Source organism: Meriones unguiculatus, chromosome 7 (genome assembly GCF_030254825.1).
Source record: "Meriones unguiculatus strain TT.TT164.6M chromosome 7, Bangor_MerUng_6.1, whole genome shotgun sequence".
NCBI lineage: Eukaryota > Metazoa > Chordata > Mammalia > Rodentia > Muridae > Meriones > Meriones unguiculatus.
The window spans coordinates 43,150,190-43,292,808 of NC_083355.1; the positions used below are offsets into that span (position 1 = coordinate 43,150,190).

A 142,619-nucleotide genomic window follows, 5' to 3' on the forward strand; every position below is an offset into this window, starting at 1 on the left:
TTTTTTTGTAACCATACACGAGACAGTGTAGATATTCTGCCAACACTGGATTTTAATTCTTCCGTCCGAAGGGTAATTTTTTTCTTGCATACTGGCTAGACTTTAGTTATGGTATCCAAATCCATCTCTACCAGGAAGAGAGCCAGCTCTCTCCAGAGCAAGGTTTGGTCTGTCCACTGTGCAGCAGTGAGAAGCATTTTGGAAGACTAAGTAGCAGACAGAAGGAGTGAGTATTCCGGGATGAGGGGGGCTGAGCGCAGGTAACCGGCAACACTTAGGAAAGAGGACACAGAGCTAGTGTTCTTGTATTTATCATTCTGTTGTGGGGTTTTCAGCTTGTGGGGTGGACAACTGCAAAGAGGCATCCTCCCTGATTGCTGAACACGGTGCCACACGCCTGTGATCCCAGCATCGGGAGGCGGAGGCAGAGGGTCTCTGAGAACAAGGCCAACCTGGTCTACAGAGTGTTCCAGGACAGCCAGAGAGAGGCCCTGGCTGTCAGAGTTACACACTGTCCAAAAACCAAAACAAACAAACAAACAGAAAACCAAAACCTTTTGATGGTTAAAGCATAAAATCCCATGTGACGCGCCACAGCTTCAGAACGGCTGTGCTTGCTGTTCATTGTTCTAACTGTATAAAAGTTCACTGAGATGGGTAGACTTTGGGTCTGGCTAATTTTGGAGTCTAAAGTTTAATTGCAAGGGTTTTTTCCACAATAAAATTTATAAAACTGAAAATTAAAAATAAGTAAATTAGGAGGAAAATCTATAGCATATTGATAAATAGGAATCAAACATAAATGCAAACAATGAAGAATCAACAGGATTTTCTTAGTTACATGAAATTTGAAGCTTTCAAAACTGTGTGATTCCTTGAATGTCTGGCTTGGCAAAGCTCTTAATTGGAACAAGTGCTTATTGTAAAACTGAAATATTGTGCTGGGCGCGGGCCAGGCTGTAATCCCAGCATGGAGGAGGATTGTGAGTTCAAGGCCACTCTCAGCTACAGAGAAACAGAAGGGAAAAGTAGAATTTTGAGAGAATTGTGTGCCTATGAGATAATCTGTCTTAGACTGAGAATGTAGTAACATGCACTCCTGGGTTTGATCCCTATCACCACATAAACCTGTCATCTTGGCACATGCCTACAAACCCCAGCACTCAGGGTCATCTGTGACTACATAAGTTTGATGCTAGCCTGGGCTACTTGGGACTCTGTCTAGAAAAAAAAACAAGGTTCTTTAATTTTTTCAGAACTATTTACCACTGACTGCACTGCCACTTGTATACACTTAAATAAAGAGAAGGGGCTAGAGAGATGGCTCAGAGGTTAGGAGCACTGGCTGGCTGCTCTTCCAGAGGTCCTGAGTTCAATTCCCAGCAACCACATGGTGGCTCACAACCATCTATAATGTTATCTGGTGCCCTCTTCTGGCGTGCAGGTGTACATGCAGGCAGAACATTGTATACATAATAAAGAAATCTTTAAAAAAAGAAAAGAGAATGAGAAGAAGGCAGCAGGACAGGCTGAGAGATGAAGATGATGAAGGTAGGTCAGTAATGAGTTTCAACCCCCTCTTTTTTTCCCTATCATTTTGGGAAGCTTCTCAGAAGCTAATATATTTTGGAAAAAAAAACAACAAAAGAACAAATCAAAGAAATTATGAAGAGTAAGAGGTACAGAGAACGGCAGAGGATGTTCAAGGAATAGACTATTGAGAAAATGAAGCTAAGGGAGAAATAGCTCTAATAGGATAAATGTAAGCCTTTTATGGATGGACCTCTCCCTTCCCCTCCCCCCTCTCTTTCAGACAGTGTCTCCCTTTGTAGCCTGAGCTGCCATCAGAGTCATGACCCTCTTGCTTCTACCACACCAAGCTTAGACCTACTTTTCATGAAATTTGTTTAAGTGGAGGACTCAAAATTATATAGTGTCAGGTAATTTCATCACTTGGTTCCGTCAGGATGTTAATAAGGAAATCTCACACTGAAAGGTAAAATTTATTTCTTTTCCTTTTCATCCAAATCATAAGTCACCGAAGTCCAAATTTACTTAATCAGTCCTAAGCTTCATTCACCTGACAATCAGCCTTAGACTCAGACTTAAATTACCCAGGAGGTCATAATCGTGACCACAAGGAAGAGTCGGGTGGGGCAGGGTGAAGGTTGGGGTCACTTGAAGCTGCCTAGGACTGGCCAACTGCTCCTGGGTGGGGAAGTCGCCATTAGCTCATAGATTACACCTGTGCACACCCCAGCGTGCAGTGGGTTACTGTGGCCTGTTTTTCCTTCACACTCAGTGGAGACTGTTCTGGATTAGCATCGTTCCTCATGGTAGATGCTTGTGTTTGCCCCGTCTCCACAGGACAGATAACATGACCAGTCAAACCCCTCCGTCGTTTGGAGGAGCGCTTACACCAGCTATCCGGCTGAACTCGGAAGCTGCACCTGGCCACAGCCACCCGGAGCACCTACCACAGCGACTAACAGGACAGGCCAGGTTTGCCCACGGAATGTTATCCTGGGGGTGGGGGCGGAGGAGACAGAACGGGTGGCCAGACACTGGATTGTCACTGGAAAAGGACAAGGCAGCAAAACATGCTTGTAAGAACACATACTCGATGAAATAGGTGGAATTTGTTTAATGTAAGAAAAATTAGAGGCCGTTTATATAGTGTGTAATGGACCCGGAGTACTGGGAGTCAGAGCACAGAGACACAAACGTACAGACACCAAGCGCACACATACACGTCAATTTTCGGTTTAGCGTCTTTACAGCTTCCTTTCTTAACCTCACAGCAGCACGCAGGTTAGAAGGGTCTAGCAGATTCCGGCTATAGGATCCTACGCTACTGAGGAAACAGATGGCTGGCGAGACATCCTTGTCTTCTCTCGGGCGGCGTGTGCATTCAAGAACAGTGGAGGCTTTAGAAGCGGATGTGAGCTAATACGGTCACACCAGAAGAAAACGGTACAGGCTTTCACAGACTTAATTCTAGACCTAAGGCTGATGACTGCGCGGTTTTCACCCCCTCCTTACACTCCCTCCCGTGTCCAAAAGAGGCCAGCTGAGCTGGGTCGCCATCGCCTGGGGCAGCGTGTTCCAGGGTCGTCACGGACAGAGGCGGCTGACCCGGCAGAGTCTGGGCCGAAGCCTCGAGGGCTGCGTCTCCGTGAAGAAAGACCTCGCCTCATCAGGCCCGGCTTGGAGGGGAGAGGTCGGGCTGGGCTTTTCGGAGGGAGAGAGCCGGCTGGGCAGCCCAGTCCTCCTGGCGGGCTACACGGCCTTCAGGCGGATGTCCCCACAGGGAATCTCTGTGGGTGTTTCAGGCGTGATACTTTTGAGAATGCGCTGTTGGGAAGGACACACAGTGTTATGGAGCCCCGTTGAAGAGATATTTCAGCGTTAATATTGAAGCGTTGGACAGTGTTTTAATGGCATTTCATAATAACTCGGAATAGCCTCACTGCCCTTTAAAAGAGCAATTCCCAACTTATCTGCTAATACGGATAAAATCGGCAGAGTGGAGAACGACGGGAGGAACACCATTCTAACCCTAACGGAAGCGAAGACTCCTTCGAAGGAGCCTTGCTGGCCTCAGCGTGACTGACTTGAGCCAGGCAAGGCTCCTCAGAGCCCCTGGGAGAGCGGGGAGCAGAGGGACTGGGGCTCAGTCCTTCCCCCTTTGGACCGTGGTCCCACTGAGAGCCATCCCTCACCACGCCGTGAACTATCATTAGATAAAAATATGTCTTGCAATTAGTCTTAAGTGGAGTTTGATGAGCTCTTTTCTGGGCGTCATAAGTGTGCGGAAAAGGCAAGCTCTGTAAATAACATTATGGAGAAAAGTGGCTGGTTTTCGCCCCACCCCCTCCCTATATGAACTGCTGCCCGTTCGGCTGCCGACTCCCCCAAGCTGCCAGCTTAGGTCTTATTTAATTTTGTGCGTGTGTGTGTGTAGGTGCAGGTGTGCCAGTGCCCATGTGGCGGTCGGAAGAGGACTTTCAGGAGTCGGTTTTCTACTGGGTAGATTCCAACAGTCTAACTCAACTCATGTAGCGGGGTGGTCAGAGCCTTGGCCTGCCAAGCCCACGAGACTGCTACTGCTCTCGCACCTCGCCAGGCCATGGCCTCCTGCAAGAGGGCGATCAGCTCGTCTATGAGCATTGCTGACATCTTCACGCTCGTGTGCTCATTAGGAACCATCTGCCGTCATCTTTGTGTGGGTCATTACGGCTGTCTGCAATGGTGACTTCAGCCAGCAAGTGACCCCGACCCTGAGACTTCTAGGCTGCTAGTGCTTACCTCCCCAAATTAACCCAGTAAATAGCTTATTCTACACACCGCAGATTCATACAAGTAGACCCCAGCGTGCAGTGGGTTACTGTGGCCTGTTTTTCCTTCACACTCAGTGGAGACTGTTCTGGATTAGCATCGTTCCTCATATTAGTGCTAGTGCCTTCTCCTGAGAGGTGGTGGCAGCAAAAGCAACAGCTCCCTGCCAGCCGAGCAGTTGTGAGAATAACAGCCCTAATGCCAGGCTATGCTGTTCAGGAGGTCAGGTATATTTGTTGTATTTTTTTACTTACTGATATTTTCAACTCTCGATGAGTTTATCAGGATCTAATCTCGTTATAAATCAAGGGGCATCTACACGTGGAGTAGAGGCGTTCAGGCGTTTACTCTTCTCTTAGATTTACATTTCCTTTACTTTTTTTTTTTTTCCTTAACCAAACCAAAATTTTGTATAGAACCTCCCTTCCTCTTAGAACACGTTTGAGTGTCAAATCTGGTAATTAACAAGTAATTATTGTAAAACTCCTAGTGAGGCAGGCGTGGTGGCACACACCTTATCCCGCCAGCAGAGGGGAGGCGGGAGGAGCGCTGCGAGTTTAAGTCTAGTCTGGGCTACACGGGGAGAGTTTGTTTTAGAATAAAAATCTGACCTCCTCCTAAGAGACCCAAATTTCCAGTCTCCCAGGGGTTCTTGGAAAACAAAACAAAAAAACAAAACCTGCATGCTTTACCGCTTGCATGCCGAGTAAAGGCCTGTCTCAGAAGGCTTCCATGAAGAAGGGTGCCAGATTTTCCTTAATCCAGCATTCCCTAGGCTTTCTACCCAGAAGGGCCCCTGCTGCTGTTCCATGGAAAAGCGGCTCCTTGAGCGTGCTGTATCCAATGAGCACATTCCACCGGGGAAACCAGCGCAGAGGTGAGTGCTTTCCTCAGCTGACCAGGGCCTTTCCTTACATTCCTTGGGCTTTACTGCTGCTTCCTGGAAACCTACTGGCTCCCATCGGGTGGTCTATGGTGAAGACAGCTGTTGTCTCTCCTCTACCACCAACGGGGCTGTGCTCGGTTACTTACATTCTTCTGGGTGTCATTTCCCTGTAACTGAGGTGTGCAAAAAAGACAGCTGGGACTTGAGGTGCAGCCTGAGAGGTAAGACTGACATCTGTCAATCTGGAGTCCTCCCCTCTGGCCCTGGCCTCTGGGTCGGAAGCAACAGAGGTCATGAATCTTCTCAACCATTCTTCAGCCCGGAGGAAGGAACTTAGTGACTCTGGGTCTGAGAAGGTATTACAATAAAGCGATGCCTGGTCCTCTTTGGGAGGGAAGGTTGGGAAAGGGGTGGCTTGGTTATAGAAATCTACAAGAGTTGAGCTTTCTTCACCTTGAGCTTAGTTTTCTCACTCAGAAAAAGAAATGAATCCAGCAGCTGTTCTCAGAAAAAGATGTTTGTCTCGTGTTCTCTTAGGAAATGTCTGCGTGTGCTGGTGTAATGGTCTAGTCAATATATACATTGTACTTATTAGGCCCACAGCCTGGTCGCCTGCATTCTCAAGAGCCTCCTGGCTTTCCCCTGATGCTACCCTTCACCTCTGAGCTCTTTCCCTGCCTGCAGACAGACTCTCCTGGTGGCAGAAACACAACTGAACAAATAACATTTAAAACATTTTGATTCAGCGGGTGTGGTGGCACACCCCTTTAACCCCAGCACTCAGGGAGGCAGGGGCAGGCAGATTTCTGTGAGTTCAAGGCCAGCCTCATCTACAGAGGGAGTCCAGAACAGCCAAGGCTACACAGAAAAACCATGTTTCAAAAAACCAAAAATTAACCAACCAACCAACCAACCAACCAAACAAACAAAACCTTATTTCCATTCTGTGACACTGTCATGAATCCTAATAGTGAAACCACTAACCAACCAACCACTAACTCTAGCTGTCCTGCTAGCTCACTATTGTCACTGTGTTTGCGAGTTGCTGCACGATGATAAAGGTGGCCATTAACTATCCCCACCTTCAGTGAGGTAGGTCAAACCCTGTTAGGAATATATAAAACAAAGAGCCTTCTGGTGGGCTTTGTGAATGCGTATATCTTCTGAATAAAACATAAGAGAATTATTTTCTTTCCAATTATCCTACTAAACACACCCCCGGCTGGCACATACCTCCTTAAGTGTCCCCGGAGTGCTGATCAGCCGGTAAACGATATAGGCGGGGATGCAGATGACAGACGACGTTCCTATGCAGTAGCCCAAGACGATGCTCCAGCGGGGATAGTTGTATTGGAAGAGCCGCAGTTGGGGCGGGCTCATCAAAAAACTGCAAATGATGAACTGAGACAAACGCCAAGAAACATTGAAAATCTTCAGCACACCTATGCAGACTGAGACCACAGAGATCAAATCTAAGAAGCTACCGGGCTGTCTCCTAGATTGAACTCTTGAGTCACACTATTACCGGCTTCGGTACCAACTAAAAACTAAACAAAACAAAAGCTACACACACACACACACACACACACACACACACACGAAAGAAAAACTCTCCTAGGGGTTTCTTCACCATCCCAGACCTTGGAGCCTACTGTGGGAATTACAGCATCTCTACAAAAACCCCAAAAGTCAGGAAGACACAGTGTCTCCCTCTGTGGGAAAGAGACTGGTACCCACAGGGACTGACAGCAGAGAGATGACTTGGGTGGCCTTTCTGTTTCCCTCTGCTGACTGACTGAGGTGAGATGGTCCTCTCTGAAAGGAATACTGGAAGGGAGAAAAGCAGCTTGACACATTTTCCACTTGAAAATTCAAGTCTCTTAACGCCCAACGTACCATTTTCTTATTTTCAGTTTGGTTTCCAGAGTTAAGCATCGATGTTTTCAGCCTAGGATCTACTGTGCTGAAATCATTATTGTTCTTAGTGTAATTTTATTTGAGTGCTTCATGGTCATAAAGGAAGACACTAATGTAAATTACTTGTGTGATTAAACATCTATTTATATCTGTTTTTCCTTTGTCTTCAGGTAATAGAACATGACATTGTTAAGCAAGCAAACACCCTTCCTCTGAGCAGTGCTAGCCAGGAGTCCTGTCAAATGCAAACCTTTCTCCTGTCACAGGCTCCTCAGTCGCAGACTTGGCTACTGAGGAAGGGAACTGGGAATAGAGGCGGAGATCTGATCAGGAGCTGTCCATGTGAGCGCTGGGCTGTCTTACGGTGAGTGAGTGAAATCCAGCTCCTTCCGGATTCAAGCTTGTTTATTTGTTTTTCAAGACAGGGTTTCTCTGTGTAGCCCTGACTGTCCTGGAACTCACTCTGTAGACCAGGCTGGCATCGAACTCAGAGAGATTCACCTGCCTCTGCCTCCCGAGTGCTAGGCCTGAAGGTGGTCAACATCACCGTCCACCTGGCTGGCCCAAGTTCTTTTCTTCAGTGGCTTCCTAACTGAACCCTGCCTCTCTCTCTCCTCATACACACTATTTCTTGATTAATTATTTATTTTATGTGCATTGGTGTTTTGCCTGCATGTATGTCTGTAGAAGGGTGTCAGATCCCCTGGCACTGGAGTTACAGGCAGTTGTGAGCTGCCATGTGGGTGCTGGGATTAAACCACAGTCTTCTAGAAGAACAGCCAGTGCTTTTAACCTTTAAGTCATTCTTATTTGTTTGTGCTTTTTTTTTTTTTTTGGTAACTTATCTTCATTGAAAAAGAATGTTTTTAGTGAGTTGCCTGTTTACCTAAAGCATTCCTATGAAGCTGAGAGCAGGGGCCTGCTGATTTAGCATAGACATGGAAGGCAGATTTGCCTTCTCTCAATCCAGCATGAAAGCGCTTGCCTTTGAGCCAGGGGTGGTGGTACACGCCTGTAATCCCAGCACTCAGGGAGGCAGAGGCAGGAGGTTTGCTGTGAGTTTGAGGCCTACAAAGTGAGACCAGGACAGCCAAGGCTACACAGAGAAACCCTGTCTTGAAAAACAAACAAAAAAAACCCAACAACAACAAAAAAAGCTCTTTCCTTTCCTTTGGAGGACTGAAGTAAAGTGACCATTGTGTAAAGTGACCAATGTTTGGGGTCATGAGGAATGCAGCTGAGTGGGTGTTGCTAGGTAAGAAAAGACACTCAGTGACCATGAACCTCCAGAAATTTAAAAAAAAAAAAAAAAAAAAGCCCCAGGCCTCAAGGCCCAGACAAGAATGAAGCATGTAGGCACGGTGTGTAAGGGGAAGCCAAAATATTTTAGTATGATCATCAGAGGTAGGACCTGATGAGGCCAGATTAGGGTGAGGCAGATTAAGCAAGGTAAGGAAGTCCCACGGATTCAGGGATCAGTTCCAGTGTTTGGTAATACAGAAAAGCCATACAAATGACATTTTAAAATATTGCATTAGAATCGTTTCTGTCTTGAGGACCAGTGTGCTTGGCTCCCTTAGGTTTTGTGTGTCCCAGGGAGGGCCTCCCTTGCCTCTCCCCTGAATGGGCCCGGACACTGCTTTCTTGCTGGGTGGGGAATGTGAGAGCACACAAACAAAGCTGCCTCTGCCTTTAAGACATTAATCTAACGTGACTTCTTCCTCTGAGAAACAAAGGAAAGGGTTTAAGTGGATTATCAAGAGGCATAGGTATTAATAGAGTTAATGACCTATTTGTGACATGGTGGACAGAGAGCCTCAGTCCAACCCTCAATGTAAAAGCCACTGAAATTGCCAGCTGCGGGAGCACTTTGCCTTCAATCCCAGCACTCCAGCTCCAAGGGGCTCAATGTGAGAGGGAGGCTAACCTGGGTCTATGTAGCGAGTTCTAGGCTAGCCAGGACTACAGAGCGAGACCCTATATAGACAACAAGAAAAAAACCTTTTGGATTTAAAACACTGGACAGCATGGTAGTGCATTCCTGTAGTCCCCACTAGAGAGCTGAGGTGAGAGGATCTCTTGCACTAGGTTCAAGACCAGCAAACCTTGTTTAAAAAAGTAGTTTTGATTTGGGCTAAAAGCATCAGGCGAGCAATGAGCTGGCAAAGCAACATGGAGCTACTGGCCTGAAACCTGAGAAAGTTTACAAGCCAGGGTTTGCACGGGAGCCTCTGGGCTGAGAAGTTTACAAGCCAGGGTCTGCACGGGAGCCTCTGGGCTGAGAAGTTTACAAGCCAGGGTCTGCACGGGAGCCTCTGGGCTGAGAAGTTTGCTGCTCAGGGCAAATGTTTGCAAAAACTTGTGGAATGTAGGACAGTAAAGGCTTCTGGGGACAGATGCATGGGGTGTCACAGAGGCAAAGATAAGCAGCTGGGCCATCATACATACATAAAACTTAATCCTGAGATGCGTTGGTTGCTTGGAGTGGGGAGCAAAGGTGCCTCAAGGAAAAGCACATGGAGGGGATGAAGAGGTGTTTGAGGAGAGAAGGGACAGGCTGTGCTAAGGCCTGAGACACCTGGGCTGGCCCAGATGTTCTCAACAAGCTGAGAAAGATTCATGGAATGATCTAACCCATTTTTTGGCCTTAAAGGGTCAAAAAATGTCCCCTCTCAATAAAGTTATATATAAATAATAAGAAACTGAGAAACAGTCCCTGTGAATGCACACAGCTTGGGTCTATCCCAGGCTGCCTCTATGCACTTGAGAGGTTATTAGGGCATTGTCCATCTCTGGGCCTTAGGAAGACACTTGGAGAGAAGATGGTAGGAAACATAAATTACATCAGAGGATACTAAACCTGTCTTGAGGAACCCTTGACACTCAAGTTTCTTTTCTTTTGTTTTTTTTCAAGACAGGGTTTCTCTGTGTAACCCTGCTTTCCTAGAACTTGATCTGTAGACCAGGCTGGTCCCTAACTCAGAGATCCACCTGCCGCTGCCTCCCAAGTGCTGGGATTACAGGCGTGGCCACAGCTGCCCTGTTAGCCCTCAGCTCTCTTATCCAGGCCCTTTGACAGTAGCTGAATTCTACTTTGACCCTGACCCAAACGAGGAGACCGTGTGTGCCTCTTCAAGGTGCACGTCAAATTGTTAAGTATGAGCCTGCCGGGACCCCTCTCAGGGCTTCTCTGAGCAATACAGTGTGTCCTTCCTTGGTCTTCAGTAGTTTTTGTCACATGATTTTAGTGACACTAAGCCTCAGTTTCCTTAAAAGTTCATCAGACGCACCAAGCCAGGTACAGTGGCTCCTGCCTGTGATGCCAGCATGTGAGAGGCAGGAAGGTCTCAAATATGAGGCCAGCCTGGGCTACATATAGCATTCCAGGCCAGCTCAATCTACATACAAAGGCTATCTTAAAGCAAAACAAAACCCAGACCCCACCCCCTTGCAGAACTATAAAGATTAAAAGGTCCACGGTTGTGAGTCTGGAACAAAGCCGGCTGCAGCACTTCCTGCTCTGTAAATGTTCATGATCGTCATTGTTTGTAGGGATGCTACGCTAGCAACCCGAGCATTCACAGTCAGAAACAGGTGAGCAGTGGTGGGCACAGCCGCCGGGAGGCCCCAACACAGGGGCCTCTTGGAGCATTAGTTTATATTTGCCTCCTGATGTGGCTTTTGTCCACACAGTGGTGCTGGATTTGTAACTCTGAGGTGCATACCCTCAGCCAGCATGCTCTGATGTCTGTGCTACCCTTCACTGGTGCCTGGACCAACAAGGCAGAAGTGACAACTCACCAGGAGAAACAGGGGGCTGATGGCCACCCAGCAGATCTTCCAGAACCATCCCGGGCTGAAGCCAAGCATCTCCTTCACGTCACTGCAGAACTGACTGATCCCTGGAATCACCCAAAGGAGAATTTGAGAGAACATGGAGTTCCGTCCCAAGGCGGGGTCGACGGGGTCAGAGGGTGAGGACGGGAGTGGGGGCTCCTCCCTGAGCCTGAGGACTCGCTCGGGCACTCCACACAAGGGGCTCAAGGGACGACCAGGAAAGCTGATAACCAACTAGGAACACAAGCCCTCCATTGGTGCCCACGCTGCAATTCTCAGCCTGGATTAATTGTGGTGTTATTGATGGAAGAAAGTGACTTTATTTAGTAATGGTGAGCCTGCTTGGCAGAAACCAATAGGACTGTCCACTGGCAATTTTTAAAAAGACTTATGTGTTTTACCTACAGTTCCTCTGGGACTGGAATTACAGCCATTTGTTACATGCTGTGTGGGTGCTGGGAATCAAACCCAGGTCCTCAGGGAGAACAGCCGGGGCTCTTAACCTCTGAGCCATCTCTCCCAGCCCTTCAAGGGAACTATTTAACCACAGTATAGCTCATCTCTACGCCAGGTCAAGATCCGGGCTCTTCTGTAAAGGATTACTGGCACTAACGTGAGAATGCCCACTGGCAGGTGAGAAATGAGTGTTCCCAGCTGCTTCCTCCAGAGCCCTGAGCTTCCTCCGCAGGTCTGCCGTGAACTCTGGCCTCTGAACTGCTGGGGAAGTAAAGGTAATGTCTTTTCTCTTAAAAAAATTGGGTCCTAGCCGGGCACGATGCTGCACGCCTATGATCCCAGCACTCAAGGCAGAGGCAGGCAGGTCACTGTGAGTTCAAGGCCAGCCTGGTCTACAAAGTGAGTCCAGGACAGCCAAGGCTACACAGAGAAAGCCTGTTTCGAAAAAACCAAAAGTAAACAAATAAAAAGAAAAAAGAGAAAATTGGGTTCTGAATTCAGTTTGCAGAACCCATGACTGGAACAGCCTCCTTCACGTCCAGCCTCAGGGAACCCATACTCTCCTCTGGCCTCTGCAGGCGTCTACACGCACACGCCACACAACTAAATCCTGTACTTCCTGTGTGCATCATGACTGCCGTGGTGAAGCGACTGAGCGCAGAGGTTGGAAAGCAAATGTGTTTCCGGGACGAGACCTCTGCTTCCTCATCACACAGCCTCGTCTCTGAACCTAAGTTCACGTCCATGCCCTCGGCTAACGCCTCTTGGGGCCGGAGGAACCTCTGCCCATTAATCTCAGCTCACTTCCTGTACCTCCTCTCGCCCTTGTCAGAGTCCATCCGGGGACGGGAGGGAGGGACCTGGGGTTCTCCAGTGCAGAGACAGCAAGCATTCTCGCCTTGTGGTGGAGAGGGCCCAAGCTCTGAGAAGGGGCCACCCTGGAGAAACACGGCCCTGGGTGCTCTAACAGTAATGCGGTGCACGCCGGCTCTCAAACCACCACCGCAAATATTAAAAAATAAAAATAAAAATAAACAAAAACCGGGGTGTGGACAAGGCTCTCCCTCGCGGGCGTGGCACCTGTGTGGGACAGCGCAGACAGCGCAGACAGCGCAGACAGCGCAGACAGCGCAGACAGCGCAGACAGCGCAGACAGCGCAGACAGCGCAGACAGCGGTGTGCGGCCACAGAAGGCCCTCCGCGGAGATCATCGCATCCGCTGCCCCTTCCCGTCCTCCCCGATGAAGCTAGCGCCTGTCCACGTGCAGGCGGGGGAAGGCAGAAAGAAGGGGCTTCTTACCATAGAACCATGACACGGCCACGGCTTCAATGAGGGCCACGGTGAGCACCGCAGGCCCCGTGGCATACTCCTCCAGCAGCGCCACCACATATGCCCCTCCCTGGGGACAAGGTCACAGACATGGTTAACGGTCTCCTGAGGTGCAGCTACACCTCTTCACAAAGGCTGGCGGGAGCTTCTGAATACAGGGCGGCACTGGGTAATTCTCACTCGGGACTCGGAAGCTTCCTTGTGGAGTGGCCTTTGAATGTGTGCCCATCTGACACCATTTTTTTAAAAAATGGTGCTGAGAACTGAACCCACAGCCTTGGGGCATGCTCTCCTCCGTCATCCTTGTTTTATCCGCTACACTGTAAGAGACAAACTCTAAAGACCCTATATAGCCACCCTGAGCCTACTGAATACTTCCTGTCTGCTCAACCTTGGAGAACACACAACTTTAAAAACTGAAATCTGGAAGCCAGGCATGGTGGCGCACACCTTGAATCCCGGCACTCAGGAGGCAGAGCAGGCTGGTCTCTGTGAGTTCTAGCTAGCCTGTGTGGCACCAGACACCCAAGCACTTTGGTCACAGCTCCATGCCTTTACTTCTCACTTCTGACTCCTCTGAGACCTATGCAGCCCCCTCACCCCCAGCAAAGCGAGCTTGAAGAGGCCTATCAGTGACATCTGGCTTGAGCCAGCAGCACGCAAGCCCACGACGTCACTCTATCTGATGGATGCTTTCCTGTATCTGCCTTGGCTACTGAATGAAGGGAGGGGGAGGGGAGAAGACAGCGTGCCCCCTGGAGAGCCTCTGGCTTCTTTATTGCAAGCTCTAAAGTTGTTGAAGTGGTGTTATATATGTAAGACACCAGCCTTACATCACGACACGAGGGCAAAGTAGCCCTAACAGTGCCTCTAAAAGGCGGAAATGGCTGGGAATGCAAATCCTAACTTCCTTCCAGGTATTTTTGCCAAGCCTGAAATATAACTGGATCTATTGCAAAATGCTAGGCCTCCTGACGCCATGCACAGATCTACCAGCAGAGACTGCCGGAAGTAACTTTTCTCCTTGGTGACAAACTTTTCAGTGCTGAAAACTGAACCCGGGACCTCACACGTGCTAGGCAGGCAACTAACCCTAAGCCGAGGCTTCACGCCGTGATGAGCTTTTCAATAGTGCTAGCGACACCCTTTGAGGTGCCCAAGTGAGGATACTGTGGAAGTGGACAGGAAGGGTCCACTCTGCCGGTGGAGTTCTAGTGACCCGGCAGAGGCCACTTGGGGCCAAAGGCCTTGCTACTCACAGAGGTCAGTGTGAGCAGGGATCCCAAGACGCAAATAATGACCAGGATGAGCACAAACCACTCCCGGCGCTTGGCCCAGATGTGTGGGGACTCATCCAGCACAGCGGTGATCACACCTTCCAGGCCTGCAAACTAAGGGATACGTGCGGACAGTGAGGAGGAGGAGAGATAAGACAGCTGAATGAGCCGTCAAGCCGATCCAGACTAGTTCACCCATTCACTGGCCCATGAACACAGCTAGGAGCATATTTCCATCCGATAGCACTATCAGAACCCATCACTTAGGATATGCAGACAAGAAAAGGCAGCATGCAGAAGCATTGGTGTCTTGGGGAGGCTGGTTGCCCCAGGGCCAGCTCAATGCCTGTACCTTCTCTGAGCTGAGCCTTCAGGTGCCAGCAGGCTTAACTAGGAATTCATACATGCTAAGCTTTCCCTAATTATGCCACTAATAACTCCCAGTGCAGAAGGTACTATTGCTGAGGGGTGAACAGGGGGATGGAATGGGCATGAAGAAGGGAAGAGGAGGGGGAGGAGGAGGATGAAGAAGGGAAGACCAGTGGGAGGAGGGGGGGAGAGGGAAAATTACCCAGAGGGAGCAACCAGTACCACCTGAGATCTGGGTGTGGGAAGAAGTGAGCCTAGCACTTCCTGTTCCCTTTTCCTCTTGTCCTACCAGACCCTTTTCTGTCTCCACTCACCGTGCTATCCAAGCCCAGCGTGATTAACATGAGGAAGAAGATGATGGCAAAGAATGTGGATGCTGGCATGTTGGCGATGGCCTCTGCATACGTGATGAAAAGGAGGCTGGGGCCTGGAACAGAGGGAGAGGGGAGGAGCGCTGACATCTCTACCAAGCTATTGCAAACTAGGTCTGGGCTAGTTTACAATCAGCGCAAATGTTTCTTCACACCAGACATTTTGCAAAGCCAGAGGGAAGATCGTCCACCTTGAAAACCATGCATCTACAATTGGGGGGAGAGAAGAGACTTGATACTGCAACTACACAAGCCCAACCATGTAACACCTTTGTCTCTAAGGAGCCTTGTGATGTCAGCTCAGAATAGCAGGAAGTGTGATAAGGACCTCCCGCTACTTTTAAAGTCACCCCCTCTTTTTATATTTGGGGTGCTATGGACAGAGCTCCGGCATCTGAGCACCAAGTGCTCCACTACGCCCCCAGCCCTTAAAGACCTTTTGTCAGTGTGCTAGGACTCACCCCCTCATGGGTTAACTAGGGATGCTATCATTTGGTCAAAGCGCTGAATCAGGCCAAAGTGCAAACCTTTCTTCCGGCCCGGGGACTCCATCTCCTTGGTCTCATTGTTTAATACCTTTGCATTATTTCCCATGAAAACATTGAGCAGCACAGTCACATTAGTGAGATCTCTGCTCTCAGCAAGGGGACTTCCAAGGACTAGTAGTCATTTGCCTGCTAGACCGGACCCCAGCACGAGTGCCCAAACCCACTGGTTCTAAACCTACCATCCAAGCCATGTTTTAAGCCCATCATGCACTGAAGGCCCCATCACCGGGCACCAAGGAAACTAAATGCATGGGTGAGACCACTAAGAAAATTAAGTTTCTTCCAAATCTTTGAAAACTTAAAAGAACAGTTGAGAAGTTTAGATATTTGTGAAGATTCAAAGGAGATCAATCCTGTAAGTAGAGCCCCGGGTCCTACCCGCGTCTCTGGCCACCTCAGACACGTCTTCGTTCCTCATCTCAGCCATGTAGCCAAGGACCGTGAAGATGACAAAGCCGGACATGAAGCTCGTCAGGCAGTTCACCACGCTGGTCACCAGGGCGTCTCTGGAGTGGAGAGCCCAGGCTGTCTGAGACACTTCCAGGGTAGGGAGCCTAAGACAGGCCTCAGCCCAGCCTACCCCCCATCTCCCAGTGCCCTCTCCCCGAACACTGCCTACACACACAGAGTGGGGACGGGCAGGCCAGGGATGTTCTGAGACATGGACAGAAGCCAGTTACAGTGGCACATACATATAATCCCATCCCTTTGCAGGCTGAGTGAGTTGTGGGGGGGGGGGGTGGGGGGGATTGTGAGTTCAAGGCCAGTATGAGCTACAGAGCAAGATTCGAGACTGGGTAGCCTGACTCTGCTGTGAAGCAGCACAGCACTGACCTCTTCGCTTCCGCCAGGAGAGGCACTGCCCTGGAGCAGAGCCTTAACTAGGGGCTCCAGTAAGGACCCCACATTTGTAAAATCAAAAATTTAATACTATCTTTAAATAAAGCCAAAAGACTGCCAAGGGGAAAGCTTGACAGTTTTAAAACTTCATATCATAGCTTTAGCTGGGATCCCAACACAAGGCCACATTCTAATGAGTGTGTGTGTGTGTGTGTGCGTGTGTGAACTGGTTTCCCATCTTTAGAAACAATGAATCTCACAGGTATTTTTCTAACAGTACAAGTGGACTGCGGGACATGGCCTCCTGTGCAGGAAGATTTACTGCCTGAAGACGAGTGACGCTCAGGCCGTCACTGGTGCAATGCTGCTGCTCCGTTAAAACATCGAAGCATGCCTCTCCACAGTCACGGCAGTTTCTGTAAACTGAGCTAGTTCAGTCATTACGCTTTCTGCGTCTAAACAGTTAACTGGTTCACGATTTTCATCGAGAAGTCTATTCACTGGTGCATGCTGCAATTTTTTGGTAACCAACCGTGCTGCAACACATCCTTGTTCTGTTTGTTTGCTTGATTTGTTACCTGTCTGGTTTTAGGCAGGATCTCGTGGAGCCCAAGCCAACACTGAACTCGGTATGTAGCTGAGGCTGGCCTCAAACCAGCCTTCTGTCTCTACCTTCCAAGTGCTGGGACTATGGGAATGTACCCTGCCAATTCAGAGTTTCATATGTATATATATGACTCTCACAGACAGAAGCATCTTGGAGACTTTCTCAGCCTCTAAATAGTCCGGGTAAAGTTAGTTCCTGAACGGACACTATGAAAAGGATGAATGGCCAAGGGCCCCTGACGACCCTGAGGGGCAGCGCCCTCATGGCGCTCCATTCCCAAGCTTTGCTGGGTGTCCCCACATACTCACTGGTAGCAGTTGTTGTTGAACTTGTTGTAGCTAGCAAAAGCCAGGAGGACCCCAAAGCCGGGCCCCAGAGAGAAGAAGATCTGAGCGGCAGCGTCTACCCACACCTGGAACACAGCAGGAGAGGGCGTGAGGTGAGGGGTGAGGACAACGAGGGGGTGATGGCCCGGGGTGAGGGGAAAGGAGCCTGAGTGAGGGGAGGCACAGGGGAGGAAGGGGATTGAGGGGAGGGCAGGGGGAGCGTGGAGGGCATGAGGTGAGGGTGTGCAGATAAGGAGGGGGTGAGGGCCTGGGATGAGGGGGGGGAAGAAAGAAGGGGTGAGGTTGTGGGGTGAGGGGGGAGGTGCCTGAGTGAGGGGGAGGCGTGAGGGGGAAGGGGAGTGAAGGGAGGGCAGGAGGAGGGCAGGAAAGGAGGGCAGAGGGCATGAGGTGAGGGTGTGAGGAAAAGGAGGGGGTGTGGGCCTGGGATGAGGGAGAGGGTAGAGAGAAGGGGGTAAGGATGTGGGGTGAAGGGGAAGGGCACTGGGGGAGAGAGAGGGTGTAGGGGATAGGGAGCAAGGGGAAGGTGGGGTGAGGGCAGGGATGAGAAGGGAGGGTAGAGGGGGTGAGAAGGGAAGGCAGGAGGCAGGATGGGGAGGGAGGAGAGGAAGGAGGGTGGGCTACCGCTGAGCAAAGCAGCAGCTCCCTGCTAAGTGACCTCAAGATGCTGTGGTCTTGGCCCTTGTATTTCTGATTGAAAGGATCATCACAGGCGTGAACATTAGATGTGAGTTGTCCCTACTGTCCTATTTGAAAGCCAATGGCTTTCTCTGGTAAAAGCCAGACAAGCACGTGCTATTTCCCTCAGGCTCACCCCTGTCTCCAGGAGTTTCTGCCAGTTGGGTTTCAAGTAGAAGATGACCCCTCTCCAGGCTCCAGGAAGGGTGGCCCCCCTCACCAGCAGGACAGACAGGACAATGTAAGGGAAGGTGGCTGTCACCCACACCACCTGGAATGAAGGAGACAGAAACACGGATTACTGCCATGCCTTCCCAGGCAGCAAAGCAGGAAGGTGGAAGGTCAAGGCAGGCAGGCAGGCTGTCCTTGACTGCTGAAGACCACTAGGCTAAAGAATCTTGAAAAAAGTATATAATTTGTATATGTGCTTGCACAGATGTGTGGAGACCAGAGGTTGACATTGGATATCTTTGTTGGTCTCTCACTGAGCCTGGCGCTCACCCATTCAGACAGATGGACGGCCCAGCAAGCCCAGGGGTGCCCCATCTCTGCCTCCTGCCCCCAGTGCTGGACAACTGCACCCTCATGCATTTCTGCACTCGGCTTTTACATGAGTGCTGGAGAGTGCTGGAGACCCATACTCCATCTTCACTCTTCTGTGAAAAGTGCCTCAGCCGCTGAGGTGTCTCCTGCCCCTACGCATTTTAAATCCAGTTATGAAGGGGACGCATTGTGCCTTCATTTGCTTAGATGTGCTTACATATAAGTGACATTGGTTAAGTTCTAGAACCTCCTAACAGATGTGATGAAGGAAGTATCACAGAAGGAATGTGCTTGGTGTTGAGGCAAACTGATTTTCTCCTGCTCACTAGCTGTCCAGGATAACGGTCTTGAACTTTGTGGGGCCTTAGGGAGTCCAGGACAAAAACAGCAGAGTGCTCCTCACCTTGCCAGATGTTTTGATGCCTTTCCAGATGCTGAAGTAGATAATGGTGAAGATGAGCATGATACAGAGAGCAAGTTGCCAGCTGATGGCCCCCAGGTCCTGGAGTCCCTTAGATTGGTGAATCTGCAGAACATGGCGCCTGGAGTGACAGGAAGAAGAGCCTGTGAGAGAGCCACCTGAGCACAGGATTGTGCGACCTCTAGAGAATGGTGACCAGCAGGAGCTTCAGGAGGGGCTGGAATGGGCCTCACTCATCCTGAAACGGCAAGCGGCGCATTCGCTGGATGGCTCCGGGAGGCACACTCAGCTAGACCTGCCCTCCTCTTCCACTGTCTGTAACCAGAACCTTTCCACCAACACAACCAGCTCCCCAGTACACGGGAATGTTTGTGTAGGCAATGAGCCCTTCTTCGCTCTAAATTAGTACTGTATCCAGGCCACTATTGCCTACAGTTCCAATATCAAAAGTACCAGTGGGCCGAGGGATAGCATACCAGAAGAACAAATTGCAAAGCATGTGTAAGACCCCATGTTGAATCCTTAACCCGAGGGGAAAAAATCCTACATTCTCCAAGCATCTTCTGAAAGGTAGGTCCCACTTACAAGTCAGCACCACCAGCTAGGGGGTGGTGGCCCACACGTTTACACCCAGCACTCAGGGGGCAGAGGCAAGAGGATCTCCAAGGCCAGGACTATACAGAGAAATCCTGTCTCAAACACACACACACACACACACACACACACACCACATACATACATGCGTACATACATACATCACACCAAATCAGAAATAAGTTCTGAACAACTGAAACGATGGGGTAGTTGACGTCCCTGGCAAACTGGCTGGAGAAGGAAAAGGCAGCAGTAGGATAGCTTTGGTGCGGGGGTGAAGGGAGCAGTCAGTGTGAACACGGTGGAGCAGTTTGGCCCATCATATTGGGGTACAGAGACAAAGGAAGGTCAGATCATGGAGCACTCGGGATAGAGCCCAAACTCCGAATCCTGCAGGGAACTGATGCTGCCATCCCCACACTCACATTTGTTCCCTAATCCTGACTGCTTCACGTCTCAGAAACACACCAGGAGACAGGGACGGGCTCACGAGGGCCCACCCACCCCTGAAGATTCATGGACGTCAGTGTTTGCTGGGATAGGACGCTTCCTTCAGTGGTGTAGCACTGGGAAGCTGTCCGTGCTCCTGAGAGCAACCCTCATGTCACCAAAAAGAACAAAGGAAGATGTGACCACAGAAGGGGAGCTTAGGAAGAGTTGGGGATGAGTTAGGGATGAATGTAAGCAAAGTACATTATATCCACGAATGAAAATCTCATAGTGGAACCTGTGATGTATAATTAATATATGCTAATGAAACATTTTAAAAGAAGTCTGCCAAGAAAGGGCTGAAGAGTTGGCTCCTAAGACGCCAAGCCCCAGGGATGTGTGGCCTATCCGTAACAGACCACCCCTCCTTCACATGTACTTACAAGTAAAACTCCTCAGCAGGCGATGTGGAATGGGGTGTCCAGGTGATGTTGTCCTGGGAGAAATAGTTGGTGCAGTTGCCAGTGTTCCAAGAGTTTTGGCAGCTGGTCCAGGGCAGCCGGTCCGTGAAGGAGGAGATGAGGTAGTAGAGTGCCCAGGCTATGATGGTGTTGTAGTAGGAGGCGATATAAAAGGCGATGATGCAGATGGCAAAGCCAATCCCTGGACAGCGGGCGAGAAAGGTCAAGTTCACATGGCCGCTCAGACCCATGAAGCCTGAGAGGTTAAAGAGCTCGGTCCCACGACCCAGCCATTTCCGGAAGGACCCTGTCCAGTGCTCTCCCGTCCCCCAGCCCTTCAGTTACCTTTGAAAATCGGGCAGATCTTCCTCCATATAGAAATGCACCCATTTCGGTGGTACTGGCCCAGCGCAAGTTCCATGTAGAAGAGCGGGATCCCCCCGAAGATGGCCATGATGGTGTAGGGGAGGAGGAAGGCCCCTGCGGCACGAGGGGGACAAGTTTACTTCCCGCCCACATCTGTCCCCAGAACAGCCCATGGTTGTGGCAACGAGCTCACAGGAGGCTTCCCTGGCCCTAGGGCTTTGTGACAACAAGTGTAAGCCACTGTCTGGCTGGTTAGCGTGATGGCTGACAATGTAGAGAATCACGGGGAAGGACATCTCAATGAGGACGTTTTGATCGGGTTGGCCTGTGGAAGACGTTAGTGGGGGAAGCGGAGATGAGAAGCCCCGCCCGGACTGCGGGCAGCATCACTTCATGGGTTGGGCCCTGGACTGAATGAAAAGGGGGCACTTAGCTGAGCCAGCACGTGTGCATGCGTGTAACTAGCTGCTTCCGGTTCTTGCCATGCAGAACTTGCAACAGTGAGGGACGGCAACCTGGCACCGTGAGCCATACTGACTCTCCTTAAGCTGGTTTCGTCAGGGTATTTCATTGAAGATACCGTCTTGGGGCAAATCAAAGCAAAAACAAGCAAGCAAAAACGATAGCAGGAGGAGGCTGAGAGTAAAGGGAAAGAGGCCGGGCAGGAGCCAACAGAGCAGGGGCCAGGCCGCCTCCACTTTGCTCTGATTTCCTCTCCTACCAGAAGACGCCAGCACAGTCACACTCCACAGACACTGGCGACCCTAAAACCTGACCTCTAGATTCTAGGGTTCACCCCAGGCCTCACGAAGATGTCCGGGTATGGAACAATGCTGAGCTGTCCGATAATCCACACAGGTGGAACCCGTGGAACCGGCCCCTCCTTCCTCAATATTACCTATGACTCCAGCCCCTTGACCACTGATTCTGACCAGCATGGCCATATCATTCCGTTGGGCCAGAATAATTCCTCACAGGTCATCGCTGTTTGAGAGCATGGCTAAAGATGGTAGTTTCTCACAGAACAACATTGCTCACCTGCAGCTTGAGTTTTAGGCCAGAGGGGAGTCAGCTAAGATTTTTTTATGATAACCTTCCTGCCTAAAACATGCTTCATCCCTAAAAATGCAAAGCTGATGCGACTCAGAAATACCCATGTAATTAATTACACGCTGAGCAAACCTGGCTTGAGAACCACACCCATGCTGTGGTTTTATAATGGACCTCACTTTGTGCAAAGGATTTACCTGACAAGCTTACAGTAGAACTGTCACCAAGGACCCAGCCCCTCATGCAATGCTTAGGCTAAGGTCCCGGCAAGCAGGAGAAAAGAAGACTGTGACTTTCAACCCTAGGCAAGGGGTGTGCAACCTCCCAAGCCCCAAGGAACTGTCTTCCTAGCCACAGAGTAGCCGTTAAAAGACCAAGAAATGGGCCAGGTGGTGGAGGCAAATGGCTTCAGTCCCAGCACTCGGGAGGCAGAGGCAGACAGGTCTCTGAGTTTGAGGCCAGCCTGGTCTACAGAGTGAGTTCCAGGACAGGCAGGGCTTCACAGAGAAACCCTGTCTCAAAATAAATAAATAAATAAAAATAAAAACACAAACACAAACAAAAAAACAAAGAAACAGTGTTAGGCCACAGAAGTCTGGCAAACATAAATTAATATCCCAGGCCTCCCTGTAGGTGCTTCTCAGACAGCTTGCCAAAATAATGTCCACTGGCTTGACCCCCTCTTCTTGCCCAGTATCTACACAGAGGGCCAGCCCCTACCTATCTCCCCTCCTCTGCTCTGCTCTCTCCCAGGCTCCCCAATTCACACACAGTCAACAAGGTAACTACTCTATGGCCTTAGGTTTACAAGGACGGTTTACAAGACAGGCATCTACGACGCAGGTGCACATGCATCCCTGCACGCTTTGGGCTTGGCAGTCCTGTTACACCGAAGCTGGGTTCAGCTTTGATCACATCAAGTCTGATAACTTAAGACTTTGGACCCAGAGCAGTGCCATTCTCTGACCTCACACAGGTCCAAAGGCCTAGCAGGGTCTGGAGCCTTCCAGCCCCCTCCCTGTGTTTCCTCCCACAGGCCTCAGGCCTCACACCTCCACACTCCAGCCAGCAGGAGGGAGAGACTTCCCCACAGGGTGGGCTAGTGCTCTCCTGCTTCTGACTCACAAACAAAAGCTTGAACAACACAGGATGAGAGAGGAACCCTTCTACAAATGAAGCCCAGGCAACACCACAAACCCAAGGGCATACACGGATCAGCCAACTTCATAATCGTACAGCCTGAAAGCCTCACACAGGCCCACCTTAGGCTGCCTGCTGGCTGGAGACTTGGCTGGCATGAAAGCCGAGGTTTCACGTTCTCCTCCCACGTCACTTACACAGGACAGTAAGGCTATCACTTGTCTTGTGGCCTCCCACAGGGCCTCCAGCCCCCCCCCTCCGTGGCCCGCAGCACTAACCTCCGCCATTCTGGTAGCAAATGTAGGGAAAACGCCAGACGTTGCCCAGGTCCACAGCATAGCCGATGACGGACAGGAGAAAATCCATCTTCTTGCCCCAGGTCTCCCGCTCCCCTTGGCGAATCTCAGCCACCAGGGTGATGGTGGCCCCTGGGATGGAGTGTGGAGCTTCGTCTCCAGCACTCCTGCTGGGAACTGCAGAGTACCCGTTGGATATTTGGCCAGGCTCTGCCCTGTCCCCTGGGGTGGGGACACCCTTCTGTAGAACACCATTTTCTTGACAGTCCTCTCTGTCCTTGCACGCTGACAGTGCTTTCTGAGAATTCAGGGGCGTGGTCTCCATGCTGCTGGTCAGCCAATGACACCAATGCCCATCTGCCAAGGACACAAACTAGTTCTTGGTGCTCAGCTTTGGATCTTGCCTCAGTGGTACAGTGGCAGGAGTGAGAGCTCTGCTGAAAACACACACCGAGAAAGGGGAGAAAGATTAGAGATTTGTTTGGGGTATTAGTCACCCATGCTTTTGTTTGTTTGTTTTAAGACAAGACTCGCTCTGTAGCCCGAGCTGGCCTTGAACTTCCAGCAGCTCTCCTATCTCAGCTTCCTGGGTGCTGGGATTACAGGCATCAAACCATCCCAGCAAGCTCCGTCACACAGCCCAAATGATCTTAGCTGACAGGATTACAGGTGCTGTTTTCTGAAAGCCAGGCCGTTTGCTCGGAGTCCATAAAATCAACTAAGCTTTTCAACAAACGAATGGAGGGTGTCAAACCGCCATCAAGTAATTCGAAAAGGAAACAAAACAAAAATAGCAAATCACCAAGATTACGCACAGGCTTTACTTAAGACCCAGTGCTTGCGTCATTTAGAGGGACACAAATGCCCCCTGTAGTTTATCAGTAACCCAGAGGAATGCCAGGAGAGCTTCCCTACAGAGCCAGAGAGCCCCATCCTGGATGCCAGGCCTGTGAGCAGCAAGGAAGGCGTATCTTCTGCCAGCCAGCCAGAAGGGACGGTCGTCTCTGGCCTTTAAGCCAAGCACCTGGTTAGATTTACACACCACCAAGGTGGTCTGCAGAGGAAAAGACAAGGCAACACACCCCCCTTGGGAGGTGCCGGAAGCTCTCTATCTGGGTCTTTTCTCAGCCTTCCTGGTTGGCTCCAGGAAGATTCCAGCTGCGGTCTGCAGCTGTGTCCAGTCCACCTGTGCTCCACCTTTCTGCCTTCCCATCAACCCTCTGGGCCAGGTGGGTCTCGGCTCCTCACCATTCATACTGCTTGCCACTTGCCAGCAACTTCTGGGGCTAAGCCACTTGTCACTGCAGCTGCGACCATGCCCTCAGGTGTCCCGTTCCCACGTGCCCCTGCAGAAGGCTGGACCCTGGCAGCTGCACCTTCATCTCGCTACCATGATGGGCTGTAGGGAAGGAGCTGGGCTCTCTTCTAGACCGGGGATGAGGCTTCCCCACATGGAGTAGTAACCCGAGCCCTTTTGGACTTTAAACCTCCTGCCTGCTATAAACCATTTGTAGCCAAGACTTGCCCAGTTACTTTCCATTTCTTACAAGCTCCTGACAGTTTAGGAACTAGACTATGTCTCTGCTTTGTTAAGATTGTGTCTTTCCTTTCCAGAAGTGGACTCTTAGCCCTTCTCACAATGGCAGCAATCACGTCACCCTCAAAGCCCAACCATAGGAAGAGAGTCAATGCTCTGCTCTTACCTGCAAGGGTTTTCAGGGGTTTCCCCTTTCTTTTTCCTTATCCTTTTCTTCCCTTTCCTTCTTTGATAGGGGGTTAAAAATCCCAGGCTGGCCTTGGGCTTGCCTCCTGATTCTACCTCTGAGTGCTAGACTCACACATGTGCACACATGCCTGGTTTATGCCACACTGGGACACAGGACTCTGCCCCCTGGGCGAGCACTCTCCTAGCTGAGCTACATCATCGCTGTCTGTACAGCCCACACTCTCCCCATCAACAGATGTAAAGACAAAACGACCATGGGGAGCTAGGTATACCTTAGTAGTATCTCATTTGCTTAGCATGCAGAGTTCCCCCAACACACACACACACACACACACACACACACACTGAAAAACTGTGTGTATAAATATTGTCAAAGATTAAATACAAACACCAGCAGGTGAGAGTAACAACAGTTTTGTGCTCAATGGATTTTTTTTTTCACTTGCAAAGTAGAAAATTTAGGATTTAAAAGGATTGATTGTTGCCAAAAATATTTAGAGCAACAAGGGATAATTCAGTTACATGTAGACAGATGTGCAATTATATAAGAACTCTGGGTCTACCTGCCCAGCTGTTTGGCCCCCCATCCTACCTCAACCTCGATGGTGCAAATGTCACTGTGAAGAACAGGGGTTTCTGACACATAATTCTGTGTAGACGGAGCCTTGTTCTGCTCACCTTTTGTGCCGGTGTCTGGCCTCCTCGTGCTCTCTGCTTTGTGATCTCAACTAGATTTGGTAAAGACCTTTTTCTTTGTGGTGCCAGAGAGCAAACCATGGCTTCACATGTGCTACATACGTGCTTTACCACTGCAAAAGCCCCGGCCCTGATAAACTTTAAATATAACATGCATTCCCTCATGTGCCATAAGTAACTGCTCATGGGTCTTTAATAGGTGTGTGTGTGTGTGTGTGTGTGTGAAAGAGAGAGAGAGAGAGAGAGAGAGAGAGAGAGAGAATGCTGAGATTTTAATACAGTTAAACACATGTCAAACTTAAACTTAGTTTTCCAAGTTTAAGCTAAACACAGAGGAACCTGGAGACCAAACAGTGGGTGTGGAAATTGTCCCCAAGGTGAAGATGACACAGAGCTGAAGCAACTGCTCAGGCTTGGCCCTTTACTCTCTTCTCTGTCTTGCCCGGAGCAACTGTTCCATCACCGGACAGACCAACCCCAGGACAGACCCTAGGGAAGGGAGGAGGCTCAAGAGCCCAGTCGTGTGTTCTGGACTCTGTTTTTTCCCCTGGGCATCCTGAAGCAAGGATGGAAACCTGTGGGTTGGTGCTTTCAGGGGCAACGTGTGTTTCCTAGGGCTTAGCCCCTAAGGCACGGTCTTCATTTCTTGGCAGCGGTGATGAGCAGCTCCTGGAAGGACAATATCCTAGTCTCTATTTTTATCTCAGCCATCATAAAGCTCTAGTTTCCTGAAATATCTTCCCAATGCTTTCTAACTTGATAATAAAATAAACCTGTTCTGACCATCCCTCAGGCAATAGGAGAGGGCAGGTTGCTTCTCCCCAGGGGACCGCCTCTCTCTATTGGCTTTCCTTTCTAGGGTTCTATGGCACCCCCACTTTGATCACAGCATCTGGGACACAAAGTCACAGCCCCTTTAAGCCACAAAACAAACTCCCTTCAATTCATTCCCTGCCTTTTCCAGGGGAAAACTCCTTCCAGTTACCAGTCTGTGTCCATAAGGCACCTGGCCTTCCTGGGTGCTGGCACCCTGACTATTCCTGTCTTACTGATTGTCCGGCGCCCTGCTCCGCCTCTCCCAGCACCTGCCTCCCATAACAATGGTTGAGAGCAAGCTGATCCAGGGTGGAGAAGTACAGGTTGTTAAGAAGGTTGGTTTCTAAGAATTCTCTCCTGAAAGCTTTTCTAAAAGATATTTTTATCCTGCGGGGTAGGAGGACAGCAAAAGAGGTCAGTATTACAGCGCAGACCTCCTCCTGGCAGGCTTTGAATTTACCCATGGACGGAAAACGCCCCAGAAGCATGTGAGCACCGTTGTCCCAGGCTGAGCAGAGAGCAGGTTGCGAGTGGCACCCCAGCACCCGACTGTTTCAAGGCTTCGGTCTGCCCTCACCCACCACCGCCGCAGCCCCCGCCCTCCTCCCCAGTGGCAAGGCAGCTGACTGGCTAGTTAATGGTTGGCTTTCTGTCCACACTCCTATCTCCAGGAAAATTCTCTCAGTTCATTCCCAGTTAGTTCAAAAGTGTTCCTGGAGGTGATGCTCTGCGGCAGAGGGCTTGCCTGGTGTGAGCCTTGAGGCCCTGGTTCTATCGCCAGAACTGAAAAAAGCTGTAGGACAGGGAGGCAGAGAGAGAACCTGTTTCTATGTAAACTTCTGGTCAAATCTCCATTTTTCCTTTTCACAAACTGTCTCTGTAGCCAGGGGAACCAGCGTCTGAGCAAGCAAGTAATTATAGCAATTAGTCATAAAATATCCAACCGCCCTGGAAATGACTGTGACTCTTACACGTTAACCGCCCGTCAGCACATTCTAAGTAAAAAATATTCTGGGAGTTTTGTACTTTGAGTTTACCTGTCAAGATCAAAGCGAGTTCACCTCTCAGGATACTCAAGTGCATTTCCATTTTCAAACCCAAAACAAACCTGCAGCATGATTTATGGGCTGAATGCTGAGATAAGATTAATTACAGGTCATCAAGCCAAGTGGCAATTTGCATTCTCCATGAGGGAGGAGGGAGTTCTCAAGGCGCCTACCAAGGCTGGCAGAGCCGTGGGGCTCAGGCAGCAATAAACACCGAACCTACTCCAGAGCGGCACAGACTCTGCCTGGCACGATGGTCCTACCACCCTCCTCCCCGGCCAAAATGTATGGCGACGCTGGGAAGCTGGCACTGCTGGGAGAAGCCAAGAAACACGGGATTCCTGCCCCCTAACCACACACACACACACGGCAGGTGGATGTCCCTCATGCTGTCCCCAAAGCCACTTAGGAGTTTGTGCCCCAGGACCTTGCTACTCCGATTCCTCCTCTTGGGCCCCACCATGTAAAGTGCTGGCTTGCATTTGTGCCCCCTGAGGGGCTGTTGGGCGTGCGAAGATGGGTAAGCATCATAGGTGGCAGCCCTAAGGACCCCTTTTCCCCATCAAGTGAAAGCAGGGGACGTGGGGTGTGAAATGAACTCGAGTTTAGATGTGATCTCCGAGGGCACAGCTGCCCCCTTATGCAAAGGAGTGCTTGTCTGAGACATGAGTCTGTTCTCTGGAATGCAGTGAATAGGGAACACGCCTCAGGGTGGTTTGGGCAGTTACTGTAAAAGGGGCATCCCAACTTTTCCACAGTGTATAGAGGAGACATCTCGACAGATCCAGTTATGCCCAAGGGCAGTCAAAAATATAATGGGTTATCACACACTATTAAAGGGCATCGGGGTGGGTTTGGCACAGGCAAGACCCTTCGGCCAACAGAAGCAGCCATCCATGCCTAGACAAGAACTGTCTCCGGTCATTTAAGGGCTCTGTGGCCAAGGGTCCTTTCTGTTTCACACATCTACGCTGACAACCCAGATCTATCACTGTGACTGTGACCACACTGCTTAACATCTCTGAGCCTCTTATTTTCTCCCTCTAGAGTGGATTAAAATGAAAATTAAATGTGGGGATTAAAGAATGACAAATGCTGGACTTAGCACTAACAGCACACGGGCATCAACGAGTGACGAAGGGCGTTTCCGTGCCGCCATCACGTGTGACACCCATTTTGCTTCTACTTCACGTTCTATGTAGGCCCTAATGGGCTTTCAGCCCGGGGTTCTGGAGGCCACAGCTGGAGCCTCACTGCCTTTCATACTTCTCAGCCCAGACACCTGGTCATCTGGTAAACGTGAAAACAGGTACTTGGGCTGTGCTCCAGAGGTCTGTGTTGGAAGGCACATTACCAAGGCCCCAGATTATCCCGGGGTGGGCCCTGGAACACATCCACACATTTATATACGCACTACATCCTTAGAGGCCTGGCGAGAGACGCTCTGCCTCCCGCATGAGCTTCCTCTTTGCATCCTAGCTCCAGATAAGCCCTGAAGAACAGCTTGATTGTCACGCACATCCTTGATGATGTGTGTCGCCTCGGGCCCCTCTGGAAGCAGTGCCTGGCTGTGGCCTCAGGTCCTGCTCTAGCACTTGTTTACTGGAATGAGCCATATCCGGCTCTCCTCATGGAGGGCCTGCCTCAGGCTCTGGGCGTGACGCAGATCCTTGCTGTCCTGCAGCCCACCACAGCCCAGAAGAGGCAAGCAAGCATTTCTTCCCCCATGGTAACTTACACAGGCCCAGGGTCCCACCCTAAGGGACCTCCTACTCCCATGGTCTAGACCCGCTGTGTATCCCCAGGTGGAGGAGGGGACATCACAGCGACAGTTCCAAGATTCTAGCAGAGCAGGGCTGAAAAGTCAGGATCAAAGATGAGCCTGGAGGCTTTGACTTTGAGACAAGCACAGGCAGGTGCGGCCTCTACTGCCTGTGCTCAGAACGCTCACTTGCCAGTGGCTGTTTGGAACTGGGAGTGTATTTCCTACTCACAGAAGTAAATGTTATGGAAACAACCCCGTAAAATACAGCACACAGCTGCTAGAACCCACCAGAAATCATGTTATTTAACCCTCTTTCTGGTTCTCAGAGGAAACTAAAGCAAACCTGTCCACACAACCTGGGGAGGTGTCTTCTAGGCCCCTGATGGGCTTTTCAGGTTGCCAGTTGGAATTCTTTATCCCATTGAGCCCAGTTCCAAACCAGCCCTGGTGGCTTACACCTGTAATCCCAGCACCTCAGGGCTATCCTGGGCTGGAGTGGGACCTAGTTGAAGAGAACAAGAGGGAAAAAGGATTCACTTCACAACTTAGAACTTTTAGCAGAAGACAAAACTGTTTGTACTTTGTTGCTGTCACATATTTAAATGTGGACAGGACAAAGAAAGTGGGCTGTGAGCAAGTGGCAGGAAAATGCCAGTTTTTAAGCACTTTCAATCAGGTTTGTTTTACGGTGCTGGGGATGGACCAGCCTAGTGCTCTATCACTGAGCTGCACCCTGGCCAGAAGTCAAGATAAAACAGTGATGTCTCCCTCCGCAGCACAAGCATACTAAAGACACTCCCGTGTGACACAGATGTGATTAGATGCACAGCAAGCAAGGGGAGGGAGACAGAAGAAAACCAACTTAGCAAGGGGCTAGGGAAATGGCTCAGTGGGTGACGCTTGCTGCATGGGATCCCCAGAACACACCTAAAACCAGGGCAGGGGGCAAGTCTGTAACTCCAACACTGAGTTGGTGGTCGTGGGGAGGGGGCATGGATACGGGAAACCCCTGCCCAGGCAATCTAGTCCAAACAGCAAGTTTCAGGTTCACTGAAAGACTGTCTGGAATCACAAAGTTAATAAACGATTGAGGAAGACACCAGTCCTCAACCTCTGGCCACATGTGCCCACACAAGCACATGCACCCCCCCAACACACACTCATGCATACAAACACATGCACAGGGCCACACAAAAACAGTCCCTGACCATCCTCCTGTCACCTCTCACCTGGCCTGGGCTCCAGATTCTCAGAACATCCCGCTGTTTCCTGAGCTAGCCAGGAAGCACCTTCCCAGAGGAAAGGTCTCTGTCTCTGTCTCTCTCCAGGCTTGAAGAGCTATTCCCCCACTGAGCTGTTACTCACAGGTTGGCACTTTCTGAATGTGTACCAAAGTCACTCCCAAGAGCTCGGCCTGGAAATAAGGTGCCTGTGTTGGCCTGTGGTGGGTCTCATGCCCACCCTAGCGGCCCCTCTGTCCCCTGGGACACCCAGGCATGCCGGGTTTCTACTTAAAGATTAACTTGATCTATTTTTCCACCTGGGTCTCTTCTAGGATCTTTTTTTTTTTTTTTAAGGATGCTGTTTTGTCTGAGAAGGAAGTTCCTTGGAACTGACCCCTGAAGGACAAGCTTCCTCAAGTAGAAATAAGCAGGGTTTTTTTTTTTTTTGGTCAGATGCTGATGTTCCACACAGGCCTGTTTGGCTGGACACAGAAAACCTCAGAGGGAGGGGCCCAACCCAGAGACCAGCGTGTGTGTGCACCTAGAGGTCCACTAGCCCTAGGTCAGTTAGCACTAACTGACCTAGTTAGGAACTAACTCTTCCCTTAGCTGGGTGCAGGCACAGAACCTCACCGTCTGAACACGCAGAGCCCTCGGCCAAAAGACAAGAAGATCCCAGAAGGCCTCCAGCTCGCCATGGTGTCTGGGAGGGTCCCAGCCCTTAGGTACTTTGCATCATGACTGCAATTTGTGCTTTCTTCAAGAAGGGAGGTTAAGACCTCTGCCCAAGAGCGTGGACATCATGTTTCCCAGGCCCCCCTGTTCCTGCTTACTCAAAGTCCATGAACCCCAAAGGACCTCCAGCGTTACTAAAAACAGCTAAGGCCCTATTTGCCTTCCCAACACGAAATGACTGTGCAGTTTCCCATCTGGCCGTTGGCATCTTAAATGAAGAGCTAAGTCATGACCATATCCTGCTAAGGCAGTAATCCAAAGTCAAGCCCGGCTTCTTCAGGCAGCCCGGTGTGCCCAAGGACACCACTCAAGTCTGACCAAGAGGCGGCTGTGAACCGGCGCTCTTTCCAGAATTGCCTGTGTTTCTGTTGGGCAGGGGCCACCCAGGCTACTTTGCAAGCCTGCCATAGACAGTGCCCAACCCAGCTCCCTACCCCTCGCTGCTCACTCAGCACCCTCCTTCCATAGCCACTGCCCATCTGGGAAATTCTTCCACATGCTCCACCCCCAGGTTCACAAAAACGCACAAATGATTCTAAACCCCACTCCCAAAGAGGAATTTCTGAGATCTGGGAGTCCATGAAGGTGTCAACATAGTCCATCTCCCCTTCCTCAAATGTATGCTTGTATGTGAGTGTGTATGTGTGTAAATGATTCTTTTTTTTTTTTTAACTGGACTGAAATGGGCTTGAATGCCCGTGGGGAGTTATCACTCTGGAATGTCCTGGGAAGGCCACCAGAGTGTCATGCATCCCAGGTTTGCTGTGGAGGAGTTTCAACTTGCTCTTGTCAGGCCTAGTAAGAAAAGCTCCAGAAGCAACCCAGCAAGCTACTTTGGGGTGGAGGTTTTGTCTTGCTTTTGAGGCAGGTCCTGTGTAACCAAGGAGAGCCTTGAATTAGCTAAGGAGCTGAAGACGACCTTGAACTCCTGAGCTGCTACACACCTTCACAGCAGGCAGAGTCAGGCTTTCTTTTTCTCTCTTCATCGCGCAAAGTCAACACATTGCTAGAGCAAAGACGATTCAGAGCTTAACTGCCGAGGCTCGGTATGCAAACCCCTCTCTTCCCATGTGGTAGGAGGCCTGCCCAGGGTCTGAAGGACGCTGGCTTCAAGCCTCACAGCTGCCCCAAATAAATAAGATTTCCCGCACTGCAACAAAGCCCCCACCAGCCTTGGCTGGGGCAGTCCGTCTTGACAGGGACCGGGGTAGGAGAAAGCACACACACACACCTGCAGGTGTCTGCAGCTCCACACGACTGAAGGCCGTGGGAGCCGGTCCCCCTCCGCTCCCACCCGCCTGCCACCAAGGCTGCCCCAGCCCTCTGCTACATTTAAACAGGCCTGGCGTTACTTTCTTAGGCATGTTTCCATGTAACTGAAAACACATTAAATATTTGATCTCTCCCTTTACTACGACGAGAGCTAGCGGCTCCATAAATAATCCATTGACCTGGTTCATTTTTCTGGACAAAAATTGATCATAAAAATACATACAGAGAGACGTTTACGTTGCCTGGCTCTTAAAAAACTCTACCCTTCAAATTCTTGACAGAAAAAAAAAAAATAATTCAATACGCACCCCCCCACGCACACACTTCATGCAAAAAGGAAGTCTCCTTCGCGGTCATCAGCTTTTTAGAAACAGTTTCGATGTACACCCCCGCCCCCAGCTGGCTGCTCACTCCGGGGACGGTGAGGCACGGCCCACTGGCGTTTCCCGAAATTCTGAATGGCCTGCGAGCTGAGCCGGCGCGCGCTCCCCAGCGAGCCACCCGAGCGCACGGAGGCTCAGCCCTCCGAAGTGTCACCCGGAGACCCGTCCGGCTCCCTGGGCTTTTGTGCCTGTCGCCCTCTCTGCACAAAGCCACCAGCCCGCGACCCAAAAGGAAAGCCCCGGCACCACCCACGCCGGGGAAACTACGCCAACTTTTGCCAAAGAGCGAGGCTGCGCCAGGCCAGCGCCGCGCGCCTCGGCGCCCAGCGGCTCCCTCGCCGGGACCCCGCGCGCGGCAGACAAAGGCGCCCCGAGCCCGGGCGGCCGAGCGCGGGCCCGAGGCGGGGTCGGAGCCCGGGGAGGACAGGGAGAGCACCCACCTGCGGCGGCGCGGCGGCGCTCCCGGGCTGCGCAGGCGGCGACCCTCGCGCCCTCGAGGCACCGGCGCGGCCGCTGCACTGGCGCCGCCCGCCGCGCTATTTGTACCCGCGGCCCCTCACATGGTCTGATCTCCAGATAGCCGCCGCCAAAGGGCTCCGCAAGACTCTTTGCGTCACTTTGAGACCGGAGAACTTTGTTTTCTCCGCGGCCGCAGCAGCTCGGCTCCGGCGGGAGGGGGGAGGGGCGGGGTCCGCGCGGCCCGGACGGTGGGAGGGGGGCCAGAGCCCCCCCCACTTGCTCTCTCCTCCACGCTCACACAGTCGTGCACACACACACACACACACACACACACACACACACACACTCCTGCGCGCGCGCGCGCACACACACCAGCCAGGGCGCAGGGCTGGGCCGGGCAGGGCGAAGGAGCTGACTCTTGGACTTGTGTGGCGGGAGGATGCTGCACAACCCGAGGTTCGTTTTCCTCCCTTCCCAAACCTGCCCCCTGATCGTGTTTAGGTCCCGCTCCGGGTCACTCGCCGGAGCGCCCTTCCCTGAGCGCAGCCAGGCCCCTCCGGGCGACCCGGACCCCCTTCCCAAGGACTTAGGGACCCCCGACTTTGTCGCGGGTCCTCTCGTGGGGCGAGGGCTCAGCGGGGACCTCGCCCCGGGCGCCGCCCGCAGCTGCCCCCAGCAGCCACCCAGGCACAGACGGGAACGTTGGCGCAGAGAACACCGGCGCTGGTCTGCGGGAGCCGCCTGTGCCCGGCGGGGTTGGGCACCGGGCAAACTACCAGCCTTTGAAAGCCGCTCAGCGTTTGAACCGGAGCACATTGTTTCCAAGTCTGTGCGGATTGTTTTGTTTACACACACAGAGACACACGCGCGCGCGCGCACGGCATACAAAGGAATTTAATGTCAGGACATTCCTTTTTCTCACCGAGATTACGAGAACTTGAAAAGGGGCAGATGCGTTACTTGTGTTTGGACTGTGTCTGAGGCGGGGGAGCCAGGACCGGGGCTGGCCAGCCTGTCCGCCCTCATCCGGCCCGGGAAGTGAGGGAACATCAGAGCTAGGAAGGAGATAGTGATGGCGGGTCTGTGGCTGCGAGAGCGCCCCAGCCCCTTTGTTCCACGGGGGCCTGAACCCAGACATCAGAAGCCGCAGCCGGCTCGAGCTGGCACCAGGAAGGGCTGCCCGGCTCGCGGTCCGCAGGTGTGGGCGGCTCCCGACCGCAGGGAGCGTCAGCACGAGGCTCTGGTGCCACCTAGGCGCCAGGCCCGGGGACTGCAGGACAGGCGGAGCCTTGACCAAGACCGGGGGCTGGGGGGACCGGACTGATGAAGCGACCCTGGACAGGCCTGGCCATCCCATGACCCCGACAAATCCCAGGGTCACACGGCCCTCACCGGCTCCTCCCTCTGAATGAACCCAGTGCCTGTCTGTGGTCCACCTTCAGTGCCCGAAACTCCTGTGCGGACGCAAGGTTGACAAGAGAAGGCGGTTTTGAGGAGGGCCCAGGCAGACAGAGGAGCAGGGCCGACTTCAGCAGCAGTTTAGGCTCTCCCCTGCCTCGCTGATTGTCACAATGTGGATTCGGTGTCACCGGCTCAGTCCTGACCCTCCCAGGCCTTGTCTCCTCCTGGCTGGCTGCCTCCCCCTTCTTGGTCCTGCTTCATTGTGTGTGCTGGGTGTTGGTGGCAGTCCTCCCTACAGGATGAGATAGATCCGCGCTCAAACCCTTTGCTTGTGGGTTGCAGTCCCTTAACCACAGGGTCCCAGGCCTTGTCCTGGAGAGTGATGGCAACGGTAGTCCAGTGGGGTGGGGGGGGAATGAAGGGCTCTCTCCACAGGAAAGGCACGGTTCATCTTCCCTTCAGTTGGGACCAACCCTGGGACGTCTCACCTCTTCCTCCTTAGCTGAGGATGGTTAGAAAGGTAACCCAGCTACCCACACCATGGCTCATGGTACATGCACGTCCCCTGCCATCATGCACACCCGCCCTTTCTCCCCTTCTACAGACCCAGCCCCTCTCCCTGCAGAGCTGCTTGGCTAGGCTGCCCTGCCTTCCCATACATCCTGCCTTCCTCCCCCACGAAGCACTCGTTTCTGACAGTTGGTGGGCACACAGGGAGGAAATGCCAACCAGAAACCCACAGAGGCCTTGCCCTGGGTTAGCACATGGGTGAAGCTATAGAAATGGCAGAGGGGCTGAGGAGACTTTGGTGGGTGGGAGAAAAGCCAGGCATTACTCTTTGCTCACTAGCTCCATCCCAGAGACAAGGGGTGAGGGGGCTAGGGGGGCTCAGATGCTACATGCAGCCATCTTCCACAGCAACAGACACATGTTAAATGCACTTGAGCACACGCACATACCACCATCACCACCACCACCACCACCACCAAGAAGACAAGCTGGAGTCCCAAAACCCAGCAATTATCCCGTGTGGATATGGCCAGGACAAAGCCCTGTGAATGCCAGCCACTCCCTCCGGAAGCTCTCTCAGGGCCATCCTTCTTCTGTCTGTGCTCTGTTTACACAGTGACAGAAACGGAAGCCCTCCCTTCCTCCTGGGCTTCTTCTCAGGCCCAGGAAATGGCTACCTCCATCCTAGAGACACGGCTCTAATAGTACCCTTCCCCCTCAGGGAAATCTCTTGCTTCATCGTAGGCCTGGGATCTCTACAGCAGCCACCTGAGGGTGACCTCGCTGATCAAGATGGAGCCAGATGAAGGGGTGCCAGGGAAGGCTTGGTTAGTGTTAGGGGGGACCAGGCACAGCCCTGAAAATGGCAGGAAAACGTGGGTGAACTTTGTTCTTAGTCACTTTTTTTCTGGCCTCTTCTTAATCATTTCTCACAAGTCTGATGCCTCGTGAGCATCATGAGCATCCTCCTGATGCCACAGCACCGTGACTCCCACCTCCTGCCTGAGCCTCACCGGCTGTCCTCACTTGAGTGGTCCTTCCTCTGCAGGCCCTAAGGCTGCATCCTGCCCTCACAGGAGCACTCACAGGAGCACTCCGGGGCCAATGGTAACAAAGCTAGACTTCCCTGGAGCATCCTGATCAGTGCGCTCCCACCAATACCTCACTGGGCAGCTTTGGAGTCATGAATAAAAGTACTTGTCACTTTAGTGTTGATCTGAGTGGCACTTGCTGTTCCTGCTGACCGGTTACTCGGGAGAAGGGTGGGAGCAGCTAAGGTGGCAGCTAGCAGGGGCACTTATATTCGAGGATTCGGGGTCAGGAGATGTCACTTCCAGGGCTTTAAAACAGCATCTGTCTGTGTAGTCCAGGCTGAGGAAAACTTCCTGCCAGGCTGAGGTGGCCTCACTAAGTGCTGGCTTTGAACCATGCTCCTGGCTTTGAACCATAGTTTTTTGTGTATGTGGGATGGATGTCAGAGGTTGATCCTGGTATCTTTCTAAGCTGCTCTACAGGGGTTTCTGAGACAGACTCTCTCCTGATCCACGGTGCTCCATGGAACCTGTCTTGCCAGCACTGGAGTTAGAAGCAGACACGGGCCTGAACTTGCACCACGTGCCTTCCCAGTGCCTCTCCGTCTCCGGAGCCCGGCCTACTAGATTCCCTTAGTTAGGGCCACCTTCTGATGGCAGCTGGTTTCCCACTCTACCTCGGTGGGGAAGTCAGAGCACAGAGTTCCAGGAAGGTCCTAACACTGTGTGTACAGATGTGCATAGTGTTCTGCCTCTAGATGGCCCTGTCCGTCACAAAGCATGGATCCCCCCCTGCTGTGAATGCACAGGACTGTCAAGAGTGATGGGGCAGCTGCTTGCGAGTCCAACCTGGCAATCAAAACCAGCCTTTAAGGTTGCAAAGGGAACCACGGCATAACACAGGCGGCCTGGGCTGAGGGTTGAGGATGGCACATGCCTTTAGACCCAGCCCGGGAGTCTGAGGTAAGAGAGATTCTGTGTCCTACAAGGAATGGGCAGAAAGAGATGGAGGAAAGGGTGGGGGGTCTCACACAGTGGTTAAAACTTCAAGCAGTTTGATGTGAGAGTACCTCAAGACTTACTGGTAAGTGGGGGGATGAAGGCACAGAATAGGGGGTCATGCACACTCTTTCAGAGCTGTCTCTTCTCAGAGACAGAGAAGAATCAGGACAGTGTAGAGGCCTTGGTAAGAAAGACTATCGGAGGTGGGAAGAACTCACTGTTCACGGTGCATCTTTTGAAGAATATTCATGTGTATACATAGATATACGTAAACAAGTGCATTCATGTGCGGGGGGAGGGGGTGAGTGCCACACGTGGGAAGTGCCCACCACAGAGGCCAGAAGAGCGCGTCCAGTTCCCTGCAGTGGCGGTGAGCTGCCTGGGGGGACACTGGAGACCCACACAACCAGAAGATCTGGCAGTGCTCTATACCCCTGTGCACTTTTCATCCCGTTAAGAACCCGCGGTAGGGGCTGGAGAGGCGGCTGGGCGGGTGAAAGCACTTGCTGTTGCGGAGGACCCGGGAGGTCCTTCGCATCCATCATGGCGGCTCACAACCGTCTGTAACTCCTGTTCTAGGGGATCCAATGGCCTGCTGGCCTCTACAGGCACCAAGCACATGGGTAGTGCATACACATACGTGCAGGCAAACACTCATACACATAAAATGAAAATAAATATTTTTAAAAAGGAATTTTGAGTAATGCCTTTATAATTACTTTTCCAGAAAAGCGGGTTTTGTACCTGCTAAGCAAGACGTCTACCAGAGTGCCATGGTCCTGCGCATTAGAGCAACATTCTTTATTTTAAATAATACATCAATAACTAAGACAAATGGGGAGGAGAGAGGCGTCCTAGGAGCCCAAGCCTCTTGCAAAGCAGGCAAGCCCTGCAAGCTACCGGCTCCCTAGACACCGTAGACAATGGCCTTGCACATTTGACTCCTCACCAGCGGTGTCTGTGTGTGTGACAGGGAGGATGCTGAGAGCCTCATGGGGAGGCCAGTGCTCTGCTGAGGAGCTCAGGGCAGAAGCCAACGGAAGCCATCTCTCTGCCTCTCTTCCCCTTTCCCTCTCCTGTCTGAGCTCTCTTGAGCTCTCCTTGCCCCACCCCCACTTCATGATAGCCAGGGCATCTGCATCTGGGGAGCTCTCTACAGCCCCTCCGTGGAAAGCTGGTTACCCTCCTCCCGAAGTCTGGAGTCTCTGTGGTCAGCTTTCTGCAGCCTCGGGCTGTCACAGTCCCCATGGCGCGGCAAGGAAGCCTCACACACAGTCACTTTCCCTTTCAACAGCTTCTCTCCTGCCTCAGCGACAGACTTAGCTGGCGATCAGTGAATTGTCTCAAGGGCCCAGGGAGCCGTTAGTGCCATACCGGGCATTCGGGCATGCCAGAGAAGCTTGGGAGCAAGGGTTTAATAAAAGCTGTCGTTTGTTGAACATCTTCTAGATACATACATAATGTTCTGTCCTCTTCCTACCCTATAGTTAAATGCTAGATTATTAAAAATAAATTAGTGTTACTCGTGTTCAAATCATGCTTTCATGCCTAATGAATTTTAAGATAATTTTTTGTTTGTTTGTTTTGTTGGTTTTTCTGAGACAGCATTTCTCTGTGTAGCCTGGGCTGCCCTGGAACTTGCTCTGCAGGCAAGGCTGACCTCGGACTCAGAGATCTGCCTGCTTCTTTAAGATAACTTTTTAATATGGGTGATATGGAAACAGGTTCAGAGAATGTCAGTGGCTTCTCCAGGCTTCCACTGCCTCCAGGCCCAATCACCAGGCCGGCTTGTCCATCTCATCTTCCGTCTGCTCTTCCTTTGGGCTAAGGGCTAACTATAAATAGGAAAGGCTCAAGCCAGAAGAAAGCTGAGCGGGCCTTTGCTCATCCTTCTGCTTGTCTCTGGGAGCGCCCAGTCCTTGTGCAGGCCCAGGCACTTAAGAATGAACACGGACTCATGCGCTTTGTCCCTGTTCAGCTTGTCCCCGCCCAGCTGCTGATAGGGAAGCAGGTTCCAAATAAACTTTTAACGGATTACAGCCAACGGAGTGTGAGGTGCATTCAGTCAGTCAGCCTCTGATAGTTACTTGGAGCCAGATATGTGGGGAGACAGCTCCTGCCCTTGGGAAGCAGGCAGGGAACACTGCCTGGGGGGGGGGGGGCAGACAACAAGCATATACATAAATAAATAAATTCAGAAGGCCTTAAATGCTGCAATGAAAATAGCAACGGGGCAGAGGGACGGGTGTCCAGGGGAAGAGGGTGGCAGGGAAGCTGGCTCCTTAGATGGGGTGATCTGAAGGCCTTTGACACCAGCACTCTGCATCCTCAGAAGCCAGTCACGGGAAGACTGGAAGGAAGAGCGCTAGGACAGCGGAAGAGTGGGGAGGCAGAGCTGGAAATCAGACTGGAGCCAGGTGAGTGAGAACACCAGGTCTGGAGAGATGAGCTGGCTGTGCCTTTGTGTCCCCGTCATCAAAAATGTCCGAGCATAAGTTAAGGACTTGTGTGGATTTTGGAGATGTTTCGGAGACACAACTCAGCCTAGGGAAGTCACTCCAGTCCTTCCACTTCTGCTGTCCCGGCCTTCGGACAGATGGTCTCAGAAAGCAACTGTCGTGGGGCAGCTGAGAGAAGGGAGCAGAGTTCACGCTCCAGAGTTCACGCTCCCCATTTCCAGCTGTGCTTCAGCATAAGGGGAGCCTCCATCGCTCAGCAAGAGCGTGAGCCAACAAGGGGGCCTGCGCCCTCCCTCAGGCTGGTGTGAGCTGGTTGTCCCTCCCTCCCCTCTTCAGGAATGTGGGAAAGACTGAGAGGAGGAGGCCATGAAAAGCACGGAAGTTATGAACATGTTGTCCTAAGCATGAGAGGGCTCATCTGAAATCGCTTTAAAAAAGAGTCGGCAAATGGCTAGCTGCAGCCATGGTGAGCAGCAAGGCACTGCCCTCCCACCGGCAAGTGCCTGGCCGTGCCGCACATGCCGCATGTCCCATTATCAGGACTTGGTTTCTGGCACAGTCAGCGTGACTCTCAAGAGGTCTCAGCACTGGGGGGAGGGGTCCAGAGCAGCACTTTTTTTTTTGTTTTTTTTTGAGACAGGGTTTCTCTGTGTAGTCCTTGGCTGTCCAGGACTCACTTTGTAGACCAGGCTGGCCTCCAACTCACAGAGATCTGCCTGCCGCAGCCTCCCTGAGTGCTGGGATTGCAGGTGTGTGCCACCACGCCTGGCTTCAGAGTCACCAACTTTGCCTTCTGGTGATGCAGTAGGGAGGTAAGCCCCCTACCTTCCATTTCAGGCACCCTGAAGACAGGGCTGCAATTCTTTGCTTCTGCTTACCAAATCTTTTTTTTTTTGAGCCAAGGTCTCACTATGCAGTCCCTGGCTGACCAGGAATTCAGCCTGTAAACCAGGCTGGCCTTTTGAACTGAGATTAGCTGGCCTCTGCGTCATGAGTGCCGGGATTACAGGGTCTCATTCTCGCCCAGGCTAGCCTCAAGCTCTCAGCAACCCTCTTGTAAACCTCCAGCGTGCTGGGAACATAGGTATGCACCTTCACATGAGCGCGTCTGGACCCTGTTTTTGTTTGAAAAAGCAAATGGCCTTTATTGTTTGTTTTTATCATTTGGTTTAGGACTTTCGCATCCATGTTTGTGGTTGAAGTTTACATGGCTTTTATCAGTTATGCCAGACTGAAATAGTAATTACTACTACTAATAATTACTTGGGCCGTCAGCTTGTTTATTGTGTGATGTGTACCCCTGACGTGTGCGCACGTGGAGGCTGGAGGTCAATGGCGGAGATCTACCTCGTCACTCTCCACTTAGTTTTTGAGGCGGTCTCCCTGAGCTGTTTCTGCTGGACTGGCTGGCCAGTGGCCCCCAGCACCCACCTGTCTCCTGGAGCACACTGGCCTCAAACCTGCTACATAGCCACAGAGGACCTCTACCTGGAATTCCTGATCCTGCTGCCTCTACCTCCTCCCAAGATTCGGGGTCACAGGTATCAGCAACCGAGGCCACTCAGGTGTCTTTGTAATCTTTCTTTAGTTTGCTGAGTCTTAAAAGATTTGCTAATTTGCTTTCACTTTTAAAAAGAACTTTGTGGACCCATTTAGCCTCTGCAGGTATCTCTTCCATTTCTTCCTTCAGGCTCAATCCCTTCTGATCTGGAGATGTAATTGCACATACTGTAATTGTCATTCCGCTTTTCCTGTGCAATCTCTCCTTGGGCCCACGAGTTAATTTTTAAACAGAGGACACAATTAGACGGGTTGTGTAATTTTGGTTTCTCACCTAGGTACCCAGTGGTTAGTGTGGGCCACACAGCACCCTGTGACATTTGAGGCTGACTGCACTAGGATGTGGTTGAATTGTAAGTTTCACGTGTGATCTGTGGACACAGCTCGGTGAACAGCATCCGCTAGGGCAGGCCCCATGTTCAGTCCTCGGCAGAAAAAAAAAAAAAGTCACAGCGCTCCAAATGCACGCTCAGCTGCAGGGCGCTGGGCCCTCGGGTGAACCTGCCAGGGCAGCAAACATACCAAGCACTGTCTTTTACATACTCACCAGTTTTCCATGGTCTGAGCTGTTGATAATCATAAAATTCGTTACATTTCCATTTTGATGTGGATTGTCTTTCACAGAGTTTTCAGTTTTTCGCGCATTTTGAGACAGTAATTAGGAGCACTAACCTAAGGCCTTCGCATTTTTTCTGGAAATATAAGGCAGGTCATGCAGGGAGCCCATGTCTTACTGACGGTTTTGCTTCAGCACCTTCCCAGCACTGCTGTTTCCCAGCTGGAGGGAGGCGGTCATGGTGCAGTTTGTGTAAGTAGCATCCTGGAGCTGGGCTGATGGCTTAGTCTGAACGGCCCTCACCTTATGGCTGTAGCTTCACTAGACTTATTTTGGTCAGTACACTACCAGATAAGAGCTTTTGAGAAAGGGCTCCCTCTACCCCAGGCTAGCCTGGAACTGGCTATTAGCTGAGGATGGCCTGAATTCTGGTTCCCCCTGCCTCCACCTCTCACGTGGTTTGACTACGTGTGCGCAGTGCTGTGCCTGGCAATGCATTTTTATATTGAGGTTTACCCGTGACTCTTATTCTCAGCATATAGCTGAGAATTTCCTCCAAAAATGCAATTAAACCTTCCTTAAAGGAACGTTTAATCCACTTACACGAACTATAACTTACTGACACAGTAGGATGCCCTTTTCTTTTTGTTGTTCTTGAGACAGGGTCTGACTGGGTAGCCCTGGCTGGTCTGGAATTGACTTATAGACCAGTCCTTGAATGCACTGAGATCCTCCTGCCTCCACCTCCCAGGTGCTGAGCTTAAAGGTGCTTAGCCACGACCATACTTGGTCACACAGTTTATCTTATTTTGATATTCTATTGTTTCTTCCCCCCTTATCCTTAATATCTGAGCAGTTTTTAATTTTTCATTATTGTGGGGCATGTGTGATTGTTGTGTGGCATACAGGTAAACACGGACACGTGCGTGCCGCTCTGAGGTCAGAGGACAACCTTCGGGTGGTCCTCTCCACCCACCACTGGCCCGACGAGCACCTTTCTCCGCTGAGCCATCTCACCGGCCTTCTCCTATCTTCTGCGGTCTGTTTTGTGTTCTCTTACTCTTATTTATCCTTGTCTGGGAACTACTTTATGTTTACTTCCTAGGAGTTTAGAAAGTTTTAGCATACGTGTTAATACACTAGTGTCTACAGTTCATTCATTTATCTTGATAAGACTTTCAATGTATCAATTTCAATTTCCTCCCCATGCAGCTACTTTTACGGGCTTTTGCTTGTTTGTCTTGGGGGTAGGGATTTGTTTGTTGTGCTATGCGGCTGGTCTAGGACTAGCTCTGTGAAAGGGGCTGGTCTCCACCCTGTATGGACACACCTGGCTCTGGGTCTGCTTAGCTTTCCTCTGACCTTACATTTAGATAAATGCTGTGTGTTTGCTGATTCATTTCAAACCTCCCATATTGGATCATTTCCTTCTTTGGGGGAAAACTCGGATTTTGTTTTTCTCTTCTCTATAAATTCCCCTTATTTCCTCTCATTCTTGAAAGGCAGTTTTATTGAGTACGGAATTCTAGCATTTTTTTCCCCCTCAAAATATCTTTTTTAATTTGTTTGTTTTGCTTGAAACAGACTCTTGCTCTCACTCTGGGCTGGTCTTTTGGAACTCATTATGTATCCTAGGCTGACCTTGAACTCTTGGCAATCCTCCTGACTCAGCCCTTCAGTGCTAAAGCCACTACACTCCACCTCTCACAGCACTCCAAAGATGCACTCCACTGTTTCTGGTGTATGTAGTGAAAATGGCAAGTTAGCTCCGGGTTTCCTTGGCCTCAGTTCGGAGGTGACCCGTATTTTCAGATCTGTGGCTCCACCTGTGTAGAGATGACTTGAATATTGGGCACATGCTGGCAAAGGCTTGAGTCTTTTCCTAACTTGACCTTGGGGAGTGTTATGGCAAAAATCCTCTGCTAGGTCTAGGAAGAATTCTTGGGAGCCAGAAAAATCTGGGGCATAGATGCTGATGCAAATGCTAAATTGGGGGGGGGTGTGTCTGCTCAGTGTTCAACAAAACAGAGGTGTAGTTTGTCCATCCGTGCTCCTTAGCCCCTTCTGAGGCAAGACCAGCAGAGCCCCTCCTTGTAGACACTAGACCTGGGTGGGATGATGAGGAACGTGGAGTGGCAAGAACACAGGCCCTCAGATTTGGCGCATGAAGGCAGAAGCCATGAGGGCGGTGAGGGTGGCAGGCACAGGCTGGGATCGTGTCCTGCAGAGCTGCTGAAGTAGGGAACCCTGAGCTCTGCTCCTGTTTCCTCACTGTAAAGAGCCTCTACCATTTGGCTGCTCCCAGTTGTAGCTAACTAAACACTGAAGTTCACAGATCAAGTAGGCCGGCTTACTCTCATTTAGCAAAGTATTTTATTCAAAAGCTTCTCAGCACCATCGAGTTATCAGAAAGAATGAGCATCACTTCTTCTCCCACCCAGCCCTCAACACAGAGACAGAAGCTAAACTGACAATGGGGCACCCCAGTGATTACAGCTGAGCCCCTTTTCTCTAAGCCCCTGTTTAACCCCACAGCTGTGCCCCACAGTTCAGAACAGGAAGGAATCATGTCAGACCCGATCAACCTTCCCTTCTCAAGCTACTAGAATCCACATGAAGCAACCCTGCAAAACTTGAATTCAGTGACTCCCATGTAGGAAGGACAGTGACCTGTGAGGCAGCATGCAGCACTGAGTTCAAGTCCTAGCTAACCCACCCCAAACTACTCTAGACACAAGGAGCACAGGGTCTGTCTGTTCTCAACACACCTCAGTTGCTCATCTGACTCTGTCTTACTACAAATACAAAGACGTGACAATTACATTACATCCAATTAAAACGATAAGAGATCCTGAGCTGTTAGACATGAGGAGAGCAGACAGTGTGACCCAATCTTTACCCCCCCCCCTTTCCTTTATGAATATTTTGTTTCAGCATAAAGCATCTTTCCCAAAGAGGTTCCTGGAGGAGACTGGAAACGCAAGAGTCTGACTGTGTCGTGTGGGAACAGCCCCCATGTAACTTTGGTTCAGTCCCCGATCTGTCCTGGGCAGCTACATCTGCTCCCATGGGAGGAGGAGAGAGCCAGAGGCAGCAGTGCTCACTCGGCCAAGGCCCCCATGGGGTCCCACGCCGGCAGCACGATGGGCTCCTGCTCCAGCACAGCCAGCACCTCTTCTGGGACATGCTTCTTGTCCACCACCACCTCATACACAAACTCGGAGAACCACTCATCCGTCATGCACAGGTAACCTGGAGGAGAGAAGACACACTTGTGAGGTCAGGGGGCAGGCAGAGAGCAGAGAGCCTCCTGTTGCTGCAAACATGCCTTTATAAAAAATGAGTTTCCCAGCCTTAACCTCTATTCTCATTTGAGTTCCAGTGTGACTAGCGATTTGTAAAGCAAACAGGATAGGCCTGGCTGTTTTCACCAACTACACAATGGGGGCTTAGAGTAACTGATGTTGCCGGCTTCAGACATGCAGGTCCCACACTGCCCCACACTCAGCTGCCTCATGATGGTGCGTGCTGGTTTGCACACACCAGGTTGGTGGAAGTGTCTTGTTCATTCACCCGGGAAGGGTTGATCGCTAGGGCGGTATGGCAAGCACGGCAGCTCCATTCTCACGTCACCCACACTCCCAGCATCACTGGTACTCTCCCTTCTCATACTCTGATAGCAACCAGCTCAGCTGCTGGAGGCATGTAGGTGGGACCTGTCACCATGGCCGCAGCCAGCCACTCTTCTGCAGGTAGCACCGAGTCATCACACGCCCCTGCTCTTTTGAACACTGAGGCAGCACATGGCTACATAGGGAATCCAGAGGCCAGCCTGGCCTACATGAGACCCTGACTCAAAAACAACAAAGCAAAGCAAACAATGCACAGAGACACAAAGACAAATGCACACACACGTGCACCCTTCCTAAAACCAAAAAAACAAAGCAAAAAAAAAAAAAAAAAAAAAAAACCAAAACCAAAACAAAACAAAACAAAACAAAAACAAAACAAAAACTTCTCCAGTAGCAGTTTCCAAATTTCTTTGGCCTCAAGACCCGTTTATATACTCTTAAAATAGTTAAAGAAAGCTGGAGAGATGGCTCGGTGGTTTAGCACTCTTGCAGAGAACCTACATCCCATTCCCAGCAACCACATGGTGACACAAACATCCATAACTCCGGTTCCAAGGAATTCAGTGCCTTCTTCTGACCCCCAAAGGCACCACGTACCCAGTTAGTATATCCATGCCTGTAGGAAAAACCCTCATACACACAAAATTAAATTAATAAATCTGAAAAATAATTAAAGGCCCTAAGTTTGCCGTGTGGGTTCCATTAAGTTTTAAACGGTTCTGTGGGCTAAGGGGAAAAATGGCGCTGTGGATAAAGCACGTGCTGTACTTCAGGATTTGACTTTAGATCTCCAGCACCCACATGAAAAGCTGAGCATGATGGCAAGCTTCCAACTCTGTGGCCCGGGGTTAGGGAGAGAGGTGAACCCCTTTCTGGCCAGCCACAGTGAGCTCCTGGTTCAGTGGGAAACGCTGCCTCAAAAAATAAAGGTGGAGACAGCAGAGGAGACCCAGCTCCATCACGTGTGCACACCAGCAAGCCCACCCTCATGAGAAAATGCTCTACCGAGCTCAGTGGTGGGCGCCTGCCTACTGTGCAGTGGGTTCCAGCATCACACAGGCACGTGCACACACAGGTGCTCTGAAGAATGCTGAACCAAGGCTTGCCAAGGGATGCACGCCTGGAGAGTACCCTCTTGACTCAGGGCTGCTGCTTCCAGCGACAGATAGGGAGAAAGCGCAGAACAGCACCTGGCCTGTGCTGCTTCTCACCTGCCCTGACCACCCCGTGGGCCTCTCACTCTGCTCTGTCAGTTACTCAGGCTCTTTCCATAGCAGTGCTATGAAGTTCTGTTCCTGCCACACTGTAAGAATGCAGTCCTGAGAACCCAGCATTTGTCTTGTCAAAATGAGATGCACTGGTTAACGTCTGAATTCTAGCACTTAAGAGGCTGAGGCAGGAGGATTTCTGCAAGTTTGAGACCAGCCTAGGCTACAAAGTAAGACCATCTCAAAAGCTCCCCACACCATCTGAGACATTAGCCATCTCTCCTCACCACAGTGCAGGCTGAGCATGTCCTAGAGCAGCTCTGTGCAGAGGCAGGTAAAGGATGGAGGCCGACTCTGTAATAAAGTTCTGTGTCCTCCTAACAATGCTATCGCCTCACAATCAAATGAGTCTTCAGAGATAGCCCAGAGAAAATGGACAGAAAGTACATCTGCACTATCTTGTTCCAAAAGCAGATCACATTAAGTCCTCACAAATTAAATCTCCTATCAATTGCAGCCCACCCTTTCCATGTCCCTGGCGAGAGGACCCGCCTTGATTAGCCCTCTCTGCAGGATATGAGTTCTTCGGGGCCCACAACACCCTCACCGTGTGAAAGCTGCCAAGTAATTGCACCCTGGGCAGATAACGGCCGTGGCAGCTCCAACTGTTGACACTGCATGTCTCGGAGTTTTACAGAGAAGATTAGGATCAGTGAGGCTGAAGCCAGGAGTGCTGAAAGGGGCTGAAGCCCAAGGGTGTCGCAGGGCGTGCACAGCAGGCTGTGGGTGCGGCCCTGAACTGAAGGCCCAGCTCCCAGCCCAGGGAACCCAGCAAACTGGGAACCCGAAGTTAACATTCAGGAAGACTTCAGAAAACAACTTCCTTTAAGCATTTGTGTCTTATTTATATTCTGTGAGCAGGCAAAATCAAACAAAGAAACAATGCCTACACAGCCAGCAATGCTTCTGAGCCTGTAGGGACAGCAGAACCCGCTGTTCAGGGCCGGCGGGGTCTGGGATGAAGCTGCACCCTGACTGTGGACACTCACTCAGAGCCCAGATGGAAGAGCCCAGATGGCGTTTATGCATAAAGGCGCTTACCTGAGTTGTCTGACACTCTGCCGGGGTCTGAGATTTAAACCTTGCAGACTATTAAGACAACAAAATACTACCATTTGTTTCTAAACATGCATATTTTTAATGATATGTATGTGGGGGCATGTACACACATGTGTAGACGCATGGAGCCAGGAGAGGAAGCTGGATCCCCTCCTCCTGGGGTCACAGGTGGTTGGGAACTGTCTGCAGTGGGTGTGAGAACTGAACCTGTGTCCTCTGGAAAAGAAACATGTGCTCTTAACTGCTAAACCAGCTCTCCACCCCAATTTTACCCTTTATGAGTTCAAGTATTTTCTAGTTTTTTGTCATATTTGTTCTAAGACATACTTAACCCCACTGACAATTTGCAGTTAGTTATTATCTTGCTTTATTAAAAACAAAACAAAACAAAAAGACAAGCATGGTAAAAACGCAGCCATTAAGCTAGGTGTGGTGGTACACACCTGTAATCCCAGCAGAGGGGGTCAGAGGGGAGGAGCACACGAGGCTGGCTGGCTCGAGCTATGTAATGAGACTCCATATATGTAAATGAGGAGCAGTGACACAAGTTACCTGCTCTGCTCTGGGGAGTGTGTCCAGCTCCACTGACCTAAGGAAGCTAACTTGTTACCCATGGCCCTAACTCAGGGTGCAGCAAAGCTCCCAGAAAGGAAGCTAAACCCTGCCTGTCTCATGTGCCAAACTGCCCACACCAGAGTGAGAGACAACTTACAGCCACTGGGCCGACACTGCGAAGAACACGCGGCAAGCCAGTGACGCTTATCTCTGTGACTGGTGCATTCCACACGGGCTCCACACTCAGTGCACGCGCTGTGCACACACTCCAACAGCAACAGTGACAAAGGTTGCCACAGCATCAGGCAGTCCCATGCTCTCTCCCAGAATGCTCTCTCTGAAATGCTCTACTGCTCTTGGCCACTTAAAAAGTGAATTCAAGTTCATTATGAGAAAGTATTTTTAGGACGTTGGTAAAAAGAAGAAGAAGAGAAGGAAGAGGTGATTTAAGAACTACCTCCACCCACAGGAGGAACAAGCGTCTCACTGGACATTGCTGCTTTGCTAAGTCTCTACGTGCAGGCTACATCATAAGGGAGGACACCATCCGAGGTTACAAAGCCCCACACAGGGCTTTTGCAGTCTCCCCCATTCCGTGATGTTCTGTCTCCGTCTTCTAAGTGTCAAGTCTGCATGGATCATCCACCCCTACCGCTGAAGTCGGAGCCATTCTTCACGCGTAGGAACAATACTACTAACACTAAAAATACTTCGGAAACTAAATTTCTACCTGCAGTCTCAATCCCTGTGTGTCTTTACTAGAGCTCATATATACAACTGCCAACTTTCTGTTGGGTCCAACTGTGCCAGTTTTCAGTTTCCTTGCATCTGATGGCTCTCAAGATGGCTTGGTGGGTGAAGGCACCTTCTGCCAAGCTCAATGACCTGAGTGTGGCGGCTGGAACTCACGTGGTAGGAGAACCGGCTCCTTCAAGTGGCCTCTGACTTCCACATGCATCCTGTGCACGTGCATATTCAAAGCTTTTAAAGCTCTTAAGAAAAAGAAAGGCAATAAATTATGAGCCCCAGTCTTCCCCTTACCCCTCTGTGTGCACTTGTGTGCAGGGTTGTATACGCATGTGGAGGCCAGAGGTTGACATCAAATGTCTTCTTCAATTGCGCTTCAACTTCTGTGTTGAGGCTGGGTCTGTCACGTGACTTCAGCGCTCACCAATCTGGTCATTCTACAGGCAGCTTGCTCTGGGGGAACCCCGTTCTCTGCCTGCCAGGTCCTAGCTATGATCCCAACTTCAATCAACATGCTCGTGTGGCAAACTCCTGACCCACTGGGCCACCTCCCCAGCATTCTCTGCTCAGCTTTAGTTGGAGTGTTTGTCTTTCTCACGGTAATCAGTTATAACACGTTACACACTTATTCTGACTGCAAACTTTTTTCCTATCATGCATTTTCCATTCTAATTTAGTTTACATTTTTTATAGCCTATTAAAATCCCTTTATTTTTAGGAAGTTGTAGTTATCAATATTTCAGTTTTTAATTCTGATTCTATGCTTAAGGGTTTTATAGTATGATGAAAAATAAATAAAAGGGGGAAATTTGGGATAAGGAGTTAAGAAAATACAAGGGACAGTCTTAATTAAAAACCAAAAACCAAAAAAAAATCTTACCAGTTCATGAAGACTTTGATACAGTCTAATTCCCCACTGAACATAGATAATTTAAATATACAGTCAAGAGCAGACAATCTGTCAGTCTCTTCTGTTAGATACCCAAGGCCAAAAGCCTTAAATTAATACAGTGTGCTACAAATGTAACAGAACCCTATGGAACAGAATTTGGCAATAAGCATACTAGTTGCACATGCATTTGCCCTCTTCACTGAACCAACCCGTTTCTAGGACTTCACCTACAGCTAAATACACAACAGGTATTTACGTGTACTCTGAGCTAAAACCTACTCAGTTCTTACAGTGGGGTCAGGCACTGTTGTGGGTGGAATAACCCACTGCAATACTGTCTAAAGTAGGAAGATACTGTCAATCCACCAAAGCTCCATTAGCTAGAGAACTGGTTAAATTAACCACAAACATCCAGATGATCAGACAGTGACGTGGAAACGGCTCCAGTGCTGCTGAGAAGGATACAGGGATGCAAAGCGCAGTGTTTGGTATGCAGAAAAGAAGGCCAGAGTCACACTCATAAATGCACGTTCTAAGCTAAAAGGAGACAGCAGAAACTAAAAGAATGGTAATGCAAGAGTAGAAGGAGAGGTGACAGACAGGAGCCAGGCTCATGGATGTGCCTTTTGATATCTTGAATTTAGAACAATGTAATTTTATTAGCTATTAACATACAGCCAGGCACAGTGGGGCACATCTTTAATTCCAGTCCTCAGGAGGATCTGTGAGTTCACAGCCAGCCTAATCCATACAGTGAGTTATAGGAGACAGGGCTACATAGTAAGACCCCACCTCAACAACAGAGATGCCATGTGTTCTAAGCAGCTTTAGGGGATTGGATATGGGTTAATGTTTTAAAAAAAGAAAGGCAGAGAGAGGTGACCAAATAACCACTTGTAGCTATGACTGTCACTTGGACAGTGACCTAAGAAGCTGCTTCTCCCTCCAGACTAGACACAGATGTCTGGCTGGGCCGAGGACATATTCATGGTCATGAACCTTTTGCTGATGACAGATGAGATATTCGTAGAGCCGGATATTACTGGTGGCCTCTCTCAGACACAAAGGCTAGAGACGGTAAGATGGCCTTGCTAAAAGGCACAGAAACGGGGCATGTGAAACAGCAAATACAGTAGGAAGAAGGGCTGTTCGGGTGTCTTTAAAAGCATTTAGATTACATTTATTTGAGGGTGTAAATACGCCATGGTGTAGGAGTCAGAGGGTGACTTGTGGGAGATGGTTCTCCCTCCACCATGTGAGTCCCAGGAACCAATCTCACAGTGTAAGGTTTGGCAGCTGGTCCTTTAGAGCCCAGTGAGCCATTTCACTGGCCCCACTTACACTCTTTAAAACCGTAACAAAGCTCAATAAGCAAAAGTAGACCATCCCAAGGAAGTACCCTCCCTAAGTGGCCCGGATGCCAGCTGCTCACCTCAGAGCTCTAGTCTCCTCTCCCTGGACCACAGGTGAAAGTGTGTAAGCCTGAGACTAGACATAACTGGGCCAGGCCAGAGACCTTCTAGGGTCCGCTCCTGGATGGCAGGCCACATTACTGCTTGACCACACACCTCTGACCTGTCTAAAGCATACTCCAAATGCCAAGAGCTGCCTTTTGAGCCATGATCACCCTAGCTAGCCTCTCCACAGCCTGGGAAAAAGCCTTAATCTTTTTTAAGTTGTCTCCTCCTGGAGAACTTCTAAGGAGGGCTACAGTTTAGTTCACTCTCCCTATTTACCATCCTGTCACCATGTAGTTATTCCTGTCACACACGCGAGTGAGCACGCGCGTGCGCACGCGCGTGCGCGCACACACACGCACGCTTACAACCTCAACCTCTCACCCTCAATAGCCTGTCCCCACTGCAGGGGCCCAGAAGACACTAAGTCCTGGACCACTGGTCTGGCACAGGACATAGCACTGACACCGCAGTCTCTTGCGGTTCCAGAAGCCGCCTGTGAATGTGAACCTAAGGCTTCTTCCTGTGCTGTCTGCTCAGCTGTTACGCTGCTATGGCCCCCACAATCTCCCAAACACCAACACCCCTGGCTGCTGAGGTAGTCTTCCCACCCTCGCCTTCCCACATCTCCCCACTGAGGGGCCACCCCAGTCCTCCCTCTCTCCAGTCACCTGCCTTCCTGGAGAAATCACCTCCTTTGCTTCTCTCGGTCTATTTACCCTGTATCTTACAGTCTGTGGAGCACACCATGAACGCCACTTCTGTCACATCACAGCCCTCTTCAAATCCTGGTCCCACGTCCCAGGAGATTAAGTATAAATCCCTCTGAGGGTTGGGGACATTCATTCCATCATGGCCTGTGCACGGGTCTCTGCATCCCACTGATAAATGTGAGCTGATGCTATTGCTAATGGCTTTTCCTCAGCCCCAGGTTTACCCATCTTCACTGCCTTTTCTCACGAAACTAAGCTTACACTGCGGGGCACCTATCCAGTGACTGTGCCGCAGCAGCCACACTGAGATCTGCACTCTCAGAGCTCTGAAGCTAGAGCCATGGCAAGTTAGTCTTTTCTGAAGGAGGAAGTGAGTGAGTCCATGTTCCTGCTCCCATCAGCCTAACGCATTAACTACGGCAGCCAAGGCTGTGGTGCACTTCCTCTGCGCTTTACACTACAGCCAGGTCAACCTCATTTGAGTTTCTAGCTCTCCAAAGCAAATCTTAAACACACCAGGGAATACCAGTTGTCCTCAGTAAGTCATGTATCACTAAGGAATCTGTGAGACCTGAATCCCAACTCTGCTCCAATCCATGCAGCCGGTACACATCAGTAATCGTCATCTGCTCCACACAGGTGCGACCACACACTCACATCCTACCATGATGCCATGCGGTGATGTGTAGGGACACAACTAACAAACCAAACATTACAAGGCAAGGCACTCTCTAAAGGTCTATCTTGGGTACCTCTGACAGAAATATGGAGGACTCAATGACTCTGTACTGAGTAACTGTCTGTATAGAGTCTGGACAAAGCTTTATAATCACTTCACTGGACGGCTGTAGAGAAACTGTAGCACACCTTAAGACAGAACTAGCTGTGCTGCTGAGAGAGCAGAGGGAAAGCACAGCCTCCTTTCTCTTACAGATCCCTTCGAGGACCTGTGACTGAGAATGGACAGTCATGGTTTCAGCACAGTACACCTGGTTCCCAACATAAACTCATAGGAACGTGCAGAGTTTTGTGATAAACTTTGAATATACTGCTTTCAAAACCATGTGCTGTCTGGCTAGTGAGACACTTATTAGTCATGATGCTGAACAGAATATAAATTGGCAAGTAAGTTTCCTTCTGATTAATACCAACATGATGAAGTTTCTCTAACCAAAAACACCTCAAGTTCCTTTCTAGGAGGAAGCCGGGACACTTTAGTAAAATGAAATCAAGAATAGGAGGATTTATTTAGATCATAAAAACTGTGTGTTAAAGATTTCAAAAGGGGGGCTGGAGAGATGGCTCAGAGGTTAAGAGCACTGGCTGTTCCTCCAGAGGTCCTGAGTTCAATTCCCAGCAACTACATGGTGGCTCACAACCATCTATGAGATCTGGCGCCCTCTTCTGGTGTGCAGGTGCACATGTAGCCAGAACATTGTATACATAGTAAATAAATAAATCTTTAAAAAAATTTCAAAAGCTCATGTATCTGAAGATGCAAAGCAATCTGAATGTACAAAACTCATCTTGGCTCAAAATGAAAAGAAGGAGACAATTTTAAAAGATAAAGATTGTCATCCAATGAAAAGAATTTGCAGAGTTGGAAATACTATCTCCTCTTAAGAATTACATTACTCTTATTTTTTCATGTAATCTTTGTACTCGGAGGCTAAGACAGGAGGATCACTGAGAGTTCAAGGATAGCCTGGGCTACAATGCAGGATGTTGTTCTCAATACAACACACACACACACACACACACACACACACACACACACACACAGTGTTGGAAAGCAGACTGAACAAGCACTGAGAACTACATTCTATGAGACCTTGTCTCAAAACAACAAAGAACTATGATATGACAATCCACACTCAAGATCCTGCTTGGCAGCAGGCGATTTCAGGACTGATAAGCCAATCACAAACAAAAAGGTCTGCACTAAGACTGGTCATGGGAGACACCATCCAACAACCTGAGATCACACACACTAAATCCGCACGCTTACTTCTGATACATTTAAAATTGCCTGTGGACAAAAGTTCAAGCTTTAAAAAGAAGGACGAGTGAAAGAACCTGGGGACGTGGGCCGGCTGTGTCCAGTCCGCCACCCACCAGACTAGCTGGCAGAGTTATGCTCACTACTGGCCACCTCCCTAAGGTGCCTCACCCTGTTCAGACCCCAGCCTGGGTGATGCTCCAGGAGCCTCCTCTTCCAGCACCACTGTGTTTCCAGATCTTTATAAAGTTAAGTTTTATGAACCTTCAGCCACTGTTCCTGAAAGATCACCAAAGACCATTGTCTTCCTTACTCTTCTAGTTGCTGTTGTAAGATAACATGACCCGTGTAATTTACAGAGAGCTTATTCGGGGCTTACAGTTTCAGGGAGCACAGCAGCAGGCAGGCAAGGTGCTGAGGAAAGCTGTAGCCTAGAGCTCCATGTTGAGACAACACCCACAAGGCAGAGAGAGCTAACGGGAATGGCGTGACCTTTTTTAAAACCCAAAACCCATCCCCACTGACACACCCACACCGAGGCTACACCTCCTAATCCTTCCCAAACAGTTCCACCGACTGGAGACCAGTCAAACATATGGGCCTATGGAAACATTCTCATTCAACATGCCATAATCATGAATTGTCTTGTGACTTCCTGAGAGGGTCAGACGCTTCCAAAACAGAAATGCAGAGAAAGCACTGTTTGGTAGGAAATACAGCTCTGTTGTCAGGCTGGGTCCTGATTTTGGCTCCATCACAGATCACTAAGCATCTGTGGGTCACTCTGGCTTAAAGACTATGTTCTCTCAGATGAATTTCTGACTAAGGATGAGAGGAACCAAGGGTGATTTCCTCTAAGCCTTTTTTTGGTGGGGGTAGGGGGAAGGCGTGGGGGAGTGGCTGACATCAGGTCTCATACAGCCAAGGATAACTTTGAACTCCTAATCCCTTGCTTCCACCTCCCAAGAACTAGGGCTACAAGTACAGGTCACAACTACCACTGTTTCCTTGAACTTAAACTTCTAAACAGCTTATAAAATGTTTTACCAGATCACCTTTTGAAACTAAGGATAAGGTGGCAAATCCCACTCTTTCCTCATCTCTCCATGAGATCCATTTCTGATAAGATCCATAAACAAGGAGCAAATGAGGCCAGTATCTCATGCGGGGGTGGGGTGGGGTGGGGGGTGGGGGCAGCTGTGTGGCTGCTACTCAACCCGCATCCAGCACAGCAGCAGACTGAGCACTCACACTCACCAGCACCAAGGAAGGGGCCAACTGGTGTAGTGAGGAAGAACAAAATCTTCCTTTGGTGTCTCTTGCTCAGAAGGGGCCTCTGCCCATTCTGTGGAACAGGTCATCTAATCTACCCAGTGGTGTCGGGCAGGAAATGCCAGGAACATGACTGGTGGAGACGACTGAAGCCAGGCAGGCAGAGCAAGGGCAGCTTGCCTAGGTATCTTTACTCTGTTTACCTCTAGCTTGTATTATCAAAGCTGCTTTTCAGAAACACAGATCTTAACAGACAGAAATCCCAAAGAGAATAGTAACAAACTGTTAACAATGTTATCTACAGAAACAAGACCCCAGGGTCCTGCTTTCCACAAGCCGGGCCTCCACCAGCCAGCCAATGGCCACAGACGACAGAGGGGAGGACCTTGTTCTTCACATTCTCAGCAGAATAACACACTAGGTGCTCTGCAAAGGCCAAGTGTGGCAATAAAATGAGATCATGTTTTCCTTCCTTCCTGTTAAGTCAGAAAGGACATTACCAAGAAACACAGAGTAATTTATTTTGGCATTGAATAAACTATTCCTTGCCCACTCTCATCAACCTCTATCTTTTTGACTCTACAACCTCAGGCATTTTATTTATTTAAGAGCAACAACCAAAAAAGTATTCAGCCTTTGCTAACAGGGCAGATTTTAAGAGTAATGATTCCAGAGAGTGTGAGCACGAAGACCCCGGTTCTATCAGCGTAACAGAGGCTGCAGGACCAAGAGGTAAAAGCAGCACTTAGCAGGACAAAAGCGTCCCGACAAAGGGGAGACCAGTACAGTGGCCAGAATCCTCTCTGGAGCACTTTAGTTTCAGAGTAGTAGATGTACCACAGGAAACACAGAACACTCTCCTAGCTTTGTAAGTGTTCATCCTGCCTTATATATAAAACCCAGTGACACCACAGAATGAAAATGTCAAAAAAGCAAGCTGAAGCTTTAATCCTTTTCCTGGATATATAATAACTCCATTTGTAAAAATGAGACAGGAGGCAGGAAGGTTCATCTAAGAAAGAGAAATGGCTTGAGCCCAGTGTTTTAGGTTTGCTACGCATAATCCCACCCTTTTATACAAGCACCCCTTTAACAAATTAAACCGGCAAAGCATGAACACAGTCCCACTGCTACAGGTGATGCAGGTGAATTTTCTGCATTTGGGGAAACTGCAGGTCAGCACACTGGGAACAATGGTGAGTCTTGCTCTGGGAAAACCTTTGTGACTCTCCCCTGCCAGGCAACTATAAATGTTCAGTTCTTAGCCATCACTAATTTACAGATTTAACTGAGCCACCTTCACTTTTTTTTGCTAGCTTTGTTAAGGCTTAAAGCCTCTAACTCCCAGAAGCCAATTGTGTTTGTATTAAAATGAAATTTGTCTAATAAGAAAACATAATTTTAAAGCATTACATTGTAATTTATCACAATGAAGTTAAAGATTACAGAGTCACAGAAGAGGGACATGTGATCACCAAACACCAACAGAAGTGCGTTACCAGAGTTTATATTTGTTTATATAGACACGGAGCTGCTGAGCCTCACAGCAGGCCCCAGGGACGCTTAGCCCAAATGTTCCAGTGATCGTTTTCATGAGGAGGAGGAGACTTGGAAGGACAGTTGAACAGTATCCAGATGCTGGCCATCACATGCAGGGCTGTGCTGCCCAGTTACACACTCAAGTCCTGTCACGCTCAAAGCAGGTTCACTGGTACTCACGCTCAGCCTGAGTACCAACATGTGGCATCGAGTCACTTCCGTCCTCCTTTAGCTTCCTGCCTGGGACACAGAGTTCTGTAGAACACTGTTGGAAAATCACTATTCTAACAGACAGGGCTCTGGCAAGGGCCTGAGATCTCACCCTCCCTCCACCTCTGTCCTTCTAAGCCACCTGATTCCTGTTGGATGTGATGTGTGTCTCACATCTCTGGTTTTCACACCTACTCCTTTTATTCTTGTAAATAGTCTGGTAAGCTGTTTAGCTACTGTTTCCCGAACTAGAATCCACTGACCAAAAATAAAGACAGGTGCTGAGAAAGCTGGCCACAAAATACCATTAGCACACACATGTATTTGGTCCTGTCACACACGTGACTGTAGCTACTGCTTTGGTTTTACCCTGTTGGGACCCGACCGACATAAGGCCTTATGCATACTGTGCTATCCCTAGCCCACTTCGGGAGATTTTGTTGTGACAACTCACTAAGTTGCCCAGGGTGACTCTGAGCAGTCAGCCCTTCTGCTGAGCTCAGTCCCTCAGCTGAGGTAACAGGGTTGTGCCACTAGGTCTGGCTGCTGCCCTCTTCTTCTCCCTCCTTCACCTTCCCAGATGCTGTCCACACTGAGCATTGGCTTCACAGCCCTGTGCCTGCTAAGCGCGCACTCCACCACTGAGTTATAGCCCCAGGCCCCACTTTCAGCATGAAGCTCTAACGTTAAAGCATAAAAAACTTGTTTCAAACGCTTTTGTACATAAAGAAAACAATCTCAAGGGTTCTAAAGACATACAGCAATTAACCAGCAGTCAGAGATCTTGTCTTTTATTTATCCATATTTAAACTTTGCTACAACTTATATATGTCTGTGTTATTTTATTTAGCTTTGCCACTGTAACTTATTCTGATTTCTACCAGGATTTGGATTTGCAGTATAAAAAAAAATGTTTTAAATGGTAACGTTCGGCTTTGTAACTTAAAAGAGAATCCTAAGAGATCCCTACAAAAAGTTTTTTTTTGTCAATTGCATTCTCCCTCTTGGAAGGCTTCTTTCTAATGTGCTGGTGCGGTGACAGAACCGTACGAAATGGCACATAGCAAGTACACTGCGATGCACTTACCACCTTCCATTCAGCACAGAGCTGTTACAGGCCTGTCGAGTCAGTATGGTTTGGAACAAGTAACACATGTGTGTGTCAGGTAAGCTGAGTTTAGGCACACGTAGGGCACAGGAACCCTGGGCAAACCACAGCCTGCTCTTCTCCTGTCAAACAGCTGAGCCATAGGGACTGAGTGCCCACAATCCCCCTACATCAGAACAGCTTTCTACCCAGGGGCAGAGCAGAGGGGACCCCGGTACGCTGAGTTAGTAGCTGAACCTTACCTTTGTGGCCGTGGTCTTCACCCCATGAATTCTCTACTCTCCATTTCACAAACACACCGTCCTGATCATCCTGCCAGAAAGTAGACAACAACGCACAGTCTGAAACGAGCCTCCCAGGTATGTGTCACATCATTTTTACTCCTCTCATGATGCTCAGAAGACTGAGCAGGGCCATACTGTCAGCAAGGAGACACTCCAATATTGGTAGAATTTTAATCTCTTGGGGGTAAAAATACAATAAAACAACAAATACTACTTCTTTTTCTGTTTCAAAGACCTGTATTTTATTTATGTGTTATGTACATACACGTGGGTGCCCCCGGAGGCCAGTGGATGTCGGACCCTCTGGAGCTGGAGTTACAAGCAGCTGGTTAGTTTCTGAGCCCTTGGACCGTGGGTGCCAGGACACGAAACCTGGTGCCGTAAAGAGCAATGAGCTCTCTTAACCACTGAGCCGTTCCCCTCTCCCTGCTATCTCCTCCTTTATTTTCTATTCTATGCAGAAAAGAATAAGCACACAGGGCTGGTTGGAGGCTTAGTGGTAAACTGCTTGACACCCAAGTTTCACAATCTCAGTTGGATCCCTGGAGCCAAGCAAAAGCAGATGGAGAGAGGCACAAATCTGTCCCCAGGGACTCCTGCTTTCACTCAGATTCTTTGAAAAGGCACCCCAATGCATGATTCTAAGACCTGGTCAAGGTTTTGAAAAATCAAAACAAAACTATTTTCATCATGATACCCAGTTTTCTATTTAGGGAAACTAATAAGTAATGACATCTTCCAAATGTGTGCTTTTACTGAATTTAATATAAGAGATTGAATGGCAAAGCAGAAATGAAAAGCAATTTCATAAACAAAGCCCAGTCAGGTCAGCTATTCTCCCTCTTCTGTCTTCATTAATAAAATAAGTTCAGTGTTCAGATTCTTAAAGAGACAGTGACAGTCACCATGATAACCCTCATTCACAGTCTTTATTTCTCTATGTTTACCCAGGGCATTTGCTGGTGTCAGGACAGTTCACATCTCTGGAGCATGAGAAGGCATTGGCCCTGTGTCATCTTCATGACCTCACCTGTCAGCCTCCACTTGCTGTCCACGTGGGGCTCAGTTTCCGCTGGCTATGCCCACCTCAACACTCTACTCTTTGCAAGTTTCTCAGATCTCAGATTTAGCCAACAAACAAACCCACGGGCATCAAACACCTGTACTAACACCAAGCTACCCATGCTGAGCCCGGCTCATTAAACGTCTGCTTTGGCTCTCTACCCACTGCAATCCCGCTCCACTGCCTCTGAAATGTCACCATGAGAATCAAATCTGTTCACTTGTTAGCAGAAGTCTGAAAATGTCTGCTGTTCTCTTTATTTTGCCAGTGGATTCTTGTCTGACCTCTAGATCATGTACTAATGCGGAGTGATACACAGTCTTGCTTCACTGAGATTCCATGACATCATCAACATGGAAGGACATTATAGGAAGATATCTACTAGTATGCATTTACCTCAGTACTATCATTAAAATAGAGTTCAAACTAGTTTTAGTGGTCAAAAACTCTTAGTGGTAGGAAAGAAAATATTTATTTCTTTTTGATAGGGTCTCACATTCTAGTCAGACCGGCCTTGAACTCATGGTAATCCTCCTGTTTCTGTCTCGTGAATCTTAGAATTACAGGCATGAGCTACAATGCTTGGCAAATGCTTTCCTTTTTTGAAAGAATTATGTGTATTTCTTCATATATCTTCGAAATGCCTTGCTCAATCTACAAAGGCAACAGTAATTGTATTGCACACATTTGTCTGTATCTTGGTGTGGGGATCGCTCTAGCTATAGAGCTAAAAAAAGAAATGATGAAGAAAACAGCTCCCTGGCTTTAAGGCCTCACCTCTGTATCTATTTAAGGAAAGGTACATCAGGGTCAGGAACGAGCACAGGTTGCCTAGCTAGGTCAGTGTGCTTTGTGCACGACACTGCACCATCTCAGATGCTAAAGTCCAAACTCTATAACTTGTATAATTGTCATTAAACCTGTAAGAGTAGGTTTGGTTTTGGAATCTTCCATGTGAGGCAGACTCTTTAGTGGCTCTGCCACTCAGTGGTCCTCTCTTGGCCTCCCCGGGGCTGGATCTGCAGGAAGGCATCACTACAATCAGCTAGGATCTAGACGTGACTGAGAGAGCACAAGGCTGTGAAACACAGTGAGGTGAGAGGACCATCTTTAAATGAAGTCGCTGGAAGGGATGGGAGGAAGGGGTACAAGGAACACTCTCTCCCACTCTCAGTTTTGTCTAGAGAGCACACAGAACAATTCAGACAAATACGTCAGAAAAACCAGCACTTCTAGGATAGCTAAAGTCTAGCATAACAATATGCCAAATACTTCTAAATGCTTTAATGATCATCACTTTAGTGGGCAGCATAACAAAAACAAGCATGAAACATTTCCTAAAATGATTTGGGGAAGGTAGTTAGCTGTGAGTGCCTTTCTGATGATGGTGCCTGGAGAGAGAAGACGTCTGCTTGTGAGGGTAAAGAACTCTCTCTCGTTCATGTCTTCTCTTTCCTGTGCTCCCTGACCGTTCTTCAGCCTAGCAGGGAAGCTTGTCTGTAAAATGATCCAAGAAACGGCAGTGCCATCATTCAGAGAGAGCTCAAAGCATTCGCTCCCCAACGTGTATAACTTCAGTGATGAGCTGTTGGAAGGTCCCTCTGTTTGAGGCTGCAGTCCTCCCAGTCCAGATAGCATTCTGAGCTTGGTGTTACGGTACAGGACACCCTCTCCCCAGCAGGGTCTCCTGCTCTCCGCCTGACTTCACCTGGAGAGTGTCTTTAGACACAGATGCCCCTAACCACATTTGACACAGCTCCCTGCTAGCCTTCCGCTCCCTGTGCCTATACCATAATTAGGTACTGTGGTCCTGAGTGTGCTGTTTAATGCAAATCAAGCATCCTTGAATTGAGTAGTTCCAACCAAGTCTGTACACCTCTTCCTGGAGCGCCCCCCCCCCACTCTGCAAGGTGTATACAGCCTTTGTTCTCTGGAATTAAAGCTGAACTAGCTCCCCACAGTGGTTTCCGGAGTGTCTAACCCCTATACGCGCTCGCCAGCCTTCCAAGCTCTGTGCCTTGTCTTCTGCCCCTTATCTTCGTGGGCTGGTGGGAAACAGGACCCCCCCGCCCCCAGGCAGAAGGAGAACCAAAACGGGCAAGGAGGCCTTAAATTATTGTATATGACAGTACCTTGTGAATCTGAATGACCAGTGCGAAGAAGCTGAGTCTAAGCAAAGCCATCGAGATATGGACACTCTAATAGCCTATTTCAATTTCTTAGAAGACACCCTTTCCTAGGATCTTTCACTGACCTTCCAAATTAGAGAAAAGAAGTTACCTCTTTGTTCCTTGCTGACCCTAATTCTCATCCTCACAGTGTATTATTGTTTTTGTGACGCAGGAAAAACATCTTCTGTGGAAGCTAGTAACCAACAGAGATCGAATGGAGTGACTGCGGCTCCGCCAGACCGACAGCTGCAGGACAGTGTGCAGCCACCGTGCGGCAATGGACCCATCCGTGGCGTGCTGGGGAGCCTACCTTTTCTGAGACAGCAGTGAAGGTCATGGCGTGGGTCATGAGTGACTCACCAAAAACCAACCTCTCAGCTTTATTCATGTTCTTCAAGGAGACACCAAACACTAACTCGTGGTCATAGCTGTAAAGAGAATGACACAGTAAACTCAAGAGTATAGCCAGACTGATGATGTGAGGACACAGAGGTAGCGGAGGCCAGCAGCCCCACATGAGTGGCTCTGCACAGCACAGCACACACGGGACTGGTCTCAGTGAGCGCTCCTGCTCCTTAGCACCACTACAGGCTGCAGGATAACATGAGAGCACCGAATACAAACTCGCAAACGTAAATGTGGACAAGCTTAATTTGTAGTTCTTCTGGAAAGAAAGCTTCCTTTTTCTTTCTTTGTGTTTTGTTTGTTTGTTTGTTTGTGACAGGGTCTCTCTACACAGCTCTGACTGTCCTGGATGTACTATGTAGCCCAGGCTGCCCTCTCATTTAGAGATCTACCTGCCTCTGCCTCCTGGATGCTGCGATTAGCCTGCTTTCTAGATCCCAGCAACATCTTATAGGATCCTGGATAAAAGGACCCATGCACCACCCCAGTTCCTTTGTCTCTCTCCATCTCTCTGTTCTCCCTCTCTCCCCACGTTTTCTCTCTCTCTCTGTCACGGATGACCCCCTTTCTCTCTCATTGCCTTCTTACTCTATCTCTTCCCAGGTTCCTTCCCCCTTTCCCACAATAAACCTCCATCATATCAGATCTGTTACATGTCATGCAATCCCTCGGGGGTCACCATTGTACCCCGCCACCCCATTATACAACACTGGAAAAAAAAAACTTTCTTTTAAAAAATGAAAAAGCTAGACCTGATAGGCTAGGGTCAGAGGGAAGGGGAGGAGGACCTCCCCTATCAGTGGACTTGGGGAGGGGCATGGGAGAAGATGAGGGAGGGAGGGTAAGATTGGGAGGGGATGAGGAAGAGGGCTACAATGGGGATACAAAGTGAATAAACTGTAATTTATAAAAATAAATTTTAATAAAGTAAAAAAAATGAAAAAGCTTTGAAGTAACTTCTTATAAAAATGATCTCTTTCAAGTTGTTAGGCCCTCCCAGTCAGAATGATGCAAACCACTAACTGGGGCTTTAATCTCTCTCTACTGGCGGGGTCTGATATAGCCTAGTCTGACCTTGAACTCACTATACAGCCACTGACTTGAACACTTGATTCTTCTGCCTCCAAATGCTAGGAGTATAGGCCTGTGCCACTACACTTTTCTCTGAATGTGAAATTTAATATACAAATATATAATATATACATTTAACATATAAATGCTGAAACAGTAGAGACTAATTTCAAATATAAAACCAAGAAGTGTCACCATTAAAAGTTTCTTTCTTTTTGTTAAATATCAAGACATCACACAACTTTCTACTAGTAACAATTACTTATGGGTAATTCTAAAATGATGTATTTTATCTTACTGTCTTTGTAAAGACTGCATGCCTGTGTCTGTGTGAGTATATGCCACATGTCTGCAGATGCCCGTGGAGGTCAGAAGAGAACAGGAGATGCCCTGGAGCTGGAGTTGCCAGTGGCTGGAGCCGCCTGACACTGGCTGGGAACTGAACTCAGGTCCTCTGCAGGAGCAGCAAGTGCTCCTAACCATGCTTAGTCATCTCTCCTTAAAAGGAGATTTTTTAAAAAAATAAAGGAATCTTGTCTGATTCAGCTTGGAAATGATCCTTCAATGTCATCAAAGATGAGGGAGAATGATTTAAATTGAATATAAATTAGTCCAACTTGTGCTAAAGAGGAAATATACAAGGCATCACAGTAAGAGAAGCATTTAGAGAAAGATGAATAGGAAGAGCTCTGGAGAGCCTCGTTACACGAGTGTGCCGGGCAGCTCTCCAGGCGATCCACTGCATGTTCACAGTGTTTCTCCCACACAGGGCGGGGTCTCAGGAACACCAGTAATTTCTGCACTAGTGTGATCCTGGTTTCCTGGATTATAGCAGTTACTCATGTGTGGTCTCTGCCAGGAGCCACAAACTTCCCAGCTGCAGGGAAAGACCCACCCTTCGGCCAACCTCAATGTCTGGGTGAACCTCAGCAGAGGCTGTGGACACGAGTGCACTCCAACAGCAACAACCCACAAAGACCCTTCCATTTTGAGCTCCGTGCACTCACACATTCATGTCACTGAGGCCCAGCTTGCCATTGAAGTGTTTTCCAACATCACAGCCAAACCACACAGCCTAGAAATAGAAGAAACAACATAAACCAAAGTAGTGAAAAGAAAAGCAGCAGCTATTTTAACCCCCACGTGGGAAACAGAAACGAAGGCAGTACTAACCTCTCCATCTTTGATGGAGGCTGCAACCATCTTTTTCAAGAAGTCAATGGGCTGGTTGTTATACAGCGTTTTCCTGCCTCCAACCATATTGCTCAAGTAGTCTACTGTGTACAACTTATTGTACTTGTGCTGGGGCCGTGGGTCATTCACAAAACAAATCTTTTGAGATCAAGAACATGTGTATTAGAGCACAAGACGGAGAATGTCAAGTAAGACACAACCTAACCTTCCTTGTTAGGTTGCTATGGTTACAACAAGCTCATCACCTCTAACTACAATAAACACTACAGCCACAAGGTAAAAGTAACAAATAAGCAAACACTGGCAAAACACATGTGAAGAAGGGCACTGCATATTCTAATTAGCACAAAGAACACACCTGAGAGTTTGCTCTACCTGTCTTCCCTACTGGTAAAAACTACCCCCAAATTAATTCTGTCACACTGCACAGAACGATAAGGCACCCCTCATGGGACATTGCAACAGGCCCTTTCTCAAGGTGTACAAGAGGCTCAATACATAGCCTCTTGGAAGAGGGTGAAAAGCCCAGCAAAGATGGAGGCCCTGGTCATCCTGCTAGGTAAACATAGAAGAATGAAGGAACAGTACACAGTGGGCGCCTCCTTTAACAAGAAAGTTCTCAGGCAATGAGGGTGTCCTCAGCCTATGCGCAACATCCAATATACACCATTTTCATTGTACCTGAGATTAGTCTGGACCCTAAATTACAGGAAAGAAAGAAGGTTGAGGATTTGGGAATAAGCTCACTCTTGGCCTAGTGTCCAAAATTCTTTGGGAAAAAACAAACAAACGCTGGGGAAAGGTGACCCGGTGTACCTACTTTTGTCAGGTGCAAACGTCAGCGAACATGCACCTTGACCAGGGAAACGTACACCCTCTGCGCACACAACCTTGGAGCGTCAGTGGCCAGCCACTGGCAGTAGCAGCCTCTCACCTTATCCTCCATGTTGAAGAGCGGCTTCACATGTTCCTTGTAAAACTGCAGTGGTGTAACGGGGCCGATCTTGTGGTAGTTCTTATCTTTGTCTCGATACTCCCAGGTGAAGGTCTCCGGAGGGTTACCCAAACAGATGCACACCACCCGGAATATCTGAAAGGGAGCGGATGAGTGAGACTTTCGTTCTCCACAGCCTGAAAAGCGGGAAGAAATCAACAGCTATGTTTCTAAACTAAAAATTGCAAAAGAAATCTACTAATGCAACCAAGATTTGAGTGTTGGCACAAGTCACCATCTAAGCGCTCTCCAGGTAACCTACTCCTCCCCCTTTTTTCCAGAAGATAGTGTGACTCAAAGAAACGAAGTTAATCTATTTAAAATCACAGAGCTGGTGACTGTACGATTAGGATCTGAACTGAGATCACATGCTATATTATATTAAAGTACTGCTTCTTGGGGCTGGAGAGGTGGCTCTGAGGTTAAAAGCACTGTCTGCTCTTCCAGAGGTCCAGGGTTCAATTCCCAGCACCCACATGACAGCTCACAACTGTCTATAACTCCAGTTCTAGGGGCTCTGACATCCTCACAGACATACACATGCAGTCAAAACACGAATGCACATAAAATTTTTTAAAAAGTATTGCTTCTTAGTTACAGGCTTAAAGAGGGACCATGTACTGAAGGCCTACTGTGTTGTACTGTAATCTACATACTGTAGCTCTCCATCCTTTCAACAAAGATGGCAGCTGTTACTGTCACTTTAGAGACAAAGACCAAAGCTCAGCAGTAAGTAGCATGCTTGAAGTCCCAGGGCTAGTAAGTGGCAGATCAGAACTGAATTCTAACTTGTTTCCAAAATACTATAAATTTACCTGGTGGCTTTCTGGATTTTATATAACTGTTCTCCTATAACATGCTACATGCTTTTTAAGAATAAGAACCAGTAACTTGTCCTCTGACCTCCACACCTGTGTCATACAATGCTTGTGCCCACATATGCATGTGTACAGGCAAAAGTACACACACACACACTGTTAAGGAAAAAAAGGAGGAAGAGGGGTAGAGGACCGTATCATGGCCACTTTATGCTCCCAGGCACTTTAGCCACGCTGAGCTTATGGCCTGGACACACCAGCACACCTGGCTCACTCTCCACGTGACCTCAGGGAAGTAATATTAGAAGCACCACGTTCTTCCCTGTTAAAGATTCAATAAAGCTTGCCCATCACCTCCCCTAACAAATCTAACCTATTGACCTCATTTCCTTTTCTTACTTTTTGTTCCTATGTTCAGGAAATATGGTGTGCACCACTCCTAATTGTATAGTTCAATTCACTGTTTTAACATACACGGAAGTATGTTAAAACATCCAGAAAAGAATGCATTAAAAAGGGTTTCCTGGCTCTTTTCTAGTAAATAAGTCACCTAATTTCCCAAGGTAGGTATCATTTGACTCCTACTCCATACTCTTAGACTTCATACAAATGGAATCAAAAGCACTATTTGTCTGGCTTCCTTCTGTGACTCCTGTGACTCTCACTATGTCCTGTGCATATAAGCATTTGTTCTTTAGCATCGTGATTCTACTACCATCATAGGAGGCTCACTCGTAACAGAGGATACGCTTGCCTTTCATCTTGCCTGTCTTCTGAGAGAGAAGCATCTCTCAGTAGTCCTCACTGTGTGCATTATGAGCTGGCATGGCTCAAGCATCAACCCCTGTCTTCTCACACTACGCTCTCAAGCTAGTTTCTGCACAGCAGAGGCCAGCAGCTTACAAGCAACTGTAATGAGTTACCCTAACCATGGACTAGGAGCTTTGCTTGAGATTCACATGGACCACACATAATCTTGGACTTGCTCAATGCAAAGGCTACAGAAGGCAACTTTAGGATTCTGTTGCCATGGGGACACTGCCACTGAGAACTATGGCAGAGACTATGACGTGTATGTTTTAACTATTAACTGCTGACACACATGTATGTTTATGTATCAGTGAAACTGTTCTGGTCAACTCTCAAGTTATCTAAAGGCAGTAAATCCACCAAGCTCTGGCAAAACAAAACAGAAGAAAGATTAAGACAACGATGTGAATTCCTGATTATTTCTAAACATATTTTAAAGATAAGAACATTTTCCTCTCTAAGTTTCACTGTATTGTGCCTTAACAGTATATTCTGTCCTCCTACCTGAATATCTGAAGTAAAAAGTATTAAGTAACTACCTCCTCCCCAAACCCGCACCGAGGCAACACACATACACCAGAAAAAATCTGGCATGGGCAAGATGCTCAGCAGGTAAGGACACTGGCTGTACAGGCCTGAGGATCTGGGTTCTATTTTTAGGACCCATGTAAAGACGGAAGGACTCAACTGCGCCAACGCATACTCTAGCCTCCATTCGTGCATTATGCCACACGCACACCCACAAGTACATCACACAAACACACACACACTAATGCTAATGCTAATAAAGCCTTAAAAACTTTGATATGTTTCTGTTATCTAACCAAACCCTCAGGTGAGCCTCTCTGTAAGACAATAGTCAGTTGCCCACCCCTTACAAATATGAAGCTTTTAATCAAATATACATGATAAGGCTGAGTGCTCTTCCTCTTAGACTCTAGAAAATTTCTTCAACTTAAGACATGCTATAAATTATCCAAATTTATCTTTGAGCCCATCTGTAGCGATGTGGAAGTGATGTGGCTCCAGTTAAGAAACAGTAAATGAACTTTAATTTTAGGAAATCTTCAAAAGTATAATCTGTAAGGTTCAGGAGAGTTTTTCTTGATATGTAAAAGTCTTTGTTCTGAAGTAACACAAAAGGTACGAAAGTGACAGTTAAGGTTGCATATCCAAGCCTGCCCTCTGGTGGACAAAGCAGGAGTGTCCCCTGATTCGTGACTCAGACGGTGCACAGCAGCACAGCCATTTTCCTCAGAACTAACTGCACATTAGAACCTACCACTGAGCCGCTGGTCAAGTGCACTGGCGACTCTGCGATTCTCGCTCTCATCCCAGCATCTCTGCTGCTCCCTCTTTATCTCCATGGGATAATTACACTTTTTACACATTTTTTTGGCTCTGCCTACTAGAAGGTAAACTACACAGAGCTAGCAATCCTTATCTGGTCTGTCCAGTGCTAAATCTCTAACGCCTGAACAGTGCTAGGCGCATTACTAAAGAGCTACTTACTACCTGAGCCTTGTGACTGTGATTTCAGAGCCAACCTAAGGTCTAAGCCAACCTGATTTAAAAAAAAGTTCTAAAACAGTCAAGGGGATGGGCTTAGGCAAGGTGGGTTTCCAAAAATATGGAAAGCTAAAGGCAGAGAGATGAACAGTACAGAGACCCCTGAACCTGATTCAGCTTCCTCAAATCCCCAATAATTATGTGGTCTTATTGATTCTGAAAAGGAAGTCAATGTTTTTAGTTATTCTTCCCAGTAACATGTTATTAGAAAAGGTTCTCTCATGTCTTTGACCCACTGAGACCCTCTTCCCTCGCACCTTTGGAAGAAGGCAAGCAAGGGAAGCCATGCAGCACATGCCTCTTGAGTCCATCTAGCTGTTAATTCTTGATTTAACTGCTAATTAAGTTGGAAACTTAAATTACTCATTCTCAGAATGTGTAATCTTTTTCTATTAACCTATAGCCCTTCAGAAAAGCAGAAATCTGTGTAAGAAAGACTTAATTTCTATCTCTAATTAAATACATTTTCTAAGGGGCTAGAAAGTTGTCTCACCAGTTAAGGGGACTGGCTGCTCTTTGAGAGGGTCTGGGTTCAATTCCCAGGCCCCAAATAGCAGTAACTCAAGTCTCAGGGGAACTGATACCCTCACACAAACATATAGGCAAAACACCAGTACACATAAATAAAAATAAGTAAGCCACCTTCTAAAGAGGCAGAGTGTAAGCTTTGAGTCTAATTTTGAAAAGGAATCCTATTTTAATTGGCATCTAAAACCATTTACCCCTAGCAAAGAGATTTATTTTCATCGACTTGTCAAAGTCTAACATGACAAATGACAATCAGCATAAGGAAAGGAAAAAAAAAAAGGCACAGAAAGCACGGGAGTCAGAACACCAGCCCTCAGCTTAAAGACACACAAGTGTGACAGTGCCAATTCTCTTGCACATGGCTGTATCTGGAAGAGAGAGAAGCTAGACAGGTTAGAGAGAAAAAAATGACCTGTCAAAAATATTCCCGAACTGAGAACCAGAGAATTTAAAGCCAGCCAGGGGTAGATGGCAAATGAACAAAAGGTTAGAAGGAGACAGTAGTTCAGAGAAAACTGGTAAATGTGAAGAGTCCAGATATGGAACTACATAGAGGTGGCCTAATCTTAGAAGCAGTGGTTGTTGAGGAAATAACAAAAAAATCTAAAGCATGGCAACTTATTTACTTCTGCTATTCTAAAATACAAAGCTACAATGCTGTTGCAATCCTCCTGCCTCAGCTTCCCAAGTGTAGAGTATAGGCTTGGATGACAGTGCCCAGCTTGCTACAATGTTCTTAAGAAATCAATTACCTGAACTTCCTACTTTTGGTAGGAATGGTAAATGAACCATTGATTAGTCTGGCCACAGCATCTTCATAAAGAAGTGAACTCTGACGGTGGTTCAAGAATTCAATGGATTACCAAATGGACCTTTGTGACTAAGTAACACGGAGAAAGGGGACAGGAGGAAAACCCTCTCTGCTGCTTCCTGGTGGAGAAGACGAGAAGGGCAAGCTCTGCTTTAAAACAAAAATAATTACCTACGTAAAAAGAGCACAACATCCTAAAGGCAATATCTCTATCGTCGGACAAGAAAGACTGATTGTAAGGCACACCAGGGTGTATGCTTCTCTGGGATGTTAGGAGTTAACAAGCAGCCAGGCATAGTTGTGAACACTTTGTAATCCCAGCACTCAGGAAGCAGAGGTAGGTGGATATCTGTGAGTTCAAGGCTAGCCTGGACCAAGCAAGACAAAATAAAACAACAACAAAGTTAACAAGCTCCTGGGGTAACAAAGGAGTGTTTTGAGATAGTTCCTAGAAAGGCATATGAATTAAAAGAACGAGAAATGCAACCCACAACAGACTCAAGCAATCTATATTTTCTACTTTACATAGGTACTTTAAAAGTTCATAGGTACTTTAACTAGACCATATCTTTCCCAACTCTCAAATCTTCTCAGTTATTATTTCTCTCCTTTACATTCTTTCCCATACACTGTTTCTCTATTCCTGCTTTAACTGATAAAAAGCCTTCCCTCATATTTACAATCTTCCCTCAAGACATGATTACATCACCAAGATACCTCCCTGTCCTTGCCTTCCACAGAGCCCATTGGCAAGCCCTAGCAGCACCCCTTCCAGATGAACCCAGAGATGTCACTGCTCTCCATTCTCTCATGAACCTTGCCCAAACTACCATAATCTCTTGCCTATGTGGTTACAATTAACTTTCCATCTGGTTTCTCTGTTTTACAGTCTGCTTTCAAAACACCCATAGTAAAGATGTCTCTCTATCTCTGTCTCTCTCTCTCTCATACGCACACACACAAACCTTCCTTGAAACGGGGTCTTCTGTAGCTCTACTGGCCTCAATCTTGTGTTTCTTCTGTGTCAGCCTCCCTAGTACCACAATTACAGATGTGTGCCACTATGCCTAGCTTCAAAGTAAAGACTTTTAACAAAATATTGGCTTAAAGTCCTTAAAAGCTACCTTACTTAGAACAAGATGCAAGCTCTTCACTACAGCTCTGGGGCCTACATGAAGCCAGGTCCCATTTCCTCTGCCATCTGTTCCATCCCATCCTTACTTCCCAGGCTCCAGCCACAGTGCCTTCTTTCCGTTACTCCGGACTACCAACCTCTCTCATCATGGGCATTTGTCCCTGCCGTCCCCTGACTGGCTCACTCTTGTTACTTTTAGCTCAGCTCATATTTAACCTCAGCAAGAGCGATGCAAACAGGTAAATCTGAATCCTGGGGCTGCAAAGATGCGTCAGTGGTTAAGAGTGCTTGCTGTACTTGTAGAAGACCTGAGTTAGGTTCCCCTCTCCCACAGCAAGTGCTTTATACCCATCCGTATGGATTTCATCTGACACCCTCCTCTGGTATCTCAGAACCTGTACTCTCACACACATAAGCACACACAGACACGTAATGAATTTAGGGCCTGGAGAGGTAGTTCCAATAGTGAAAAGCGCTTGCTGCTCTTGTGGAGGGCGCAACCACTTGTAACTCCAGTTCTAGGGGATTCAACAGCCTCTTGTGATCCCTGCAGGCTCCTGCATACACATACAGTCACTCAGGCACAGATACATACACACAAAAATTAAAAGTATCTAAAGATAATTTTAGGATATTAATATAGTTTATAAAAATACCCACCTTACCCAAAATCATATATAGTGAGATAATAGTTTACCTATCAGTTTGGCTCAAATCTAATTGTCACTGACAACAGGAATGGACATTAGTGTAATCCCCAGATAATTTGGAATGTGCATCACCAGCTCCTTCTACTTCTGTTCTTTGGACACTCAATACCTTAAGTATGTTAGGCAAACACTATGCCACCGAGCTATGTCTTTGGTTCAGTGTTTTAAGGTTTGTTTGTTTATTTTTGGTTTTTCGAGTCAGGGTTTCTCTGTGTGGCCCTGGCCATAACGGAAGTCACTTTGTAGACCAGGTTGGCCTCAAGCTCAGAGATCTGCCTGCCTCTGCCTCCTGAGTCCTGCGATTAGAGGTGTGTACCACACCACTTGGTAGGTTTATTTATTTTTATTTTATTTGCATGAGCGTTTGCCTCATGTGTGCCTGGTGTCCAGAGGTCAGAAAAGGGTACAGGACCTCCTGGAACTGGAATTACAGATGGCTATGAACTATCATGTGGGTGCTAGGAACTGAGCCTGGGTCCTCTGGAAAAGCAGCCAGTGCTCCTGACCACTGAGCCAACTCTCCAGCCAACAGTGTTTTTAAGAACCACGACTGGAGAGTTTCCTAAGCCATCAAAACTACTTCCTGTTCTTTTTTATGGCCCTGACCAGTCTTAACTTTGGCCTTTGTTTTTAACAGAGCGAATTTTGGGAGTACATTAATAATCCTAAAAGATCTGGAGCCATAAAGAGTGAGCACAGAGAACACCTGTAATTGAAGAGGCAACATGGTTCCAAAATGATCTGCAATCTATCACGTTCACAAACCACCTACGCTCCTCTCTGAAGGAATGCCTTTGGCATAAACAAGCTCCATTCAAGCTATGTTGGCTTCATGGTTATTCACTGAACTCATCATTTAGACTTGCCCATGAGGCAGGGTAAAACGTAGGTACTAATTTGTGGCTTTAAGTGAAGCTAGACTCTTCATTACCAAAGAGTCAGGTCAAATAATAAGTTATTTAAAAGACTGTAAAAATTTAAAAACCTACCACACAGATTCTGTAGTGAACAGATAAAATAAATCACTAAGTAAACAATCCTACAAAATACCCATACTCTGGACATGGTAAAGTAGTATCTTTAAATTTCAAAGTAGGAGTAGGAGAGAAAACAAAACATGTAAAAATGCACTGCATAGCTCTAACTCTGTGTCATTTATTTTCCTTTACTAATCCCACAGTTACAACATAAACCTTAAGACATATTATTAATCCAAGGATCATTAAAGCAAATACCACAGGCCACTATGATACTTATGATCTGTAATAAGTCTATCTGGAGGCTGGAGAGACAGCTTGGGCAGTTTGAGAGCAGCCACCCACACGGCAGCTCACAAATGTCTCTAACTCCACTTTCAGAGTGCCTGATGCGCTCTCCCGGCCTCTGCGGCCACTGCACCACACTTCTGGCACTCACCTACGTGCAGGCAGAACACTCATAAAGTAAAAATAAATCTCTAAGAAAAAGAAGTACCATCTGGACCTTTTCCACAATGATTAATATAATCTTTTAAAAATTGTTCCATTCACTTACTTATTTGTGCATGCATGTGTGGAGATCACAGGATAACCAGCAGAAATCCATCTTTCCCTTCCACCACGTGGGGCCCAAAGACCGGCCGTAGGTCATCAGGCTGGGAGGCCTGCCTCTGTACCCGCTGAGTCACCGGATGACCCTGATTGTACAGCCTTCATCTCTCCCTACGTCCCCACTACCTTAACCTCATCACAAGTTAATGCAAACTGTCAGGAAAGGTGGCCTCAACAAAAGTCATCGTTCCAAACAGGAAGAGAAGGCAAAGAATGGTTACTGAATGTTTGCTATGTGCAAGACACTAGCACCTTGCATTCTGAAATTTAATTCCTTATTTGACCTCCCAGCCATTCCCTGCCTTCCCACCATTCCAAGCAGAGAAGTATTTTAAAACTCAAACTGAGTCTCAGGTTAGAGCTACCCAAGATAACAGGATGTAGGTAACCAAGTTGGAATGTAACTAACTCTCAAGGCTCTCTCCCCCATCCTGATACTGTTCTTCAATAGAACATTTAAGAAAGTCAAATATAATTTAAATACACTTAGCAAGTAAGTGCTGTGATTCCTCTGTTCTAACGTGTAAGAAAGAGCTATCGTGTCAACCACTGGGTATATAACCCACTAACAAACCAAGACTTGAGTGCTTAAGGAAGTTGTCCCAGGTCACGTAGCTGAGCAGGAAAGCCATCAGACTGACTCTGTAGACATGCTCCTCTAGGCCACACTGACTCCCTTAAACATTCATGTTCTCCACTCAAGTAACAAAATGTTAAGCCACACCATATCCCACCTTACCCGTGGCTTCACCAATGAGCCCACAGGCTAGAGAAGGTAACATCTGTTCTTTCAACAGAGAATTTCAGCTTCACATCTATTAGTCCTAAATACAGATATTAGTAGTAAAGATTCTTATCTGCCTTGATAATAAATACTGTTAACTCCAAATACCTATCTGGCAACTTTTAAATTTAAAATTTTAACTTTAAATTTTTCAAGTGTTTTGTACAAATTAACAGCTGTAAGAATCAGCAGCTCCTCACTATTATTCTTGCAGAATAAACCCAAATAGTCTCTTTCTAGCCAAGATCCTTACAGCCCACTCTACTGTCCAGTCTCCTCTGCCTGGGCTGATCGTCCTTGCTAGTCACACAGTAAATTCCTACTGCTGGTTCAAATACTTTCCCTACATAACCCGAATTAGTCATTCCCGCCCCATGACCACAGAACTCTCCCTTACACATCTAGCACATAATCTATTATCATTATTTATGGTTTCTCTTTTTTCCACAGCTTGGTGATAGAGCATACACGAGGCCCTACCTCTGGAAGAGGGGACTGGGAGAGGGGAGGTTAGGAGAGAACACCACACACAAACTGAGCTTTGGCGAGCAGAAACTTGCCTTCTCATCTTTACTCCCGCAGTGCCGACTCACAGAAGGAATTATTTATACAGTGCATAATAGATAGCTCTTATGGAGAACCTAAACTGCGAATTAGGAAATCTTAGTACAAAATTTTAAAATGCAAGCAAGTGTCAATTTTTTTTCAGCTTTAAAATAAGTAGTTTTTGTTGTTCTGTTTTGTTGAGATTGGGTATTCTGTAGCCGAGATTATACAGTAAGGCTGACCTTGAACTCCTGACCCTTTTGTCTATACCTCTTAAGTGAAAAATTAGTAGCTTTCATTCAATTAGATATTCACTGCGGTGGCTGCATTCCATAATTGATTTAGCAGGATACTCTGAGCCTTTTAGACAAGCCACAAAACTCCACATAATTCTTATCATTACCTCCTCCATCATAGCATCTTGTGTAGATGAGATCTCCCCTTTGGTCGCTCCGCTGTGTACCAGGTTCCGCAGTCGTAAACAGAACTCTCTCATCTATGATAGAAACTTATTCAGCATTTCAGTAGTTACACAAGCTGTTTAAAAGCCTAACAGATCACCACTAGCTAATACCCTGGGCAAAGTTTATAAAAACATGTGATTTTCTCCAAATGGTCCTCTTAAACACATAGTGAAAAATAGTTCAATAAGGAGACAAAATGTGGATTATTCCCAAAGAACACTGGGCAGAACTGATCTTGCTCTGTGCCTGACAGGTCCCTCCCCTCTGTGTGTGGGAACACCCGCTCCCAGTGCCCGCCACCCTCAGAAGAGAGGAGACAGGCCATCACCACACTGAGCACTCTCACACATTCTTACTCTGTTTGTCCTCAACATTACCTTCTCTGCCAATCACTATGACCAAGACTGCATCAACCTCCAACATGGCTTTTGTCTCTTTCACTTTTGAGAGAGGCCCAACATGAAGGAGATTCTGAAACTGAACTACAGGGCTAAAGTGACTTGTTCTTGCTCAAAATAAAATCCAAAGCTTTGTAATTCTTGAGCCTTTGGATAAAAGTCCCCAGAGTTTCCTGGGTAGAAAACAGTCTACATCTAATATTGGAAAAGCGTATTTATGCTTATTTTTAAATGCACTCTTTTCCCTGGGGATAACAGATCTACTTTCAGCCTTGTAGATAAGGGCAGATTTTGGCAACTCCCAGTTCTCAAAAAAGAGATCTGGCAAGCAGAGCACAACCACACAAGGCTTATAACCATCTCTGGGAAAATGTGGAGGAGAAATGATTCATTAAGGTTACTTAAGCCATAAAAAGCAGTTGAGTGACTACACCAAGTCCTCCATGGGTGGCTGAACCACACTGATGTGGTCTGGGTGAGCCCAAGAACAAACTACAGCTCTCCAGGAAGGCTGTGCTGCTCGCTTTTGCTAGTGCACGAAGTAGGCTCAGTCCGACTATTAGGGGCAAATGAGCAGCACGCACAGAGGCCTGTCTGTGTGAGAGCCGTCCTGACCCAGGACATTTTCCCTTGAATATGTATGAGAAAACACTCCACTCCACAGAAACAGAGCACAGTTATCTTAATGATTTCTTGAGGTTAATGTATAGCCACACTGCTTTTGACAGACCTTGATTTCAATAGTTATTTTGTCTCTTAAAAAAACAAACAAATAAACAAACAAACAAAAAATAGCTATAGGCCAGGCAGTGGCACATGCCTTTGACCCCAGCACTAGGGAGGCAGAGGCAGGTGGGTCTCTGAGATCCAAACCTGCCAACCTGCCTGGTCTACAAAGTGAGTTCCAGGACAGCCAGGGCTACACAAAGAAACCCTGCCTAAAAAAAACAAAAAACAAAAAACAAAAAAACAAACAAACAACAACACCAGTTACAGTTTTAATGTCAAATGAACTAGCCCAGTCCCTTCTCCTCATATTCTGTACCTTGTGATTCAGAATATCATTCATTCTTCTGCTTGCCTCTGTCGTGTGAGACTCTGGGAAGCATTTCTTAGGGACAACACCATATTTTTCTAAAAGACAATAAATTTTAGTGTTCAGTAAGATGAAAATAAATTCTAGTATTAGAAATCCTGGTGAAATTATTGGCTGCTTTAAAATAGGCTTGTGGGTGAGGTTTTTTACTTGTTTGAGAAAGGGCTTCATGTAGCTCTGGCTGGCCTCAAACTCCATATGTGGCTAAGAATAACCTTCAACTTCTGGTCTTGGGATTATGGGCACATACCTCTAGACCTGGTTTGTTCAATGCTGGGGGTTGAACCAAGAGCTTTGTGCATTCCAGGCAATAGTCTACCCACTCAACCTCACCCTAGACATTACCAGGCTTATTGGTTTGTTCACCTGTGAGGACTGAACCTAGGGCCTCAAGCACACTGAGCAAAGTGCCTTACTACTGACCTCTACCTCCAGTCCCTTAAACAGACTTTTTTTAAAAATATGCACAGTTACCTTCCTTGAAGTTAATTCTAGTACTTTTACCTATCCACTTTAAAGTACTCTGCATCAATTCTCCCAAAAGAAAATGTTTGGATAAGGATGTTTTCAAACAAAATCGGGGTTTTGTTTGCTTGCTCGCTGTTGGTTTGTTGCTGTTGTTTGTGCTGCTAGGGACCCAACCCAGACTGTGTGCACACCAGGCAAGCGCTCTATCACTGACCTCCACCTCCACAACGTTTCCTTTCTTTTTCAGATTTATTTTTATTCTTGGAGTGTTTTGCCTGCACTTATTTATGTGCACCAAGTGTGTGCCTGAAGAAGCCAGAAGACTGTCTGGAGGTACAGACAGTTGTAAGCCACACACAGGTGCTGCCACCTTACCCTGGGTTTTCCGTAATAGTAGGACCTGCTGCTTACCCATCTCTTTAGTCCTAAATTGTGCTTCCTGATTCCTCAGCACTTTCTTTAAAAGTATTTTAGTGTGTATAGACATTTCGCCTGCATGTCTGTCTGTGCACCATGTGAAAGCTAGAAGAGGGTGTTTAATACCCTGGAATTGGAGTTACAGATGGTTACGGGCACATGTGGGTGCTAGAAATCAAACCCAGGTCCTCTGCAAGGGCAGCCAGTGCTCTTAGCCACTGAGCTCTAGCTCCCTTTTTTTTTTTTTTTTAATAAATGGCAAGTTACTCCTAATTAATTCTTCTCCAACCAAGCCTTCATATATCTATTTCTTTATCAGTTATTTAAAGAAACGGACTTCACACGTGATAATAAGAAGTAAAGGTTCATACAGCTAACCATGCAGCCTTCTTGGAATACAGTTTCACTGTGTACATAACCACCAAAGAAATGGCCTATCTCCAACTGCAGAGCTTGCAATTCTCTTAGAGACAAGCTCTTACCAACAATATTGACGAGCATATCCCACTGTCCACCATCATTTGTAGGGTTCATAAGCAAATACTGCACTAGTCTCCCGTCTTCAGGCTCTTTCTTCTGGGCAGTGTCCACAAAAGCATTCAAGAAGAAATAACAGCGTTCAACCTAAAGTAAGAGAAGGTAAACAAAATTAATGGCATATCACTGACATGCATGAGCAGCTGAATGGGAGTCCCAGGACAACCAAGGATTTGACATAGTAAGTTTGTAAAAACTGAAGTTGGTAATTAAGTATCAGTATTTGGCTTCAAAAGAATATCTGAAGTCTTTTCTTACACGTGCATATGCATGTCAACACACTGCATCTGTGAGCTGCATATACGCTCCAATGCTGAAGTAAATCCTGTTGTTTTAGAGTCTCTAATCAGCAAACATCTAATAAACAGTTATAGTTTAAAGATTTTTCAAACGAAATAAAAATGTTTATTGCTCTTTTTTCCCCAGAAAAGTGCTACCAAATGAAGAAACTGGGTGCTTAAAAGATCAGATAACCTAAGTAAAGATGGTAAAAAGGGAAACTGCTAAAAACAAAGTTATACATTTTAAATAAAGAGATCACAAACAGTGAGTCAACAGATGTGCTGTTTCCTCAGAGAACACAGCCACCTACCAAACGGAAAGCTGCTGTGGGGCTAGAGTTCAAGGTTAGAGCTGCATCAACAGCATGCCAGAAACTCTGGCTCTGACCCTAGCACCACAAAAGCAAGAGAAGGAAATATCCTTCTGCCTTCAACAAAACAGACTTCTGATACTGGGGAAATCAGGATGGTATCATATCTATACTAAAAAGGTATACTGTAATGAGAAAAGCAAAATAATATAAAGGCTGCCCTTAAGTAGGCTGCTATCAAAACAAAAGGAAATCATGCGAGGTCAGTCCCCTACCTTGTCCCAAAAAAACAGGTAAGATTGACTAAACTCAAACTCTTCAATATTAAATTTTTTCATGAATGGAAGTCTCATAACATTCAAACAAGAAAAGATCCAGCATCGTCCTAAAATGAGAAAGCAAACCAGGAAGTTATGACTGTTTATAGATCACACTGCTCCAACTGTATTTCCTAACACCAAATCCATAATAAGATCTAGACATTAAGACTAAATAAGAAATAACAGAAATATTAAATGTATTTGTTTTTGAGATAGAACATCATATGGCCTACACTGTCCTGGAACCTAGTATTATATATAGATAGGGTGGCCTTAACCTCCTAATCCTCCTGCTTCATGTCCCAAGTACTAGTATTATATGCATGTGCTGCCATGCTTGGTTTTATGCGACACTAGCAATTTGTGCATGCTAGGCATTTTACCAACTTAGCTACACTCTCAGCCCAGGAAATAAATATTAAATCCAAAGCAAAACAAAAGACATGTAGTCACACAGACACAAGTTCTGTGAGCCAGCATGTGGGTGCTGGGAATTGAGCTCAGGACCTCTGGAAGAGCAGCATCTCTAACCTCTGAGCCCCCAGAGATAACTTTAGTATTTTTAACAAACACATACACACAAACAAAAACCTTTTAGGTTGGGCATGGTGGCTCCTAACTGTAACCCCAGGACTTAGGAGGCGGAGGTAAGAAGACTGCTATGAGTTCAAGGTCAGCCTGGATAGTGTAGTGAGTTCAAGGTCAGCCTACACACACTAAAAATATGACCAGAGAGCATGAACAGATTGCAGGATATCCAAAAAGGACACAGAAAAAAGGGAAAGATGTTTTTGTTTTTTAAGTTCTTCATAAGACATTAGTAAAGTGGGACATACTTTTTCTTCTTGATAATGCTCAAATTGGCAAAGACTTGGAAAAATAAACATTCTGAACAGAGGGTTAAGCAGATATAGATCACCTGAGAATGATTTGGAAATCAAAATCTTAATTTGGAATGAGCAAAAACCCTAAGTTGGAATGGACAGTGCATCCTACAGAGAGTGCTAAACTTAACATAAGCTATTTTCCTAATAATGAGTTGTTTTTAAAGGAGATCTTTGACTAACAGGGTTATATAAATATTTAAACACAAATAAGTTTGGGAGGGGGGAAGCAGGAGGATCACTTCAGCCCAAGAGTTAAAATATATACAATTTAAAAATTAAGACATAAATGAAACAAAATATTGTCCCCTTAAAATATGCTAACAACAATAAAATCAGATCAACACAGTAAATTTAGAGCACCATTGTTCCAGGATGGAGATGTTGTTCAGCTGGTGGAATGCTTAACTAGCATGCAATAAATCCTGGATTCACCCTTAGCACCTCATAACTAACACTAGTATAATCCCAATACCCAACACTTGGGAAATGGAGGCAAGAGGATGAGAGGTTCAAGGTCATCATCAGCTACCCAGGACTATTTTTCTACTTGTCCACTCTGTCTTCACAGCTTCACACTCTTTCTATGTACCTCTGCTTTTCATCAGTATCTCTGCTATCATTATATCCACATTTTCAACCACAACACACCATCATTCTGCCAATGCTGTTTCTAATAAAGCAAAATTCTAAACCCATGTATACGATGCTGTCCCTGAAGACTTTATGATAAGCATTGAGAACATAATCATGTCTTCATTTGCCCTGCAAATGCATAATCAGAGCTTCTGCAATTTACCACTTTTCTCTATCAATTTAAGTGCGTTTTTAAAGGTCTATTTCCACTGATACCCAACATTTCTATGTGAAGTCCATGTTTTTATAATGTTCAAATATTCTGCCTTGCAAAATTTGATGGGAGCTAATGTCTCTAAACATTTCAGACTAGTATGGACTGGGGTAACCTGGGAGTGCATAGCTCTACTGCAAGATGAGCCACAACATTGGAAGCCTTTGTGAGGCCTTGAATTAAGAGTAACACTCTTCTGGAGGAAAATTCAAGGAGCAATTTTTTAGATACTTGGATAAATAACACAGATATAAATAACCAAGCCTACAACATATGAACAAATGAAAAGGGTTATAAAAGGCACATATAAAAATTCTTAAAGTATGATCTCTTATTAGAAACACTCATACAGAGAAAAAAAGACCTGATGGATAAATAGAAAAATTATTCTCCTTCTGCTACTTTGCAGATTTTCTACACTGAACAAAAATGATTTTGTAACAAAGAAAAAATAAAATTGTGTTTCTGAATGGTCATCTTTGTTTTAGGCTTGAATGTGTTCCACCTCTTCCTGCACACTCCTCCTATTTCTGCTAATTTTGGGTGAACTCTTAAGACAAATACTTCACAGAAGCAAATGATATCCCTCTTATACTATTAGTATTTGGAGTAAATTAAAGTGATACACCACGTAAGACCTGACCTGTCCTGGATTAACATTTCCAAGCTTGCTCTGGGAGCCTGTGATTAGAACATGCAGGACTATCGTGACACGTATACTAGACGGTCTGGAGCCTGCAGACCACACCATCCCAAGTACTTCTGAGCTAAGGATCTGGGCCTGCTAGATAAGCACTTTCTACTGCAAAAAAAAAAGACTTCTGCAAGGTCAAGATTTTTTTACTTTAAATTTTAAAAATCAAGCCAGATGTTGTTTAGCCTGTCTATAATCCCAGCACTCAGGGAGGCAGAGGCAGGGGGATCTCTGAGTTCAAAGCCAGCCTGGTGTACAAAGTGAGTCCAGGACAGCCAAGCCTACACAGAGAGACCCTGTCTTGAAAAAAAAAAAATTAAATCAATTTTACTAAGGCATAATTTACAAATAGTAAAACATTTCCCATGTTAAATATATCCTTTGAGTTTTGAGTTGCTTTAGGTAGCAACAATATATTTTCTATCGAATAGATGGACTTGGAGTAGTTTCCAAATAAAGACAAAGAATGCAAGTTTCCTTTAGTTCAGTTTTGTTGTGAGAATATTTCTCCTAATTAGAGTCCTGGATAGCCAATCCCTTATTGTAGATGTATTTCTAACAGTGGTAACTGGACAGTGGACAGCAAAACAAGAATTCTCAGGCACCAAGGAATGAGAACTTAAGTAGCCTACTGATAGGAACTGACCTATGAGCACAGTAACTCCAGCGGCAACAACAGAGCGTATTTAAAAATAGTCGATGGCATTTTGTTGTAATTGCATTAAGTTTTTTCCATTTTATACATTTGGATTTTAGGGCAATCTAGGGTTTGGATATTTTTGCCTGGACTATTTGTGACCTAAGGCTCAGGCCAAATCTGTGTCAGTACATAGCTCATCTGTGCTTTAAGTTTATCTGTGCGCACCCTCGCCCCTATAAGTTGTTTCTAGCGTCTGCTTCTAGATGAACTGTTAAGATAAAAACTGCATGAGAACAAACCGCACACATCCAACATCACAGATCATCAAAACAACACGCTGATATACAGTCAATGCCCATCATCTAGCTGTCTCTTTAGTGTTGAAACTAAATGCTATCAGGCCATAGAACAGGAAAGCAAAGGCAATGTTCTTGGGCCTGCGTTTTCTTGTACCTATTCTCTGGTTTACTAAGTTCTTCCAAAGTGTTAACAAAGCTCTCTTATCCCAAGGCCATTTTTAGGACAACAAAACAGTCGGTAAAGTAGGTAAGAAGTCGAAGACCTCACCAGAGCTCTTCTGGTTGGTGACTGGCTTGCCTTCCTGAGGCACAACGTGCTGGAACACATGCTGAGCACCCTGGACCGTGGCCCTCCTCAGACAGATGTCCAGCAGATCGTGGGTGGTCCCGACATTCTGGGCAAGTACGAACTGAGGGTCAGAATTTAGTTTCTGGATCAGAGCGGCTACCTTCTCCGAATTTAGTCCTGTGGGGAGAGCAAACGCCATTATAATAACAACACCTCCCTCCTCCACCACCACCAACCCCCCAAGAAGAGGCTGATGGGGTAGCTTTATTCTGGGGTCACCGTAGGTCCTGGATTTAACTTCGCAAGAGCATCCTGGAGCGCACTGAAGGCAGAAAGCCCTCCCCCGGTGTCCTCCCCGCAAGATGCCGGCTCCCTCCTGACACCCTCCGGCCCTCCGGGAGGGCGACATCCCCGCCCTCGCCTAGGTCTCACCCCGACAGCCCACGGCCTTTCACGCCGCCGGGCCTCCCAGGTCTGCGGAGCCCGGGAGAGGACCCCAGGGAGCACTCGCGGGAGGAGCGGCGCCTCACCCGCGTTGTTCATGGTGCTCACGCTGGCTCGTGGGGGAACGTTAGTTTCCGGGGTCCTCGGGTGAGCTCTGGGGTTACGCGACAGCCCCGCAGCCTAGCTGGCCAGACCTGGTTCCCGCACCCTGAGCGCCGGAAAAAGGAAACCCGCTCAATGGTGGCCGAGAGAAACGGGGTCCGCGGAGGGACAAAACTCCCCCCTCGCGTTGCTGAGTCAGCGCCGTCGGGGCTGGCCCCGCCCGGGGGAGGGCCGACGGGGGCGGCCTCCCTGTCGGTGGGGCCAGCACCCTAACCCCGGCGCGGCCCGGCCAAGCCACCCACGTTTGCAGCCGCGGTTGCCGGCATTGCTCACCCTTCGCCTCGGCGGCGCCCGCCGCCAGCTGGCAGCCCTCTTCCTGGCTACAAGGGCTCCCGCCCGGGATCCCGAGCTCCTAAAGGAAGGAGGCGAAGGGTTTCCCTCACATTCTAGCACGGGGAAACTGACACCCTGAACTCTTTTCAGGAGCCAGAAGGAGGCTCCAGACGGTGGAAAGGAACTGGGGAGGGGAGGCCCAAAATTAGGCCCGGGACCTCAGGGTGGGTGGGCAGGTCTCAAGAAATCCCCCCAAAGGCGTTTTCTAGAGTCACTCAGCTGACCAATCTGTTCATGTTTTCAGTGGCAACTTGTTGCTTGGATTGTAGTAAGACCAAAGGCGTTGTATTTGAAAGGATTTTGGAACCAATCTTTTCCCCACCCACCTGTAAGCTACTACCACGGCTCTACAAATACACATCTGCTCATTTCATCTACACATTCTTGGCTTCTCGACGCTCATGAGTGGCTCCTGCTGCACCCAGCTTGGGCTAAGGAGAATGGCTAGGTCAGTTTTACGTAGCTCCCCTCCTCCTCCCCCAATATGTACAAAACCTGTAAATGACACACACACCCTTCAAGATAACTAATCAGTTTTTCAAGTTAGGAGGGAGGGGGCGTGCACTGTATATAAAATAAACACAGCTGTACACTGTAACCTTACTATTCAGATTTCCCGTGGAGCCGAGAATCTAAGTCTTAAACTGATCATCATCCTTAGATCAGAGGAACTCTGATGTCTGGAAAAAGCCACATGCAGACACCCATCTGTCATTGGAGAATTCAGTCTCTGTGTTCCTGAGAGACGTAGCCAAAGGCTGGCAATTCGACATAGCAACCATCTCCAAGAGTGCCCGTCAACTACCCTGTTCTGAGATTTTTTTTTTCATTCTTTGAAAAAGAGAAACAAGTTAAAACTCATGCTGAAAGAAATCATAGGTCCTTTCACGAAATGATGTTTAAACGTCCCGCCCAATTCAAATCATAAACCTCTACCTCCTCAGTGCTGGGATTGCAGGCATGCACCACTGCACCCAGCTCAAATCATAAAATTTTACTCTACTTCTACAGAACAACAGGTCCTCAGCAAGCTTCTGATGGTATGAAGATTAAAAACTTTAATCTTGTCCTCAAGAAACTCATGACGTGGGCCTGAGAGCTGGCTCGACAGATAAGAGCACTGGCTGCTTTTCCAGGGGACGAAAGTTTGGTCCCCTGGAAAACTGTAAGTCTGAAAACTATAAGTCCATTTCCGGGGGATCCAACACTTCCATCTGGCTACCACGGGCGCTCATCCCATATGAACATATACACATAGAGACACACACACATACACTTTAAAACATAAAATCCTTTTAAAAATGTGATGGGGAAACCAAGCAGCCTAACACATATTACCACACAGTAGCGCTATATAAGCAGCAGCTGTAGGGAGAGCCGAACGCTCGGGAAAGGGGGATGAGGCTACACTGGAGAGCAGAACACTTGCTTAGCGTGCATGAGGACGGTGGGTTTAGTCCCCAGTACCACAAAGAGAAAAGACATGTGATGATCATCTTGAAGAGTGGATGAATATTACAAGACACAGAGAGAGGGCATTCAAGGTAGCAAGCCAGACACAAAGTATGAGAGCAGTGACATCAAATGCAGACAGACCTCTGAGCATCACAATCTGATGTGGTTAAAATCGAGGACTGTGCTGAGATCAGAAGCAAAGCGCAGGACCAGAAAAAGAGGTTGAGGCTGGGGTATAAACGGTTTTATATGCCACACCTGCGCATCTGTACTTTATTCTGTGCTTAATTAGAAGTCAAACATATGTTTGAACAAAGGAGCAATATTCTCAGATCTGTGTTAAGCAAAATCTGGTGGCTACGGGGAGGGAGAGGTTCTGGAGCCAGGGAATTAGTCAGAATGCTATTATAGTAGAATGCCTTGGATTGTGGAGAGGGAAGAAGCGAAGATAACCTCGAAACTTTCAGTTGAACTGGAGGAGAAAAGATGAAGTCATTAACCAAGACCCAGCTTTTAAAATTGTAGGTTTTAACCCCATATGGAATAATGCAGCTGGTGGTGGGATGGGGTCGTCACGAAAAATTTTGCAGCAGGAGCTGGAGAGATAGCTCAGCGGTTAAGAGTACTGGCTGCTCTCCCGGAGAACCCGGGTTCAATTCCCACCAACCACACCGTGGCTCACATCCGTCTGTAACTTCAGTTCCAGCGGATCTGATGCTTTCTGGCCTCCACGGGCTCTCTGATGTGGTACGAAACATACCTACTGAGAGGGCCAGAGAGGGTCAAAAGGTTCCTTTTGTCTCTAGACTCCATGTTGGCCCGAGAGAGTAGCCGGTGAAAGGTCCAGGGTAACTGAGCCAATCAGCTACAAGTGCGACCATACATGGCTGAAAGGCCCAGAAACTGCTGCTTGAGATGACCCGCCACCGGGCCCGACCAATCAACTCACGCCTCACGTAACTGCTCATCCCCTGTCCCCTCCCCCTCGCCCCGCGCCCCAATCAGAATAGAGGTTAAAAGGCCTGAGCGGCTTTATCTCAAGTTGCCATTTTCTAGAACTGTTGGTTGACCCCTGCATGCTGGACCGCGTCGCTTAATAAAAATCTGCTCTTGTTTTTGCATATCCTCGGAGTCTGAATCGTGTAAGTCATTTTCAGACCCTACAATACAAGCAAAAACACCCACACACATAAATTAAAAAAGAAAAAGCTTCATTTTTTTTTTTTAATTGGCAACTGTAAAAGGTTTCTGAACAGGAGATTACCCAAGTTCATCACAAATCCAGCCTTCAGTGAATCTGAGCTGTGACCCTGTGTGGCCTGATACGGCATCATTGCAGCCTGGTATCAGAAACAGGATGTGAACAGCGCTGCCCTGACTATGCTGTCAAAGCAGGCAACACCAACAAACACCGTCTGACACTTCAATAGATCCCACACTGTTGCATACTATGAGCTGCAGCGATTTATTGTGTATACGAGCCGTTCTGCTCTTACGAAATATTATCTTGTTTTATTTAGTTTAATTTCAAAACCGTTTTAAATACCTCCTATCATTTTCAAAAGAGTATATCACTAGATTTTGTGTGTGTGTTGTGTGTGTGTGTGTTAGAATATTTTATTTTAAAGACTACTGTTTGAATTGCTGGCTTGCATTTCATATAAAAAATCATTAAATGACCTTTGACTTGAGATTAAAAGAGAAATCCTGACATTTCCCATTTGTTTTTGTTTTGTTTGGTTTTTGTTTTTGTTTGACATATGCTCTCACTGCGTAGCCCTGGCTGACCCGGAACTCACAGAGATCTTCCTTCCTCTTTCTGGGAGTAAAGGAAGTGCAACCACAGCTGGCTCTTCAGCAGTTTCTAAAATGGCCCTAGATGTACTTCTCCTATAGAAAGGTTTTTTTTTACAGTTGTTTGTTATATTTGTGTGTGTGTGTGCACGCGTGTGCACATGCACACTGCTTCCCAAGTGCCCTTATCTGATAAGACATCTCACTAGCCCACTTCGGCCATCTTTCACCCTACAGTTATGCAAAGCATCATTCTCAGCTTTGGAGATTATGAAACCAAAGTATTGATCAACTCTAAGAAATGCTGCGGTTGCAACTTTAAGAAATGTGCCCTGTGACATCTAGTATTCAGTCAACGTTTAATTCTGCAAAAATAAGCCAGCACCTCTATCATCAGTATGAAACTCACCTTGGTCTTATATGCACACCAAAGAATTATATTAACATAAGTTAGTGATTTATTAGTAATAAATTTTGATACATATACACATACCCCTGGGGTCACATAAAAAGTACTTAGGTTACAAGTGATTGTGTGTGAAAAAAGTCTAAGAAGCACTGAACCAGGGGAAGGACCTCAGAAAACCCAGCATATTTGGGGTATGGATATCTGAACTCTACTTGACAACTTTGGGCTTCCTACAGGAAAGCAAAGGCAAGAGCTCCAGGAGACATATGAAAAGTCTAGAAATTAGGTAAGGCGCGCTGAACTGTGGCTGTGGAAGGTGCAGAAACATGAGGAGCGAGGCAGGGGACCACCCTGGGGGCTCGGCATGTATAACTGCACAAGGCGCTGAGGTCCCATGGCACCAGGCTGAGCGTGCTCGGAGGGCTGCAGACCAGTCTAAGCTCTGTCTGCTGAGCCACATACCCCGACCCAGGGCTGCCCCAATCGGGTTGTGATAGACCTTTCACTGTTCCTTACAAGGGTGCTGTGGACAAGGGGAACTTCCGTTGGTGAAAGACAAGAAAAGGAGCAGCAGGGAAGTTGGTGATGACCCCCTGGGGAGTTATATGTTCAAAATCCAGAAAGGCCAGGTACAATGGCCATTCTTGGTTGTCGGCTTGACTGGCGTACCAGGCCAGTAAAACCGCTGCCACTGAGAATGGTAGACTAAAATAAAGCAGTGGTTCTCGACCTGTGGGCCGCGACCTCTCTGAGGGTTTCGGTCAGATAGCTTGCTCATCAGATTCATAACAGTAGCAAATTTACAGTTTTGAAGTAACCATGGTTGGGGGTCACCGCAACATGAGGAACTGTATAAAAGGGTCTCTGCAGTAGGAAGGCTGAGAACCACCGCCCTCCCAAGCTGGGAGGTGATCTTAGGGCAGCTGCAGTGGCAGCAGAGGGCGGGCGGAATCACGACTACGGAGGCTGTGAGGAAAAAGCCAGTACAGATGACAGATGGGGCCGGACGACAGAAGCGTGCGGTTGCTAACATAAGCACTCAGGCCCAGGGCCGATGAAATCACCCAGGAGGCGGAGGGGACTCGTTTTACAGCTACTGCAGTCCCTCTCCCTACCCCACGCCCAGAGATTCCTATCTCCATCTCCTCCCAGGTCTCCTGCTCTGCCCTATTGTCAGGGTGACACCCTTCGTACCATCTTTCCACTCGGCAGCTCACACCCACACACTCAGCCCTCGTGTGGGCATGGACGGAAGGCACACAATGAACTGGATTTCCATGAGGTCCTCCCCAAGGGACCCGCCCAGGAAGAGAATTTCCCCAAATAAAATCCTTCTGCCGTTTCCCCTCTAACTCCAGCCAGCGGAGAAGCAGTGGGACACAGTGGCACAGTGACACCAAAGCTAAACCCAGGGGGCAGCGTGGTGAGCCCCGAGCTAGGCTCGCTGCCCGGTTCTTCTCTGGAGCTTCACCCAGAGAAAACGGGGCTTGCCTCCCGCAAAATTTCCACCTCCTTTGTCATCTGCCAGCCTTTGACACATGCTGATCAACTGCTCCTATTTTGATAGAAAAGGTTAGGCTTTTATGGTGGCTAGAGGCCTGGACCACGATCCAACATAAATGAAAATCCCTTACAATTAAGTAGCCCCCTGGTAACTCTGAGATTTGCTTCTGTCGAACGTCTCCTGATAATTAATAAGCTTCAGGGTTTACACATCTGTAGCCTACTAAAATAAATCCACCTTCTAGATGTTCTGTTTGGCCCGCATGATGACTTAATATTTATTTATTTTTAAGACAGTGCCTGGCTATACAATTCAGCCTGGCCTCCAACTTCAGATTTTCCTCCCTCTGCCTCTTACATGGTTGGGTTACAGGCCCGTGCCATTACATCTAGATTGATTTTAACTTAATATTTTAAATATTGAGAGGTTTTTTACAAAACTCTGGATAGCTGGCTTATCTTAAAAATATTGTCATTTCAGCTAGGTGGTGGTGCACATGCCTTTAAACCCCAGCACTTGAGAGGCAGAGGTGGTTAGATCTCTGAGTTCCAGGACAGCCAGGGCTACACAGAGAAACCTGTCTCAAAAAGCAAAAGCAAAAACAAAACATATATATATGCATGTGTATATTTATGTATGTGTGTGTGTGTGTGTGTTCATTTCAAGGCGGGAGGAGCGGGGGGAACCCAGCTGTTAACATGCTTGCTGCATAAGAGTAAAACTTGAGCTTAGCTTCCTAACATCCATGTAAAAAGCCAGGCATAGCACCATGGTGAGCTCACTGGGCAGCCATCCTGGCCTGCTTGGCGACTTCAAGGTTCAGTAAGAGACTCAGAAAAGCAAGTGGAGGACTGCTGAGATGGCCAAGCCTGACCAGCTAAGTCCAATCCCCAGGACCAACAAGACAAAAGCAGATAACTGACTCACAAGTTGTCTTCTGACCTCTACATGCGTGCTGTATGTGGCTCATCCATGCACACACGTGAGAAATAAAATGTAATAAAGTAATGTTAAAAAAAATAAGATTGACTTTCAGGCATAGTGGTGCACGTCTTTAATCCCAGCACTTAGGGAGGCAGAGGGAGGTGGATCACTGTGAGTTCAAGGCCAGCCTGGTCTACAAAGAGAGCTCAGGACAGTCAAGGCTACACAGAGAAATCTATCTCAAACAAACAAACAAAAAAGCTGGACAGCGATAGAGGAAGATATACAGCATTGATTGTGACCTCAGCATGCATGGAACATGCATACATGTACACATACAAAGGCATCCATCACAAATACAGAGGGCTCCGCATTTTATTTGTCTATGTACATGTATACACACACACACACACACACACACACATATATATATAACTTGCTTCATGCATTTGTCCTTTTTTCTCCTGAGACAGAGTTTCTCTGTGTAGCCTTGGCTATCCTAGATTTGCTTTGTAAGCCAGGCTGGCCTCAAACTCACAAAGATATGCCTGCCTCTGCCTCCCCAAGTGCTGGGATCACAGGCACGAGCCACCGCACCTGGCCGCCCAAGGATCTTGACTGAGGCTGGCCCTGCAAAGATTTTCCTGCCTCTGGATAAGACATTTTTCCCGGGTGCTAACAGTCCACTGAAAAGTCCAGATAGAGAAGAGAAAAGGGCACATACAGAGTTAGGGACAGGACAGACATGGGTGGAAAGCAGGAACAACGAGCCAGTCTGCTCAGATCAGACACGGGAGGTCTCAGGCTCTCCCAGTGCTCATAAAATCACACACTATCTACCTGTCACCAATGCCACCTCCCAGGAGTTTAAATCATCTTCAGATTGCTGATAACACCTAATGTAATGTAAACACTATGTAAAAGGTTGTTACATCACATTGTTTAGGGAATAATAAGACACATTGGTACATGTTCAGTGGAGACACATTTTTGAGGTGTGTGTGTGTGTGGGTATGTGTGTGGGTGGGCACACACGCACACACATGCTTGAGCGAAGTGCTTAAAGATGCCAAAGGCATCAGGTCCCCCGGAGCTGGACTTAATGCAGTTATGAGCTGCTTGGGGCTGGTACTGAGACCAGAACTCAAGCCTTCTGAAGAGCAGTAACTGCTGAGCCATTTCTACAGCTTCAGGTGCAGGTTTTCCCTTAAACATTTTCAATCTGCTAACAGTTAAACTCGCAGGCGCCGTCCCCGTGAATATAGGATCGATGGACATGGAGGACCATCCACAGTGGATTAAGTACATTTGACATAGTATATATACATATAACCATTATTATACATGATGACATGCACAGTATTCCAAGCAAGGAAGAGCCCTCCCAATATCTAACATTTGTCCGTAAAGGCATGCCTTGGGGGTCGGAGAGATGCTTCGGTAGTTATGGTTGCTTGCTACTCGGCCAGAGGAACCAAGATCAGTTCCCAGCACCCACCTCAGATGGCTTTTCTTCTATAATTCCCACTTAAGGGGATGTGATGCTTTATCTGGCCTCCACCAGCACCACACACACAAGATACACACACACAGGAGAGAGAGACACACACGAGATACATATATACACACAAGATATACACACATAAAACAAATCTTTGAAAGAGATGCATACTTTCAAGTTGGTAGTGGTGATGTGAACTAGGAACTCTGCTGTTACCGCATGGCAGGGCATTTTAGCTGGGAAAAGAGTATCTGCTCTTGAATAAACTTATACTTATTGCTAAGAAATAACAGTCAAATTGAGAAAACTTTGTGTGAATGATGTGTGTGTGTGTGTGTGTGTGTGTGTGTGAGAGAGAGAGAGAGAGAGAGAGAGAGAGAGAGAGAGAGAATGGGTGTACATGCGTGGAGAATAAAGGTTTTCCCCCGTTGTTTTTCACCTTCTGTTTTGAAGTCAGGGTTTCTCTGTGTACCCTTGGCTGTCCTAAACTCTCTTTGTAGTCCAGGCTGGCCTAAAACGCACAGTGGTCCGCCTGCCTCGGCCTCCCTGAGTGCTGGGATCACAGGCGTGCACCACTATGCCTGGCCTCACCTTATTTCTTGAGGCAGGGTCTCTTTCACTCGCCATGTTAGCTAGACCGGCAGTCCCTGGAAGCCCCGTCTTCTCCTGCCTCAGTGTCTGGATTAGAGGCATACATTGCCACATCTTTTACATGAGTTCTAGGATCAAAACCTGGCTCCTCATACACACACAGCGAACCTTTACTCACCGAGCCACCTCCCTAACTCCTGTATGAAGGCTTAGGACCATTTTCTTTTTTTTTTTTAAATAAAAATTTTTAAAATATTAATTACAGTTTATTTACTTTGTATCCCAGCTGTAGCCCCCTCCCTCATTTCCTCCCAATCCCATCCTCCCTTCCTCATCTCCTCCCTGCCCCTCTCTAAGTCCACTGACAGGGGAGGTCCTCCTCCTCCTCTTCCATCTGACCCTAGCTTATCAGGTCTCATCAAGACTGGCTGCAATGTCCTCCTCTGTGGCCTAACAAAGCTGCTCCTCCCTCAGGGTGGGGTGGAGGGGGAGGTCAAAGAGCCAGCCACTGAGTCAGAGACAGTCCCTATTCCCCTTACTAGGGAACCCACTTGGATCCTGAGCTGTCAGAACCATGTTCTTCCTATAAAATCAACTGCTCTGAAAATGACTGTGATCGAAGTATAGCGTAAATGCTGTGAAAAAAGAAGACATTTAAGAAATCAGAAATTATGTTAAGGTTAGTTTATAGTTATATCATAAAGACTTGGATGGCATCCCTTTATTCATTGGAATCTTTCTTTCCTTGTTTGTTTTGTTTTGTTTTGTTTTTTGATACAGAGTTTCTCTGTATAACCCTGGAATTTGCTCTATAGACCAGGGTGGCCTCCAACTCAGAGATCCACCTGCCTCTGCTTCCCAACTGAGTGTTGGAATTAAAAGCATGCACCACCACTGCCCAACTCATTGGGATATTTCTCTTTGTACAAAATCCCCTAGTGAGAAAAATCTTCAAATAATGTTGTGGCTGAGCCAAGTCAGCCTTGTATGTGGCCAGCCACTGAAATAACTTCTGCAAAAAGAGAGTGTAGGGGCTGGAAAGATGGCTTAACAGTTAAGAGAGCTTGCTGCTTTCCCAGAAGGCAAGAGTTTCATTTCCCCATGTGAAGCAGTTCATGATTGCCTTGGCTCCAGGGGAAATGACACCCTCTTCTGGTGGCCACAGGTGCCTGCAGTACATGACATACACCTAAGGGGAAAAAGAAATGTTAAAGCCCCCCACCCCCAGAATGTGTGTGTGTGTCAAGTGGCCACATGTGGAGACCAGGTAGCAAATTTCAAGTCTGCATCCGGCAGGATGGGGATCGGGGGTGTTGGCAGGCTGAGGATGGGAGAGGTGAGTGGAGGTTAGGAAGTCACCAATGCTCTGCACACACAGACTGCACCAGCTCACCATCACGGCCCACAAAGCAGATGTTATGCATACAGAGCAGCAGGTGCTATCTGCACTGCTCAGGCGGGTGGTTTTTAAAGGTCAACTAAAAGCAGACGAAAAACAGTTCTTCAAGTTCTCCTGTGACCTCCACATACATGCACATAAATGCATGCACACACACATCCCATAACACACGAAGTAATTAAATGTAACAAGAAACTTTACAGATAAGCCAAAAGAAAAAAAAAGACCAAAATAGGCAACACACCAAAAGAAAACATAAATAACAAGAATGATAGAACTGCAAATTAAAACTGAAATAAGATAGCACCTCATACCTCTATAATAAAGCAATTAAAAGAAAGCTAAAAATTGACAATTTTTATATGCTGCTTGTGGGAGCATAACTTAATATTGCCGGGTTAAAAGAACATGTGTCAGTGTGGTCCCCAATGCTGAGTGACAGGACCACACCCTAAGAACTTCGTGTCTTCTTCACCGTTGCGTAAACACCCAGTGAACTTACCCAAGCCTGGATGGCATAAGTCAATCTTCCGATATGGCCTCTTTCTATGATCAAGAGGAGGTACAGTAAACAGGACGGATGAGGTTAAAGCTTATGTAACATGGCTCTTGTTTGGCAGTAAAACTTTTTCTATAAGCGAAGGGGGCATCCTGGAAATGAGCAGTGAGACCACATCTTTTGTCATTGGACATCAGGCGTTGTCTGTACTTGGATATCCTGGGGCTGAAAGGACAGCATGCTTGCTTACAGCAACATTCCACACACTGTAACCTGCTGTGCTGTGGCTCAAGAGCACTAGGCCAAAGGAACTTTTCATCTCCACTCTGATCCCATAGGAGTACCGTCCTGTGTGCCGTCTGTCACTGACAGAAACATCCTCATGTAGAACATGGCTATGTTTCATAATGTCCAAGGTGCACATCCTCCTTAACCCAGCAGGATCGTTCCAGTGCCACTATGGCTGCCAGGAACTTGTGGGCTATTTAAAGTAAAAATTTAAGTGTGGACTGGGAATATTATCTCGTGGTATTGTGAGCGCCTAGTCAGTGTGGAGCTCTGGGTTCAGCCCCTAGCATGAGAACTAAAACAAAACTTTGGTTTTTCAGTGGAGCAGTTACATTCTGTGTATTTAGTGTCCATATTTGGTTTGAAGGTAGGCCGCTGGGTCCAGCTGCTGGATAGCAGAATGAAGACAGTCTTTGCTACTTGGTGGGTTCTGCTTTTTCCCACTCCTTATCTCCCCATCTGGTTTCACCCCCTATCACTAGATACGAGAGAAAGAGAGAGATGGGGGAAGGAGCTGGAGAGAGGAAGAGAGAGAGAAAGAGAGAGAGCCTTGAGTCTAATTTTTTTCTTATTTCTTCTTTGAGCATGACTACTAACAAACCACAACCAATGCCCCTGAAAGACCCATAACCACCTACTTCACCTCGTGGGGCCCTCGCATTTATACACCCTCTGAAAAGTTCTCAGAGTTCCGAATGTCACACAATCGCAGAAACTATCTGCAACTGGCAGAACCACGCCTCTGCTAGAGCACGAGGCAAATCACAGTCAGCTGCTGCAGAGAAGCCCCCTATCCCACACCTGGGATTAAAGCAAACACATCTGCTTGTTTCTGTCTTTTAAAGAAACCAAAATTCCAGAATTCTCACTACAGGAAAAGGCTTTCACCTCCACGGCCAGTTCTGCTGACAGCGCTTCCCAGGAGAAACTGCTGTACCGGGAGCCAGGGGCAAGACTGTTTATTTTAGCATCGCTGGGGATTTAGCATAGAACCTCAAAAAAATACACTAGCTCATTCACAGATATTTGCATAAAATACTCACAGAAATAAAACTCTACATGCATGAGTTCCAGAAACAGTATTCACTGCACATAGCAAATTACAAAGTGAACACCATGCAGCCATTTTTAAAGGTTCAAAAACAAGGCAAACTGAAGAATGTATTGGTTAGAGAGACATACATAATGATAAAATAATGATAGTACATGTATTTTAGTGATAGAATATTTGCCTTTGCTTTATCAACACATAAAGCGACAGAGACAGAGGGAGACAGACAGAGAGAAACAGAGAGACAACGTTAAAAGAGACAAACAGACAAAAAAGAATGACAAACAGACAAAGCAATGTTAAAATATCAAGTCCAATCAATATAGTTAACAAAGAGGTTAACAATCTGAACTTCAAAGGTATTTGTAGTTCTGTATTTCTTTCATTTGTATTTTCTATGTTTTGGTTTTTCTTTTTCTCTTTCTTTCTCTCTCTCTCTCTCTTTTTGAGACAGGGTTTCTCTGTGTAGCCTTGGCTGTCCTGGACTCGCTCTGTAGACCAGGCTGGTCTCAAAGTCACAGAGATCTGCCTGCCTCTGCCTACCTGAGTGCTGGGATTAAAGGTGTGCCACCACGCCTGCCTATTTTTTGGTTTTTCAAGACAGAATTTCTCTGTGTAGTCATGTCTAACCTGGAACTCACTTTGTAGACCAGGCTGGCCTTGAATTCAGAGATCTACCTTACTCTGCCTTCCAAGTGCTGGAATTAAAGGTGTGTGACATCACCGCCCAGCTTCATTCTCTAATTCTTTTTTTTTTTTTTTTTTTGCCTTTTCTTCTCCTTCTCTAATTCTTAGGCTGACTCACAGGTGCTCATTTTGCTAATTTTGTGTATTGCCTGTATTCTGTATTAGTGATGCCTCTCTTCTTAAAAAGGTCACTGTGTACAATGTAAATGATGAGACTGAAGAGAGGAAGGAATCGAAACTGTGTGTGGTGTGCATCTGTAGGACTCACTCCTTAGGTGGTGGAAACAAGAATGTTCTGCGTCAAAGCCAGCCTGGGAAACCTGGGGAGACCTGGAGAGGAGGAGATGGAAGGAGAAGAGGAGGGGTGGAGGGATAGAAGAGACGTGGAAGAGTGGGATGGGAGGAGAAAGGGAAGGGGTTGGGAGACATCTCAGGAGACAATAGTTTTATCCAGACAAGAGGTGGATAGTGATCATGATCAAGAAGGTGGGAATGCCCGGGCACGGTGGTGCAGGTGTTTACTTCCGGAGTCAGGAGGCAGAGGCTGGAGGATGTCTGAGTTCCAGGCCAGTCAGAGTTATAGTGTGTGTGTTGGGGAAGGGGCGGTGCAGCAATAGGGGCGGAATTGATGGATATGGGATACACACTGGTGGCAGTGGCCTTGGTGGATGTTTGCCTGGGGTGATGGGGAGCGTGAAGGAGGAGCTTTGAAGTCATCCTGGGAACTTCGGAGAAAGCTTTTCTGAAGAGAAGAATAACTACCATGTTTTGTCCAATTGGGTATTTGTCAAGCAACAATGCCTGGGGGAAAGGAATTCTGTTTGGAGGGTTCTAGTGTTCTCGCTACTGCTGTGATAAAACACAGACGAAAAGCAACTCCAGAAGAAAACAGTTTATGCTGACGTGTCCTAGTCAGAGCCCATCATTGAGGAAAGTCAGTGTGGGAACTCAAAGAGCAATAGAGGCAGGAACCATGGAGAAACTGCCCATTCACTTGCTCTCCATGGATTACTCGGCTTGCTTTCTCTTATTTCTTTTTCTCTTTCTCTCTTTCTTTCTTCCTTCCTTCCTTCCTTCCTTTCTTTCTTTCTTTCTTTCTTTCTTTCTTTCTTTCTTTCTCTCTTTCTTTCTTCTTTCGTGTATGGGTGTTTTGTCTGTATGTATGTCTATGTACCACATGCTTGTAGTGCCCACAGAAGCCATAAGGGGGAATTGGATCCCTTGAAACTACAGTTACAGACTGTTGTGAGCTGCAGTATGGGCTCTGAGAATTGAACCCAGGTCCTCTAAAAGAGCAGCCAGCACTCTTAACAGCTAAGCTATTTTTAGCTCCTCAGCTTACTTTCTGACACTGCCCAGAACCACCTGCCCAACTCTACCAATGAGCCAGGCCCTCCCACATCAACCATCAATCAAGAAAACACCCCACAGACAAGCCAATGGGCCAATCTATTGGAAGTGATTTCTCCACTGAGGTCCTCGCTTCTCAGATGTCTCTAGTTTGTGTCATGTGAACCAGCACAGGCAGGTCACGACCTAGGCAGACGATCTTAAGGCAGTGTGTCTTTGTTTAGAAATTGAAGACCGAGCACAGCTAGAACTAAAGAGAGAGAGGCTAGGGGGCCAATTGCCCCCGAAGAACTGAAACACAAAACCTGGGAGACTCATGGGAACTGCCTTCCTTTGACTTTCCCTCTGTAGAGAATAAAGAAGGGCCCTTGTGAGAGAAACAGGATAATGGGCCACGGAGATCGTCTGGTCACCGAAGCACTTGGCAGCACGGGACCTGAGTTTAACCCCCAGCGCTAATATAAAAAACTACCAGGTGTAGTACGCCCACACTTGTAAGCTCAGCGCTGCGGAGGTAGAGACAGATGGATCCTTGGAGTTCACCGGCCAACCAGCCTCACCTAGTCCGCCCGTCCTAAACCCCAGTGACAGGTGCTGTGTCAAAAACACAGAGTAGATGGCTTCTGAAGAGCACTGCTTTGTGAGAGGTTGTCTTCTGCCTCCACACACATGGACAGAGGTGCCCACACGCACGTGATCAACCTACCCAACACCCGTACCCCAAAAAGAAACTCAGTGTTGCGAAGGTCAGACACAGAGGGGGTCCTGACCAGGTTCCGAAAATGGTTAATGTTCAAGGCCCTCAGGTGGGGTGAGGTTACGGGTGGGGTAGGGAGCACCTGGTTTCTTCAGCTAAATACGTTACACCTCATTCTTATAGATCAGCAAGACAGAAATTTTATTGAAGTATAGAAAAGTTGGACTGAAGACAAAAAGAAAAGAAGGGCAAATGACTGGGGAGATGAAATTGGAGAGATCTGACCTTTGGGAAAACAGTACTTAGATACCAACGGAGACTACAGGTCTTTCTTTTCGGAATGCTGTTGGACTGGCTTTGCCTACTTAGCACAAGCCAGGGTTTTGAATGTCTCTTGTCTGTGAAGTGGATTCTAACCTGAAGCAAACGTTCCAGACCAATGATTGTGCTGCTGCTGTCTTCTTCCTCTTCTTGGGGGGGGGGGGGGGAGGGAGAAAATGATACTAGCTACAGCACACAGGAAAAGAGTGACTTGGTTCCCCCGTTTTGTCCCAACGATGACTGATCATATGGAAGTGAAACTGTGTGTTCATAGCCCGAATGAAACACAAAACAAACAAACAAACAAAAGACACAAAGAAGTGAAAAACCAAACGTGCTTCCTAAAACCTCTTATTTAAAAAAATCTGGAGCTGTAGCTTGGTGGTGAATGCCCAGCAGGCAGGAGTCACTGAGTTGGAGGGGAGCTGGTGAGAGGCCTGCTGTCTTCAACTAAATAGGGAGCCAGTATCTGAAATCCGCTTAACGTGGCTCTCCCGTTTAGAGGTGTGTACAGCTACTTAACTGCTGAGTCTGTTTCCTCTTCCAAAAAGGGATGTTTCCTCTTACACACAAAATCCGATGCATAAAATGGTGCCAGCACCAACTGTGTCAAGGGCTTTGCTCAGGGTTCAGTCTGAGCAAAGGTTCGGTCACTGTCCCCATTTTACAGACAAGGAGATATAAGTTCTTCATCACACAGAGAGTCAGCGGCAGGTTTGGGATGTAAAGTCTGTGACTCCAGAGGCTGGGAACCTAGACCCTCCAACCTGAAGATCAACAGACAGGGTTTCTCTGTGTAGCCCAAGCTGGCCTCGAACTCACAGCAATCCGCCTGCCTCTGCCTCCCTGAGCTGGGAGAAGAAGGTTCCTTCAGCCGGCTGATTTAGATAACAAGGCCGCAGTTTTCCTGAGTGTTCTGTGTCCTTTCTCAGCCTGCCACAAAGCAAAGCTCTGACTGGTTTCCGTTCACCGATGCTTTTACCCTTAAGCTTTGAGAGACAGTTGGAAGGTCATCACGAAGCTTTTCTTAGGCACATGCTAGTAACTGTTAAGTTTTCCTGTTCATCCGATATAGGTGGAGCACAGTGATGGCCACTCAGCACTCAAACAAGGCACATGGCCCAAGCATCGGTATGATGAGTAAGTAGTCACTGTGGGATCAAAAGGCACCACCCCCACCTTTAGGGTGACCAAGAGACCGTAAATCTAGCAGAAACCCAAAGTTGGCGATGAACCAGTAAATATTTTCTTAAAAACGAATACAACACAGGTCTCCAGTCCGAACAAAGTCCTTCAGCCTGGCGATGTCCATGTCAGCCAAGTTTTGTTATCACACGGTTTTATGAAGTCTCATAACTATAAAACCATTTCAGGAATTCAAGGTTATGGTGCCTGAGCAGCAACAAAGTTTATGTCCTCTTTGACAGAATTGTTTAATGATGCCTTGAGCTGCCTGCTAGATCCACAAGTAACAGCTGGAGAAACGCCCTGATTGGGACTGAGAATTTGCTTCGAAAGGAATATCCCGTTTGCAGAAGTGACGTACAAGGCGGCCCAGCCTCCTGCGAGTCACCACTGTTAAACGGATCCCCTTTATATTGCGCAGTTCCGGGGCTCCTGAGGTTGCGCGCTCTGCATTGGTCCCTCCGTGTTCGGTTTGATTTGGTTTTGGTTTTGGTTCTTCGAGGCGGGGTTTCTCTGTGTAGCCCTGGCTGTCCTGCACTTGCACAGTAGACCAGGCTGGCCTCGATCTCGCAGAAATCTGCCTGCCTCTGCCTCTGAGTGCTGAGATCACAGACGTGCGCCCGGCTTATCCCTCCGTCCTGAATCTGTGAGAAACGACTGATATCACGTGGTGCAGCCAGGATGAACGGCCAGGACATCCGTCTGGCGGCTACAGCTTTCCCACACGTGATGCTGCCGAGCGTAGCAGGGCGGCGTGAAGGCACCGGAACCTGGCTACCAGCTTCAGCACCCACCCTGACCGAAGTTCCGAGAGAAGCTGTGACTTCCCCAAGGACAAGGTTCCAAAGCCCAAGGTGCAAGCCAGCCTTCCATCACTGTGACGGAGCAGGGGAGATGTCCACTTAGTGAGAGAAAGATCCATTCCGTCTCACAGTTCAGGGGTGTCAATCTGGCCGTTGCATCCAGTGGCTTTTAGACTGGCGGTGGTACTCTTAGGAACTTGTTCTGGAGCCATTGTTCCCTTCTGCGGTGGCTAAAAAGCAAGAGTGGAGCACAATCCCCTCTGAGGACACACCCTCACTAACCTAAGACTGCCATTAGAAACCACATCTTAAAGGACCCTCCACCTCCACCTTCCAGTGGCCTCAGAGGCCGCATCAGACCCAGGTATCACGCCAGCACACTGTTTAACTACAGCCCTTCGCCTCGCCTACACGGCAAATCCTCGAACACAAGATTCAGCCTCAGTTCACAAGCTACTTACGCTTTGAGAGTCATGAAAGAACACAGGACTTTCCAGGGAGCATATTCCCCACCTCCTTTCACAGCTCTCGTTTTCTGAGAGAATAGACCGAGTATGGTCACTGGAGCTTTGAAATCATTCTGTCTCCTCACTTCCCTTTTGTTCTCATTCGATGTCTGCCCACATCTGTTTCCTATTGGATGTTAAATGTGTAGATCCTGGGGTTTCTTTCATCCACATGTGTGTGTTCTGTGATAGAGGAAGTATGTTACAGATGTTCACTCTTGCTATAAGAGGCAGATGTGAACTGACGTTTTCCTGTATATGAAAAACAAAACAAAACAAAACAAAACAAAACAAAATCTTTGGCTGGCTTGCAGACAGATGGAATGTCGTAGGCTGAGATCCAGAATTCTCTTGGTCTTATTGTAGACCCTTTAACAACCCAACAAGACCAAATGAAAACAGTGTTTGTGTGTGATAGTCATTTATTTATTTATTTATTTATTTACCTCCTGGCTCCACTCTTCCTGTCAAATTGCCAAAGGGCTGAGTGTCCTGTAAAACCAGGAATAATTGTGGTACTTACTTCCAGCCAAAAGGCAGAGTGATAGAGAGGAGTGGCCCTCCTTCCTAGCCATGTAGCCTTGGACAGATCACTTAGCCTTTCTGAACTTTAGCATCTCCAGTCATAAGTCATAAACAATGACATTACCTGCCAGAGTAGCTATGTGAGTCAAAAAGACAGGCATAAAATGTTTTATAAATGGTAACGTGAAATATAAGAGAACATGCTTCCTAGTTTACTCAAATGAGTGAACATTTGCTGAGAGCATCAGAGGCCAGGAGTAAGCCACAAGTTTCCACAGCAACGCTTTAGGAATCTGCTGGTGGGGGCTCAGCTCTCCATCCCCACCTCCATCCTGGCCATATACGCATGTGTAGAAAGCGCTCTGAAAACTATATGCTTTACAGCACTATGTAAGTGCAAACAACCCACAATGCAAGTAATTTGCTGCATACCCACCTTGATGTTGCCGAGATAAATTCTCCAGAAAAGATTACCTAAGTGCTAAGACATCTGTGATTAATAGAGTGTGTGTTCTCTGGAGTCCCTGGCATGAAGTTGAGTAGAATCTGGATTTTTGTTTTTCCTAAAATGAGACAAATGGCTTGATTTTATTTTGGCTCATATTATTGCTGCTCCATCTCTTCAAAGATGTGCTCTCAATAGATATAAATCTATTCAAAGGGATAATCATGATTTTTGTGGCAGGTTAGTCAGCATTCTCTATGACTCAGGATCCATAGGGGGTGGGAGGATGGGGATTATCAAGAAAATTCTCCTTGGGCTGGCAAGATGGCCCAGAGCTCTGGTTAGAGACACTTGCCACCAAGCCTGATGACTTGAGTTTGATCTCTGGGACCTGCATGCTAGGAGGGAGAACTGGTTCCTGCAAACTGACCTCTGACACAGCAGGCCACCACACAACACAAAGAAATATAATTTTAAAAATTAGAGAGAAACGTACCTTGAAATTAGACAGCATTTTATTAAACTTTTTTATTTTCCAAACTGTTTTAATTGAACAGGTGCGCACATGGCAGTACCCAGAACCTTCTTGAGTTTTTTGTTTTGTTTCGTGGCTGGTGTTTGTTTTTTGAGACAGGGTTTCTCTGTGAAGCTTTGGCTGTCCTGGGCTCACTTTGGAGACCAGGCTGGCATCAAACTCACAGAGATTCACCTGCCTCTGCCTCCCTGAGTGCTGGGATTACAGGTGTGTGCCACCATGCCCGGCTCCCTCTTGAACACTTTTAAAAAAAATCTCACTATAGATGGTTGTGAGCCACCATACAGTTGCTGGGAATTGAACTCAGGACCTTTGGAAGAGCAGCCAGTGCTCTCAACCTCTGAGCCATCTCTCCAGCCCCCTCTTGAACTCTCATCCTGATGAAAATACCTGTATTAGCCAGCAGTTATTTTTGTCTAGCAGTAAGAACAGCAACAGCAACAACAAAAACCTTTCCAATCTGACATCTTAAGACAGAGGTCTTTCTTTCAGTTACACATGAGCAGGAAGCTTGGGTCCACGGGCTTTTCAGAGCAGCAGGCAGCAGGTGTCCTGACATCTCTCCACAGCTGCCATGTCTGGGAATAGTGGACTTGGAGAGGGGCATGGAGGGAGATGAGGGACGGAGGGTGGGATTGGGAGGGAATGAGGGAGGGGTCTACAGCTGGGATAAAAATGAATAAACTGTAATTAATACAAAAAAATAAAAATAAAAATAAAAAAACAAACCCAGGCTGCTTTGCCCTGCTAGGAAGTGACACTATTCATTCTAGCTATAGCCCCTTGCCTAGAAGTCATAGAGGTGTCCCGATGTCAAGCAGAAAGGAAGCATGATGAGCACAGAGCCACTCAGAAAGTATGAGTCTCTGCCACAGTCCTGGGCCCCCAGAAGGGGCCAGAGGCTTCCGAGGACTCATGCACCTTTTCCTCATCCCAGCACCATGGAGCAAGCTGCTCTGGTCTGGACTCTAAGCTCAGCCTCAGGATACTTGTGTGACTGAGCAAGGCATTCTATCTTCCATTTCCACACCCAAGTGGAGATTCCAGTGTCCACCTCTGCAAAATCAAGATGGACACTTTAGACACAGCGGGAGGGCACAAAATATCTAAAGCAGCATTCTTTCCCAGCAGTTCTGAGACAGCACACTATCTCAAAGACTGTGGTGACATTTCTCAAAGACATTGTGGCCTACATTGTTGAAAGTTACCTTTGCTTATAAATTCTCTGTAACTCATCCAAAACGGGAAGACTCCATTCTTGGAATCGGAGGTGTGGTCCCCTTGCGTAACTTTTTTTCTTTCTGTGACACTGTCTCCCCCACTCCCAAATGTAAGCTTTAGATCAGCCTGGGTGTGAATCCCAGGTTAGTCACGCCCTTTGGTTAGCAAGCATTCTGAGGCCATGTGTAGTCATCTTTTTTTTTGTATTGATATTGAATCAGAGCTTCTTAAGTTTGGGACAATCAAAACTGTTGTCTGATTAAAAAATAGTTCAGATCAAGTCCCCAGCACTGTATCGTGTAACTGTTGTCCTTGACACATTCTAGTGAGCATTCCTGCATTTGGTGTGAGAGCTTTGCCACAGAACTCTCATCTGAGGCGAAGAAAGTTCAAGTCAACTCTAGGTTAGGAAATATGTCAGGAAATGGCCTTTGGTAGCTCGAGAACACTCATCTACTCCTAGGCTGTAAGGATCAAAGCAAACATATCAACCACAAAAGGAGAGTTAGACATGCAAACACAACTTTCTGATTTCTCCTAAAGAATCACTTCTGAAGACCACTTTTGTCTCCAGGGGTCAAAATTAGCTTCTTACAAACAGAGAGCTGAGGATGGTAGCGATTCTTATCACCCTTACTGGTTTATATCTAGCTTGCTTTGTTCATCTATCTGCTTGGCCCATGTAAGAATGTAAGTGCCAATGGCACACACAGTCATCATAATGGGAGTGACTGAAGGATAAAGCTGCTAGGGAAGGAAGCCATCCTCAACGCTTCAGCCAAACATCAATGAGTATACTGGCTGTTTTTGCTACTCCTTTTATTTTTATTTTTTAATTCTTTGAGAATCTCAAACAGTATATTTTCATCATGTTTCCCCATCCTCCAACACTCTTCTTTAGGGTTTTGGTAGTTGGTATTTGACACAAGGTCTCATGTAGCCCAGGTTTACTTACTAAGTAGCTGGTATTGACCTTGAACTTCTAATCCCCCTGCCTTCACCTCCCAAGGGCTGGATTACAGGCATGTGCTACCACACCTGGCTTATGTTGTTAACCTCTAAAAGATTGCAGTTTAAGTAAAGTACCACTTTCTTTGCTTTTAGGTGGAACTGTATCGACTAGGTTATTGAATTACTCTAAAGCAAATTCAGACTAGCAAGTAAATGTTATCGATAAATGTTTCTAAAATTAAGAGGATAGATTACTAAAATAAGTAGGATTTGCTTGATAGATCGATTATGACAAAAACATGGTGGGGTAAAGGGTATAGGTTAGTCATAGAATACTTGCTCCGGGGAGGAACAAAAGGAGGGTGGGAAGCTAGAGAGATGGCTTGGCAGTTAAAGGCACAAACTGCTCTTGTAGATGTAGATGACCTTAGTTTCCAGGACCCAGGTCAAGCGGCTCACAACCATCTGGAACTCCAATTCCAGGGGCTCGGATGCCCTCTTCCGTTCTCCTCGGGCATTGCATGCACACGTACATACCAGCACACAGACACACACATAATCACACATAACTGATACACATGTAATAAAAAAATTTAAAAATCTCTAAAAAGAGAATGAAGTTCAAAAAGAAGAAAAATAAAAGGTGTCCTCGTTAATGGAAAGACCGGGACTTGATCTCAAGTCAAAACGTGGAGTCCAAGGGTTAGGATTTCGTCACCTCTAAGTAACTAGGGAAAACACTGGGCTCCGCAGTTTGCTTCTGAGGCCTGGAATCCAATGTCCTAAGCAGCTCACATTGCTCTTAACAGGAAAGCTGGCACAACACTGACTGTTTTCCCTGAACCGAAAGGCAAAACAACACACAGTGTCACTTTATGACATTGCTGTGCCTGTGTTGCCCACGGCCTTGTGCCAATGTACAAGGCCACTGTGTTATACACGGGTGAAGGAACTCTCTGCCGGTGACCTGCGATTCTCAAGCATTGTTCCACGCTCTAGAACACACTGTGATTCATGATTTGGCTAGGTGGGGCAAAGGAATTACCTCTTCAGTCGTTGTCAGCTCTTTTCCACATTTACCGGCATGTGGAAACCAGAATTGTCAAGATAACATGAACGCTTCAATGCTCCCCTAATCCAGCCTCCTTGTTTTCCAAACTCACGGGGGAGGGGAAAGGACTCCCAAGGCATGAAGCCAAGAACAGAACCAGGCTTCCAGATTCCACCTCCATTTCCATATGCACATCTTCACTTCCTTTTCCTTTTAAAACAAACTACCTCAACCTGTCATTGCCTGAGTTCTGCTTTGCTTTATAGGGTCTAGGCTTCTCCCTAATCATCTAAGCACGCCTCCAGAATCCTACTACTTTATTCTTCAACATCTTACCAGGCTTCCAGATTCTATTTGGAGAAATCCTGCTTGAAGCCAGATCATCTTTCAACTCCCCCCTCTCCCCCTCCCCCTTCCCCTCCCCCTACACTTTTTAGCATATTTATTATGCTAAACACATTCTGAAAAGGGTAGAGGCTAAGTCTCTGGTGTACGATGCAAAGGGTAATAGATTTAACTCCAAGTACTTCAAAACACCAAGAACCAAAACAAAAGGGAAATTTCTTTCAAGATAGAGGTGGGTTTCTAGGGAGATGTTAAAGCTGTCTTGCCCAGCTTGCCCCAAATGTATGAGAAAGAGAAGCATGAGTTCTTAAGACGGGAAAAATCAGGAAGGGAAAAAATGGAAGCGGGGGAGTCAGTGATGGACAATAAGTGAGCTGCGATTTAAGGCTGATCTCTATGGGGTGAATGCATGCTGACTCATAAGGAGATGACTCCGGGGGGAAAAGAGGTGAAGGGTACTAGCGAGAGGCGCCATCGGGCCACCCAGCCCTACTCCCTGCCCTTTGCACATTCCACAGCACACATCAGTTTTATGACAGTGTCAGCTGTGCTGAGATAAGAAAAACAAGGACAGATGCTAAAATTTTCACAACACTAAATTTATTCCGTTTGAAGGGACGCCTTACGTTTTGAGATTAGACCCTTCCTTCTAGTCCTGAGACGCTAATGAGGCGACTCTGACAGCGGGAGGTAATTTATGTTGTTATGAGCTCCCTGGCAACTTAGGAACGCCGCCGTCCTTCTATGTCAGTCTCTGCTTTGCTTTTCAGCTGTTGCACCGATTTAGAAAACCCAAATGTCAGTTAATCGCCTATGCAGAAAAAGATAAGTTAAATAGTACGCAGTTACCAATCTATTAGGGATAAATTAACATATACCTCAGGAGAGGGCTTTCCAAAATCTTTTTATTCTGAACCTTCGATCATAAAATAGATCCATGAGTAGATCAAATTAGCCATAACACCCACTGTTCAGTAATTAATAATTGCTTCTCTATAACCTCTGACAATTTGACATGAGTGAATTCTAAAATGGCAATAAATACAGACGACGCTATGCAGATCAAGACGGTCCTGATGCAAACCTCTTCACGTGGCAGCTCAGCCTTCTCATCTGAAAGGAATCAAGAAATCAATTTTAACAGTGATCGTGGCAATAAGGAAAAAAGTCAAAACAAACTCTATCCTCTGTGGCAGATGCCTTTGTGTTCTGCACTGCCCACTTGCCCCGTGCTGGCTTCACAGAGCAGGGGAGACGAGGCCCAGCGCCCTAGCCTTGCTGTGTGAAGATAGTGAAGCAGTGGCTCCTACCAGAACAAGCTCCCTCAGAGCCTTGTGTGGCAATGCAGTTGTGCAAGCCTCAGCCAAACCTGCTTAGAGAATAGGCAGAAAGCCCCAAGGTGTTCCTTGCTCTGAGCAACCTTCCCAACTCTTCCTCTAAGTGGAGGCAGATTTTCTCCGCTCTCTGTTCTCCTCTGAACCCCTTCACCTTCCAGCGCCTCCCATCTCTGGAGAAGGCCTGGAACGGGCATTCCTCTGTGGTTCCTCATTCCTACCCCCGACCCCTACCCCCCCCCCCGCCAGAGCACTTACAGAGCTGTTTCTGTGCTCCGGGCATTCTCTTTCACACAGAGCTGAAAGGCAAGCACAAAGTGCATGAGTTTGCCTTCTTTCCCAAGGCCAGGAGGAAACATTTTGAGTGCATGGCAGTGAATGCTATGGACTGCGGTGCAGTCATCTCTTGGTGGGCTCAAGGTCTCTTTTCCTTGACCACACGGATAGATTTTATGGGACTCTGAGAAAATACAAGTCTTAATCAGAATGTTTCCAGGGTTTACATTAGGTCACACTCACCTATAACCTCTTGTGCTGTGTGTGTGTGTGTGTGTGTGTGTGTGTGTGTGTGTGTACATGGTAGAGGAGTGTCGAGCCTTAGTACATCTGTGGGGGACAGAAGTCAACTTGCAGGTGTCCATCCTTTTCCTCATATAGGCTCCAGGAATTGAACTCAGGTCATCAGGCTTGGTCACAAGTGTTTTTACCGACTAAACAATCCTTTCTGTCTAGTTTGTCCTTTTTTCTTTCTCGTCTCTCTCCTTCCTCCTCTCTCCTCTCTCTTTCTCTAAATTTCCCCCTTCCTCCCTTCCCCCTTCCTTCCTCCATCCCTTTCTTCCTCTCTTCGTCCATCCCTTCCTTCCTTTCTTTATAAAAATGTTTTGGACTGGAATAGAGGGTGGGGCAAATCTCTTCTTGGGAAACACTGTTGCCACAGTCAGATCTAGTTACTGTAGTACTGGGAATGCCACTTGCTGACTGATGAGTTCAGCCTAGGGCATTCCAGCTCTCTTTAGAGGTTTTCTGCCACATGTGTCCTCTTTGGGCCGAGTGATCTGGCAGAGTCAAATGCACAGCATTAGCCTAAGCATGCACATACTCTGAAACACAGGAAACAATGATGTCAGCCGTTGGCAACTCAAACTCCAGCCCACAGTAGGGGAGCTTATGGCTGCTGTGATCAGGAGCAGAGTATGCAGACCTCTGTTGCCAGTGTTTGTTTACTGTACCAAGGGCACCATAGCAATGACAAAAGGGAAAGTTATTGATTGAGGTTTTTGTTTTTGAAACAAGGTTTGACTCTGCAGCCCCGCTTGGACTTAGACTCCAGAGCTTCCTGCTTCCAAAGCACTGGGAAGACAAGCGTGGGAAACCAGCTCCAAAGCCCACACCTGTGACACCATAGGTGTCACCACTCAGGCTTTGTCCCTATGCACGCCTCTTTGTAAAGCCGTGCGCAGGAGATACCAGACCCTCGTACATGCGAGGCATGCAGTCCAGCGCCAGCCCCAGCCTCTCAGACGACCTTTTACCCCAGGATTCGGAATAATCAGGTACCTTCATTATCCTTTTCCTCCTAGCAAGCACTCCAAAAGCCAGGGTCAAGACAACCACGACAGAAGCAGCAATGATCGGCTCGATGGGCACGACGGGAGATTTGTCTGTTGGGAAAGTGCAAGGAAGAGTAGCCAGCTTCTAACTTCTGCGTTTCTAATAGGAGTCAGGAGTGGTGCATACTGTATATGCCACCCTTTTAATTAAATCCTCAAACAACCCCAAAAGAGAAGGAATGGGGGTCTTTGACAGATTTGGTTACTTTTCTAAAATCACAGAATTCATAAATGGCAGAGGCAGATTTTAAACCCATTACTTTGTGGAAAGAGTTTCTGAAACACAAGTACGTCACCCAAAATGACTATGTGGACCATTTTGTGATTTTTCTATTATATTTTTTCCCAAATTTTTTTTCAAGACAGGGTTTTTCTATGTAGCCCTGGCTGTCCTAGAACTTACTCTGTAGACTTGGCTGGCCTTGAACTCACAGAGATCCACCTGTCTAAATGTATGGGCCAGCACTGCCTGGTGATCTCTCTCTCCTTCCTTCCTTCCTTCCTTCCTTCCTTCCTTCCTTCCTTCCTTCCTTCGTTCCTTCCCTTCCTTTCCTTCCTTCTTCCTTTTCCTCCTTTGCTACACAGAAAGCAGAAGCAAATTGTATGCCCACCAAGCTATCATGCCGGCCCAACCAATCATCTTTTAAATTGAAGTCAACGCCTTCTCAAAAGTACAGAGGTTTTTAGGAGGAATCTTGGAATGGGAAAGAGAAGGAAGGTGTCTAGGAGTGCTGGGACCATAGGTGCACCACCGCGCCGGCTTTTGTTATGAATCTTAGTGTAAATACCTGATGTGCAGGGTACCTGATACACAACCCCCAAAGGACCTGACCCAGAGGCCTGCAAGGAAGACTCCAGGCACCAGCCTTCCCAACCTTGACAAGGGTTCGCACGCTTCTCTAAATGACAAAGGCGGGCGGTGGGGGGCTGCAGCAGCCACGGCGCCTCAGAATCGACGCCCACTCGCCTATACCCGGAAGCCCGCAATATAAGTTCATTTGCGTGGAGGTGTGGACGGTGTTCACAGCACACACGCGGAGGTCGGAGGACAGCTTGTGCGCGCTAGTTCTCCTGCCATGTGGGAACTACAGATAGAACTCGGGGTGTCAGGCTTGGCAAGAAATGCCCACTGAGCTAGCTTGCCCGCCCAACCAACTATCTTTTAAATCTTTTCTTCCAATTCTCTCAGCTCCTGCTCAGGATGAGTGCTGGGGTGGGGTAAATGAATTAAACATGCTAAACATCCTCACATTTTTCCTGTGGGAGTGCCGGGGGAGAACCCGGGGTCTGGCACAGGCCACACGGAATGCCTGCCACTGAGCTACCCCAGCTCCAAAGGGCCTTTCACAGCTGTCTTGACAAAAAGTTGTTCTCGTGAAGGTGTGGGTGGTGCCAGCTCTTCACAGAGGTTTGCCTGATGCGCCTTCCAGAAAGCCCTGGCTCAGTATCCATCAACTCTGAGACAGACCGGGGTCCTGATCTTACTGGAGACCTCTCTACTACATCCAGGAAATGTATCAGAACCGAGAGGAAGCAAAGCCCAGGTGATCAGGAGGAGAAATCACAGTGCAGTCACAGATTGGAAGACCTTTTACCAAATTGAAAGTCACGAAGCAACACGTGACAGCTCTCCTTCCACAAACCAGGCTGACATAATCTCACTGACCTACTGGCTCACTTCCCATTCCATGTTCTTGTTGGAGGCGACTTGGTCTCATGAAACCATTTGCACTCCTTCCCTTCATGTTCCTAGCTGCAAACAATCTCAGCCCCTTCCCCCAGACCATTAGGATGAAATGATTTCTAATGTGTGGGCTAAATCCGATGCTGGCGAGGAGCTGCCTGTCCGTTTTAGTGTTCCACAGCCTTCAGAAACTACCCCCACTGAGCAGCGAAGCTAGGAGCGCCTGTGGGGAATTTGGCATCAGATCCCGCTGAGAGGCAGCGCAGACCTTGTGTGAAGGCAAGCAGACAGCCCAGGAAGTAACGGAGCAGAAAAGAAGGCAGAAAACAAGTTGCTTTGGCAGAACTCCACCCAAAACAAGTTTCTGCCCACCTGAAAGGCATTTGCTGATTGTCACGCAAGCAGTGTGACAAAAACCAGAAAACAGAAAACCCTGTGGTTATAGAGCAATTATGCTCTCTTCGTAACCGAAAGGGACACTATAATCACCAAGTCTTCCAGTGTGGCCTCACAGCTGGCTAGAGATGGCACCACAAGAGCCTTATCCTACCATGTTTGTGTAAAGGTTCTTGGGGAGGTTAAAAAAAAAAAACAACAAAAAAACAGGCTTCAGGGCAGAGTCCCTTCCATTGTTTCTGCTCTTTGGACACAGAGGATTTTTTGTTTGTTTGTTTGTTGTTTTGTATGTTTTTTGTTGTTGCTGTTTTTGTTTTTGTCTTTGGAGACAGGGTTTCTCTGTGTAGCCTTGGTTGTCCTGGGCTCACTTTGTAGACCAGGCTGGCCTCAAACTCTCAGCAGTCTGCCTGCCTCTGCCTCCCAGAGTGTTGGGATTACAGGCGTGAGCCACATCACCCTGCGGTTGTTGCTTTTTAACCAGGAAGCGCCAAGGCTTACTGTCATGGCCCTGTAGGACAAATTACTGAGCAGCTTGGTAACCACAGTGACAGTCAGTCAGGCAGGCAGCTGGCAGTCAGGCAGCTGGCAGCTGGCGCTCCCTCCCCACCCACCACTGTATTTGTTTCCCAGGCTCTCTGGTGTGGGGAGGAAATAAGATACCAGACAAGCAGGTAGGAGGTGGGTTTGTTTCCCAGGAAATGGCGAGGATAGCAATGAGTAGGCCTAGTGAGTAATGTTCCAGCAGGATGCAAGAGCCTCAGCTTGTTTGGTTGCTCCCTGCGTCCCTGCCCAAGACCAGCCGTGTACAAAGGCGCGGTGTGCTTTTGTGGCATCAAGTAGTTCAGCTTCCTCTTTGTCCAAGCAAGAAATCCAAGGAGATGCATGCAGATGGTGCACATACAGACACTCAAACAAACTGTTGCTCACATAAAGCAAAAGGAAGAGATCTTTAGAAAGGAAAAGAAATCTAAGGAAAACATCCCCAACCTCCCGGTTCACCATTGTCACAGAGTGATAAGAAAAACTTGAGTGGGTGGTTGGCCATCTTTCCCCACACCGTCTGCTCATCAGATGACAGGATACAAGAGTTGGAGTGATTGCAGAGAGCTTTTTTTTTTTTTAAATCTAAACTGTGTGTGTGTGTGCATCCACGTGCATACACACATTTCTGAATTCTCTTCTGTTACCTCTGTTACAGGCTGTGAACTCATGGCCAGTTTGTGCACACATCAGTGCTGACGGAAACCTGTAGAAGTTCTGTCTTGGTCCTCAGTCTTCACTCAAAAGCCACTGGTCTGTATGGAGTGGGCACGAGTCTTCTAATTTTTTTTCTTTCTTTCTTCCCCCCCCCAAGATAAGGTCTCACTGTGTAGATCTGCCTGGCCTGGAACTTGCTCTATAGACCAGGCTGGCCTTGGACTATCAGAGATCAGCCTGCCTCTGCCTTTCAAGTGCTGGGATGAAAAGCATGGGTCCACCATGCCAGGTTTAGAAGAAAAAAAAAGAAAGTTTTCTTTTTTAGAGCAAACCCTCTACCACTGAGCTATCCCAGCTCTTGCAGTAAGACCGCCTTCATAGAAGGAAAGCACCCTGCCCACGGAGCTATAGCCCCACCCTCCAGATCTTTTTATTTTGTTTTAACTCTGAGACACGGGCTCACTAAGTTACCCACACAGGACTTGAATTCGAAATCTTTCTGCTCCAGCCTTCCGTATTGCTGAGATTAAAGGCTCGTGACACTAAGCTTGACTCGGATAAAATTCCTAAGGAAAACTCTCTTGGATGGGATAATTTTCCAGAGAAAATCCTAGCTAGGAATGAAAGCGGTCACCATCATGTGTTGCCTCTGAGGTGGTCGACCGAGCCTGCTCCTGACTTTTGCATCACGCTGAGCAAGCACTTAAGAGGGGTTACCTGTGACCACCAGGAGGAAGTCCATGGTCTCCGTCTTCAAAGACGAGCTAGCAATGCAGTTGTAGGTTCCATTGTCAGACTTCTTGACCTTGGTGATTGACAGCTGTAAAGACTCCCTCGTCTGTTGGATTTGGTGACGGCCCTTCTCTAAAAACAAGGTGTTGTTGTTTTTATGCCATGTCATTTGCGCTTGAGGGTTGGATTTCACGTTGCAAACCAACCTTACATCGCTGTCTTCCTCCACAGTGTGGAAGCTGTTTCCGCTTAGGAGAGGGGGAACTGTAAGATTCGAGGTTAGTCAGAAACAAGCAGCAGTTGGTTCACTGTCAGCAATTCAATACCCTGAGCCCTTCCATCTCCCTCAGGGGGTAGTCACCCCTTGCTGGGGGGCGGGGGTTGAATAACATTATACACAGCTAGGAACTAGGGACATGAGAGCAAATGGCAAACATTTTATTCCTAACTCCATAGAACTTTAGAGATAGAGGGGCTGGAGAGAGACTCAGTAGTTAAGAGCACTGGCTGCTCTTCTAGAGGTCCTGAGTTCAATTCCCAGCAACCACATCTCAGCTCACTGTCTATAACTCAGGTTACCAGGGATCTAATACCTTCTTCTGGTTATATTGGTACTAGGCACACATATAGTACCCATGCAGGTAAAACACTCCTACACATATAATAATAAAATAATTTAAGTTAAAATTTTGTCTTTAAGAAAAGATAATGCTGAAGTATATGATAAGGATTGTATGAAGTATATGACTATTATACATAACATATATAATAATATCTGGGCATGGTGGTGCACGCCTTTAATCCCAGCATGTGGGAGGCAGAGGCAAAGAGAGCTCTATGAGTTTAAGACCAGCCTGGTCTACATAGCAAATTTCAAGCTAATCAGGGCAACATATTAGGACCCTGTTTCAAAAACAGTCCTTGTTTTCCGAGCAAATACAATAGCCCAATTTGCACAAGGGTCAGCTAAACCAATACAATATTAGAGTCAAGCACGGTACCCCAGTTCCTCACATATCTGCTGTGACTTTCGGACAACTACTTAACTGCTAACTTTCAGTTTCCTCATCTACACAAACACACACACACTTGGAGGACACCTTTCTGTGAAGATTAGTTGACACAATCTTTGTAAAGAAGTGGGGTTGCCCTCAGGCTAACTCCCATTAAAAACATGGCGGTGATTTGAAAAGCCTTTCACACCCTCCAGCTTTGCATTTTCTCTGATCACCTTTGCCAAGGCCACATGTTCGCCCTGGCTCAGTGACCCTCTCCAAAGGTCACCACGCTTCAGGAAGACTCTCAGCTGTGGACTCTTGCCTCTCTGGACTCTTGCCTCTTCTCATATGTCCTCCACAAGAACAGTTGTAGTCCGTGGATAGTCAGACACAGTCATCTTCACTAAGTGATTCCAGCCCTCACCCTCCACCAAGACCTTCCCACCTCTAGAAGAAGAAATGACCAGGTCAGTTTCCACTTATTTCTGCCCCTTGTATTTATTGTCAGAGGTCCAGGAAATTAATAAAGTGGTCAAAGAATGGGCAGAAGGAAGGAAAGGGGCTCGTATCATCTGCACACTGAGTAATTAGACCCTGAGTAGGCTGTGTTATTAATAAATTTCTCAGAGGAATGACATTTTGTTGCTCTTTGGAATGAGTTCAAGCTCATTCTGTATCTGTATCCAAAAAGGATGTTATGTAGTATTCAAGACACATAGGAAGCTGCTGGAATAGAGAACAGAATCTCCAAATACAACAGTTCCATTTGTCCACAAATACCGTTTGATGGTAATGATTGTTTAAGCAAGTCCTCTATACGGGAATGCTGGCCCTTAAGAAAATCAGTACATCTCAAATAAAGCTAAAACATTCTCTTCGATGCCCAGCACAGTCACTTCCGGAATCCCCCCTGGTTTTTTTATTGTTTCTGTCTTTGAGACAAGGTCTTGCTGTATAGTCCAGGCTGGCCTGTAAGTGACATCCTTCTGCCTCAGGCTCTACGTCAGTGCTAGAGTTATATAGGTTTGCATAACCAGGCCCTGCTGCTGATACAAATTAATGAGAAAAAGGTGCAAATACCCAAATGGGAACATAGTTAAAAGGTATGGGCAGGCGTTTCACAGAAAAGAGTTCAAAATCCTCATTTTTTTAGTTCAAGAAATGAATAACCTAGACACACTGGCTGACTTTGAAAGACTGAGACAGAACAATGACTTGGGCCCATGAAGTCTGAAGCTAGCCTAGGCTACATTGTGAGGCCGTATGTGGGAGGGTGGGCATTGGACCCCAAATGCAGCTGGCAGACAGCTGGCACTCCCGAGGGCACGGGGAAACAGGAATTCTGATGTTTCCTGTGGGAACATGAACTGGGCAGTGCGGCCAAATCAAGACTGACATTTCAACGGTCACTTAGCTCAGTGAGGACATCCACGATTGACAGGCGGGTTCTTTCCCCTCAACTCACAAGTCACGTTCAGCACCACTGACACGGACACGGTCTGGTCCCTCTGCAGCTTGCAGGTGAAGCGGACTCCGTCTTCGTCTTCCTTGATGGAAGACACGCATACTGAGCTGGTGTTGATTTTGTTTCCGCTTTTCAAATCTATGGCTTTGTTTTCTCTGTACCAGAGAAGTTCTTCGTCTCTGCTGTGGTTTTGAACAGCACATTCCAGAGATGCTTGGACACCAGGGCTTGTATCCAGGATATAGTCCTCAGTTTTACCGTTCACAGTTAAAACCGAACCTGAGGGTACAGGAAAAACTGTTAAGATAGGCAGGTGTCAGCCTGACCCGGTGGTGGGGCGTGCCTGTCATCCCAGCACTCTGGGAGGCGGAGACAGGCAGATCTTTGTGAGTTCAAGGCCAGCCTGGTCTACAAAGTGAGTCCAGGACAGCCAAGGCTACACAGAGAAACTATGTCTCAAAAAACAAACAAAAAACAACCAACCATACAAAGAAAAAACAAAACCAGATAGGCGGCTTCTTACCTAGCTGTCCATCAATAGAGGATTGGTTAAATAAATTATCTTACATAAACACAGTAAAATATACTCTCAACAATTCTATCAATCTGTATGGTTTTACACAGAGATAAATAATGTTTTTTGTTTGTTTGCTTGTTCAAACAAGATCCTCCTGCCTCAGCTTGCCAAATGCTAGGATTGCAGGTATGAGAGCATGACATAACGTATTGTTAGTTAAACTAAGAAAAATATTAAAAATTGTGGCCAGCACATTTTGCTGCACATGGAAATCACCTGGAGGTTTTTCCATCCTGATGCTAGGCTCATTCACAGGCCGTTTGTTTGATCGACAGGAGGACAACCAGACGTCTTTTGTCTTCCCAAGTGCTGGGTAACAGGTGTGCACCCACCCACCTGGCTCTCTCTCAGATTTTTAAAACACTTATTTATGATCTAACAAATGAGGCAAAGACTGGAGATGTAGCTTGGTAGAATGCTCAAAGGCTTAGCTTAAAGGCTCCAGGTTCCATCTGAAACACCAGGAAATAGAACAAGGGGGCTGGATCGCTGGCTTAGCGGGTAAGGACGCATGCTCTGCAAGACTGAGGACATGAATTTGCACCTTCAATGCTCTCTGTAAAAGCTGGGCATGGCTGTGAGTACCTGGAGCCCCAGCACTGGGGAGTAGAGACGGGTGGAGCCGGAGAGCTTACTGGTCAGCTCAGCTGACATACAACGTTTCTCTTTCAGTGGGAGACTCTGCCTCAAGGCAGTAAAGTGCAGAGACAGGAAGACACCTAAGTCCTCCTCTGGCCTCAGCATGTGTGTGCACAGTGGCAGGCCCTGGCACACTTACGGTCAAGTTATAGGCTCTATTAGCACATATTTTGGAGGATGGCCTAGTAGCAGCTGGAGCCCTAACTTTTGTCACCTGCTTCTGAATCAGGAAAACAACTGTAAATTAGGCATATATTACTATGCAAAAAATAAATAAATAAATAAATAAATCTAAAAAAATCAGAGCAAAACCCAAAAACCTTTGAGGCATGATGGTGAATACCTTTAATCCCAGCATCCAGGAGGCAGAGGCAGGGGCATCTCTGCGACTTTGAGGCCAGCTTGGTCTAGATTTCAAATTCTAGGACAATCAGAGCTACCTATTGAGACCCTGTCTCAAAACAAAACAAAACAAACAAACAAAAAACAACACAAACAAAGCAAAACAAAACAAAAACCCAGCAACAACAACAACAAAGAGAAACCTGCTGTAGATCCTGATTGTGTACCCCCAAAACCTTGCCTACCTCACAGATCATAAACATTTACAATTTTTACTGTACTGTCCATTATTAAAATATAAGAAATGCAAGAATCAATTTGTCTATATTCCTAATATCTAACAAGAAAAGGGTTTGTGTGTGTGTGTGTGTGTGTGTGTGTGTGTGTGTGTGTGTTTTGTCTTTTTGTTTTGTTCCGATTTTTTGACACAGGGTTTCTCTGTGAAGCCTTGGCTGTCCTGGACCTCTAGACCAGGATGGCCTTGAACTCACAGAGATCCGCCTGCCTCTGCCTCCCTGAGTGTTGGGATTACAGGTGTGCACCATTACACCGAGCTGAGAAAAGTATTTTTAATTCAGTTTTTGTCCATATACATATTCAGTTTTGATGCTTGTCATAATTATTAGAGGTGGAACTTTATATATTCTACTTTTGGATTTACGTTTTAAATATTTTTTTTTCCATTTTGCTCGTCTTTTTCAAGTCCTTGCTTTCCTGCTCTTTCCACCCCGCTCAGAGAAAGCCCATCAAGTGTGGTATCTCCTCACTTTTTACCCTGTATCTACGAGTTCTAGTCTATGTAAATAGCTGACAGTCCCTAAGACATTTCTTCTTGAACACTCCGTGTATTTTCCATCAGATTATTCTGGCATTATTTTGCGAGCACTGTTTCTAACTTGGCTGTCAAACTTCACTGTGCATTCCAACCACTGGGGAGATTTTAAGCAGCCCCAATGCCAAAAAAAAGTTTGGTTTTTTTGTTTTGTTTTGTTTTGTTTTGTTTTTCATCTCCATGTTGTAAAATGTTTTCTGACTCCTAAAACCTGAGCCATGTCCTGGGTAGCCATTCCACATTGGAACTTAAGGTTGTTCCCAATGTCCATAGATCATTACGTTAATATAATTGCTTTTTTTAAATCTAAAAAAAAAAAAGTCATAGAGAATATTCACTTACTTGTCCTCCCCTGCGGCAGAGATAAAACCACTAAGAGAAGCTTGCATGCTTGCAGTGGCCTGATGATTTTCCACACCATCGTTAATGACTGCAGGTTGGATCTCCTGGAGGCGAAGAACGCAGTGGATTCTGTACTTTGGTCTGCAATGAGCTCATGAACTAACTTTCTTCCAATCAGGCACTTAAAGTCCCAAGTGAATCATCCCAGCTGTAACGGTTCACTCCTTCTAGGTTTTAATTAAACAAATCTGATTAAATTCTTTCAGTTTTTAACTTTTTATGGCAATGAAAAGAAAACTGCAATGATATAGATAAAGATATCAGATGGCCATGAAGAGGAAAAAAGCTTCCCTAGGGAAAAAAAATTAGGTAAACTCTCACTTTAACAGAAAGATAAGCGAATTCTCCATTCTCAGGTGGTCCTAACTGAGCAAAATCATTCTTTTTTGAAAGTCTCTCTGGGGAAAGGGAGGAGGCTGGGGATATGGTTCAGCATTTAGGTGCACTGGATGTTCCTCAAGAGGACCCGGGTTCAATTCCCAGGACCTACATGGCTGCTTACCACCATCTGAAACTCCAGTTCCAGGGGATCCATGGCACCAGGCATGCATCTGGTGCACATAAAGATGCAGGCAAGCTACTCAGACACATAAAATAAAACGAATACATCCAAAAATAAGAGAAGAAAAGAAAGTCTCACTTGGGTCATATTTGAAAAGCTGCTCTCCAATCAGAGAAGTCTTTCGAAAGAAACTGTTTATCTTATGTTTTGAGGCATCTTGGCAGCATGTATGTCGGCGTTACTTGTGAGCCTGGTACCCAAGGAGGCAGGAAGAAAGCACTGGAGCCACTGGAGCTGGAGTTACTTAGGCTTGTTAGCTGCAGTGTAGGGGCTGAGGCTTGAAACAAGATCTTCTGCAATAGCAGAAAGTGCTTTTGACCGCTAAACCATCTCTCTAGCTCATCATGATCAGGTCTTGGGATCACTACAGACTCAAAGGTGTTCACTGGTTGCAAACAGGGCCTCTTGTCTTAATATTCCCCTCCCCCCTTGGTCTATCATGGGGACGATCAAGAAGGAACAAACAAGGCTCTCTTTTCCATTCTCCTGCACATTGCTGCTTCATCCTTCCGAGAGATTCCGGGTCTGTCCGGGAAAAGCACGCTTGCATAGATTGTTTCCCTTAGAGTAAGCTTTACCGTGCCTCAAGTGTGAAAAGTCCTGGGTTTGATACCCAGACCTGCAGAGAGACAGACAGACAGACAGACAGATGGGAAAGAGTACCACTGCGATGACTACTGCTACACAGATGGCGGAAACAAAACTGGAGTGACTTCCAGACACCGTGAGACACTTCACACGTGCTTCTTCAACCACAATGAAGGGGTCTTTTTATTTTTATTTTTTTATTTTTTGGTCTTTGAGACAGTGTTTCTTGATAGTCCAAGCTGGCTGGCTATGAAGAAATTCATGACTCTCCTAGCTCAGGTCCTAATCTCTGGGATTACAAGTGTGTGACACCATGTTCTACAACAATCAACCTCTTGACACAATGATGCAATTTCTCCAAAGACAGCAAACATTAGGGTCAGGATTCAAACCCAAGATTGCTAAGGTCACGCCTACCCTTCTGCCTACAGTGATATTCATTCCTATCAAAAGATGCTTTGAGTCTCTTCTGGTCCCTGGCCCCTCCATTGGCCTTAGCAACTTGGTATTTTGTCTCTTGCTATGAATCTTAGCGGTCAAGAGAGCAGGAGCACACCTCTGACTAACTCGGGGCATTTCTGCTCCTCCCTTTTTCTAGGCTTGTCCTGACAGGAGCCAACGCGCTTCCCACCAGGCTGGAAAACCTCTGCCAATCTTTTAATAAGATACAATTACTACTAACCTGAAATTCTGTCATTGAAATTTTCTTGCTGAAAAATATTTCTATGACTTTATTGTAAGAGTGATGACCTTAGGACCAGTGAGAAGATGGCTCAGCAGGCGAAAGTGCTTACCATGCAATCCTGACACCCTGAGTTCAATCCTCAGATCCCTTGTAAGAGAGAACAAACTCCTAAAAGTTGTCCTCTGACAGCCAGTTGTGACCGCCACACGCCCGCGCCCACTCCCAGGCCACACTAATCCTAAGTACAATAAAGAGTGCAATTTCAGTACAATAAAAGTACATTTTTTTTTGTAAAATAAAAGTACAATTTCAGAATCCGATCATTAGTGGAGTGTTCTTAGGGCATCAATGGGACAGTGCTGCTATAGCATGCATGAGGCTCTGGGTTCAGTCCGTAGTACTGAATATTTGAAGGTTTAGAAAAAAGATGATAAAACAGTAACCTTTCTCAAGTCCAATATAGGTCCTGAATAAAACCTCAAGAATGGATAGGCTGTGATGGCACACACCTTTAATCCCAGCACTCGGGAGGCAGAGGGAGGCAGATCTCCATGAGTTCCAGGCCAGTCTGGTCTACAGAGCTAGTTCCAGGACAGCAAGGACTACATAGAGAGACCCTGTCTCGAAAAACCAACCAACTAACCAAAAACCCAAAGAAAACAAACAAACAAACAAACAAACAAACAAAAAACCCTCAAGATTGTGAGAATAAACCTTACCCTGTGAAGGGGAAGAACTTATGGTTTCTTGCTTTCCAAGACACCACAGATTTAAAATAAACTCCTCTCCAGACCCTACTTTCTATAAAAGACAAGCTTGCCACTCACCTGCTGAGCTCCAAGCAGCTGACTTCCTCAGCTAGCACTTCCTCTGCCCAAGAACCCCGAGTTATTTCCCTGTCATGATCCTTTATAGTGCTTGAATTTGAACACTTTATGACAGTAGGGTCAAGTAACTGAGATAAGTTGGGTTCAAAGTCTGTTTCCCTTTCTGGATTCTTAGAGAAGACGGTAACCGAGCCTTTCTGCTCACCTAGGTTACTAGGTGGGGCCAGAGAGTACCAGCCCGGGTGTACTGCTCCAGGAAGCCTGAACTTGAGCAAAAATCTGTAGCTCATCTCACCCAGCACTGTCACTCTCGACGAGGTGACTGAGCCTGATAACCTGAGAGTTTGAGTGTGACGGAGCAAGTCCAGGGAGAGGTCTGACTTTCACAATAAGTAATATTTGAAGATTTCACATAACTTAATTCCGAAAAAGTTTCACCACCAGTGACCTGAACCCAGTGCCTAAGCTATGCTAAACAAGAGACAGTATTAGCTCCTCGAGGCTGTCTCGTGATTGAAGAACCATGATGTTTCAAGAATGAGCTAAACTTATTTTATCGATTAAAATACTTAAGTTGGGCTCTAGAAATGGCGCCGTGGGTAAAGCGCTTGCTGGGCCAGCAGGTAGACCTGAGTTCAGATCTCCAGAGCCACACACATGGCTGATGAGGCACTACAATCCCAGAACTCCTAAAGTGAGAAGGGGAAGAGATGCAAGAATCCCCGAATGGCCGCTGGCCAGCCAACTTGATACACAAGAGACCCTGTCTCAAACACAGTGGAAGATGAAGACCAACACCCACGCTTATCCTCTGACTTCCACAGGGACATGGATGCGCACACACACAAACACACACACACACATTTTGTGGTATTGTTGCTAATGGACATCTTATCTGCCAAGTAAAAAGTTAAAAAGTAGAATAGTTATGATAGTCCCTATTTTACCCCCTCTTTTTCCTGTTGCCGGAGATCAAATGCAGGGTCTTATATATGCTGGGCAAGTGCTGTACCACTGAGATACACCCCTAACTTTCTCCGTTTCTTTAATTTTTTTTTTTTTTTTTTTTTTTTTTAGGTAGAGTGACATACAGCCTAAGCTGGCTTTGAATGTACTGCATAGCCAAGGCTACCTCTGACTCCTGCTCATCCTGCCTCCTCTCCCAAGTGTTAGGGTTACAGGTGTATGCCACACACGTGGCTCTTTCCATATGTTTTTAGCACATTGGGTAACCACACCGGAGATCTAGTTCTTACTGGCTGTGTGGCTTTGAGGAGCCTTTGGTTCTTGATGAACACAATAGGGATAATAACAGTACCCTCCCTGCAGTGTCACCGTGCGGATTAAGTGAAATGGAGCGCTTTAAGCTGCTGTACAGTAGGCTCTTCATAAGCTGTAATTAGTATTGTTATAAAGAAAGCCCGGCCTCACACTAGCATTATTCAAATAAGGATCATCTTTAATTGAGAGCAGCTCCTGTCAGCCAACGGGCACAATACTCCCACCCCGAGCAGGCTCCGGCTTTACCTCCCAGCGGATACAAGAGCCGTGTGTTCTACTACTATCATTTGAAAATGACCCTAAGAGGGCTGGAGAGATGGCTCTGCAGTTAGGAGCACCTGTTGTTCTTGAAGAGGACCCAAGGGGTTCCAGCACCCGTGTCACGTAGCTCACAACTGCCTACAAACCAGCTCCACGGGATCTGATGCCCTCTTCTGGCCTCCACGGTGCCTGCACACACCCACACGGAGACACAAATAACTTAAGAAGGAATTTCACAAAGGCCTAATGAGTTCTGTGCAATACAGCCCACAGTGGGTTCAAGGCAGGGCAAGGAGCGTGAACAATTCGGCCTCAGTGTTTTTCCATCTTCGGGCTGAGAGCCGAAGACTCCCCAACATTCTAGCAAAGACACACAGGAAGTTGCTCACTCCCTGGAATCTGGTTGTGGGTGGGTGACTCCAATGTAGGCCATGAGGATAACATCAATTTCTATACCTTGATACCAGACGATATTAGGAAACAGTGTGGAAGAGCGCCCTAGTTCTCGATTGATGCCTGCAAACTAAGTAAACGGGTTATGTGTCATGGTGATTACAACTAACTTTCAAATGAGTCAGCAGAAGCAGGGCTGGGGCTCTGGCTCCGTGGCAGAGTGTGTGCTTACCATGTGCAAGGCTTTGGGTGCGATTTCCAGCAATGTGAAAGATAAATCAATGCAGAATAAACACATAAGTGTTAGCTGACGTTTACTGCATACAGCTAGGGGCAGCATAGACCTTCCCTGTATTAAGCAAGCATTTGCCAAGTGCCTACTGTGTACTCAGTATTTGGAGTTCCTGTTGCACCCAGACCAATTATGCTGACTGACTCTGTCCCAACTTAGGGAAAGGTATCTGAGTATCTCTGTCCCGATTTAGGGAAAAGTATCTGAGTATCTAAAGAGAATTGTTGACGAAACTCTGCAAAGCTGCACTGTCTCTAAAACATGGGACTTTCCAGGCTTCACAGCCTTAGGTGGGTCCCCTAAGGGTGCTCAGACAGCCAGACAGCTCTCCCAACTGCAAGGTGGAAATGGCGCCAGTCATTCTAGTGAAACTAATCAGGAAGCTTGTGAGTGATGAGGGCCTTTGGGTGATGAGGAGGGGTTTCTGACAAGAAAATGGTTGTGTGGTCCTGTCCCACTGGGAGAGTCAGGGAGGTGATGTGATGGCCCAAAGTCATACAAATCCCAGGAACCCCCCCCCCCGCCCCCGAACTGAGGGTAAGAAAAACCATCTTTCTGCTAGCAGTTAAGTCCAGCAGTTAACCTGAGCCTAAGGAGTATGCCTGGCTGGACTATTCACAGAGTCCAGGTCCTGGGTCAGGGCAAGTAGCAGAATACTTATTTTGCATGCACGGGACTGTGGATTCCATCACAAGCACACAAGCACACGCACGCACGCACGCACACTCAAGAACATCTCTGGGCACCTTTCCTTATCTGCTCTGAAGAGATACAGAAGTCTTTTAACAATCCTCCCAGGTGGCTCTGATACAGTGGCTTGGTGGCTCTCGAATCGCCTTGAGAGCCATGGACTATAGAACTAGGTCTGGATCATTGCGAAGTAAGCACAATTATCAAAGGGAAGGATCTAGCACTGTATGGCAGTCACTCAAGAGGCTTGAGCTGAAAGGAAGGAGGAAGGGTGAGGGAGAGAGTTAGTGAGGGAGGAAGGGAGGAAGGAAAAAAGGAGGAAAGGAGGGAGGGAGGGAGAGAGAAAGGAGGGAGGAAGGAAAGGAGAAAAGGAGGAAGGAAGGAAAGGAGAAAAGGAGGAAGGAAGGAAGGGAGGGAGGAATGGAGGAAGGGAGGGAGGGAAGAAGGAAGGAAAGAAAGAAGGAGGGAGGGAGGGAGGGAAGAAGGAAGGAAGGAGGGAGGGAGGAAGGGAGAAAGAAAGGAAGGAAGGAAGGAAGGAAGGAATGGGCAGCAGGACGTTCATCCCAGCACCAATCGGAGGTTGGAGTTAGGTGCCCTGCCCAGGAAGGGACTATGTACCCAGGGCTGTGCTGTAGGTCCACAGCAACAGGGTCACAGGACAGACAAGTCACTGGGAATGCCACCGAAGGTTGTAGAGTGACAGAAGAGCAAGGAATCTGGCAGTCACACCCTAGTGATCACGGAGTAGGGGCTGGACCAACGCAGGCATCCACTGTGTTGCCTTTTTCACCCAGAATTCAACAGTGCCCACTAAACTGCTTTAAGTGATACACAAGAGAGATGTACACTTATGATCCCAGCTACTCCAGCCTGAGGCTGAGAATCGCAAGTTTGAGGCCAGCCTGGATGACATGGTGAGTTCAAGGCCAGCTTAGGCAATTCAGCAAAACCGTGTCTGAAAATGAAAATAAAGGGCTGGGTGTTCCGGTTAGAGGAAGAGTGCCTGCCTGGCGCAGATACCTGGTGCAATCCCCTGTTTAAAAATAGATAAACAAACAAAAAAACAAAAACAAAAAACAAAAAAACAAGGCATGGGGCCTCCCGAATTTTCAGCTTAAGCATCTTCCCGTTTCCTGTTATTAACAAAACTTAAGCCCTTGGTCAACACCTGAATTGCCACAGAGCCATAGCTCAGTGGTATTAGAGAGCATGTTTAGCTTACGAGAGGCCTTGGTTCAGGCCCAGGACAAATAACAAACAACAACAAAAGCATAAAACAAAGACTTGAGGCTGCAGCGATGGCTCAGCAGTTACGGGCGTTCGTTGCTCTTCCAGAAGGCCTGGATTCAGTGCAAAGCACTGTAGCTTCTAACAGTCTGGAACTCCAGTTCTAATGGACCCAGTGCCCTCTTCTGGCCTCTGTGAGCACCGAGCATTCTACATGGTACACCTACATACATGAACACTAACCACTCATTAAGGAAAAATAAACAAATCTTTAAGGAAAACAAAAAGGACCAAAAAAGACAAACAAAACAAACAAAAGCCAAGTCTAGAGCTTCCAGATTTAGCAAGTGAAAATATAGACCACAGCCCCAGGTAACAGTATCAGCTGAGCAAAGGTGCATGGGGACTTTTTAAGGCAGTTACTAGACGGTGGTTTCTGATTTTCTGGGAGGTTATTGAGTTAGTGTATCTTGCTTCCATGGTCTGCAGTTTCACGTTCTGAGACATAGAAACAGGCTCTAAGCAACCATGGGAACATTGCCAGGAGACAGAAACTCAGGCCTAGAGTCTCTTCTGAAGCCTGTCATGGCAGCAGAGCTGCTGTAGCAGCTGCTTGGGACCTTCGATGGGTTCTGTGAGCGGAACCCTGGCCTCCTGGAAGAGCAGCCAGAGCTCTTAACTGCTGAGCTATTTCTCCAGGCTCTCGTCACTTGTTTTTTGAGACCCTGTTTCATTTAGGCTGGCCTCTCACTCAGTAGATAGCCAAGAATCACTGTGAATTTCCTTTTTAAAAATATAAAATGCTCCACGTGTCTTCACGTCATCCTTGCTCAGGGGCCTAGTCTTCCTTGTATCATCCCCGTGTTAGTACCTATATGCTGAAGCGCCACAGCCTACCCATACCAGGACTAAAACCAGCTCCTCCCATCTGCCCAACCTCTTCCTCCTTCCCTGCCCTCTATAGACCTTGGATCTGCAGGAAGGCCTGAGAACTGATTCTTACCGCTCACTTGCTGGCTCTTTCCTTACACAGGCTCTCCTGTTCAAGCATTGGCTCCATTTAAAAGGTGCCCGTCATAGTTACCATTTCACAAGGGAGGGTACGAGGCTTAATGGGCCTTGGGTTAAAGATGAGAAAACTGAGAAGGGGTGTGGCTCAGTGGCAGCGTGTTCGCTCCCCTAGCATGCATAAACTCCTGGGTTTTATCGCCAATATAAAAGCAAAAATGAAAAGCAAAACCAAGCCAGCAGACAAAAAATACCAGTAATCCAGAAACCCAGGTGTAAATGTTCCCAAGATACATGTGCGCTGTCCTGAAGGTCTTCTCCCCTCAGTACATAGCACAGTAGTAACTGTGCCTGTCTGATTTGATCTTTTTCTCCGCTGTGTGTGTGTGTGTGTGTGTGTGTGTGTGTGCGCACATGTACCTGTATGTGTAGAGGCCGTGGATCTGTTTCGTCCTTTGTCACTTGTCACTGGTTTTGTTGTGGTGTTTTTTGTTTGTTTGTTTTGTTTTTTGGCTGAGACAGAGTTTCTCTTTGGAGCTCTGGCTGTCCTGGACTCATTCTGTAGACCAGGCTGGCCTCCAGCTCACAGAGATCCACCTGCCTCTGCCTCCCCAAGTGCTGGGATTAAAGATGTGCACCACCAAACCTGGCCTTTTGTTTTGTTTTTGAAGATAAGGTCCCCCCATTGTAGCCACAGCTAGCCTAGAACTCATAGAGACCCAGTTGCATCTGCCTTCCAGGTGCTGGGTTCAAATGTGTGTATTGCTATGGCAAGCTTCACCTTGTTTTTTGGAGAGAGCATTTTCCATGGAATCTAGAGCTCACAGTTTAGGCTAGATTAGCTGGTCAACAAGCCCCCAGATATGCCTGTCTTGCGGCCCATCCCTTGCATGGCAGGTACACTCTGACACATCCGGTTTTGACCTGGACACTGGGAATCTAAACTCGGGTCCTCACAGCTTTACCCACAGAGGTGTCACCCTGGCCCCTTCATCTTATCTCCGACACAGGATCTCACTATGTAGTTCAGGCTGGGGAAACTGCCTCAGCCTCCACACTTTTCCTCCTCTTGAGGACAGAGTACTGTTAAGAGCCAAAGTAGGTGACCTTTGCGGCTGACCACTAGGGGTCACCTCTTACCCACGGTGCCTCTGGAGCTAGGGTTGGGATCCCCACAGGCCTGTTACTGGCAGGACTGGACAGTCAAGCAGGGGAAGGAGTGGAAGGAGGAGGGGGAGAGGGAAGGAGATGGGAAGAGGGGTTGAGGATTTCCAGGGAGGAGGCTGGGATACAGACGGAGCAAGGCAGAATAAAGTGACTCCCTTAGCAGGAGGAGACAGTATCTTCTGTTATTAGTGTTGATGACTGAATCCGGAAGAGAATTCTAAGACTTCCTTATCCAAAAAGAGAGAGGAAGAGGCGGTGGTGGTGGTACCCCCCGCCTCGAAAAGACCATCAACCAGCTGCCTCCCTGCACACATCCACTCCCTTCTCAGCAGCCTGGCCTCAGAACTGTCTAGTGGAGCTTCAGCTCTAGGCACCAGAGTTTGCACAGGCCTGTTCTAAGGGCCCTGACCATCAGTCACTGTTTGTACTTTGGTACTCTTCCTTATAAGGGGCCTCTCCATATAAATCAAGTGCCATAGGACCTGGTTTTAGCCCCACTGGCTCTAATCCAGAGGATGTAAAGGGAGAGGAAAAGGAGGCCAGGGGTTCCAAAGGAAAGCATCTGCCCCAAGACTAACAAAGGAGGGCTTCCTGTGGGAAGGGGAGGGTTCATTCAAGGGCCTGAAACCCCACAACCACTTAACTTCCAAGTCGTGATAGACACAGGGCCTTCAGAGGTGAGGGCGTCCTCCTCCGGCTGGCCTGTAGGTTCCTGTGGCTGGCAGAAATCTGCCTGAATCTTCACCGACAGGCCTGCAGCATCCTGTTAGCTGCTTTCTGAATAAACAATAGTCTTGCCAACCATTGTGTCAATTTTTTTTGGGGGGGGGGTGGTGTGCCAGAAGGACAGTTCTAGAATTCTCAGGCTGTGAACTTTGCAGAGGGATAAGTGACGGGGAGGTACCAGGAAGCCGCCTGCTTGCAGTTCTGGAATACCAGCTTCTCGATTAGCCTGTGCTCACCTTTCCAGACACCTGAGGTCACAGACAGCCGCACACCCCATCCTCCCAGAAGCAGATTTGAGGTCTGAGTTCAAGAGCTTGGCTGCCTTGCCAATAATCTCCTCTGGCAAAGGAATCATTTCAGAATCTGGTATACTGTGGGGCGGGCAAAATGGAGCTGGCTCTGTGAGGAGCTTATAGGGAATAGGCCGTCAGCGGGAGAGGGGAAGTGGTGACATTTCCACATAACCGCTGGACTCCTCTGCAGCTGGGGTGCCGCCTGTCTTGCCTTTGCTGTCTTCTTGGGCCAAGGACCATCCAGGCTTAGAAGATGAAGTAATAGGAGTGGAGGGAGTAAAGGAGAAAAGAGGGGGGGATCAAAAGAGGAGAGGATCCAGGGGTCTTTAAAAGGCCCGTCCAGAGTGGATTGCATTCTCTGCCAGCTCTTGAGGCCCTACCCTTCCCGACAGGGTGCTCTCTGCTTCTGCTTCAATAAACCCCTGTCTCGACTCTCCTGCATCTTTACTTCCTTTTTCCCTCAGGCCTTCAACACTTTGTTCACCTCAGAGACCTAGGCTGTCAGGGAAGCCAGCCATGGCTCTGGATACAGTGCCATAAGAAGATGGGCAGTTCTGTTTGGAAGATGTGATGGTTCTGGGGTAAAGAGTCCAGAATACCCACAAGGCTAGGGGCAGATGACTTGAGAAAACTGGGGCTCTCCGGGGTTTTGTTTTGTTTTGGTTTGTGGTTTGGTTTTTTTGAGACAGGATTTCTCTGTGTAGACTTGGGCTGTCCTAGACTCGCTTTGTCAACCAGGCTGGCCTCAAACTCACAGAGATCTACTTGCCTCTGCCTCCCTGAGTGCTGGGATTATGGATGTACGCTCTGACTTTTTAAATGAACCGCAGTGCTGGAATCCAGCTGGCTCCAGCAGCTACGGAAACTACCTGGTTCTCTCCCAACTCCACATCCGGTGATTTCAATCTGGTAGCTTGAAATTGGCCACGGTGAAAGCATTTATATAACTGAACTTGGCAACCAGTGCCAACCCAGGCTCTCTTCTCTGTAAGACACTTACCAGAGCACCGTTGTGCCACCCCTAACACACATATCACCCAAACGCCATCCGTCTCTGTATTTGTCTGTGCCCAGGCATGCGGAGGAGCCTGCGTACATTCCTCACTAGAGCCAGCACGCTTCCTTGTTCTGTGACATTTTAAGAATTGTCCTGTTATAATTACATCCTGATTCCAGACAGTTATCTGGTTTCTTTTATAATCCATAATTGTTCTTGCACCTTTCATTTGGAGGCCCTCCTTGCCTTAGGGACTGAGTGCAATCCTGTGAAATCACATGTGGCAATAATCCAGTCAGGACAGCAAATCACCCCGACTTTCCACAAGTGAGCAGTGGCCAACAGCTAACTGCACAGTATCGCCCAGGTGGAGGCCATGTCGTGACTGGGTGTCTGCTCGGGCTCTTCTGCAAATGCCAGAGACTGCACCATGGCCTCACCCCTGAGTGGCACGTCTTCTGCCAGGCTCCACCCGGCGCCCTGACTAGTGTTCTTCCAAGAAGCCTGAAGTCCTTGCAGAGTTCTCACAGTCAAAAAACTGTCCCTCCAGGACACTGAGAAATTTTACAGGAGCGTTTGTGTGTCAGAAAGAAGCAGGCAAAAAGAAGCCCCCTGATCTGCTCAGCCAGCCCCAGTGGTGGATAGCTCAGTGTGAAGACCATTAGCTGCAAGAGCTAGCATGGGAAAATGTACATGAGGGAATGGTCACCCGTGCCAGGCGCTCCTAGAACATGTAGTCTGAGGTACGGGAGGGACTCAGTGGTAGGACACTTGACTAAACACACACTAACATGAACGCAACACAACACGGGGCATTGGGGGGAGTGCTGGCTGTGGTGGTACACCCCTGGGATCCCCACCCTTGGGGGAGGCTTAGGCAAGAGGACCTTCTGCTCAAGGCCAGCTGAGCAACATAGGGAGACCCTGTCTCAATAAACTAGAAAAACAACAAAACAAAACAAAACAAAAAAAACAACCTCCCGCACCATACAGCTCATAAACAGCAATTTTTAAACTTGAAATCAAGTTGCACAGAGGGACTTATGAGGTGAACTAGCCCCCTCTTCTAAACCTGTCCCGAAGCATCTCTTTTTAAGACTCGCAATTATTTGTCCTGGTAGTCACTCTCTTCAAGGGTTACTACTGTGAGAAGGAGTACAGTTGCTTCATTTTGTTTTCTTGGTGTATTTATGTCAAGAACAGCGCTTGGCGCGTGGTAAATATCTGTTGAAAGTGCACTCCTCTCTGCCCTCTGTGCTGGGGTTTGAACCCAGCGCCCCTAAGCTACTCTTTCAACCCCAATCACCTTTGGCTCACTCATTGGCCTCCTGTTCCATGAGATGAGGCTCTCCCACACTAACCACATTTCCCTTTATGTCCCCGACTGCTTCCAGGTTTTGCCAAGCTTTGCCAGTTCTCTGTGTCGCCGTTTATACCCTGTTTCTTCTTCTACAACTACAGATGATCTTTGGACTCTCACACTAAGATTTTTTATTTCTAAGCCAATCCGCCTGACTTGAGGGCCCATGCCCTTCCGTTCTACACTGAACATCCCACACTGACCAATTCTGGGCCAGAGTTCCTCTGCAGCATTAGAGGAAACATAGTTTGCAACAAGGAGCAGGGGGATTGTGGACTAGAGACGGTCTTGGGTGTTGCGAGCCGCGTGATCGTCTCGCCAGCAAGAACGCACATGGACAACAGGATCCTTCTGCAGCAGGCTTTATTATATGAAAGGAGGAAGACGCCGAGCCCCGAAGTGGCGCTGTTTATATAAGCCCTGGTCGCACCTAAGTGACGTGGTGACGTGTCATACCCTGATTGGCTGCTCACTCATCACCCGTCTGACAGCCCGGGCTCGGGCAGTGGCTTGGCGCGCTTTCGCAACTCGCACATGCGCTCTAGAGGTTCTTTACAGTTCTGAGGGCGGATGTCAGCGCCATTAGATGGCGTCTGAATCTCAGCTCTCCACACTTGGGCTAGCACACCTCAGAGAGAACAATGGAAGACAATGGAGAGCATCCTAACCACTTTATTAAAGAAAGGCCAGGCCTTAGGGTTGGGGATGTAGCTCCGTGGTAGAGTGTTTCCCTAGCATGCACAAGGTCCTGAGTTCAATTCTCAGCACCACATCAAGTATAATGTAGAGGCATTTGGAAAGAAGTATATACCCTCAGCCAAGGGCCTGGAAATGTAGTTCAGCAGTGGAGCACTTGCACAAGGCCCTGTTTGTTTGTTTGTTTGTTTGTTTGTTCGTTTGTTTGAAAGGGTCAAGGAGCTGGATCAGAGAGTAAGGTACTGCCACCAAGCCTGATGACCTGAGTTTAGTCCCCAGGACCTACAAGGTAGAAGTTAAGAACAAACTTCTCTGACCCCTACTTTCCCATACAACACATGTGTGTGACACACACAAAGACACATACACAGGCACACACACACAAATGTTTTAAAGAAAGAAAATCCCAAACGTTCAATTCTACTGATAAAGACTCAGGAGCCATATGCTGGGGTGAAGCCTGCCAGCTCAGAGAGGCAGAGAAAGCACCCAACTGACCTTCCTTCTCAGCTGACGTCCCCGAAGGAAAAAGCCTTCCTTCTTAGCTCATGTCCCAGATGGGAAAAGCTAAAAGCCAAAGCTCCTTCTTTTCCTGACTTACACACCCTTCTCTCAAAGTCTCTCCTTCCTACCTAATCCCTGTCAGCTGGTTTTTGTTCGGCCTTTTGGCCTAGGGTTAGCCCTGTTTGGCCCTTTTTACTGAAAGCTCTTGCATTAAACGTGAGTGCTAGGGCTGAGCCACATTTCCCCTGTTTACAATAAACAGGAAGTTCTTTGATTAAAGGTGTTGTGATAGGGATGAGTTACTCCACAACTAGAAACAAAACAGGTTTTTACAGTTCACAATCTGTATTCACAGTGGGATCAAATAGTCTGCAGCACACACACACACACACACACACACACACACACATACAGTTGTTGGTTTTTTCTTTTGTCTCTCCCCCACTCCCAAAAGGGTTTCTCTGTGTAGCCTTGGCTGTCTTGGGCTCTCTTTGTAACCAGGCTGGAACTCACAGAGATCCACCTGCCTCTGCCTCCCTGAAGCTGGGATTACTGTTGAGTGCCACCATGCCTGGCCGCACATACACAGGTTTTAAATGTAATTGTAAACAGCTCAGATTTTTGCCTAACAGGGTCCTGTTAACCAAAGTGGTTTCCTGCCTTTTCTACAAACCAGAACTTGCTTCTTACAATAAGAATTCTTTGGTCCCAAGAAACTGGTAAGCACCTTGGGTTCATCTCTGCTATTTTTGAATCCTCAAAATGTTACCTACGTGTGTTCTTGGCAAGCCATGAAAAGGAGGGTGGGAGGCCAACGTAGCCCTGGCATAAGCCTGAATTTGAGTCAAACTAAAGAAAGTCGCTGGCAGGGAGGATCAGAGGAGAAAAGAAACCAGAGAAGGCCATTGTCTTCCAAGAGCCCCTGGCCAGCACTGCACACACAAAGCAAACACTGTCCACACTGGTGCCTTAATACAGACTTCTTGTTTGTACCCTTTCTCTGCCTCCTTCCAGAAGCAGAAAGGCATCTTTTGTCTTTTATCTGTACTTCCTCATCCCCAGCCCCTCCCACTCTTTGTTCTTAAAGGTACACACTGGCTCTGTGGCTCTCAGGCCTTTAGGCAGCACTCAGGACAGATAGCAGGGGAGCAACAGTCTCTGCACACTGAAACCCCAAGGTTGAAGACCTCTGCCCTGTCTTCAACCCAGGAGGAAGGTCTTGCCCTCCTTCCTTCCCTCTCCCTTTCAAAACCATTAGATTGCATCCCTAAACCTAGACTCCAAGTGTTCCCTTATTTGGCCACTGCCTTATGCCTGACTAAATCTCCAGGGTCCAGCTATCAAAACACCAAGGTCCAGCAATCAAAATTCATGTTTTGGCTATCCTGGCTAACAGGTCCAATCAGGGCTCACCACCTCAGCCTGACATAGACTTCCCCCTTTTTTCCCTTAAAGACCCACTCCTGCAGCTGCTGTCTTCACCTGACCCAGAGGCAGATAAACCCTCTCCCATGCCCGCCCCACTTTCCTCTCTGGGGTAATAAATCTCCTTGGCTGAGAATTCGGTGTCTGGGTGAGTTCTGTGCAGACTGTGAGGCCCCTCACACTCATCCCTGTGGCTCAGCAGGGTGTCCGGCTCTTTGCCCATTGCTCCACACAGCCAGCCACCTACCTGCCCATCTTGAGTGTTTACCCATTGCTAGAGGGACCCTGCTGATGTTTTGCTGTGCCTTTTGTGAAACGTGTAGAGACGACATCCCCACTAGACGAACACTGTAGGAAGCAGTAGGTCCGCTCACGCTTTGACCTATTTGAAGTGAATAAATTTAACACTTGGACTTAAAGAAAGCCATACCATTAATTGTTATTATATTCCATTGGTAATAAAACAAAGAAAGCTAAAAGATGCTTCAGAAATGCAACTTCATTTTCTATTGCACACTTAAGAAGTCCAGAGCTAGCCCAGGACTGACATGGTAGCACTTTCCCTTTTGTTTCTATGATGAAACCCCTCATAGGGGAGGGAAGGGTCTGCTTTTCCAGAGGTCCTGAGTTCAATTCCCAGCAACCACATGGTGGCTTATAACCATCTTAGCATGTAGACAGATACTGTATACAATTAATACGTAATAAAATAACTGTATAAATAATAAATAATTATCTTTTAAAAAGTGTCGATGATAGGGCTGGAGAGCTAGCTCATTGACTAAGAATAGAGATTTCTCCTTCAGAGGACTTGGATTCCATTTCCAACACCCTCATCGCAGCTGAAAACCATCTGTGATGCCAGTGCCAAGGGATCCAGCGCCCTCTTCTGATCTCCACAAGCACTGCACCCACATGGTACACAGACAAACGTGCAGGAAAGACACACACATGAAATTACTTTAAAGAACACTAATGATTGCTGTTCCTGATAGCGCACACCTTTAGTCCCAGCACTCAGGAAGCAAAGACAGGTGGACCTCTGTGAGTTCAAGGTCAGCCTGGTCAACATAGTTAGTTCTAGGACACCCAAGGCCATAAAGTGAGACCCCATCTCAAACAAAAACAAAAACAAATGAAAAGAGTGCCTGCGATTAAAAATGTACATCACAGCCTTTTAATTTGTTTTGGTTTTATCAAGACAGGGTCTCTCTGTGTAGCCTTGGCTGTCCTGGACTTGATCTGTAGACCTGGCTAGCCTTGAACCCACAGAGCTCCACCTGCCTCTGTCTCCTGAGTGCTGGCATTAAAGGCGTTTGACACCACTGCTGGCCAGCATTCTAAATTTTATTTCATTATTTTGAGGTCCTGGGAAGTGAACTTAGGCCTTCACACATGCTAGGCAAGTGCTCTACCACTGAGCTTTCTCCCCCTCCCCCAACAAACACGCTCTTTTTACTTCTCATGTAGTTGTTGGTTTTCTAGCCTCTCAGTAGCCTAAGCTAGCTTCAGCATATTATGTAATCAAAGATGGACTTGACCTCCTAATCCTCCAGCCTCCGGCTGCTCGGTGCTGTTCTACAGGCCTGGAACCACGACATCCAGTGTCACCTTCTATTTTGGCTCACACTCCATGGCTAGCCTTGAACCTTCTGTGTAACCCAGGAAAGCCTTTGACATGTATCTTCTTGCATCGGCCTTCCTGAGAGGCAGTGGTGACAGGCCCGGCTCACTCACCTCCTTTATGTGAACAGAATTTGTGGCAATACCCTGTTAGCGAACAGGCCTCTCTATAGAATGTCTAGTTGACATTCCCAGGCACACCTGCGGTTCACAGACATAGATTCAGGCAAAACAGCCATACTCATACATTTAAAAAATCAATTAAAAAACATGGTTAAGATTTTACAGGAATTGTATCCAACATATATATTTCTCACACAATAATGATTATAGATGACAAACCCCTTCTCCCAGAGGATAAGTTTGCAGTGATAAAATGAAGAAAAAAATGTGTCCTTGCACTTTCCCACATGTGGGTTGCACACGCTTGGCAGAGGCTGATCTCTACTCAGCACCCACCCTTTCCTTCCCTCTGCTAGGAGATACCTCTAGGATACACACACTAGTAATTGTTTTTCTGAGATATTGGGACAATATGTATGTGGTTGTCCTCTGCCTCCTCATAGACCAACTCCTAAAATCCTTGGACTCGTCATTGTGGTGAGCCTCTTCTATGCTGATGAGGTTATCTGGTTGGCAGCCTCTAGTTTCTTGCAGGATGAGAGTGGAAGGGTTAGGCTAACTTTGTAACCTATATGTCTTCTAAAGCCTATAGTTTTGAGTTTTAGGTCCAGGTTAAGCTAAAGCCTCTTAGTACCTTTCCAGAGAGTGAAGAAATGTGACCCTATCGGTGAGGACAGATATAAAAAAAGGGCAAGCAAGCAATGACCTTCACTCAGCAAAAGAAGGACCAGACCCTTGTCCTTGAGATAGCGTTTCTTAGCAACGAACCTAGACTTCTTCTGATTAGCTTTTGACCTCCAGCCAAGGGTCCGCAGCCCCTAATCTTCAAGGATGAGCTAACCACCCCCACCTTAAATTGCAGCTGCATCCACACTTGGCAGGACTGGCCAAGCTTGAGCATCTAAGCCTAACCAATTATCTTACTTTATAGCTTCCTCATCCAATCCTAAATTGCCAAAACTTAAACTTCAAATTTACCGCAATTTTTCTTTTAAAAACCTAAAGGCCTTTGTCTCCCGGTGCCACTCTTTGCTGACCAGCGGGGGTGACCCCATTGTACAATGGTAAATAAACCTCTTGCTTTTGCAATGAGTCTTGGTCTGGGGGAGTTTCTGGGAAGGGCGCGATTGAACTCCTGAGCTGTGAGACCCCAGGTCTTACAAGAGCTGGTCTGGACCAGGGAAGAATTTATGAGCCCCACTTCTCCATCTCCAGGCAAGGGGCTAGGAGAGTGGCTGAAGGTTAAATCGGCCCTCAGTGGTCAGCGATTGACTCTATGAGCCTTGTAGAATGATGCCTCCACACAAACCCAGAGGACACGGTCTGGAGAACTTCCAGGAAGCTGACCAACATGGAGATTCTGAGGGGTAGACAGGGTATAGAGGCTCCGTGTCCCTCTGTCTGTCCTCTACTTTAACCTCATCTTAATGTGATGCTATTTAACAGGAGCCTATGACTTTTCATTTTGTTTTGCATTATGGCACTGGGGATCGAACCCAGACCTTCATCATGCTGGGCAAGCACTCTACCACTGAGTGACACCAGCAGCCTTTCTAGCGCCCTCCGCTGTTATTTTGTCATTTACTGCTATGCACTCATGTTGGCGTGTGTGCTGGAACAGTCAGAGAGGACAACCGCTGGAGCTGGTCCTCTCTGTCTACTACGTGAGTCCTCAGGCTTGAACTCAGCTCCTCTGAAAGTGCCTCATCCCCCTGAGCAACGTCAGTGGCCCCTTCATTTCTCTTGGTGTGTATTTGTTTTAAGTGTTTACTTTTTATTAGTTTTCAATTATGTGTGTCTGTGTGTGTCTGTGTATGGATTTGTGCGAGTGCAGGTGTACTTGGAGGCCAGGGCCCCTCGGAGCTGGGTTGACAGGCAGTTGTGAGCTGCCGTATGAGTGCTGACAACCCAACCCTGGTTCTCTGCCAAGAGCAGCAAGCCATTGCTCACACTCCTGTTCACTTGTTTTTGAAGCTGAGTCTCCTTTTGTAGCCCATGCTGGCATGGAACTCATTATGTAGACCAAGCCAGTCTCCAACTCATGGCAATGCCCCTGCCTCCCAAGTGCTAGGATGATGAACATTGGCCAACATGTCAAGGTCCCTGTTAGGCACTTTTGTAATGACCAGTAATCCTAAATGTTTCCCTGACTTCTACGAGCCACTCGGGCAGACTAACCAAAGCTGAGAACGGGGTCGTAGGAACCCTGGCTGAAAGCCTGTGAACCCAAGCCTGAGGCTGTGATAGGCACTGAATTGAGGGAGAATTGCAGGCTGGGGGACTGAGCCTGTGGGTCTGACCAGTGTGTGGACGCAGCAGAATCGTTGCAGGCGGGCTTGCTTGCTTAGTGTCTGTGGAAGAAAACCCCAACATCTGGTCACGAAAGTCTTCCTCGTGTTGGTTGTTGAGCAAGAGTAGAGGAACTGGGTTGGTTTCGTCCTGTATGTTCTCCCACGCTTCCCCCCACCCCCCTCCCCCCCAGTGTACTGTTAAACCTGTGCAACAGCTGGGGCTCTTGTCTCACATGCTTCCTGTCAGCTTTGTAAACAAACTTACGCCACTTTAACAACAGGCCGATTGCAGCCTTGTTTTGGCTAAATGCAGATATCAGTGATATTCCAATGGTTTCAGTGTTTACTAACTCCATTAGACATAAAAACTCATCAGTTTGGGAGGCTGGAGAGATGGCTCACTGGATGTTCTTCCAGAGGACCTGGGTTCAATTCCCGGCACTCACATGGCAGCTCACAATTGTCTGTGACTCCTGTTCCAGGGAATCTGACACTCTCACACAGACACATGCCGGCAAAACACCAATACACATAAAATAAAATAAATAAATTTTATTTTAAATAAGTCATCAATTTGGAAAGCAAGATCTTGTTCTGGGAGGGAAAAGAAAAACATTTCATCACGAGACTAGTCTCTGTGACTTGTTTGAAAATGACAGTAAAACAAAAACAAACAAACCAAAACCCCCAAAGAGCAATAAAAGCAGCCATGGGTGGCATCTGGGATATAGCTCAGTATAAAAGCAAGTGCTTAGCTTATGGGAGGCCTGAGCTCTATCCTTGGTACAAAGATAAATAAATAAGAAGCAAAGGAAAGGAGAGAGAGATGGGTAGCTTTACGCTCATATATAAATTAAAAATTAACAATATATTCAGAAACAGGGATGAATAAATAGCAAATCCAGTGAATCTGTCAGGGTTCTCTAGACTAAACCAATAGACTCAGTCTATGTGCCTGTATGTCTGTCTGTGATGAGACTTCTGGGATTGGCTCATATCGCCACAAAGGCCAAGCAGCTCCACCATCTGCTACTGCAAGCTGAAGCTCAGGAAAACTGATACTGTAACTCATTCTGAGTCCAAAGGCCTGAAAAACATGGGTTCTAGGCAAGGAACGAGGATGGTGCAGGCCAAACAGAGAAGCTGTATCCTCTCGATGCCTTTTCTTCTCCCCATGGGTTGGATAATTATAGCTGGTCTTTGCTACTTTGTGGTGTCTTCTTTTTCCCACCCTTTCTCCTGCCTCCCACCCTGCCCCCTGGTTTTACCCCCAAACATTAGATAGGGGAGAAACAGGGATAGAGAGGAGAGAAGAATTGGGAAAATTCCTGAATCTAATTTCTTTCCTTTTGTTTCTTCTTTCACCATGGCCTACTAGCAAACCTCAACCAACCTCTCTTAAAGTTTTGGTTGTGAGCCTAGCCTTTAAAGGATGAGCCATCTCTCCAGCCCCAACAACCTCTCTAAAGGACCAGTAATCACCGACTCTACCTAGCTAGGCTCTAGCACTTATCTCCCCTCTGAAAAGTTCCCAGAATTCCAAACATCACACAATCACATAAAGTATCTGCAGCTGGCAAAATCACACCCCTGCTAGAGCACAAGGCAAATCATAGTCAGCTGCTGCAGACAGTCCAAAACAGCACCAAAGCCCACACAGCTGGGATTAAAGTGAAAACACATTCTTATAAGATTTCTGTGTTTTTAAAAGAAACTAAAATTTCATAAATGTCACTACAGGTAATGGCCACCTGAACTGGCAGGGCGTAGCTACGGGAAGTCTCCTTCACTCCATCTACTGACTGAAGCTTTTTCAGAGAAGTATCTTCTAGATACCCTTAAATAATGGTTTCCCAGCTCCACGGACAGTGACTTGCACAGTAACAGTGAAGCAACACAGTGAAATGCAACTGTGCACACACACCATCCTTTCATTACTTGTTCTATTTTTTTATTGCCTACCTCTGCAGAATAATTGTATTTTCAGATACTTATATAGAGCTTGGAGCTATACTTTATTTTAACGAACAGCCTGCTCACTATTTGGCTTTAAATTGCTATTTTAGCATGTAATTTTTGCATTATTTTAGTTATGATTCTATAAAATCTTTCATAACAGGTTTGAGATGCAGTCCATATAAAACTTGCCTTTAAAATTACGCTTCTGTGGGACCAGAGAGATGCCTCAGTGGTGAAGAGCACCTGTTACTCTTGCAAAGGACCCAGGTTTGGTTCTCAGCACCCACACTGTAGCTCACAAACATCTATAACTCTAGTCCCATAGGATCTGATGCCCCCTTCTGACAGGCTCTAGACACATACAAGGGGCATATGTGCTTGTGGGCAGAACACTCACACAAAGAAACAAATTTTAGGAATTATAATTCTGTGCTATAAAGAATATTCACAGAATTATACAACTGTCACTATTACCTAATTTCAGAATATTTTAATTGCCCCAAAGAACTCCTTAGCAGTCATTCTCTATTTCCTCTCTGTCTTCCAGCCCCGAAAGCTGCTGATTGACTTCCTGGTTCTACAGTTGCTTACCTGAACATTTTAGGTGAACATAACCACACAATATGGTGGGTTTGTTTGTTTTGTTTCCATTTTAAACTAACCTCTTTAAAAAAACACGATTGTTGCTTTTAGATTTATTATTAGGTGTGTGTGTGTGTGTGTGTGTGTGTGTGCACATGTGAGTTTGGATGTCCACAGAGGTCAGAAGAAGCTATCATATCCCTGACGCTGGAGTGACAGGCAGTTGTGAGCTACCCAACATAGGAGCTGGGAACTCAACCCAGACCTTTTGCAAGAAAAGCACGTTGGAGAGATGGCTCGGTTAAGAGACATCTCTGGTCAAGAGCAATGGTTGCTCCTCCAAAGGACTTAGGTTCAATTCCCAGCACCCACATGGCAGCTAACAATCATCTGGAAGTCCAGTTCCAGGGGTCTGATGGCCAATTCTGGACCTTGAGGTACCAGGCGTGCCATGGTGCACAGACATGCACTCAGTCATGCACATCAGATGGACAATAGTGACAATAAAAGAAAAGCAGGTTCTCTTAACTGCCATGGAATCTTTCCCACCTCAGCATTTGTCTGTGAGACAGCAGGACTTCACTCTCTGTGTTATGTGTAAATGTCATTACGTAGACGTACTGCAGTGTGCCTATTCCCTCATCACCTCACAAACCTTTGGATTTCTGGTCTTGAGCTGTTGTGAACCATTCTGCCAACAGCACAAGTTTCATGTGCGCGTATGTTTTCATCTCCTTGAGGCACACACCTATGAGTGCAATTGCTAGTCAGATGGTAACTGTTCCACCTTTTTAAGAACAACACTCCAGTTTTCCAAAATAGAACTGTTTTAAGGAATCATCAGAGAGAGCTGCAATTTTTATTTCCCAACCTAACATGTGAAAAGTGACATCTCCGTATATATGTGTGTGTGGCTGTGCAGGGGGCTTGTGATAGCTTTACTGAGCTATAATCCACTAACACACAGTTCACTGATGGAACATTTACAGTTCAATATTTCTGTTTCTTTGTTTATTCATTTTTACCACTTTCCCAAGTCGTGGTAGCAATCACTACAATCTCATTCACAGCATTAATGCTCTGCTCTCTGGCATGGGTTTCTTTTCCTTAGTGGATAGCAATAGTGAACATCTTTTCAGGGGCTGATTGGACATTTGTGAGGGTTTTTTGTATTATTTTTCTTTAGAGAAAAATGTCTGTTCAAACCCTTTCAAATGAGTCATAAAGGTTTTTATATATCCAAATTATAAGTCCCTCATCGTTTATATGTGTAAATGTTTCCCATCAGTTTGTGGGTTGCCTTTTAATTTCTCTCTGGTGTTCTTTATGGAACAAAGTGTTTAATATTAAAGAAGTCTGAGGGACGGTAGGGTGGTACATGCCGGACTCTTCTGTACTCAGAGATGCCTAGGAGGACAACTGAGACGCTCAGAGCCTGGGATGTAAAGGCTGTCCGTCAGAAGACTTGTTTGTTGCTTTGCTTTGTTTTATTTTCTGAGACAGGGTTTCTTTGATTGTCCCAGACTTACATTACAGACCAGGCTGTCCTTGAACTCACAAAGATCCACCTGCCTCTGCCCCACTGAGTGCTTGGATCAAAGTCATGGGCCACCACACCCAACAACTTTTTTTTTTCTATGTAGCCTTGGCTGTTCTTGAACTCACTACGAGGTCAGGCTGGCTTTGCAGGGGTCCACCTGCCCATTGGGATTAAGGGCATGTGCCACCAAGTCCAGATGGTGTTTTTTTCAGGGAAGAGGTGGGGCGCTGGAGAGATAGCTCAGTGGTTCAGAGCACGCATGGCCCTTCTGGACAGGACCCAGGGTCTGTTCCAGTAGCCTTGTCTGGTGTTTTACAACCACCTGTCATTCCAGCCCCAGGGGCTCTGATGCCCCCTGTCTGTTCTCTGCAGGTATCTGCACTCTTGTACTCTGCCCCACATATACATACTTTAAAATACAAAATAAAAACAGTGGGTTAAGATAATTGCTGACAAGCCTGACAAGCCAAGTTGGATGGCAGGATCCATACTGTAGAAGGAGAAAAGGGACTCCTGCAATTGTCCTCTGAAATCCACACGTGGGTAAAGCCATCCTATACACCCATACATGCTTAAAGTTCGGGTGTGGTGGCGCATGCCTGTAATCCCAGCAATCTGGGAGGCAGTGGTGGGTGGACTGCTGTGAGTTCAAGGCCAGCATGGTCTACAAAGTGAGTCCAGGACAGCCAAGGCTACACAGAGAAACCCTGTCTCAAAAAAGCCAAAAGGAGGTTTGGTGTTTTTGTTTGTTTGTTTGTTTGTTTGTTGGCTTGCTTTTGTGGATTTCTGTGTGTGGTCTGTCTCTGCCCTCACAAGGCCATTCCTAGATCTTTATGTAGAAATTTTTTTGTAGATTTTTATCTACAAAACAAGGAACAGGACAAGAGTCTAGCATAGAGGGCCTCTGAAATACTTCACCCAGCAGGGTATCAAGACATATGCTGAAATGCATAGCCAAATTTTGGGCAGAGTGCAGGGAATCTTATGAAAGAAGGGAAAGAGAAAGACTTGGACAGAACAGGAGCTCCACAAGGGGAGTGCCAGAACCAAAAAATCTGAGCACAGGGGTCTTTTCTGAGACTGATACTCCAAACAAGGACCATGCATGGAGATAACCTAGAACCCCTGCACAGAAGTAGCCCAAGTCAGCTCAGTATCCAAGAGGGTTCCCCAATAATTGGACCAGGGACCATCTCTAACATGAACTCATGGGCTGTCTCTATGATCACCTCCCCCTGAGGGGGGAGCAGCCTTACCAGTCCACAGAGGAAGACAAAGAAGCCAGTCTTGATGAGACCTGATAGATTATGGTCAGATGGAAGGGGAGGAGGACCTCCCCTATCATTGGATTGGGGGAGGGGCATAGGTGGAGAAGAGGGAGGGTGGGACTGGGAGAGAATGGGGGAGGGGGCTTCAGCTGAGATACAGGGTGAATCAACTGTACCTAAAAAAAAAAAATAAGTTAAATTTAAAAGAAAAAAAAAGACAAGTCTTTCCCCCATCAGTGTTTATCAACCCTCTTCGGGTGTGAAAGACGCTTTCGCAGGGTCTCATATCAGATATCCTGTGCATAGACATTTACATTACGATTCATAATGGTAACAACTTGAAATTTCCTGTTCTCCTGCTTCCTCCTCCTGAACGATGGGATTAAACGCGTGAACCACCACATCTAGTTTATGCAGTACTGTGCAATCAAACTCTTTTAGGTACCTG

The 142,619-nt window shown here is 47.3% G+C and overlaps 3 protein-coding genes across 8 annotated transcripts; all 3 read right to left on the reverse strand.

Moving 5' to 3' along the window:
- Positions 1-2,629: 2,629 nt before the first annotated feature.
- On the reverse strand, positions 2,630-33,382 carry Slc6a4 (solute carrier family 6 member 4). Of its 4 annotated transcripts, none has more exons than XM_060387264.1 (14): positions 33,201-33,382; positions 23,081-23,532; positions 20,592-20,726; positions 20,229-20,448; positions 18,745-18,883; positions 17,935-18,069; positions 17,085-17,188; positions 15,708-15,835; positions 14,725-14,837; positions 14,024-14,155; positions 12,735-12,834; positions 10,943-11,043; positions 6,458-6,625; positions 2,630-3,354 (listed from the first exon to the last, which is right to left on the reverse strand). In XM_060387264.1, the coding sequence occupies exons 2-14, from the start codon at positions 23,421-23,423 to the stop codon at positions 3,280-3,282; spliced, it is 1,893 nt and encodes a 630-aa protein (XP_060243247.1). In that variant the 5' UTR covers positions 23,424-23,532; positions 33,201-33,382; the 3' UTR covers positions 2,630-3,279. The 4 variants fall into 4 exon arrangements, with proteins under 4 accessions (XP_060243247.1, XP_060243248.1, XP_060243250.1 ...); XM_060387265.1 differs by having other exon boundaries at positions 23,081-23,535; XM_060387267.1 differs by lacking the exon at positions 33,201-33,382 and adding an exon at positions 24,347-24,545.
- A 10,706-nt stretch (positions 33,383-44,088) lies between these two features.
- On the reverse strand, positions 44,089-83,388 carry Blmh (bleomycin hydrolase). Of its 2 annotated transcripts, XM_021654875.2 has the most exons (12): positions 83,150-83,388; positions 82,599-82,796; positions 78,919-79,028; positions 77,997-78,138; positions 76,579-76,667; positions 75,075-75,167; positions 65,312-65,467; positions 64,357-64,515; positions 64,191-64,258; positions 62,018-62,135; positions 58,432-58,501; positions 44,089-44,990 (listed from the first exon to the last, which is right to left on the reverse strand). In XM_021654875.2, exons 1-12 carry the CDS (start codon positions 83,160-83,162, stop codon positions 44,839-44,841), a joined length of 1,368 nt encoding a protein of 455 aa, XP_021510550.1. In that variant the 5' UTR covers positions 83,163-83,388; the 3' UTR covers positions 44,089-44,838. The 2 variants fall into 2 exon arrangements, with proteins under 2 accessions (XP_021510550.1, XP_060243252.1); XM_060387269.1 differs by lacking the exons at positions 78,919-79,028; positions 83,150-83,388 and having other exon boundaries at positions 82,599-82,790.
- Positions 83,389-106,173: 22,785 nt separating this feature from the next.
- On the reverse strand, positions 106,174-117,901 carry Tmigd1 (transmembrane and immunoglobulin domain containing 1). 2 transcript variants are annotated; one of them, XM_021654874.2, is made up of 7 exons: positions 117,744-117,901; positions 115,012-115,290; positions 112,534-112,812; positions 108,487-108,590; positions 107,188-107,228; positions 106,680-106,708; positions 106,174-106,406 (listed from the first exon to the last, which is right to left on the reverse strand). In XM_021654874.2, the coding sequence occupies exons 1-6, from the start codon at positions 117,820-117,822 to the stop codon at positions 106,705-106,707; spliced, it is 786 nt and encodes a 261-aa protein (XP_021510549.1). In that variant the 5' UTR covers positions 117,823-117,901; the 3' UTR covers positions 106,174-106,406; positions 106,680-106,704. The 2 variants fall into 2 exon arrangements, with proteins under 2 accessions (XP_021510549.1, XP_021510548.1); XM_021654873.2 differs by having other exon boundaries at positions 106,174-106,708.
- Between the last annotated feature and the right edge of the window lie 24,718 nt (positions 117,902-142,619).

What these genes read in the sequence shown, in the direction of transcription:
- Slc6a4 (XM_060387264.1), bottom strand. Translation starts at nt 23,423, where the DNA reads ATGGAGACCACGCCCCTGAATTCTCAGAAAGCACTGTCAGCGTGCAAG. An exon ending in CCTGCTGAGGAGTTTTACTT is followed by an intron (nt 18,884 to 20,228) that starts GTAAGTACATGT and finishes CTGTCACTCCAG; the next exon opens with GCGCCATGTTCTGCAGATTC. An exon ending in TTCAACAACAACTGCTACCA is followed by an intron (nt 15,836 to 17,084) that starts GTGAGTATGTGG and finishes TCTCCACTCCAG; the next exon opens with AGACGCCCTGGTGACCAGCG.
- Blmh (XM_021654875.2), bottom strand. An exon ending in ACCTGTTTTTTTGGGACAAG is followed by an intron (nt 78,139 to 78,918) that starts GTAGGGGACTGA and finishes CTCTTACTTTAG; the next exon opens with GTTGAACGCTGTTATTTCTT. An exon ending in TGAAGACCACGGCCACAAAG is followed by an intron (nt 44,991 to 58,431) that starts GTAAGGTTCAGC and finishes TCTCTCCTCCAG; the next exon opens with GTTACCTGTGCATGACGGAT.
- Tmigd1 (XM_021654874.2), bottom strand. Translation starts at nt 117,822, where the DNA reads ATGGTGTGGAAAATCATCAGGCCACTGCAAGCATGCAAGCTTCTCTTA. An exon ending in AGTGGTGCTGAACGTGACTT is followed by an intron (nt 112,813 to 115,011) that starts GTGAGTTGAGGG and finishes CGAATCTTACAG; the next exon opens with TTCCCCCTCTCCTAAGCGGA. An exon ending in GGAGGAAAAGGATAATGAAG is followed by an intron (nt 107,229 to 108,486) that starts GTACCTGATTAT and finishes CTTGCCTTTCAG; the next exon opens with CTCTGTGTGAAAGAGAATGC.